This window comes from Amblyomma mixtum, chromosome 8 (genome assembly GCF_055824585.1).
Source record: "Amblyomma mixtum isolate Tamu chromosome 8, ASM5582458v1, whole genome shotgun sequence".
Classification (NCBI taxonomy): domain Eukaryota; kingdom Metazoa; phylum Arthropoda; class Arachnida; order Ixodida; family Ixodidae; genus Amblyomma; species Amblyomma mixtum.
In genome coordinates, this window is record NC_143019.1 from 148,383,243 (window position 1) to 148,526,536 (window position 143,294).

General features: G+C 46.4%; 4 protein-coding genes and 1 long non-coding RNA gene across 8 annotated transcripts; 3 read left to right on the forward strand and 2 right to left on the reverse strand.

Annotated features, from left to right (window-relative positions):
* Positions 1-1,454: 1,454 nt before the first annotated feature.
* Positions 1,455-7,058, forward strand: LOC149334767 (uncharacterized). Its single transcript, XR_016284823.1, has 3 exons — positions 1,455-1,727; positions 5,718-5,771; positions 5,841-7,058. It is a non-coding gene; the product is annotated as an uncharacterized LOC149334767 (long non-coding RNA).
* Positions 7,059-8,433: 1,375 nt separating this feature from the next.
* Positions 8,434-12,649, reverse strand: LOC149334768 (uncharacterized). The gene is made up of 3 exons (XM_089555386.1): positions 12,443-12,649; positions 11,510-12,310; positions 8,434-10,553 (listed from the first exon to the last, which is right to left on the reverse strand). The coding sequence occupies exons 1-3, from the start codon at positions 12,614-12,616 to the stop codon at positions 10,182-10,184; spliced, it is 1,347 nt and encodes a 448-aa protein (XP_089411512.1). The 5' UTR covers positions 12,617-12,649; the 3' UTR covers positions 8,434-10,181.
* An 11,278-nt stretch (positions 12,650-23,927) lies between these two features.
* LOC149334769 (uncharacterized) lies at positions 23,928-31,047 on the reverse strand. The gene is made up of 17 exons (XM_089555385.1): positions 30,848-31,047; positions 30,562-30,590; positions 29,797-30,491; positions 28,869-29,001; positions 26,986-27,033; positions 26,875-26,898; positions 26,696-26,752; positions 26,566-26,613; positions 26,373-26,411; positions 26,242-26,292; positions 26,089-26,154; positions 25,956-26,012; positions 25,826-25,873; positions 25,677-25,730; positions 24,780-24,845; positions 24,651-24,713; positions 23,928-24,562 (listed from the first exon to the last, which is right to left on the reverse strand). The coding sequence occupies exons 3-17, from the start codon at positions 29,956-29,958 to the stop codon at positions 23,982-23,984; spliced, it is 1,497 nt and encodes a 498-aa protein (XP_089411511.1). The 5' UTR covers positions 29,959-30,491; positions 30,562-30,590; positions 30,848-31,047; the 3' UTR covers positions 23,928-23,981.
* Positions 31,048-32,482: 1,435 nt separating this feature from the next.
* On the forward strand, positions 32,483-116,930 carry LOC149334770 (glutaminyl-peptide cyclotransferase-like). Of its 4 annotated transcripts, none has more exons than XR_016284824.1 (8): positions 32,483-32,802; positions 59,046-59,076; positions 78,714-79,123; positions 84,036-84,146; positions 85,763-85,948; positions 99,013-99,112; positions 101,747-101,869; positions 116,747-116,930. XR_016284824.1 is itself a non-coding variant. In XM_089555388.1 (8 exons), exons 1-8 carry the CDS (start codon positions 32,714-32,716, stop codon positions 116,890-116,892), a joined length of 1,080 nt encoding a protein of 359 aa, XP_089411514.1. In that variant the 5' UTR covers positions 32,489-32,713; the 3' UTR covers positions 116,893-116,930. The 4 variants fall into 4 exon arrangements, 3 of the variants coding, with proteins under 3 accessions (XP_089411514.1, XP_089411513.1, XP_089411515.1); XM_089555388.1 differs by having other exon boundaries at positions 32,489-32,803; positions 59,062-59,076; positions 78,714-79,022; XM_089555387.1 differs by having other exon boundaries at positions 32,489-32,802; positions 78,714-79,022.
* On the forward strand, positions 38,487-42,312 carry LOC149334771 (uncharacterized). Its single transcript, XM_089556308.1, has 2 exons — positions 38,487-38,503; positions 39,047-42,312. Exon 2 carries the CDS (start codon positions 39,478-39,480, stop codon positions 40,048-40,050), a length of 573 nt encoding a protein of 190 aa, XP_089412434.1. The 5' UTR covers positions 38,487-38,503; positions 39,047-39,477; the 3' UTR covers positions 40,051-42,312.
* Positions 116,931-143,294: the final 26,364 nt, after the last annotated feature.

Consider the following 143,294-nt stretch of genomic DNA (forward strand, 5'->3'; position numbering starts at 1 on the left):
CGAAACCGAAACCGAAAATCGTTCACCTAAAAATGCTATAATAAATTATTTACTGTGAATATATGAATCTTTGAGTGTGTATCATGCTTCCTGGAGCCATAAGAAACGTTTGAAACTAAGAACGCGTGAACCACAAATTTGGTGTCTCCACCCCTTTAAAAAAAAAAGCACTTTTTATTTTCGCGATACCTTCGTTTGAGGAGAATGCAAAGGATTAAAAAGTAAAGTGACGTAAAAAGGTCTGTTAATAATGGGGTGAACTGTGCCTAGAATTAAAAGGAGTGCCATACGCCGTGCGACGGTGAAGAATAACTGGGCACTCTTATTTTCGTTTCCACATTTCGTTTCCACATTTATTTTCGTTTCCATTATTTTCGTTTCCAATAAATAAATAAAACAGGTGCCCCCCTCGAACAAAATTTCTGGCTACACCACTGCTCGTGTGGAATTCGCGCGGCTAGGGGCCCGCGTTTCTCGCGTGTGCTTAGTTGTCCTTCGCCCACCGCAGTAATTGAAAGCGACGGTCACTTCCCGTGCTTACAAGAGTTGAGGAACAGGGAGGAGATTTTCGATACCGCACAAATGCCCTTCCCGGGCATCGGTGGCCGTCGTGTGGTTTTGCGCGACGAGGGGCCCACGTTTCTCGCGTGTCCTTCACCTCACCCGGTGAAGGCTAATTTCGAGCGCTGAGCTAAACAAGCAAGTATACTAGTTTCATCGAATGCAGCCTTCAACTTCAGAGTCCCAGGGATGGGCGTTGCCAAAGGGGGGCCACCGCAAGATGGGCCACCGCAATAATTGAAAGCGAAGGTCACTTCCCGCGCTTGCAAGAGCTGAGATAAGTATTTTTCTCGGCTGCTACTAATTGTGACCAGGGCCGAGCAGTTGGAGACGGCGCGGAGACGACGCAGTACGAAGCAGTAACTGAAAGTAGTCGCCTGTCTCACACGGGTATTTCCGCTTTATTAACTTTTCCGCTGACGAACACCGGCATAGGGCGCCCTAAACCGGCCGGTATAAAGCCCCTGAAAAAACTAAAGTAGCGACAAGACGCCCTCCTTCTCCTCTCCTCCTCTCCCGCGCGCCGGGCGAACGACTTTTGTTTTCTTTGTGATTTCATGTGATTGCGGTGGCGACCCCTAGCCCGCTCCGAAGGAACTAACGCCCCTTTTCAATGGGTTGCGCTCGTTGCGCTAGATTCCCCTTCTTGCCGAGTTCTTCTCTTATGTCTCCGCATTAGCCTTGCGTTCCGCTGTATAAATACATCGGTGACTTAGGAGAAACATTTGCATGCTTCACTGGATCGTCTAAAGGCAAAAATGAGCACGCATAGATGGATTGTTTTGGTAGAGCCGCTCGCGCACCATGTCCGGGTGGCGTATTGCCAAAACATAGCCTGTACACGCATTCGAGCAGACGACGCCCAGGAGTGCTATCACGTGACCTCACGCAACTTCCGCCGTCATAAAAAAAATGGCGCCTTGCGTATGCGTGCGGTAGGGACCCTACGTGCGGGTTGCAGTTTCACGCGAGCGGTTTTACGCAGTTTTATGCAAGCCGCCTCGTTGGATCGTGGATACTTGGCTCCGAATGCTTAAAGTGCGTAGATTCCAAGGAGCTATGCAAGCCGCGCCGTGCCGCTGTTCTACGCTGGAAAACGCATCGTCGGTCTCGCAGCCTGCCCCTCGGGCCCTGTATCGTCGGACTCGCAGCCTGCCCCTCTGCCCGTGTGTAATTTTCTATCGATGCTCGCCGTTCGTGACAGCGTTGGTTCGCGATATATAGCTCTTGCGGAAGCTGGCCTTAACGCAGAAGTGGTTTTGCCAGTCGGTTGTGTGAAGTCGCGTCTGCAGAAGTTTTGCTCACTAAACTAACTCACTTTTCACCAGCGCACTTGCGCTCGCGGTGCTCTTTCGAGCAACAACGGTATGCGCGTTTTGTCCCCAAGGCTAGACTTCTCAGAACTTGCGTCAAACTTGTTTTGACGAGTGTGGCCCAATGAAAGTGCACTTACTGTAGCCGTTTTTTCGGACTGGTGCGATAGCATAAATTTGGATTGCCAAACCGCTATTTCATTTCTCAAAGTGAGGGGTAATAGGAACACTGTGCCGAGTGGGCAGTCGGGGATGCCGGCCCGACGCTAGGCACAACCTTTAAGCAGAGAGGATGCTAGTTTATCTTTTGTGTATTTCGTAATTCCATAGGCATGTGATCGGTGTGCTGGTCAGGCGCCATGATAAATTATCCATGCTTGCAGAAAGGCAGTTTTTCATGTATGCTTTCAGTTGTTCTAATGATTGCCTGCATATCCATCACAGACTATTGTAGTTCACTTCTCATCTAACAGGTAGACCTTCATTAGTGCCAAATCATTATGTACAGCCTGCCTCACCCTTGTGTAGAGCGCTCAGCCGGCACACTTCTCTGCAAATAAAGTGACACCTCGTCGTACCTGCTAGATTATAGAGGAAATGATTCCATGTCAGTTGAGCCTCGCAGACCCACAAGCAATGTGGGCACTACAGCTTTGGCCAGGTATCATGGGTTGCTGTCGAGTATGAATTTTTATTGCCTGCTGGCCACTGGTTTAGTGCTCGACATGAGGGTGATGCAGACTGTACATTACTTACTTTACGAGTTATCTCTGTTGACATGAGAGGAAAATTTAGCACGTTTCAGAGTAAGTCATATTTAAAAAGTTTTTTTAAGCTGATTACGTGCTAATGACAGTAACCTGGGATGCGTAATATTGGAAAATACCAAAATAAATATTTTCCCATCAAAAACATTTTTCCTTCAAGTGTGGCGTCATACCTTAAGAAGGAACAAAGATGCATACTTTATTGTGCAGGCATATTTTTTTAGTATGCTTACATGGGATGGTGCATTTCAGATTGAGCAAAAAATGTGCTGGCTTCCAACAATGAGGTGCTTTCATAATAAGCTGATAACTTCCTACTTGTGCTTCTTAGAATGGCCATGACCAAACTCAGGTCCAAACTGTTTTGCAGCAGTTTCAAAAGATCGTTTCTTCATTGGTTCCTTAAATTTCACTATGTGTGGAATAAATGCTCAGTTGTTGAAGTCTTATGTTCCTTGTATCACCTCTCTTGTGTCAAGCTTCTAAGCGCAAGTGAAAAGGAGATGTCCATCCGTTCTCTGCACCGCCCCAAGCCCCTCCTTCCTGCTGGTCGGCATGGCTGGCCTTGGCGGCCAAGTTGCCCAGTTGGCTCTTAGAGCACGTATAAGGCCTTGATTTAACCTGTTTAAGTATTTCTCTCTCTCTCTTATCTCCTGCACACAATACAGCATTGGTGTAGGAGAGGCCACCTTTTTGTACTTGATCTCAGTCTACCCATTCTTGCTTTAGAAAACTAAAATACTAATCACGTAGGGAGACACGTACCTCTTAAATCTTAATCACTGCAGCATTTCAGTACGTGTTAAGAGCAATAGAATGAAAAGAATGAGGTACGCAAATCTGTGGGGTACTGAATGTTAATGTAATGTTCCAACTTCTGCTTTCTTCTCCCCTGGTGTTAGTTTCATTATTTGTGTGCTCATAACCTTGCCAGTTGTTAGTGTAATTAACTGATTTTGTTTACGTTATCAGCTTTTGAAAGCCTATATGCAATAATATATGATAAAAAGATGTCTGTAGCACAGCTCTTCATATCAAAACGTGCATTTTCTTCCATCAGCTCAGTTGTACATTGTCAGCAACAGCCCTTTCTTTTAGAGACACAGTTTAGATTTACAGCATCATGCTAAGCACCAGATTAATTGCACCTTTTTCAATCTTCTATCCATTTGCTGCACTGAGTCCTTTGAATATGGCCAGAACCGTAAATATTTCTGAATTTTCATTGCAGTTACAGCACTATGTCTTCACAAATTGCTTTCTTTTAAATACACAGCTGAAGTCTCAAAGGAGTATTGCGTACTACCTTGGCCTTCCTATCCATAAAATTGATGCACGCGAGAAAATGCCCTCAGTGTATAAGCAAGCCTAGGTCAGTGCTGTTGACATTAACCGCAAAACCTCGTTGATACATTCATGGTTTATACGGTTTCTGGGTTCGTACACAGGTTACCTGTGTATGTTATGTTTTGCGTGTTGTGCTTCTCCGCGCTGCCACGTGTAAAGGGGGTCGAGGGCCTCTCAAGCTGCACTGTCGCAGCTTTTACCTTGGCCTCCTCCATTTTGTAAAAATGGACATCAATAAAAGAAAGGAAGAAAATCGCAGACATTAAAATGTCCCATTGAGTTACACTATTTTTCTTAAACACATTATTATTATTATTATTTACAAATGTATACATTCCAGGAAAACTCGATTTCCTGGCTACTACGTTTAGAATTTCGACAATTTGTGGTCGTATAATTCGTATATTGACCAACCGCACATGTGCAAACATTTTTTTTTTTGCGGAGTGGTGACGTCTTTGCAGTGCCTACTTGCTATGAGGCGAAGCACCACCATCAAAAACAAAACAAAAAAATAAAAACGACGCATTAGCATTCGCGATGGCCTTTCCTGCGAGTGCGTGATGTGAAGAGCAGAAGCGCTGAAGTTTCATCGCGGTGCATAAGGGCAAGGAGAAGTTTTTTCCGGGTCTGGGAAACGCAGCTTAAAAAGCAAAAACACTTCGACAATCGGGTGGCTTCCCCACGGTACTTAGGTGCAAACGGGAGAAGCATACAACAATGACACGGAACAGATTTTGGTTACTTTCGTCATTGCCGACGACGGAGCTGATGTGTTGAGAATTTCCTTCTGTGTTAAAGACAGCACGAACGCGGACTGAACTCAGCGAGCACTGGAATAGGGTCTGTTCAGCTCTTGTGCCAAGAAATGGCAATCGACATTTTTATAAAGTGAAATTGTCAGTACATGTTTTTTACCTTATTCAACAGGTATATATCTCAGAATTAGGCGGTTTGGATCATGCGTTTTCCCGGATAATAGAGTTTTCCCCGTAATTAGAAAAAAAAACGCATCAACGAGGTTTTACTACATTGCTCTTAGTAACGTTATCTGAAATGATAAGGGGCACTGGGTTGCTCATGACTGTGCTTGGTCTGTAATGGATGTGTGATCATCTCCAGCTGGATTAAACCCACTCTCCCAGTGTTCTCCAGTTACCCCTGTCTTGTGTGAATTTCCTTATATCATGGCTGTAGCTAACCTCTGCTGGCTGTTACTATATTCTCCCTTTCTTGATATACATTCTGTGGCTCAAACTGGAAGCTGGTTATCTGTTGTACACATTGCATGATGTGCCCTACTCCACTTCTTTTCCTTAAGTTTAATATATGACCACTGATCTAGGTTTCTTTTTCCCTACCTGTTAAAATTACATTTATTGATCTTTTTCCCACCACTTGTTCCAGTATTCACAGTTTCAATTCCAGATACTTTGTTTATTTTGAAGTCTGCACTTCTTAAGTGAGCTCTGACAGAATGGTATTTTCTGATATTAACAAGCTACTGTTCATCATGTCGGAATATCTACCAGATATGCTTTAGCTTATTCTTATTTATTATCTAATCCTTCATTATTCGTGTCCCCAATGAATACTTGGCCATGTAATTGCACACAAGGGCTGCTTCGAGTGTTTTCCCACTTTTGAGGAAATTATTTATCAGCCACTACCTTACCTTTAGTACAGTTACTTTATACATGTTGTAATTTTCAAACCTATCTGTCTGCAGTGCCTCATGAGCTCCTCAAATATTTGCCGCAAGTCTCCAAAGTTACTCAACAAGGTAATGTCATTAGCAAACTAGAGGTTGCCGAGGTACTCCCCAGTAATTTGTATACCTCATTCTTTTCAGTTTATTGCCCTGAGCACATATTGGAATTCGGGAGTGAATAAGGTTTGGGAAGTGCACCTCCATGCGTGATACGTAACAATTTTCTGAAGAATTGTGGCAGTGTGGTTATGCGTGCATATGATTGCAAGCATTTTCAATCAGCCAAGTGCTCTTTTATAACTTATGAAGTTCATATACAAGGGTTATACTAGTGCAACATTTCTTCCATCCCTGAATGTCGTGAACATGATGTATGGGTGACACTAATACGCAAAGATACATGCTGCACTCCACAACCTCAAGAGGAACTCAAGCAGGTTAGCAAATTTGTTCAAGAAAAGTCCATGCACAGCTATACTTAATATGTCAAAACCAGTAAATAAGATGGCAGCTAGTGCATTAATTTACTGATTCTTGGTGACGTTTCCTGGTTATAATGTGAAATAGTCATCGTCTTGTCTATCCAGCGCGCCCATTTTCCTCACGGCACTGCTATCATGTGGTAAATCACCCTAAAAGAGGAAGGAAGGAGTAAACTTTATCCATAAAAAGGAATAACAATAAAATATTTCTTGCACCCTAGGAGGGCCCCTGAAAGTTGAGGAGCCCTTTGGAAGAGCGAGATGGGTTCAGGAAGGGCCCAAATGACCATCCTGACATTGCTGTTATGTGGTGATGTCCATTTGGCAGGCGTGTATACATAGTCGCAAATTTTCCTGCAGAAGGCTGCGCAAGGCTGCAAAATATTCCACTACCTACATGGTTCTGCTGGCGACATATCATTTGAGCGACATATGCATACTGAACGAAATTTAATGCTCTCATTATCTGCTATTCGTGTGCTCAGTCATTTCGTTTCTCATGCCTGACAGGCTTCCTGGTCTTTGAATATGGATGGGTCCTGTGCAGCTTGCTTTCTCAACTCACTTTCCACACTCAACATATACTAATCATAAGTACAGAGTTACACGTTCTTTTCCAGTGCATGAAAGCACCACAGAGTTCAGGCAAATCAGTAGCAGTACGTGCTGCACAACGGGCGCGAGAAGCGAACATTTCAGCTGTGTGATGCCTAGAAAAAGAAAGTAATTTAAAATACGTTGTACAGTGTTTCAAATCATCAGAGAGAGTTGACAACATCACTTCATTAACTATCTTCACCGACCTCATGCCCCATGGAAAGCCCTGGAAAACAAATCTAAGTACGACATTTGCAGGCAGGTCTGCACAGCACAGGCACCCGCAGGTGTAGTTTCCCTTGATTTTGAGCTCGCTCAGAACAGCGTGTCGTAGTCCACATCGGATTTATATTGTTGCTTATGCGACCAGCAAAAGGTGGAAATTTTGGTATCTTTCCACCGCCGGAGCTCGTGCTGCCAAGACACGCACTTTGCCGATGAGGTAGCTAACAATGCGCAGAGCTGCTTGAGAAAAAAAAAAGTTGAACGTCGACGATCGCGACACAGAGGTTGTAAAAGAAAGCTGCGACTTGTCTTCGTCCTTCGTTTTATCACGTGATCACGCACGCACGCGCGCATACACACAAACACACGACCAGACACGACATACCTCCTAGTCCCGCGTGAAGCGAAACCAAAACTTCCACGACAGTTCACGAACGCTAGGTAGCGCTACAGTCGCCGGAAGTGACGTCACTATGTTTATTTGTTTGCAAAGATGGCGTTTTTTGAGCTTGGTGGTGACAAGTGGCCTGCAGAGTTTTTTCTGCGCTGTGGGCGTATGTCCTCCTTACCTTATTCGGTCCTCGTTGTTTTGCACAGTTTAAAAATGAACAAAGTGCACCAGCCAGCCTGCCAGAAGACATTGGTTTGCAAACAAATGCCGTTCTAAATATGTGATGCCAAGGATCTATGCAAGCAGTGCTGTTGGATGCTGGGTACGCCTTTTCTTGCAGTTTGTCAATTAGCTAGTAGTGTGTAATATTGGAACATTTGCTCGGTTGCTTGCCGTTCGAGGTGATACTAGGGTTGCAAGTATTTTTAGGGACCACAGTGGCACTGTTGCGAAAGCCGGGGCGTAATGTTGGCTGAGTTACAGCAAGCAGTTATGTGAAGTCACGGCTGCGAAAGTTTACTGCATAAACATTTCACAGAGCACTTGCGGTCGCGAAACACCCTCCAGCCTTGGGGACTAGCGTTGTCAAATGGTGTACATGGAACTTGTTTACAAACTTGTTTTGTGAAGGCTGGCCAAGTGGAAGCGCATTTATTACATGCAGTTTAACGAAGTAGCTGTAACGGACCTTATAGTGTGAAAACATGCTTTCGTTTTGCGACCGCACCCTTTATTGTGACGCGCTGTTCACAACAGCAACCGCTCTGAACTATCGGTTTGTGTGTTCACTAAGCGAGAGGCTCGGGATTGTGAAACTTGATTCCGAGATCAGTGGGATGTTTTGTGCAATCTGTAACAAGTAGCCACGCCGGCCGTTTGAGAGCACTGTGGTGAATTTGCGGTCGTCATGTCGGCCCTACGTTAGGCACTCCTTTTAAGCGGAGACGGTGGCACGTTTTTTTTTTTTTTGTATTTGATGATTTCATAGGTATGTGATTCATGTGTTGCGCAGGTGTCATCATAAGATGAGACAAGAGTGTTTAAATTAAGTCCGGGACACTTTTTAATATGCTCACATGGAATGGTGGAATTGAAGACAACAGTGAACAGTGAACAAAATAAATAAGTGCTGGCTTCCCACAGTGAGATGCTTTCATGATAACTTTTTATGTTTCTTGGAATGACCTTGACTAACTCCAATCACAAATTATTTCACAGCTACTTCAAAAGCATCTGAATTAGGTGAAACATTGTAGAACGCCCAGAAATTCGCCAGAACGCCCAGAACGCATTGTAGAAATTCCAGAATAATCCGGACAGATAGTGATCGAACATTTCAAAACAGCTTTTTAAAGTCATCAGCAAATGCCACACACAGTTGACTAACATCATTGCTCATAAGATACAAAACTACTCTTAGTGAGACCCCTCGATGAAACCATATGGAGGAATTAGCAGTTTTGGAGAGTTGTTTATGCACACTGCTCCTACACTTAGTGAGGCAGCACCTCTGCCATTTAGCAAGTGCACAAGAAACACCAAGTAAACATTTTACGCAAAAGCAATCGTAGTTACACAGCCAAATCCTCTCAATCTGTCAACTACAGGAAAATGTGGTAACAGTGGCTTCGATTGTACATATGATATAGAGCCGTGCAGCTGTCATAGATCCCACTTGAAGGGCAAATAGCCGTGTTTGTGTTTCCGAGCAGGCTTAAAGCTGAGGCAATGCACAAAATGTAGAAGAAAGCCTCAAAGCAAAGTTCACCTTACAGTGTTCAACAAAACTTGGCCATGCGATGGGCAGTAAAACTTTACAGTAGTAAGGCAGCTGCAAGGTTGCAAGTTAACCAGTGCAACTTCAGCACTGTAACGGAAGACCTGCTGCTTGATTGTGTCATGGCCAGCGGGGAAGTGGTTAAATCAGAGAGGTGGTCGCTGAAGGCTGTCTTAAGGATCTTGAAAACAGCGTGTGTCTTTAAAAAGAAACTGGCAAAGCAGTGCAAAAAACCAAAGATATGTTGCAGTGTACAAAAGCCTGTGATGCATTGGAGTGCACCATAGAGTCAGGAAAAATGCCAAGGAAAGACAAACTTGCACAAGAACACCCAGCAGAATTGCAGACTCAGAGCTGTGGTCACCTTTGGAGTGTTAGAGAGCTATGCTACTCTTTTCAAGCAGAAAAGAGCATAGCTATGACCAAACAGTGCAGTTTGCAGCAGTCTGCCGGACTGTTAAAAGACGATCAAAAAATCAAGGCCCCACCGCGGTGGCTCAGTGGTTATGGCGCTCGGCTGCTGACCTAAAAGACGCGGGTGCGATCCTGGCCGCGGTGGCCGAATTTTGGATGGAGATGAAATTCTACAGGCCCGAGATGCGATGTCAGTGCACGTTAAAGAACCCCCAGGTGGTCGGAATTTCACTACGGCGTCCCTCATAGCCCAAGTCGCTTTGGGACTTTAAACCCTAATAAACCATACCAAACCAAAAAATCAAGAATTATGAGAACAGCACACATGAGAACTCACATCAGATTTTGGAATAGGAAGACTTCAGGATAAGGCCACTGTCAGGGGCACTATGCACCGTACTTTTACTGAATTATTCATGAGCATCAATCGTGTGGTGCAAAATTCCTTCTTAAAATGCATGCGTGTCCAGATCGCAGCACAAACCTGACATCACAAGCAAGTGCACAGTGTTGCGTGCGGTACATGACACGCCCCTCAAAATCAAGTGTGTTATCAAGAATAGACATGTTGCATTTGATCTTCTCGAGAAATGTCCTCAGTGCAATTTTGCACTTCGGACATTTTCTAGCACATTACTCCGAAGGGAGTGGGGCCTTTTTTTTGGCCTCTTGGAACAGGGTTGACCTGGTGGGCATCCAGCTGGCACCCTTTTGGAGCCCCTTGTCAACCCCGGCCGGCGTCTCGCAATACTTGTAGGCTGCACCCGGATTTGACGTCCCCGGTGCCTCCGTGCTGCTGCAGTTGCCTTGAAGGCAAGCATAAGCCCAGCTGCGTCATTTCCATTGGCCACGCGGTCCAGCTCATGCCCAAGACACCGCAGGATTTCTAGATATGCAGGGTTGTGCTCATTCATGGCATGCAGGCGGCGCAGCTGGGACTCCAAGCTCCGGTACACATCTTCTCTTTCCTGCATGAAAGGTTGTGGAACTGAATGACTAGATTCTGTCCACTTTGAGCGTTTCGAATGTTCAAAGCTCTGTAGCTATCATCTACCCTGTGATGGAAGTTCTAGTTGCAGGCTGGGCTACAGCAGCTGAGGATTGCCATGTTGGTTTTCTTTCTTTTTATATATTAGCATTCTCATTATTTGCATGCACACTTCTTTGAAATTAGCCGCCGCGGTGGCTCAATGGTTATGGTGTTTGGCTGCTGACCCGAAAGACGTTGGTTCAATTCCAGCTGTGGCAGTCAAATTTCGATGGAGGCGAAATTCTAAGAAGCCCGTGTGCTGTGCGATGTCAGTGCACATTAAAGAACCCCAGGTGGTCGAAATTTCCGGAGCCCTTCACTATGACGTCCCTCATAGCCTGAGTTGATTCGGGACATTAAATCCTCATAAACTAAACTAAACTTGTCTGAAATTGTTACAAGTAGCCAATTATGACCGTGGCACCCTATTGCTATCTTTGCAGTAAGCTCTGAGCTGAATCAGAATATTCATTTGCTGGACATGAAACTTCACTGTAGCAAGGCATACCTCTTCATGCATATGCGGTAAAGACCTGGTCAGTGGAACAATCTGAGTTTAACACTCTTGATATATAGGTCCGTTGCAAATGTTCCCAGCATTTACAGACAAAACTGTGGCTCATTTATTCATTCTTGCCTGGTATAGCCTTTCATCTGAATGGAAAGCTGCAGACTTGAATGTGCAACTAACATCGGCAAGGTAATATGTATCGCACAGAATTCTAGAATTTGTATTTCTACACTAGTGTTACTTTCAGCATGAACTCTAGAAAGTGTCTTTTCTACAAGTTTGCAAAGATCAACCAGAAAAAATGTTCGTTGTCTTTACCTGCACTGGCATTGCTGAGGAAAGAAGGATTTAGGATGAGAAGGAAATTTACAGGGAATATGCACCTGGGCAAGCTGGGGTTGATCGCAGTCTTGCGCAGTAGGTGACAGCTGTCTTGATGTGGAGGGCTGGCAGTCATCTTGCATGTGGCTTGCTTCACAAGCCTGTGGGTTTTCGTAACTGCAGCTTGCCTGGTCGGGCTCTTCTTGAGGCTGCTCTCCTTCCAGGAAGGGCATAAATAAATCCAGAGGGGTGCACTTGTTGCCTAAGGCCAGCTTGCCCAATTGATGCCGGTCTCCTGTGTTCAGGGGCGGAGCATTGGGAAACAATCCCCCAAAAGTTTCATGGACAAGCGCCTGGTGCTTGCAAAAAGCACCTTGTTTTCCTGCTGCGCAGCTGCACATTCCAAAATCTGCTGACACTTCATATATTGTGTCTTGGCGTGTGGCACTGGGCACTGCATAGAGGTTGTGTCCTGTTAGTCGTATGGTGTCAGCAGCTCCTGATGGCATCCGGGAAAGGAGCCATTTGTAAGCCAGGTGATGACTGGCAACACGGCTGTTAGCATGGCGGAGGATGCGGCTCTCGAAGTATCTCTCCCACACCACGGCCACTGCATCCACTAGTGCAACGGCGTTGAAGGCCTCTGCTCTGCTGAGCACGATGTCTTTTAGGATATGGATGGTGGCCTCAGAGAAATTATTTTTGTTGTGCCCCCGTGTGGTGATGTTTGCACGAAAAAGGACCACCCACTCCTCTTCCCTTTTGAGGAATGCCTTCACCCGTTCTACGTAGCCCTGGTGGGATTCAGACCCAAGCCTGGCTTTCGCAGCTTCCAGCTTCTCTTCTGTGTCAGCATACATGACCTGTAGTTGGAGTTTGGAATCCTTTAGTGAGAAATGTGCCAGTGCCTTTCACATACACATATGCACATTTACGCTGTGCCTGTAATTTCGCACAGTCCCCCTCTTTAAAAAAGAACTACATTTGGACAAAACTTGCTCCTGGAATGTTGACATTAGTTGCCGTCTCTGGTCCTTGCCAACATGGTTGTGGGCAGCTGTCAGCCAGCGCCACTCTGCCTGGGCCACATGAAAATGGCACAGAAGCTGCCTGGCTGTAGGCCATGTTTCCTGCAGTGGAGCCTTCTCTGCACTGGAGTTGTCTGTCATAAATACGTGTGGTGCCTGCAGCTTGAACAATAGCCGATTTCAGCACGCCTATCAAGCCAAGAACAATTGATAGCTTTTAGTGTTTGTTCTTCATGTGACCTGCAAGGATTCATCCTTGGATCTTTGTTTTTTGATTAACAATATTGTGGCTAGCTTTCTTCTAGAAATCTGACTTTACATCATCTGTTGCCAAACATTTGCACATAGTGTGAATCCTGGCGGATATCCGCTGCTTTCAGAGGACTGTTGTAATGAGGATCACCTACAAGAAAATTCTGCCGCAGTTTAAAGCAGTTCAAATAATATCACTATGCAGAAGTGACAGCGTATGCATACTCTGAACCCTGGCTTACTAGTAGGGGTTGGACTTTTCGTTGAAACCAAAAAAAAAAATAAAGAAAAAGGTCAGTAGCCATGGCATGGATGCCATGGCTAGCTTGCTGTTAAGTAGAAATAACCCAATCTGCTTGTCGATGGAACTGCATAACCAGGCCTGGGGTTAGGTCCGATATCGGTGACCAGAACCGACAGTGCACTTCCTCACCAGAGCAGGATTTGGCCGCCCTGGTGTAGTACTTGGTCAAAACCTCCTGTATTAATTCACTAGTTAACCCTGTCTCCAGCGGCAGCTCAGCAACTGACCAAGGCAGCAGCCAGGCCTGTGACACAACAGAGGGTGCCAAGAATCTCTTGCTCTGGACAGACCGCCGCTGGAAACTGAACCTGGTGACTGTTAACTCTAGCCTTATCCAGTGAGGCTAGTCTTGCAAAGCTTTTTGAGGAACTAGCAGGCATTAAATGAGATGTCGTGGGGCATAGTGAGGTTAGGACAGATAAGGCATATACAGTCCTAAAAGAGGGCACATACTATGCTATCGTGGATTAGTGGAGATAGCAGAACTAGGTGTGGAGTTCCTTATCAGTCAGAATATAGCTGGCAACATAAAGGAATTTATATTATTAACAAGAGGGTGGCAGCTATCGTAAATAACAAGTGCTAACTGAAGGTGGTACAAACGTATGCACCCGCATTTAGCCATGATGACCAGATCACTGAAAGCTGCTATGAAAACGAGGAATCTGCAGAGAACGAAATAAAAACACACTGCAGTGTACTGATAGCTGACTTCAATGCCAAGGTAGGAAAGGAGACCAGGCAGTAGGCGACTATGGTATAGGCTCTAGGAACAGCAGGGGGGGAGTTATGAGTAGAGTTTGCAGAGAGGAATAATTTATGGATCATATTCCTTCTGAAATGAAATAGACTTCATACTGTGCGCTCATCCTGGTATCGTGCAGGATGTGGAAGTTCTCAGAAAGGTGCGTTGTAGCGGCCACAGGATGGTAAGGTCTCGATTGAGCCTATGCTTGAAGGGATGGGAAAAAACAGTGAGACGGAAGCCCATTAACGCGTTAGCGGTAAGAGGGAAAGTAAAGGTCTCACTGCAGAACAGATATTCGGCTGTAACCAAGGGCGACGACCTTAATGTTCAGGCATTGGACGATAGTCTCACATCTATCATTACGTAGTGTTCAGTAGAAGTAGAAGGTAGGATGGTAGACTGCTTACTGCCAAGCTCTCTGAGGAGACGGAATATTTGATTCAGAAACGCTGAAGCATGAAAGCCTCTAACCACAGGTACGGAATAGAATCAATACGGAATAGCTAATCAATAAGTGCAAGGTAACCGTCATAAGGAATTTTAATATGGAGAGAATTGAGTGTGCTCTGAAGAACGCAAGTAGCCAGTAATGTGAACATTTCAGCATTTTTGCTTTTATACTGTAGGCCCAAAAAGTTACGTATGCTTTCTTTCTAGTCTGTACAACAATTTTTTTACCTTTAGAGAAATGGCTGTTCGCATGTTTGTATGACCATTGCAATTTTACAGGAACTGATATCATTCCCTTTCGTGCCGCAGACATGTTAGTAAACTGCAACATTCTGTTCCCCTCTATTCTTCACTCAAACTTGAGCCGTAACTGCACCCTCACTGAGTGCATATGGCGAAATTATGGGTTTTGTCTAGCACAGTGTTGAAATATCGCTCTTACATTTTTCATTATGGGGTGCTTTCGTGAACAATATGGCAGCCTAGAATTCCATCTCTAACACTGACCTACAACCTCTTGCAATGCTTGGCAGACAACCACATTTTATGGTGATGAAGTAATGGGGAAGGAAACATGAAGGCATATTTTCTTAGCTTCTGCAATGCACAAATTAAAGGCAGTGTTATTGTTTTTCCTACTTACGGCCTGACATCCGAAGCAGAAAGGATGAGTGTCTTTTAGAAGTTGAAATGCAGCCATGTAGCCTTCTGTGCTCTGCTCATTGTGAAGTAGCACCGCTATTGGCACAGCACCAGCCATTGTTGCCACCAGCACCACCGTGGTTACTTTTGACAAAGACTGTACCTAGAAAACGGCCACGAAAGTACAGTGCGCGGGTGGAGGGCAGTGCGAAATGCGTAGGAGGAGGAGGTAGAAGAGGAAAGGCAGGGAGGTTAACCAAAGAATAATCGGTTTGCTACCCCACACGGGGGGAAGGGGGTGAGGGAATAAAAAGAAAGAGAAAGGAGGGTAACAGAAAATTGAAGTCGCAGGGAAAGTCAGCGTTCGTTGAAGTCGCAGCCTGTCATGTAGGCCAGAAGTTCGCAAGAAGCCGAGCAGTGCCCCTTCCCCCTTTTGTCGGGGCAATCATGAAATAAGATACCACGTAGTACACTGATTTGCTTAACATTTCCTGGTGATAAAATGAGTCATGGTCTTGTCATTCTGACGTGCCCACTTTCCTCACGACACTGCTGCCATGCGGTGAATCTACCCTACAAGGGTGCATGCATTATGTGGTGAAGTCCACCTGGTAGGCGTGTAGTTGCGAATTTCTCTGGAAAACAGTGCGCAAGACTGCAGAACATTCTACTGCTTGCATAATCCTACTGGCGACATATCATTTGATCGACATATGCGTACTAAACTTAACGCTTTCCAGTTTTCAGCTCATTCGTGCGTTCAGTCGTTTCTTTTCGCACTGCATGTCAGGCATTCTTCGAAAATGAAGTCTTGTGCAGCTAGCTTCTCAACTCTTATTACCTTAGTGATACTTGTTGGGTATGTTAAGATCGGCGAACACAGGCCTGGGAGGAATTCCAGTAAGACGTGAGTCATGCAACAAAGGTGCGGCGGGGAACAGCGGCGACGGCGGCGTCAGGTGGCCAAGTCTGCCCACGGGTCGCCGGACGGAGTGACGCCGTGAAAGGTCACGCTGTTGATTTTACTTGAAAGGCGACTGCTACATTGACTGAGGTCCTGCGTTTCGGACATCAGGCGGGGGCGTACAAGGCCCCTCATTCACCTGCTGGGAAACGCAGCGCACTTACTTTCCCAGGGGGCACCGATCTCAACACAGTGCTCATTCGACACGACAGCCTTCGATGACGTGTCTTTCCCCCTGTCCACCGGCTGGGAAACGGCGTGGCCTTCCTTTCCCACGGAGGTGCTGCACCTGCCAATTCGACACGACAGTGTTCGAGGTCTGCTGGCTTTCCCCTTTCCCATCGACCGAGCTGCGGGAGAGTTCAGCACCGCCCCTTGACGTGGGTGGTACCGCCAGCGCCCACTACTGTCCACCTGACTGGAGAACGTTTTCCGAACTTTATTCCCTAGTCAGAGATCTCGGGAATACGAAGGGCATTTAATGGGGTGTTGTTTTGTAACCACCACACTCCCATCTCGTCTGTAAATATGTACAATAAACCTTATGTACAGTTTCCTCCATATCGGAGTTCGACATCGTTCTTCGGAGCTGGGACCTGCGGGGCTGAACGAGTCAGTCAACTCCAGGACCCCTCCGTCTCCAACAGGTGGCTAGTTGGTGCATGTTTCCAGAAAAAGGGTTCAACATGTGCATGTTATAAAAACAGGGTTACACGTTCATTTTCATTGTGCTAAAGCACTACAGAGTTCAGGCGCTGACTGAAGGCAGCAAAAAACTAAATAGTAGCACATGCTGCACAACGGGCGCTATAGGAGCAAATATCAGACGCGTGATGCCCGGAAAAAACAAGCTAACTACTTTAACAGCGTTTATATTCATCAAAGAGAGTTGACAACATCTCGCTTGACTATCGGCGCCGACCTCATGCCCCCTAGAAAGCCTGCGGAAAAGAAAAGGTATGTACAGTCTCCGTTAAAAGTAAATGGAAGGCGACTTTGTCAAAAAAATTAATTTCTTTAAATCTAAAGCATAATGGTTCATGTTTGTTGGTGGACAGTGCAATTCGCGCAACCACAATTAGTCTGCACATATGTATCAATGGGGGGGGGGGGGCGTAATTATTAAATTTTTCGTTAATATTGCCTTCCATTTACTTTTGACGGCACCTGTACGTATCACTGCATCCACTGGTATACGTTGCACGGACACCAGCGGATGTGGTTTTCCTCTGTGCTGAGCCTGAGCTCGCTCGAGCTGCACGCAAAAAGAAAAAAGCTGTGCAATGACGTCGCGCCCACGCCTGCGTAAAGAGAACAACAAACAAAAAAAACGCGACGAGAACCCAGGCAGTGCGTTTGAATCGAGTACAAAGCGCCGCGTTGCACGCAAAGAGGAAAAAAAAAAGCTGGGCGTACCCTCGCGCAACGACAAAAACAAAAAATGCGACGAGGGCCGAGGCAGTGCGCGCAAGAGAAACTCTATGAGTGCGCGTGAATCGAGTCCCTGCATGAAACCAAAACCGAAACTTCTCTAGAGTTGCTTTGCAAACGCTAGGCGCCGCCAGCGCTGCTTCAGCCGACGGAAGTGGCGTGATGTCACGTGATCGCACTCCTGGGCGTCGTCTGCTCGAGTGCGTCTACGGGATATGGTTTGGCAATACGCGTCCGGGTGCGCCGGGCTTTATGCGGCGTGCCAAGTTTGATATCGACGTGCATTGATATCGACGTCCAAGTTTGGCGTGCATTGAACGTGACCGTTAATCACGAGGCCGTAGAATGAATTTGCGGTGATCTGTTTTGGTGAAGAGGAGTGTGCAAACAGAACGACCGTCCCCGCCGGAACGCTGGACGTGCTACTACGGATGCACAGGTTTGATATTCGAAAAGACACCTGCAAGTGAAGGCATTCTAAATGCCCGTAGTTCATCCGCTCTTCTAGTGGCTTTTGGTTTTGGTCTGCTGCAGTGTATCGCGGAACAGGTAAGACGCTTGAGGGAGTGCTTGAAATACGGTATGAAGGCCACGCTACGTGCGGACTTATCTGTGCCTCCCCTAATGTTCTCTCGCGTGCATGAACTGTAACGATAAAGACTCCCGCATTAAAATTTTCTCTGGAATAGTTACTTAGTAAGGAGAAAACCTACCTCGCAAATATCCTTCGCCTGCCAGCAATAGGATAATAAAGTTGTACGTAAATGTTTCATCGGCATCAGTCATTTAGTGAGAAGCAAAACATTGAGCAAAACCTACCTCGCTTTTAACACATCACTCCGATAATCTTTCATATTCGTATAGTCGCTATTAGAGCACTGCACGGGCCTTAATTATTCACGCGTCTCGGGCCCGTCAACCTTTTCGTTACCCGCCCCAGTCCGGCCCGATTTTTTCGATATAGGCCCGAACCCGGCCCGGCCCGCGAGGTAGACGTGCTCGGCTCAGGCTCGGAAACAGCCCGAGTACTAAATGCACATCGGTAAAGCTAAAGCCTTTTGTTATACGATTCTTATTTTTTTTTTTAAAAAAGAGGCTACAAAACTTTTACAAATAGAGAATGGAGGCGTCACTGTGGGCAACGTTAACAAAAAAAAAAACGTTTTAGCATTAATAAAAAAGGTTATCACAGATTTGCTCGCATTCGTAGCCTCCTCCTAACTTCATAAACTGAAGGTTAGCATGATAAAAAAGAATAATGTCACTATTGACAAATAAATATAAAACCTGTGAGGGCTGAATGGGAACAACCCCAAAAAAGCCGCACTCCATGAAAAATGGCAGTACGATGCGTATAACTCAAAATTTAATGACAAAACTGCAATAACAGGGTACCGATTCCTGTTGAATCCAGGCTAGCTAATATTAAGGAAAGCTACTTCTCTAGCTTATGACCTCACTGCTTCCTCTGCTGCCATATATAACATTTCACACAGAGCTAAGATACCGTTTAACAAAATAAGGGCTCCTATTACACACCCAGTGCTTCAGAAGTTAAAAGATCTAGAAGTGCAACTGACAGTGTGTAAAATGATAGAGTATATGGCATACTTAATTTTTCTCCTTTGCTTATAATTTGTTTCCATTGCAACATTTCACATAGCATGAATCTACCTTAAGAAGTTCACACACTGGAAATTGTCAAAATTGGCACCTTTCCCTGAGGTGCCATTCGTTAATCGAAGGCCTGAGCCAAGCCCAAGCCCGTAGGTTCACAGGCCCGGCACGATGCTGCTCTACTCGGCCCAGCCTGGCCTGCGGCTTTTGGGTAAGCCCGAGCCCGTGCAGTGCTCTAGTCTCTATATTGCTTCAGGTAGTGGACAGCTAACGTATGAATGCTAACAATATGCCGCTTGTACAAACAGACTTAGGTGCCTATGAAATTCTCTTTTCCAGAAATGAATGAATCATACACAGTTACATACGAAACCTAGTGAGTCCACATGTCAGTTTGTACTACAACCGACCATCCTGGATGTTGCGGTCTGTTATCACTAGGGGTGATCTTTTAAGCAGTATCGTTATGCAGGGGCTAAGACATGCTTGTTTTTTAAACTCTTGGCCAGCATTATAATGGAGCAAAACATCATCCTTAGGAGCATATTTTATATGAATTCCAAAAGAGAAGCTTATGTGCACGGCTGGTGCAGCAATATTTTGGAAGTTCAAGCAGCGTGAAATAAAATGGGGACGTAGCATACAACACAGCCCTTGTGCTAGCAGTCTTTCCAGCCCTCATTGGACTTGCACTGTTTGGTCTTCTAAAAATGCTATACTTTCTTTTGGACTATTCTTCTGGAAGTGATGCTAACAGCTCCCCGGACAGCTGCAGTAGCCCGGTCCTCTAGTTTACGGGTATGACAAAGTGCATTTTAGTATTTGGTTCCAGGTATATGTAAATCTCATTGAGATTTTCCTTTAAATCCATACATGCATTCTAATACTAAAAGAAAAACTTGCAGCGCACAGTATTCTAGTTGCAATTAATTGCATGGACAGAAAAGAAACATACAAACAAACAAGTAAGACTACAAATTGGCAGAAAAGCACACGTGATCCTACTGGTCAAGGGCACCTTATAAGTTAACAGTGTCATAAATGAGATGCAAATTAAGACCTGGTTATAATGAATCTACTCATGTCCATGAGAAGATGGTAACATTTATGACTAGGAATACAAACTGTAATATCACCACATATCGAGTGTGAAGGCTCCACTGTGTGGCTCCACTACATGAAATACAGTAGCAAGTAAATGGATTGAAACGATACAGTAAGGGTCCATGAATATACTATAAATAGGTGAAAACAAAAACTTAATGTGGAATGGTTGCCTCAAAATGAAGTACTAGCAGGAGTAAAATGCCAAATGCACTTATAAATAAGCATAATCACAGACACATTATAAGTACTAAAACTAATGATCACAGAAAGATATATTGAGCCACACAGCCGCAGCACGTCTTCCACAAACTTGATTTGAAGTCACAGGATTGCTAAGCAAAACTCAGAAAAATTCAAACCAACTCCAAGAAGCAGGACTGGACCAAAGCAAATGTGAGCGTTAGAGAATTCAGACATTCTTGTCTAAAGGAAGCACCAGCTGATGTAAACTAGCAAATCACTCTCAAAGCAGCAGTACACAGATGCATCATGGTAAATGCATACAGTGATCGTGAAACAAGAAGCCCAACTTCCAAGTAGTGCCAAACTTCACATATCAAAGACATAATACATTTCTTTTCTTTTCACAGGGGCCTATTTTAAACTGCAAGTGAGCAATATAGAGGTGGCGACCGCAAAGCCAGATTAATTTGTCAACAGCCATATTTTCAACGACCATTGCATAAGTCAAGGAGAACGCCTTATTTAGAAATTACACCTCCTTTCTCCAACCTTTCCGCCTTACTGCTTTCCTAGCACATTTTGTCTTGCCCTGGGCTGGCGGCTTCACTTCAACAGACACGGGATTCCTGCAGGGGAGGGGGGCTGCTGAACTTTTTCTCCGCTCCAGGATTAGCGATGCCTTGAAAGACAGCAGTTTGCCCTCTTCCTTGCGAAGACAGCGGTCAAATCGAACTGGTTTAGCTGTATTTGGAATAGCGGCAACTTAGATTACAAGAGGCTAGCATTTGCACAAAATGTCACTCAATTCTACATAAAGTGCAAACAAAATTTGTGCACTGTGCAATCTGTGCATGTTTCAGAGCACCAGGTCAAGGAGTTAAATGAGACTCCTCCACTATTGCACCTCTCACATCCTACATTGCCAGCATCAGGGTGTCAAATCCACATAATGCCAGTTCATATCTGATTCTGTGCACAAGCCAGGGAAAAACTGATTCATATGCTACACATGGTCTACACATATTTCAGTAAGTTTGTCTATCTCTAGAAAAAACTACAGGAATGAGAAATGAGCTCAACAGAAACTGTTGCCAAAAAGCTACCAAATGTAGGACATCCAGTGCAATACACATCCACTGCAGTTGCTTTGCTCAGCTGCTTTCCCCAAGGTCACATAATCAGTCTGGCTACAGTGCCCTCATTTTGACATAGGTGAAATACAAAAGGTGCTTTTGTGTTATGCGATGTTAAGCCACGCAATTTGCAAAGCAGCCTGCCGTGGTGGTTCAGTGGTTAGGGTGCTCGACTGCCGTGCCCAAGGATGCAAGATCAAATCCTTGCCGCAGTGGCTGCTTTTTGAAGGAGGCAAAAAGCAAGGCGCCCGTGTACTGTGTGATGTCAGTGCGCATTAAAGAAACCCGATGGCTGAAATTTCCAGAGCCGTCTTATACGGCGTCTCTCATAGCCTGAGTTGCTTTGGGACATTAAACCTCATAAACCAAACCAACCAATTTACAAAGCAGTGTGCACTGACCGCACCTGTCAAGTTACTTAACATTAATAGTTGCAACCTGCTTACCGATGCTACGGCTTCCACATTTTATGTTTGATTTGTCTTGAGCCATTCGCTCATTTTCTTTACGGAGAAGAATGTGGATTCTAGTCCTCAAGAACACCCTGAGCAACTTGTCTACAACATTGTGGCAATCAGGGAAACAATTCACACACATCACATTCTCTCGGGCAGAGGCTTCCAGCTGGGTAAGAGTTAATTCATTTTGCAGAAGTTTCGCTTCATTTGACCGAAAGAAGTTCTCTGCCACCTTCAATAACTCTACTACAGCCGGTGCTGGGAGAACAAGCTTGGTATTCTCTGTATAAGATTTCAGGCTTGTAAGTGTACCAGCCTCCTTGCAAGTCATGGCATTGATGCAATCATCACAACATGACATGTTTTTTTTTACATTGCTGACAACGTACCCAGCAAGGTAAACAAGCGATTCTTCCTCAGGATCACTAAGTGCGAGAATTTCTTCAGGAAACGAAACTGGGTCAGCATCAACACTTCTGTTTCCCTCACCGTTTGTGGTGCTCAAGCCAGTGAGAAAAAATCCAGTGTCATGGTTGTAACTGCCATCTTTGCTTGGCCTTAAAAACTGGGCCATGGTTGCTGCTCGAAGTGCACAGCGAAACTCTAATGGTCTTAACACTGGATTTTTGGCACGTAACGTGGAAAACAAGTTTTCCAGCGCATCTTGCCCAAACCGGCTGAGCAACACAAAGGTGAAGCCCTTTGTGTTAAGGTAGTAGTCTTGTAGTTTCAGGGCAACAGTTGTAACCAAAATAACACCTGTCTGAACTGGCTTCCAAGAGTGCTTGGTAGCATTGCCAATACCGAGATGTTCGAAGAGATGAATAACATCTTCGAGAAATGCCACTGCGTCACTGTACTTCTGCTCATCCAATCTACTAACTGCAAGCTTTGTTGTGCGGGAAGTTAAAATTTTGAACCATTTAAACACAGTCTCAAAAAACCAGGCCGTTGTCAGTGCATCGCTTTCAATGTCTCCCCTTTGGATGAGGAAACGTAGAGCTGCTGCTGTGTCGTGGTTAAATAAAGAAAAGGCTAGCCCAACCTTCATTTTCTCAAAATGCCCCGGATCAAGGCAAGCTTCCTTGAGGTGGGGGGCAATATTTAGTTGTAACTTTGAATCAATTTCAACAAGCTTCTTAATGTGTTGAATGTTAACCTCATTGCACGGCAAGGCATGTTTCTGAACTATATCCTTTGGCAGGATAATGCACTGGCCACGTGTCAGATGGTTGCGCAAGTTCTTGAGTAGGTGACCAACATCTGCCATAAAATATAGCTGCCGGCTTGGTTCACAGGGGTGAGGGCATGAAATCCTATTCTTTGAATGCTTGCCTACGAGAATGCCGAATGACCTCCATACGCCCTGATTCCCACCTCCCATATCACTGACAATGGCGTCGACCTTAATGCCAATTTTTTCACATTCTTGCAGGATACGAATGATGAGGTCTTTTGTAGCATCACTACTGAAAGAATTTCCCGTGAAATGGTACGCAACAGTCTGCTTCCAACGAGTCGTAACACCCCCTAGCATGAAAACGAGGCCATGCGTAGCCAGTGCGTCCTCTGGCAGGCTGCCGTCTGCTAGGGGGAGGCTCGGCTTGCCAATGACTGTTCCCGTTGATTGGTCATAGGCAAGCCCAGGTGTCAGCTGCATCTCATCTAGCATGAGAACAGCATGCCGCTCGGACTCATCCATCTGGCTCACCTGCAAAAAGCAAGGTGATGACATTGACAGTACCGGAATTTTGGAAGAATGTTATCTTATTAATCCATAAGAAATGGGTGTGATGAACTTCAAAATATTGCAGATTTTTCAGCCTGCTGTCCATTGGTTACAAGATTTTTACTAAGGTGACAACAAACCAAATAAGTGCAACCTTGAACACACAGCCAGAAGACCAGCCTACGTGATAATAGACCACATTCCCACCAACAATAAAGTGATAGAGAAATGCACAGAATGTAACCAGCCGCTATTCGACCCTTCATTGGTTACCAGAAAAGCATGACTCAGTTGAAGCCTGTGCAGCCATGCAGGCATCGTGTATCCAGGGTGCAGAGGAGGCATATGTAAAGGTACTTTAGAAGATCTGTAGTGGTGACACAACAAACACAGCCCTTCACAAGAATTAAAATAGCAATCAAGAAGGGTATCACCCAAGGAGACACTTATCTTTACAGTACTATTCATGACATATTTAGAGGAGGTGTTTAGAGAACTGGATTAGAAAGAGTTTGGATGAAAGCTAATAGCGTGCCATTACATATTTGCTGATGGCACTGCCTTACTAAATAAATAATCAACTCAGGTGCAGAATTAATCTGAAGATGAAGTCTAAAAACGGCAAGGAAGTGACTGCCAGTGCTTGTCCTACTCACTTTGACAGCAAGGGAACGTAGTATTTCGTGCTGTATGCCAGGAGAAAACTTTATATGCTCAAGGTGGCGCTGTAACGTCCGTTCGGTGGGCAACGGCACACCAAGCTCCCGGACAACGTTGTAGCCTCGGCCTCCACATGAGAGGCGCACCTTGAGGGCCTTCTCTACCGTGCTTTTTGACCACGGTATCCCCTTCATGGTGGGCCTTTCCAAGCACCGTAGCTGATCGGGTGCCAAGAAGTGCTGTACCTGCCTCCGTAGGGTGTTTTTCTGCTCGACTGCCTTGTTTTTTTGTTTTTGTGCTTCCGCCGCCCGACGGCGAGCCTGTTCCAGCTGGCCCTCCAGTTGTCTTATCCTCATCTGTAGTGCAGCCGCATCTTCAGCCGACAGAGTCTTGGTTGTTGAGCAGTCCCCTATTCAAAATACAGTGTAATGAAAGCAATAAGTAAAACCGCACTCTTCATGTCTCAATTATTGGACGATTTCAGTAGTGCTGTTTACCATTCACGTCGTTGCATCCCTTTTCTTCATGACCAGCAGCTGCACTAGAGCGTGGAATAGTGTCTGCAAGACCGGGAAAATGACAGATTATGAAACAAGGCACAAGTGTCAATGGTGGGTACCACTCACAGTCAAGAGGGGCACAAGCTTCTAAGGGGGGCTCCTCAGTTACACCCCTCACAGGCACAGCAGAACCTGCACGAAAGCCAGCAATCAGTGAGCAAGTGACAAAGGGGTGATTCCACGAGAGATCAAACAGCCTGATATTTCTGATATTTCACTATTATTAAAAACCCACAAAAGTAATAATAATTAACATTTTCAAATTATGCAAGTGCCATCAATGCCACCGAATTGAAACCAAGGCAGAGTTGGAAAACTTAGCCCGTCGCTATCAGTATGCCCTGTTATTACTTTTTGATATCTCCATCAAACACTTGTCTGTGAATTCTTTCAGTCAGCTTTCCACAGTGTCCACATATATAAAGTCAAATGCATTAAGTGGCATTCATTACATTGTGCACATTCTTTCATACTATGCGCAGACAGAATGGGATGTCTTATCAAAAGAAATTTCTACAGATTCTGAAGAACCAAATTTTAACAGCATATGTGCTCGCGCATCAGTGTACTTGTCCATGTTTTTGTAACCTAAAATGCTTTTTTCTATTTACTTTTTCTTAATAAGGTGACCTATTTGGTTTGTTTCCATTTCATTTGTAACATATATTGCTTTTTATTTTTTCATTCAATATCTTTACCTCCTTTATGAGTGCAATACAGGTTCTTATGCAGCACAATTATTACTTTTCCTCCTCTCCATGCAATATACCATGTTAATCAGGTTAATTTAGTTTCTTTTTTAAATAAACAGCAATCACTTAGAAATGTACTGTCTGTATCTTGCCAGGAACACTGTGGCTGTAAGTCACTCAGGGGTGGTGCGCACACTAAAGAAAAAAAGCAAACCACAAAAATTTGCTCTGAAATGCGTAGTATGATAACATTCAACAAGATGCAACTCACAGGAGCTCACATACGAGCCTTGCATCAATTGCTGAGTGCAGGCTGCAGTGAATCCTGCACAAGGAAAAGCGAGTTCATAAGACTGTGAAAACCTGAAAGTCGCAGAAAATTTGCTATGAAAAGCCTATCTACAAAGCCACTTCGCTTACCCTGCCAGGAGCATTGCGGCTCAGAGTATTCCTGAGTAGGTTGCGAAGCTGCAGGAGAAAGGCACCAGCATACTGTGACAGCGAATTGTACTTCGGCTTAGGTGACAATATTATGCAATGCAGTACTTACACATATCTTGACATGCAGCTTGTATGTGCCCTTCAACGTTCTCTTGTGGCGCGACAGCTGAAAATGTGAGAAATGATGAACACAGGTACATCAAAGATTGCACAGAGAATGCTGACTGGTGGATATCACTCACAGTCAACATGTGTAGCAGCTGCCAGCAACACGTCGAGTCCACTTGCATGTGGCGAAGCATGTGACCCTGCGAAAAAGGTGTTCGTGAATGCAATGAGTGAGAAATGAGCAAAACTGAAAAATGGGCGCTGGTTGCAATCATTACGACCATTACCTTCTGAAGTGTATTCCTCCATGCACTCAGACAGGTCAGAAGCGGATGCACCTTTAGAAATAACAGACAGTGAAAATAAAGCCATGCAGTTATGGCTAATAAAGGCACACTCAACAATATATGCCACTTACCAGTGATGTGGGAGTCAAAGGTGGACGTTACTGCAGAGCCTACACAGAAGAGATGGGGAGAATTCAATGCCACGCAACAAGAGGAAAGTAGGAATTTGTGACACATGGCTGCTAACATTCTTCTAACTTCATATCATCAGTATTATTAAAAACTCGCAAAAGGAAAATAAATTTAAATTGCAATTTCTCTTACACTGCCAGGAGCACTGCGGCTCAGAGTGTTCCTGGGTAGGTTGAGAAGCTGCAGGAGAAAGGCACCAGAACAGTTAAAATGAGGTGCGAACTGCAGGCAAGCTTACGGTATTATGCCAGACAGTACTCACGCATGTTGTAGTCAGTAACCTGCATGTGCCCCTCATCACTATCTGGTGGCTGAGGAACTGTGAATACAGAACAAAAATGGAAAAGCTAATTGCATCAGAGAATGCCTAGGTAAAATATAGCGGTGGATGTCACTCACAGTAAATGTGCGTTGAAGTTGACAGAAACATATCAAGCCTACCTGAACATGACAGAGCATATGAGCCTGCGCAAAATGAGTCGGTAAATGCAATGAGAGAAAAATGAGCAAAACTGAGAAATGGGCACTAGATTCGAACCTTAATAGCATTACCTTCTGATGTACATTCCTCTTGGCCCTTGGCAAGGTTAGGAGCTGCACCTTCAGGAATGAAATAGAAAATAATGATGTAGCCATATATGCTCCAGAGTAAGACTTCACTAATTACTGTTGGTGATGTGGGGGTAACATAAAAATTAAATGTTGGCTAACCATATAAAAACGTGTAACTCCCAATACCGTATTTTCCGGTGTACAAGACGCACCCTCCATATATGAAGGCTGTCATTGAAAAAGTTGGTATTTAAGACGCACCCGTGTATAAGACGCACCCCAATTTACCCAGATAGGCTAGTGAGGCTTAATTAAACACGCTTGCATGACCATCGCGAAATTCACAGTCACTGTGAGAAATTCGTAAGCAACGCTAAGTGATTGAAAAAGGCAACATTCACGCCATACCCGCCCACGTTTTAGAAAAAAGAAAGAAAAAAACGAAACTCTCCCTTATGTCCATAACATTTTATTTCTACTTAAAACCTTTTGAAGTCTTCATCTTCGGATGCGCTATCAAAAAGTTCAGCCATTTCTGAGGCAACGCGGCTGAAACATTCTCTTCGCAGTACGTACACGGAGCAAACAAAGTTGCAAAGGGGGGGCTAAAAAATAACGCCGGCTTGTCTTGGCTTGAAAATGCCTAGAAGCGAGATTTTCGCCATCTTTTGGCATTTCACACTACTTTTGGTTGCGACCTCCGAAACGGTCGCGTGTTTGTGATCCCGGAAGTCGTCATCCGCGCCGTTTCATGATTAAGTTCACCTAAACAAAGTTGCGCACGGCGGTCCCCGTACTGAAGTGTTAACCGTGTTACAACCACGTCATTGGTAGTGATATTTTTTGGGTGAAGGAAGCTTGAACATGAACTGAGTAATTTCTGAACTCGCAAAAAAAAAAACGAAAAATTCGCGTATAAGACGCACCCTTATACAGGACGCACCAGCAAAATTTTGAAAAAAAAAGCCGCGTCTTATACACAGGAAAATACGGTAATTGAGTCTGCAGCTTTACCTTCACGCACTTCATCTTGGTACTACATTATTACAGCCATAGGTCGGCGCACTCATATCACCTCGCTCAAATTCACACCCGGGAGTGCAAGTGTGAGTGGACGTAAATGTGAGCGGCCATGAGTGCGAGTGAGTGGCCGAATGTGAGTGAGTGGATTAAAATTTTAGTGCACATGAGTGCGAGTTCGAGTGAGTGGATGTGAGGGTGACTGCTAATGAGTGGTTGTGAGTGTGAGAGCGAGTGTGAGTGGATGTGAGTGTGGGTGGGCGTACTCAGGTCCACTAACGCAAGTGAGTGGATGTCTGAGCCTGCATGAGTAAGGTGGATGGAGTGGGATTGGTTGTATGCGGACTTCAGCGTGAGTTCTAGTGAGTGTATGTGAGCATGAGCGGGTATGAGTGGGAGTGCGTGTGAGCGGGCATGAGTTGAGTGGATGTAACTGAGTGGGAGTGAGAGGATGTGCATGCGAGAGGGCATTATTGTGAGTCTGTGGATATGAATGTGAGTAGGCACTGTGTGTGTGCGAGTGAGTGAATATGAGTGTGAACAGGGTTTAGAATGAGTGAGTGGATATGAGGGTGAGAGGGCAAGAGTATGAGCGCAAGTGAGTGGACGTGTGAGCGGGCATGATTGTGAGTACAAGTGGAGGCGAGTGTCACTGGTCGTGGGTGTGAGTGAGCCCCTTCTCATGGCGCTGACCTAAGATTACAGCAGATTCCAATTCACAGTGACCATGACAACTTCCAAATACTGTTGCAATTTTTATTTTGTCAGTGGCCAAAAAGATAGCACCATTCTACCTTTGCAAGAACATCCGTACTGGAAACGGTAATTTTTTTCTATAACGCGTAGTTGCGCTTTGCTCTTACGTTTGGCTGGAGGTTTCCTAGGCAAGGGCTGCTTTCGGTGCGCAAAGATGCTCGGTACAGCATCGCGCTTCAACTTCTTGACACCAAATTTTTGAAGGACCAGGGGCTCAAATTGGTCGCTAGTGAAGTGATCCTAAAGAAAATAAAAAGCAAACATGCGATCATGAAAAAATCGTTTGGGAGTTGTGTTGCGCATAAATTGCTCGAACACATCGCTGACACACAAGGTGACTTACGCGGGACCTAGCTAGTAGTGGTAATTTGCCGCGTACGGGCGGCTAGCGAAAGCGGTTTTTGCAGTTTCGGCATTAGGTAGTGCTAACAAGGCCAGCAATCAACAAGGCAGCGCGGCGCCGATCGACTAGTTAGGCGTCAAGGGGAAGCTAGAACGCGGAAGCGATGTTACAAAGTATGTGACAGGAAACGCGTGACCCACTTACGATGGGCACTATCACGCATACCCACAGCTACTGGTCATATTTCGAGAGTAAACGCAAGCCAGCGCGCGCTAGATGGTGTTTCCAGCAGTGGTGCCTACGGTGCCTTGACGATGCATATCGGCGCGATAATTCTCTTTTTGTCTTTTTCTGTAATATATCTATATATAATATGCACGCACGCACGCGCGCGACTGCAGAATGTAACGCGTGCGCTTCACCGTGTTAGAGCGCAGTTTGATCTGCGCTTATAGTACGCATGTATGTCTAACTGCGGCATGCGCTCAAATTTAAGGAACGTCACTGTACAGTTAGACGTGTGCCTCGCGTCACTTACACGTTTGCGTGCGTGCAATCACGATGCGCTCAACGCAAGCGCCCTTATGTCGACCTTACTGCGGCCATACGCTCGATCGCGAGCAAATCACTGCACAGCGTAGCTTGAAAAAAAAAAAGTAAACCTCAGCAGCTATTGAAAGCACGTCACTTACCTCGCAAAGTCTGGTCGATGGCGTTGCGTTAAAATTCGCCCGGCCAATTCTGTGTAACCAAACCTTCCTCCGGCCCGCGTCGGTTTTCGATGATGGGATCGCGAAGAACCGCTTTCCACCGTCGTGACGGTTCTTGCACCCGAAGGCGCAGCAACCCGTCATGCCGCACAGATAGACGGCTCAAAGTTAGGTGGCTGACACACGTTTCGAGCAAAACAAAAGCCGCTGTTCTTCAGAGCAAGCAAAAGCGCAGTGTCCGCAACGACGCCTGCCGAACCTACGGTGCGCGGTTGGAGCGAACAATATGGCGTCTGCGGCCGCGAAAAGCGCGGGGTTTAAAGGGCTTTTGCGCGCGAAACCATCGACCAATGGGAAGGGGCGACGGGCGCAGGAGAGGGAAAGGCGGCGTTCTGCAAAGGTTGTCGCTACTTTAAAAATTTCCAGGGGCTTTAGGCCGGTAAGCAGCCAAGCGCCACCAGCGCGGGGATCTGTGCCCCTGCGGTAGCACGCTCCTTCGTTGGCTTTGAAACGCGCGCGCAGTAGTCGAGGGCGGGACTTATGCGATGACGTCAGCCCGGACAAGATGGCGCCGAGCTGGTTTCCGGCTTCACAAAATGTCACGTGACGGCCTCTCCTCTCTTTTTCCTTCCTCCATGTGTGGAAGCCATCTCCTCGCGCTTACTGCTCCCACTGTCCTGTGAACGAATGTTATATGAGCATGCATTGTCCTAGAAGCAAGTTCCAAGAAGTGTACTGGATACATACCTTCGTAGGCAATCACATGTGCACTAAGCCTTCTTTAGCCGCCGCGGTGGCTCAGCGGTTATGGTGCTCGGCTGCTGACCCAAAAGACGCGGGTTCGATCCCGGCCGCGGCGGCTAGAATTTCTTTGGAGGAGAAATTCTAGAGGCCCGTGTACTGTGCGATGTCAGTGCACGTTAAAGAACCCCAGGTGGTCCAAATTATCCGGAGCCCTCCACTACGGCGTCTCTCATAGCCTTAGTCGCTTTGGGACGTTAAACCCCATAAACCAAACCAAACCAAACTAAGCCTTCTTTAAACCAAGGTCGACGCAGTACGGGATTCCGGTGCTCCACAAGAGCTTCAGGCGCTTCCCGTATCTTTCGAATTGCTTAAGTTACATGCTACTTTCGTCCACAGACCGAACAAAGCCACACATTATAAAAACAGCTACAAAACTCTGCGCGACAGCACTACGCAGCAAATCAACAACAGCGCAGCGCTACGGAGCCGTACTGATGGATTGGATTGGACTGACCGCGAACTGACATCTATGATGATGGTGATAGCAGAATGCACTGGAGTTTTGATACGAATGGTTTCAATGGCAAGTTTAGCTAGCAAAACGGTGGACATGTCGCACAACTCCACTAATTTGGAGAAGTTTTATATATATAAAACTAGTCATTAGTTCTTGCAAAATTCTGCAGCACCTGCTTCTCCTCTCAGATAAATTTAGCTCGTTGGCGGCTCTTGCACTGCAGGTAGGAGTGGAATCGCACTAATTTACAAACATCTTCGCGCCAAACCCTCCAACTGATGTAAATAAAACAGTATACATACACGAAAGACGCGAATTTTCTGTGAAATAAAAAACGTCGATACTCATGGCCTGGGAAAATACTCAGCCTTACATCCTTCGGACGTACACCTCGTCTCCCATGCGGATATACAAAAGTGGACACTGTCCGTACGTCCGACTGATGTACGAATACGGATATCCGAAATCGGATTGCGTTCGTACGTCCGATGGACGTCCGATCTCGCCAAAGGACGTTCGGATCTAGCTCGTACGTCCGACGGATATCTGTGGTTGCTTGGGTTATTCCCGCTGCAGTTGCTGAAAGCATAAATTAATTTCTTGCCTTTTCCCTCGAATGCCAAATACAACTCTTATCCGGCAATCCGTTTGCGCGGTATCAGTGTTCAACGCGGGAAAACCCAAGTCGACGCTGCGAATAATCCAAACAAGGTGCACATATCAGTACAATAGAAACATCCAGTAAACAAACGAAAACGGGAAAATACGACGAACACACATTTAGAGCGGAGGAGGAGGGGCGACGTTGCGAGGAGGTGTATGCAACGCCAACGAGGAAAGAGCCCTATCATAAGCTACCCTCTGTTTGAGCCCACACATGCTAGTGTAGTGCGCAGGAGACTTTTTTTGCAATCTAGACAGATAAATACGGAACACCCTGTACACGTACAAAAACGTGGATGCCACGCGCGAGCGCCACCCGGCCGAATTGAATAGGTATAATCAATAATTAACTGGAGACCACATTAGTGACGATGCAAATTAATAGTCGCGCGCCCTCGACCGCAACCAGCAGGCACGGCATTTTTATGTAGCCAGCCCACTCGTTTCGTGGGAAGAGAACCAGCGTTTATGCATTTTGTTGGAATTCAGTGGCCGTTTTCCCATCGCGCGTTCAGCATCACTGTTTCTGTTCTGCAAGCTAAGAGAAGAAGCAGCCGAAGACGAAACACAGATAAACAGCTCTCGGACTGAATGTGTAGGCGTGCACCGTGGGCGCAACGAAAAAGCACGGTGTGGAGCTGCAAATAAAGCACTGGCTGAGCGTGGGCGTCGCTCAGCGGTTGCTAGGGAGTGACGACAGTCGCGTCTCTTTACGTCACCTCCCAAGGCAGTCACAATACAAGCTACCTTGGTTTAGTGGTTTAGCGAGAATCAATCGGAGCTGCTACTGCTGCGGAGCAGCTTTGCTTGAGTGGGCCGGTTTCCCGCCGATGTCTAGCCAAGCCGAGCCGAGCTGGTCAAAACTATAGTGCAGGTAGTACGTACAGTGCAGGCGGTGGTCGGCACATTTACTTCGGGGGACCGAGTGTGCGGCGGGAAGACCCCACTTCCAGCGTTAGCGCGGCTGCTGTTATGCTCATCGCCACGAGCCTGTTGGTCGAGGTTTTCTTGACGGCGTTTCTAATCGCGTACACCGAAGCTGTCACATGGCACGAACTGAAGGTGAGTACCCGATCCTGCTCATGTCCTTCGAAGGGAATTTAGTTTGATTCAGGTCAGAGCTGCTCCCATCTTGATCCAAGTATGCACTTGCTTGAAGAACGCAGTCACGTAAAGGGGACTGCGGGCGCCCGCTATGTACCACTGCGTGCACGGCAGCACTTTAGGTTTTGTTCTCCCATGTTCTGACTGTGCTCGTACGTTGCGGACATGTGCTGGCTATCGCATCCTATCTTGATGGAACAGCGCAAAACATCGGGACAAGAGACAAGCGCTGACTTACAACTGGTTTTTATTTCGAAGAAACATTGCTTCTTATACCTTCTTCACCCTCTCAAAAAGCACATGCGTCGCAACCATATCGTTCAAGCGTCCACAAAAAAGCATAAGACAAATAATCACAGATATTTATAATCACATTTTTAACATGTCAAATTCTTTCTTAGTCAAAGCAACAGACGGCGTGCTGACACAATCGTCGCGCAGACTCGCTATCGAAGCTGCCTCGATTATTTCCCGGACTGTGTCGAAATTATTTTTGAAATGAAAGGCTGCTAGAACACAAAAATAATTTCGAGCAAGCTTGCAGGAACCTGGGAATCCATTGCAGAGATTGCCCTTCAACTAGTTGTGCACCGGTTTTCCAAAAATGCAAAGCTTTGGCTAATCACAAAGACCAGTTAGTCCGGGAAATAATCGAGGCAGCTTCGATAGCGAGTCTGCGCGACGATTGTGTCAGCACGCCGTCTGTTGCTTTGACTAAGAAAGAATTTGACATGTTAAAAATGTGATTATAAATATCTGTGATTATTTGTCTTATGCTTTTTTGTGGACGCTTGAACGATATGGTTGCGACGCATGTGCTTTTTGAGAGGGTGAAGAAGGTATAAGAAGCAATGTTTCTTCGAAATAAAAACCAGTTGTAAGTCAGCGCTTGTCTCTTGTCCCGATGTTTTGCGCTGTTCCATCAAGAATGAATAACCAACATGCCGAAGCTGCTGTCCTGGCATCCTATCTGTTTGCCGCGCATCGTTTTAGCCGAAATTAAACTGCGTAGTCCATGTTTACGCTGTTCTTCTGAGATGTCACAGAGTGCGCGCTATCGGTGCCCTGTTATGAGTGTTCCAAGCAGTGATGAACATTTGTTTTATTTTAACGCAGTGATCCGGCTCCGATTGTCAAACTGTGGTAAAAGCAGAAATAGAGGCCACGTGTCAGAAGTTTTTGGCGATGCAGTAATTTCGGATGCGCACATCCAAATGTGCTGCATTTCTGATCAGCTCCGCAGAACGAAGAGTGAGCTGCCGCTTTGAGGGCACTCGCAGGCGGCTTGCACAACCGCGTCTGTGGAAGCGTGCACGCATGGGCGCGTATCGCATATGCGGCAGTTGCGCGGTTTTGCAGCGCCTCTCGCAGAGAGCTTGCTCGGGCACACCTCTTGGAAGGCGGAGGTTGCCAAGCCACAGCGAAGATGAAGCGAAGCACATGGCAGGGTACACACTGACTGATCATCCTGAGTCAAGGCAACGTTGCCAGCGAATCGCAGATGGTATTCCCATTTCAAGCTCCGGGATACCTCCTGTAAAAAGGCATTTGTAAGCTGCTGCGGTGGCTCAGCAGCTACGGCGCTCGGCTGTTGACCCGAAAGACGTGGGTTCGATCCCGGCCGCAGTGGCTGAATTTCGATGGAGGCTAAATTGTAGAGGCTGTGTGATGTCAGTGCACGAACCCCAGGTGGTCGAAATTTCCGGAGCCCTTCACTGCGGCGTCCCTCATAGCCTGAGTCGCTTTGGGGCATTAAACTCCAATAAACCAAACCAAACCATTGCATATACAGTGTGGATAGTTTTCTAGCACAATCTCTGCTCCATCCTTCAACAGATCTGCTGTTATCCTCACCAGCTGCTTTTCCCCTCTGCATTGCTCCCAAGGTTTTCTTTGCTTCCCCTTTTGTTAGTGGCGGGATGTTCCCTGCATGACACCTTCCTTTATGGAGGACCATGTTTAGACATCTTTCAGTATTGTTACGCAACAGTCCTCACTGTGTGCTACTGCCTCTTTCACTCAGTAGATGAACTGCAAAATGCGATCAATGAGTTAGACCGGCAGAGGATAATGGTAGGTCTGAAACTTGTTATGCAGAAAGCCAAAGTAATGTTTAACAGTCTTGCAAGGAAACAGTAGTTTACAATTGTTGGCAAGGTGCTGGAAGTAGTAAGGGAATACGTCTACTTAAGGCAGGTAGTGACCGAAGATCCGGATTACAAGAATGAAGTAACTGGAAGAATAAGAGTGGATTGGAGTGCATATGGCAGGTTCTCTCAGATCATGAATGGCAGTTTACCAATATCCCTCAAGAGAAAAGTATACAACAGCTGTATCTTACCGGTGCTCACCTATGGGGCAGAAATGTGGAGGCTAACAAAGAGGGTTCAGCTTAAGTTAAGGACAGCTCAGTGAGCTATGGAAAGGAAAAACGTTAAGAGACAGGAAGAGGGCAGAGACATCAATGACTTACTGAAATGCCTTCAGAAGAGCAAGTTGCTGGGCTAGTTGGTGTTGTTGCATCGTGGTGGAGCAGCGCAAAGGACGGGACACAGCGCCTGTGTCCCGTCCTCCCTTGCTTCTTGTGTCCCGTCCTTTGCGCTGCTCCACCACGATGAAATGCCTTGACTGGTTGCTTTGTTTATGCTGCTTTGTTTATGCTGGACATTGTTTATGCTGATGACAATATTACCATTTTTTCCTACGATAGTGATGTACCTGCACTAACAGCAAACTTAGATGCTGATCTCTTGAATATTGACCCTTTCACTGCCACTCCCGAGATAACTTGGGCTACCACATGTGCACACCCCCTGCCTCTCCCGAGTATACTCGTTTTGGCTTGTGAACTCGCTCCCTGCCGCTCCCGATTATACTCGTGTAGAAAAAAAAAAAGATGCACACATGTCGTGCCGTCTATGGAGAGGCCCCAGAAATTCATAAAACTTGTAGGGTAAATTTTACTCAACAGATGGCGCGCATAGCTTCGTTTTGGTCTCAGCACAGCAGCCATGTGAGGCAGTGTGCGCTTTGACAGACGGAGAAATTCCAGAACTGCTTATGAATGCGGGGTCCAGTGATAAGGAGAACGAGGAAGCAGCCCACCTGAGTGCCTTGTCTGGTGACCGAAAAATCTGCACAAGGAGAGGAAATCCGACGGGCCAGATTGGTGCTGGAAGGTACAACTGATATCTCTAAAATTACCCTGAATAAAAATGTCCAACAGAGCATTTCAGGGCGTTACTAGCAAAAAATTTCCAGGAAAATGACATGCGAAAAAAACCCTGGCAGGGTTTGTGCAGCTGTGAGTGAAAAAACCTGGCAGTCAAAAGGTTAATGTTCGGTACCAAAATAGCCATTTACAAAGCAACCAAATGAAAACAGCTTTATATTTTTCTACTCCCGAATCTAGTCCACCATTTAGTGCAGTGAGAACTGTACATGAAAGGAAGTAAGGAAATACAGGCCTTCATAGTTATTTAACTTGAAATATTTTTATGAAGGCAAGTACCGCTCGAGATTTCTTCCTTTTATGTCTCACGTTCAGAGCACTAAATAGGTGTTGTTGGTTGTTCGTTGGGGTGGGTTTTGTTGGTATATAGTTTTTGTTTTGTTTTTAGTTTCTCTGTTTCTGACTGCTTTTGCTTTGAATGTAGGACATTGAAAAGACAGAGCTGAGAAAGGGGGCGATGCAGGACCCAATACATATGCCATCCTTCTGTACATATTCTGTACCTTCATGCTTTATGACAGTCGATGACAGGTAAAATGAAACAAGATTTGAAAAGCTTTCAATTGACATGCCAATAGAATTGTGAAATGGCAGTGGGGTTGCACTCTCAATGCAGTCGTGCAACGCGACTTGTCTCGTGTGTTCACTAAGCGCTGGCAAATATGATTCCAAATGCTTTCCGACTAGCCTGAGTTTCTGCCTTAATTCTGCGATTGTGCTGTTTATTTTCATGCTGATTTCCGGCCACTGGCTGGATTCAGGGTGCTGTGTTGTCACATGCTTGAGCTGGGTATCATGCCTCCTTTCCGTCTAATAAATAGTTGGTAGCGTGTTGTTGTTTGCGTGTCGTCGTGCCGCCATTCATTTCACGATTCGAAAGCTGACATTACACCGTTATCATTAGCCAGTTAAAGTGCATTTGCGATTTTAGAGCGCAGCTCTTTGGCGCCCGTTTCTGTGTTTCGCGTTGCCGTTGTAACAGGCAGCTGTGAAAGCTGTGAAAGCAATGGAGCGGGAGCTTGGAAAGGAGAGAGCTAAAGTGCAAATTCCTGCCATCCTTAGCAGCTGGGGGGGGGGCAGCTGTGCATAGCAACCGTGGCGTCACACACAAGCGGTAGAACGAGCGCGCGCGCATCGGCGGTGGCAGCTGCACCACTGCTCCATCGCCACACGTCTCATTGCAGTCGAGTGAGATGCATGGCTCCGAAGCGGCGAAGTGATTCCACGCCAAGCGGTTCGGAGAAGCGGCAGTGGGTTGACCCCAAGGCTTTTTGCCTTGTACCTTTTCTGCTCATCCCACCCCTTATGTAATACCCCTCGAGGGGTTTTTAAGGTAATAAAATGAAATGAAAATGAAATGAAATGAAGCACACTTTAGAATTTACAAAGTGTCTTCGGTAATTTTTTGAAGAAAGGAAATGCGCAGTGTCTGTCTCCCACAGCTGCGAAGCCAATAGAGCTGGGGCCTGGAAAGCAGAGGGTAAAATCTGTAAATTTGCTTTTGAGGAAAGGAAATGCGCAGTATCTGTCTCACACATCTCGGTGGACACCTGAACCAGAGGGAAGGCTATGACATGGCGGCTGCATGCTTTGGCATTGACAACGTTGTGGCAGAAACGCTGCCACCTGCCAGGGTGGGGGGGGGCGGGACTTTAATGTAGATATAAAGACGAGCGGGAATTTCTTACCACTTATACGGGAGAACATCCCGTTCCTCTCGCTCGTAATGGCTCCCATAGCTGCGACAACCTCGCGAAATACTTGTGCAGACCTCGTCTTTGAGAACCGGGCATTGGGGCAGCAAGTCGAGTATATGTCCATCTATTTCCCCGTCCACAAAACTTCCTTCCTGACAGTCAAGAACTAGCCCCGCTTTCCATTCTGTTGGAGTCAAGAACTGTCTGTGGAGTGTTTCTGGAAGAAGGAATATGTGTGAAAAATAATAAGTTGTCTGTAATTGATGCTTGCTCGAATTCCTTGCCTCAGTCTGTCGAAACAGCTGCACTCAAATTTCGCATCAGGAAGCAATTTTTTCTGCTCCGGGTCGGGCACCAAATGATTCCCGGTGCACAAGAAGACCGGTGTGTTTTCTGTCAGTCTTTCTTGTGTGCCGGAAATCATTGGATTTTTCTGCCATCGTGCGCATCAACATTAAATACATCACACTGACTGGAGGTGGGAGAAGTAAAGTGCCATAATTTCTCTGGAACTGTGGTAATGAAAATTTGTAGTGATTTACCGCAATATCGTTGTTTATCGGCACATATTTGACTTCTAAGCAAGATGAAGATGTCAATTTTTTTTTTGACCGACTTCACACCTTCGATTTTCAATTTTTTCTTTAGCTGTTTCAGTTGCCTTTGGAGCTGTGAAGCCCTCCGGGGTTTCTTGCCTGCTTTCTTTTTCGTTATCAGCGGGACAATACGGTCAGTGCACTCTGTCATTAATTTTTTCAACTTGCACCAAAGGGAATGCACATCATTTGTGCTTCTTGAAAAGGCATCCATGTTAATTGAAAGAGTGTACACATCATCAGCTGGAGAGTAGTTCTGATAAGATGAATATTTAGGTTTGTTATGCACTGATCAGCGATACGGCCTTGTGGTCCGATATTCCATGCACTGTGTGACATTTTGTTTGGGCAGTAAATGATCTGCTGACAAAAAAGAGGTCAAGCATTGACTGAAAATTACCCTGCATTCCGGTATTTGCTTCCACAATTTCCAATAAGTCGAAGGCAAAAGCAATGTCCAGCATAGCTTCACCTTGATGGTCATGCGTTTTAATGAAAAAGTTGAGCAGTCTACATCAGGCAAATTAAAATCTCCTGTCTATATAACGATTACCGGGTTTATTGTTTGTGCGCAAATATTGCCACACTTATTTCTGACACTCTACCGGCGCCCCCGTGTGGTCTGTCTTCATCCTTTGTCGTGCGCCGGACTTTGTTGTCTTCTGCTCCGTCCTAGGGTCGTTTGGCTGCGCTCTGCTCAGTCCTCTTGCCAAGTGCTGTGAGAACGCTCTACCGGCGTCCGGTGACATTTTGGCGGAGTCGCTGGGTGACGATCCATGTACGAAGAGGTCCCAGGAACCTCCAGCGCTCAGCCACATGTCCCCCTGGACACGACACCTGTCCACAAGTCAAGCCGCCGCTGAAGAGGCTTAGCCTCCGAATACAACCCCCTCACTGCACCACCCCGCACGATGACCTCTGCAGCCAGACCAGCCAGCAATCTGTGAGTTCACCACCACTACTTCTCCATGTGCCTCGTACGCCCGCGTCGTTTCATGGTGACAGGTGGATGTGGAGGACTGCTTGGACGGTTACGACAGGGTCACTGAATTCAATCTGTGGGACGAGGACCGCAAGCTTCGGAACGTCTACTTTGCCCGCCAAGACATGGTCGAAAACCACGAGTCCGCCATCCACACCTGGCAGGACATCCGGCGGCAGTTGCTGGATACGTTCAGCAGCAACGAACGGAGGGAGCGTGCTGAATTGGCTCTGCAATCCAGAGCGCAGCAGCCAAACGAGAGCGTGGCGATGTTCGTGGAGGACATGACCCGGCTTTTCAGCCTCGCTGATCCTTCGATGTCGGAAGCCAAGAAGGGGCGCCATTTGATGCGGGGAGGGAAGGAGCAGTTGTTCGTCGGGCTCGTGCGCGATCCCCCGGCTACAGTCGCCGATTTTGCAAGGGAAGCGGCAGGCATGGAGTGCGCCCTGCAACAGCGGTTTGCGCACTACGGCCGTTCCTCAAACATCACTGCTGTGGAGGGCCACATGCCGAAGCCCGGGGACGAGAACACCACCCTCCGAGAGCTCATCAGGAGTATCGTCCGTGAAGAGCTACAGAAGCTTCGCTCTGTGGAGCAGCCTCCTATAGTGTCACCGCCATTTCGGATGCTGTTCGTGGCGAGATACGCTGTACAGTACAGCCCATTCCACCTCCCCAACTGCCAGCACCCTATTTGATGACATATAGCGAGGCATTGCACAGCCCTGCACCGCCACCACTGGCGTTCTACTCTCCGGCCCCTACAGCGCCGTCCCACTGATTCCCGTATACGACAGCGCTGCCCGACGACCGCCCACCCATCACGAAGGCAAACGTGGCGCACGCCGAACCACAGGCCCCTGTGCTTTCACTGAGGCGAAGCAGGCCACATCCGTTGTCACTGCCCGTACCGCCGGATTGGCCTGCGCGGCTTTTTGCCAGACGCACCTCGGCCACGCTATGGGGAATGACCCCGTGACATCGACCAGCACCTGGCGGCCAACGTCCCACCTGCGCCCACTGCCCAACGTCAGTCCAGGTCACCGTCGCCTCGACGGTTGTCTTCACCAGCCCGCCAGTCCTATGTCCGGCAGTCCTCCAGCCCGCGCTGGGAAAACTGAGGACGGCGACCCCCGGGGGTAGGGCCGCCATCACTGGACATAATGACGAACATCCTCCGCTCACCGACGTTAGTATGCGACCCGACCTCCGACCGAACGCCCCGGCGACCTTTAGACGCGCAGAGACGCCGTCAATATTGTTTCAGTTCGTCTAATACCACGCCGGTGGAATTGGGGGGCCTGCACATTGCTCCAATAATATATCTAACATTTCCATAGTATGCTGTACAAAAAATGCTCTCTGCTTTGAGTATATCACGCATTCGAAAAATTCGAAGGAATGGTTTGGACATAATGCCCCCACCTCTTAATTTTTCATACCAGTGGGAAAAAACTCAAGTGTCTGTAAAAACCGCCATTTCTAGGTCATGCAAAAGCAGAAGAGTCTCCAACTCAGTGTTTAGGACACTCCTTCTGTTAACATTTATTATTTTCGGTGTCCGAGCCGTGGCTCACAACCTTTGCGTGCAATGCATTATTAAGCAGGCAAATTTGCTCCTCCCTTTTCAGGGGATCAGGATTCTGGGTGAAGACAGAGCGGGTTCTGGAAGCTTCTGGAAGCTTACTACAGCCAGTTAAAAGTTGCGGAGTGTATTAGTGACACATCAGTTACCCCCCTGTACAAGGCAGAAAAAAACTTTCTGCATGCATTTTGTTGATTTGTGCCCAGGCTTGAATTGCCCTCTCTCTCGCTTCCAGCTCCCTCTTTTTTAGGCCCATGTGTACACTGCGTACATATGGAGCATTGATCCATATAAAATCAGTTGATAGTTTGTACTCTTTCCGTCTACATTGATCTTTCCAGACCTCCCGTCTAGAAAAAGCAGGTTACCCCATTGATGTCATCAGAAGTGTCACCGTGAATCTTCTACAGAAGATAAAAGAAGGCAACAAGAATAATCCGAACTTTAATGAAAGTCATTCCGTATCTTCATAGAATCTCACATAACTTGAAGAAGATAGGCCAAAGATATGATGTGAAGGTCCTTTTTTCTGCCCTCAGCAAGCTGTCTGGCTAGAAAGCATGAATCATGTAATAAGAAACATGTAAAACAATACGTTGAATGCACTACCAATGTTGTATACAGCATTCCTTTGTCTTGCGGTAGCGTATACATAGGACAAACAGGAAAGTGCTTCAACGAGAGACTGCGTGAACACAAGAGGGCTGTAAAAAACAACGAAAAACGATGCCTTCCCGAGCACGTCACCAGTCACAAATGCAAGCCATTGCTTAGAGGCACCACACTATTGGCACATGCAAAGACCAAACTCCAGAGGGAAATTATTGAGGCATGTCATATCACTAACTCCGGAGATGAATGCATTGGCACTGCATCTCTCTTACTTCTTAACAAAGAGGTGACTTTTCTACACGGACACGTGTAAATTTTACTGTGCCCAGGTTTCCATTTTATTTCTGGTCGTACTGTTGTTGGGTGGCCTAGCCTTCGATTCTTGTTTGAATTATTCATTGCAATGTGTTTTTTTTTTACCCTGTTGACCGGCTGTTTTTAGTGTTGTGTTTTGCCTTTTTTTGACACTGCTTTTGCTAAGATGATTTGTTTTTACGCTTTGACATGCCTTTGGTTTTGACACTGCTTTGCTACGATATGTTTAATGTCACCTTTCCTCATTTATCACCTCATGATTCTTCTGTCCTTCTTGATAGCAGTGCCGGGGGTTGTTGGAACTTTTGATGTAATCAGGCAGCCCCTGTGGTGGCAGTAGGCTGAGGTGAAATGCGCATGCGATGGTTTTTATCACTGTGTTTGACATCTAGAGTATAAATGTGTTGCTCTCTATGAAATAAACTAGTTTGTGTTTCCTTATTTTCGTCCCGTCTTTCGCGCAAGTACGGTGTACCCCTTTCAAGAGAAAGCATGAAAGGAAGGGGGACGGAATGCCCAAGGTTCCTGAGAAATGGCCTCTCCACCTTTTCCTCTCATTAAAATTCCTTTCTGTCTCTCTCGCAAGGGATGAATTGAACAAAGAGAGAAAAGGACGGGTCCAAGCAGGGAGGTTGGGTGAAAGAAATGATAAAGCTTTGTAATCAAGTACTGGGAAGTGCTGTGGCCATGTGAAAGACCTGTTTAAATGAACTACACCAGTGCTAAAATGTACCTGACAGATTCTAAGTTTCCTCGGATATGTTGATTCCTGCAGGTTGTAAGGTTTTAAATTTGTGGACTAGGAATGCCCCTCTGTATTTCCTGTTCCTTGCAGATTTGAAGCCTGACTGAAGAATAAACAGTTTAAGTTCATTGAAGTTGTGACCGCATTGATTAAAAAGTTCCATCACTGCCTTCTGTACATGCCCTGCTCTTTCAGTTCGATGCAGTAGAACCCCATTCATAAGTTTTTCACCAGACTTTGAAAAAAAAAACAAAAAACGTAACAGCCGTGAAACCGCAGCAGTGAGGAAAGCTCCGAAAATGAATGAAAACGGTGTAGCTTTTACTTGAAGCAATTTATTTCTGCAAAGTGAGCTTAGGACTTTAAAAAACTGAGGATGGTGGATTGCAGTTTCTTTCGCTCGCTGGAAAGCACCACGCGTTTCTCAATAGCCTGGAAGGCCGCATTGCTGTCAGCATCGCTTTGAGGTGCGACGTACTATGTACATACCTGCGGAGGAGGTCTAGAGCCGCGACAACTTCTCCAAAAATCGAATCTGCCAACTCCCAGGAATCATGCTCCTCATCGTCATCACAGTAAGGGCCGTTGTATGATCGTTTTTTTGGGTGGATCCGCCCGGCAGGCGGATGGCGGACCACCCGACCAGACAATAGGCATCCGCTCTGTCCGGCGGGCGGAAGAAAAGTTGGTCAACTTCAACTTTCGGGCGGATGAGTGGATCCACCAGGCAACCGGATTGCAGCGATTGGCTGCTTTTTACGTGACGTCTCAGGCCCGCTGTGCCTCCGCTTCTGCCGGGGCGAGGTGGCTGTCCGTCGGCTGAACTGGGGAGCGAGGCATAGGCAGCTATGCCGCGAAGCATATTATATTGGCCACATGTTGGTATTACGAGAGTTCAGAGCGACTGCGAACTTCTCCGCGTCCAGCAGTGGTGAGCGACAGTTTCCCGAGTTGAATTCTGTAATCATCGATGCTGATGGAGTTGACAGAGTGCCTCTTCAAACCGACGCAAGGCCTACGCGTTGGCGGTGTCACGAAGTGTTTATATGGACTGTGCTTGAGAACTGCCGTGTGTGCGACGTGACGCGAGCTTGGCTGCACGGCCGTCGGACTGTTTTCTGCGGCGACAACAGCGATGTCGCCATCCATCTGCGCCTTGGTACTCCATTCAACACATTTTGTGATAATGGGAGCTCGGGTTACGACTTGCCGGAGGAACTGTGTAACCTGTGTGAAAACATCGGTACAGTGCAAATGTATCTTCGGGAGCATCATTTATTTCCTGCCGGCTGTGCCCACATTTGCCTGCGTGATGAATGGGTGACTGAACACTTCCTCTAGCCATTGTGGTTTAGGTTGTGACATGGTATTACGTGATTACAAACAAGAATCATTGCCGCATTTAAGTCACGGCTGGCTGACAGTGTACAAATCTCTAATATGTGCCAACTCATAAGTCTGTTTTTCATGAGCATTTCAAGTGATGTAGCGCAGGAAAAAAAAGTGTGTCAGCAGCTTATGCGATCAAAACTGTCCACAGAGCAAGTTGGGCGTAACGAGTCTTGATGAAAAACAACAAAAGAAAATATTGAGAAAACCTTTGCCATTGCTTTTTTCTCTTTTTGCTTAGCAGTGTTAAGTCAATATTGACCAATGCTTGGCGATATTAAGTTGATGTTGGTTTCCGCTGCAGTCAGAAAAATGCAGTGGTCTTGAAACGCCTCATGGGCAATGACAGTGTTTGTTGTTGATTTTGCTGACCGTCCCTTTCGATCGGGAGATCAGCGGTATGAATTGAAGGAGTGTACGATGGGGGGTTAGTTGGTAATCCATGAACTAAGAACGAAAACCACGCAAAGGACGGTACACAGGGAAGAAGTAGACAGGACGAGAGCGGTCGTCCTGTCTACTTCTTCCCTGTGTATCGTCCTTTGCGTGGTTTTCGTTCTTAGTTCAGCAGTATGAAACTGGATGCGTTCACAATGCTATTGTGGCAGGGTTGCTTGCAAAATGGGCTTTATTGGTGTTAAGCGGTTGTTCAGCAGCGCTTCCTGGGTCAGCCACAGCAGTTTGTTTAGCAAGACATTCTTGAAGCCTTGAGATGATGTCTGCTACCTTCGTTTGCCTGTGACTGCTTGCTACAGACATGATTACTTGCAGACTGCAAAATAAGCCCTGTGGAGCTGGTAAAGCTATGCTAGGAACAAAGACGATGGGAACAACACCACTGCACAGGGTAGCAATTGTTGCTCTGTCGTCGCCCCTTAGCACACTTTCGACATGCCAACTTACCACCACTTCACCCCACAGAATGCTATGATCAAGTTCTGTGAAATTTACAGAAAGCAACAACGGGAGAGGAAGCAGGTTGTGGAGGCGTACCTAGTGCATGCTGTGCAGATAGCTTCCTGCGTCCTCATAGCCTGGCCCCTCTGTGTTTCTTACCCTTCATCACCCAGCACCTATGGCCCTATTTGTGGCATTGGCATCTGCTGCAAATCACCAAACACATTTCATACTCTTGCCCCTGATCGATTGTTTTGGCCAATTAAGTTGTTTCATCCAAATCGGCAAGCTTTTAGAAAGCATTTCGGCAATGGCCAACTTTCTCTTGTTCTTCACGACATGCACCTTGACTGCAACACCCCCCTATGTTGCTTTTTTTGTTTGCTTTCAAAAAAGCATGCGATTCCCTTATTTATGTCAGGCTGGTTTTCTCGTTTTTTAACTTGCATCCAATAGCTCTAAACTGGATCCAAGCTTAAACAGCCAGCCGTCGGCAGATTTCCCTTGCCAATTCTTGAGCATCCTGCCTTTTCCTGCAATCTCGGATGTCACCCAAGGCACTCCTTTGGGCCTCAGCTTTTTATTACTTGTGTAAAGAGGAAGACGCTTAGCAGACGGAGCAACAGAACCGATGCGCGGGGCGAGGCGAAAAGACGACAATCGGCAGCTGAGGTGCGGCCCAAACAGTGGTGAGAGAAGTCAAACGATGACCGAAACTTATCGAGCAGGGCCGCAAGCTGGGTCTTCTCCGGTGGCGAAAGATTCGAGTCGATTGAGCGCGCAAAGACGGCTTCGGGAGCGGAATCAGGAGACGGTGGGGAAGAAGTAAGTGAAGACACTTGCATGCGGCAGGAGTCATCCTCATAAGGGTCCCAGGCGACGACGGAGGCGAAAGGCTGGACACGTCCCAGGCATTCACCGCGAAGAAGAGTAGAGGGGCACATGAATGGATTCGTCAGGGGCATGGCGCTGCAGCCGGCTGAGACGGTAAGCATGGCGAATGGCAGGGGTATTGCAGAGTCCGAAGGGCATGACGTTGAATTCATACAGCCCGTCAGGCGTCACAAAGGCTGTCTTAGAGCGGTCAGCGTCGGCCATCGGTACTTGCCAATAACCCGAACGTAGATCTAAAGAAGAAAAGAATTCAGCTCCCTGCAAGCAGTCAAGTGCTTCATCAATGCGAGGCAGCGGATAGACGTCTTTGCGGGTGATTTTGTTCAGGCGCCGGTAGTCAACGCAAAAGCGTATAGAGCCATCTTTCTTGGTGACAAGGACGACGGGGGAAGCCCAAGGACTGTGCGATGGCTGTGTGACGCCACGCTGCAGCATGTCATTTACCTGGGCGTCGATAACCTGGCGTTCGGTGGACGAGACGCGATATGGGCGTTGGCGCAACGGCGAGTGGGCACCAGTGTCGATCCGATGGGTAACAGTCGTTGAGCCCGTGACGCCATCATCCGATCTCCGACGACGTGGGCGTGAGACCGTCCACATTTCGCGTTTGAAGCCATACTACGACCCCTGCGTCCTGTTGACCCCCTAAATCGCCAGGATGGCTCTTTTTCCCCCGGGGCCAAATGTAAAGAGGAAGACGCTTAGCAGACGGAGCAACAGAACCGATGCGCGGGGCGAGGCGAAAAGACGACGATCGGCAGCTGAGGCAGCAGAACCGACGCGCGGCGCGTGGTGGGAGCATCAACTGTTCTGCGACCGGACCTGTCCTTGCCCGCTCTAACCGGCCTTCACAATCAGTCATCTCTTGCCAATAAAGGCCGTTACACTTGCATTATTACCTCCCCTTCAGTGCTTTGTCACATGCCTTCACTGACGCATCTATGTGCGGTCTGCCATCTTGCAATCAATACCAGCATTTCAGTTCTCCAAAAAAACATTTTGCATGCTCTGGAATGGCCTGTTTGTTAATTAATTTATTTATTTTCAATACTGCAGGCCTCTTTACGGGGCCCTAGCAGGTGGGCATACACAACAGTCACACTGAGGCAAGAACTACATCACACAACACAAGGAAATTTCACAATGTGGCAAGAACACACGCCAAGATAAATCCGGTAGAACAGTGGTTCATTTGCCTGACTGAAGACAAACGATGTACAATCAGCTCTAGACGAGGTTATCATATGAAGTGATCAAACATGGCTAACAGTGAACAACATGCACTTAGAAGAGAAAATAAAAAATGAGAGACAAAACCTTGGCGCTCAAGACAAGATGTGTATATGGTGGAAACAATATCAGTACTGAAGGATAGTGGACAATCGAACCCAGGAAGACAAACTATGACTGCGCAAGGGGTGATGCACTGATTAACACGACAAGAAGGAACGGAATACTCAGAGCCCCATGTGTACCACTGAGAGTGTTACTCTGCGGCAATACCGGCCTCGAGCCTTGTAGCGAATGTTGTTAAGGTCGGCGCATGGGTAATCGAGGCATCCAGTTTGTTCCATTCTCGGATGGCGACAGGAAAAATGAGTGTTTAAATGCATCTGTGCGATAGGAATAATCAGTTAGAGTTAGTGTCGTGTCGGTCGAGTCTGGGACTGGCAAATATATTTTCACACAGTATATAAGTGAATTGCGCAACAACTTAGACAGGACACAGAAAGAAACACATACAACAGTTCACGAGCGCTCGTGAACTGTTGTATGTGTTTCTTTCTGTGTCCTGTCTAAGTTCTTCCGCAATTCACTTATATACTATGCAGAACCAACTAGCCCGACCACATATATTTCTGATATTTTGACACATTGATGTTATAGTCGTTATGGAGCAGTTGGTATAAAAGTTATAAACGCGCGTGCTCTGCTCTTATTGAGAGCGTCGGGAGTCCTGAAATAGCTGCAAGGTTCGATGGGGGGTCAGTACGCTTATATTTGTTATGGATGAATCGTAGTGCCTTTCTTTGTATTTTTTCTAGTTTTGCTATGTTAGTGGTTGTTTGCGGAAACCAAACAGGGTGGGCGTACTCTAAAATAGGTCTTATGAAAGTTTTGTATGCTAGGAGTTTAGTAGATGCTGGTGCAAGTCGGATACATCTTCTCAGAACAAACAGTTTTTGTAATGCTGCCGATGTTACATTAGCGATGTGTACGTCCCATCTAAAGTCAGCGGTTAGTGTAACACCAAGATACTTATGCTGGGAGACTTTCATAAGTGGCGTACCGTGAATGCTGTAAGGGAAAGATGAGGATACTTTTTTCCTGGTTACTGACATGCACACTGATTTTTTTTAGAATTAAAGGTCATCTGCCATCTATCAGACCAGTCCACCACAGCGTCAAGTGACTGGGAAAGCGCAGTGTGGTCTTCCGGACTTTCTACTTGTCTGTAGATGATGCAGTCGTTTGCAAATAGCTTAATGTTACAGTTAATCTGAGCGGTGATATCATTAATATAGAAAAGAAATAGAAGTGGGCCAAGAACGGAGCCTTGCGGAACTCCCGAAGTGACCATGGTTATTCTAGAGGGCATATTTTGAAAGATTACAAATTGAGAACGGTTGGATAGAAACTCTTTAATCCAACCCAGAACTTCCTCCTGCTCGATCATGCATTGCAGCTTTGCGATTAGTTTGTTATGGTACACGCAATCAAACACTTTGGAAAAATCTAGTAGTAATATGTCAATTTGACTGCAGGTATCGATGTTTAGGGCCAAGTCACGAACGACTTCGATTAACTGAGTGATAGTCGACAGCCCTCGGCGGAAACCATGCTGGTCAGGTGATATCAATTTATCATGCTCTAGAAAATCGGTCAGATGTTTTGAGATGATGTGCTTTGCATGCTGTGTTAGTCAGTGGAATGGGCCCCAAGTTTGATGCACTACTCCTCCTTTGTGGATCGGAACGATGTTCGCCAGTCATCCAGTAGTTTTGACACAGCAGGTGATTTGTGGAATATTATGCCGAGGTATTTGTTGCACCATTCCGCATATCTTTTTTAAAAACGCATTGGGTATGTCATCTGGCCCGCTGGCTTTCTTCGGATCGATGTTCAAGAGAAGATTGAAAAATCCATCATCAGTTATGTTTATTTCTCTGATATCTGAAGTTCAGGTTGTTGCCATCTAGGGAATAACACCGTTATCGGTGGTAAATACAGACTGAAAAAAGTCATTAAAGTAATTAGCCTTCGCACTGTTTTCCTCTGGTGTCTGTTCGTGTCCTGCTGTGTTTCTATTGCGGAAGTGGTTCCAGAACCTGTGTGGGCTACAAGTAAGGAAGTCAGGCAGCGTAACACTTAAGTAGTATTCCTTGAAGATTTCAATTGCACCGGCTAATTATTGTGTTCTATCGGGGTCAGTATCTTTGGACGCAGCCTTTTCACTTTGCGTTTTGCATGAATGACCTCTCGCGTGATCCATGGCTTCTTTGTTTTAACTCGCTTGTTTTTTGAGGGGACATATCTGCATACTATACAGTAAAAAATGATTTCCTTGAACTGAAGCCAGAGGGAGTTTACGTCTGAGCCTGCTTCAGATGCTGCTTCGGCAAAGATCTGAAACTCGTGTGCAAGTTAAGTCACTGCAGTTCACTGTTGTTGAGTTCACAACTGAGGTTCCCGGCAAAAGTGAACTGTAGTTTTTGGATTTGGCACTGTGTGGGGAGGGCAAACACGTGTGCTGGTGGTATCGCCCGAGGACAGCCAAACCCTCACTAAACTTCCGGTCTGGTCATTCTAAGCTCATAAAGGAGGGCATTGCCGTTTCTTGCTTGCAATCTTGCTTCCTGGAATCTTGCAATCCTGGAATGAGTTCAGATCTGAGCCGCTTGTTTTATTCTCCCAGTCTATTTTTGAAGCTCCAGCCCGAAAGGTGAATCTTCGAATTTCTGCATGTCGTGCACAAACTGCAGTTATTTTTTAACTGTTTATCGTCACATTACCAACTTAATCTGCTCTGACTCATGGTTCCTTCTGCACTGCAGTCGCACAAGCAGTGTTGTGAACTCAGGCAGCTCATGCCACTGCATTTCAGGATTCATTTTTGTTTTTGCCACAAAGGGCTGGAATGGCCTTCCAACTCACAGGGCTTACTAACCTCTTGTCCTTTGAGCTGGTCAGTGCAGAAATTCATGCAACAAATGATGATGTTCATCCACTGAATTAGGTAAATCCCCCAAGGTGAAGATTTGTGATAAGGGAGTAATTACTCATTAGCATCAACCCAAGTGGAGCCATAAGGCTACAAAGAAAACCTACAAAGCTTTCCTTTGTAGCGGTATGGCTGTACTTGGATTGTAATGGTTAATTACTTCTTATCAGTAAATTACAGACTCATCAAGTTCCTACTTGGCATATCATGTTAGCTCACCACTCATTGTCATTTAGTACCGTTTAGGTGTATTAAATGTTAAAATAAGTTGTTCTAATGAAGTGCTTAGCCACTTGCTCAGCTCAGCAAACCAATACAATGCTATCTTATGCGTAAGAATCTATTTCAAGTAATAGTGGGGCAGATTTGCACAAGTAGTTTTGTGAGACGGTATACGGTTGCATTTAGGCTAGCTTGCACGCGTATAGCCAGCTAAACTCGTGCACTGAAAAGCTAAACATGCATTACTGTGCCTCTCTGTGCCAGACTTTCCCTGGTGCTTCTCTCCTATCGTCTCTTCAAGAGCTAAGGAAGACATCTAACATGGCTCAGTGAGAATGCTGCGAATGTGTACTTATGCATGTGACTTTAATACATTCAGGATAATGTTAAAAGGGCTGTTGGTTCATCTTAAACACAAAAGCCGTCAACTTCAAGTTGCAATATAGAGATGCCAGAAACGACAAAAGCCATCACTGCTTTTCTGCTTTTCTTTGGCATTCAGAATCGTCTTTTCTTGGGCTAGTTGGTTTTTCATGCTGTAGGTGTTAGCTGCGCACACGAAACAAGGACGGACAGAAAAGGGAACGAAACACAGTGCTGACTTTCAACTAAGCTTTATTGGAAAAATACGACTTTTATACAGAATTTTTAACATGTGACTTAGAAGATGTCAAAACGTCCTACTACATGTGCCATCCAAAATCACTGATACTCTGATAAACCCTGATAAAGAACGTGAATGAAAAGACTGAGGAATCCTGAGAAGACATGAAAGGTAAATCTGATGAAATGGGTTAGATTTGTGCAACGCCCACCTTTTTCCTTAAGACACGTGCCGCTTAAAACCATCTAAAAGGTGACATGATCAGCAACGGTGAAGAAACAACAAAGGAAAACCCTGTCAAAAAATTTTTTTGATACCAAAATTCAAAAGCAGGGTGAAGCTGTATATGGGCTCCTGTTGTCAAAAAGTAAAAGAAAAAATGTCAAAAGACAGGACTGGAACGGCATAAAACACATTAACTAAAACAGCATAAAACCCATGTTATCCCACCCGTTAAAGAGTGTCCAACTTTATGGGTGCGCGCCTGCGGCCTGCAAGAATCTAAGTTCTTTATCCGGGAGCACTATGGACGCAGCGCTGACGCACATGTCCCCTTTCTGTTCGATGGCTTTTGCCTCGATAATCTCCCTCGTGGTCTGATCGCTGCTTCTACCTAAAATCGTAGTTTCCTGGAAACGTGGTGTGCACTTATTTATTGCACTCGCTGCAGTGCACAGCGCTTGCGCAGATTGTCATAATTATTGTTGTGTTCTCAGAGTCGGTCGTTAAGGCTTTGGCCCGTTTGTCCTATGTAAACTTTCCCGCAGCTTAACGGAATCTGATACACAACACCTTTAGTACAAGGTACAAACGAAGTCCGGTGTTTTTTGGAGCACTGCACATGTGGTGTACCACACGTCTGAGTAAGCTTGCAAAGCTTTGACAGCTTTTCCGGGGCTGAAAACAGCACTCTCAACTTCACTTTTCTGCCTATCCATTTCAAATTATGGGAGATGCTGTGCAAATAGGGTACTACAACCAGGTTTCGCTTCTGTTCACTCTCAGCCGAGGCTTTCACACTTCCCTGTAGGTTCGTTCAGCAACCGAGATGATGATCTGCTCCGGATAACCACTTTCTTTCAACCTCGCAGTCTGTTGATAAGAACTGTGCTCCATGGTATGTGGACAGGATTTGCGCAAAGCATTTGTCAAACACAGGTTAATAATGGAACGTTTTACTAGTTTGGAATGTGCCGAGTTGAACGGGAGGACACTTTTTGCCTCGTGGATTGTATGTCCAGCAGACATGATCTCTCGTACACGTGATACTTAAATCTAGGAACCGGATTGGGTCGTTAGTCGGCAGCTCGTGTATTAACTCGAGTGGTTCGAACAATCTCTGAAAGACTAACAATGCTTGCGTTATATCTGCCTGAAAAGAATCATTGCTATCATCAAAAAAAATAACTGCCAGGTGACACACCAACACCAAAGGGTGTAGGCGCCAGATATGGCATTCAAGTGCTGTTCTCAGCCGCGAAAAAACTTGGCAAAGATATGTGCCCTAGTAGATAGGAAAGCAAAAAACAATCGGTAGTAGAGCCGGCAAGATAAGACACCAAATTAAGTTCACGCCATGTACAGAAAGGGTAGTCTATGACATTGAGTTCTCGTGTGGCAAAAAATACATCGGCTGAACCGGACATTGTGTGAACACCCGTCTCCGTCAGCATAATACCTCGTTAAAAGGTCCCCCATCGTCCAACCTTGCATTACATAACAGAGATTGCCCCCTGGATAATATCCCGGTTTCCCCCGATAAGAAAATGTGCACTCCTCTTTTCTATGGAACAAAAGTTGTTTGCAGGCAAAGAGATAAATGTGAGGCATATCGCATTCACGTGAATGGTGACACGTGTGTAAGCACTGCCTCGGTGCTTCTTCACCACTGTGAGATTATTCCTATGATTAGAAGTGATTGCAGGGTAGCATGTGTCCTGGTTGCGCTGACTAACAACCTTGGTTGTTATTCAGCGCTTGTCCTTCTCCCTTCTGTCATGTCCGTCGTCGCTGCGCTGTTTTTTACTGCTTCAATATGCGCCAACCCACTCAGTTTTCGGTTCTTCTGCAGCTTGTCTTGGAAGCGCCAGTATTTATGTAGCTCGAGAATGACTTCATTCTTGTCAAGCGGCCACTCTGTGCTTGCATACTGGTGGAGTTGCACCAAGCTCAGGTCACTATCCATTTATTGCAGGACTTGATCCAGGCACCTGTCGGAAACTTGAAGACACGTGATAGCATTATTATGGAAATGCGCGCACTGTTTGTGAAGCTGTGCTTTACTGGGCAATCGTGATAATGCGTCAGCGATGAAGAGCTGTCTTCCACAGTTATATGGTATTTCTATAGTTTCAGGTGCATATGCTGAAGGTGGAGAGGGCACTGGCATGGCAGCTTTTGAGAATCATTTTGAGAGGTTTGTGATCCGTTTCCAGAATGACTTCTGGCTGTCTAAAAAGGTAGTCTTGGAACCATTCACAGCTGGTTGCAAACATCTCTCTATGTGAGCGTATCTTTGCTGCGTTTCCGTCAGCGAGTCAGATGCGTAAGCTGTCGGGTGCCCATTCTGCATTATCAGAGTTCCACTTTGGCTGCCGTCTGATGAGTGCATCAATTAGGAGGCTTTGGCAAGGGCCTCGCACAGTGCTTCAAAGCTCGCTTGCTGCCTGTCCTCTGAAACGGCATTCTTCTTCAACAGTTCTCGGAGCGAAGCTGTGAGTGTTGAAATGGTCAGAATGAAGCAGGAGACGAAATTCACCACACCCAAGAATATCTGTAGCTCTTTCCGGTCGCAAGGGGCCCGTATATGAGAGATGTCTTCCAGCCTCCCTGGATCCAGGCTCAACCAGTCTCGCGTCAGCACATGCCCTGCAAGAGTTGTTTTGCGGTTTAGTTTCAAGTTGTGTTCTTGGCATCTTCGCAGCACGTTGGCAAGGTTTGTGTCATGCTCCACTTTAGTTCGACCCCAGGTTAGAGTGTCGTTCGTGACTACTGCACACGCTGAAATATTTCCGGAGCTGAAGGAATACCGAGCTGCATATGCAGGAATTTGTAGCGACCGTACAGAGTACTGATCGTGCACATTTTGGAGCTGTCTTCATCCAGTTTTGTCTGTGAAAACCCTGTAGCGACATCCTAAATCGAAAAGAACCGTGCTCCGCTCAAAGATGGTGCATTGTCTTGTAGCATTGGCATAGGGTAATGCTCCTTTAGCAGCACTTTGTGCAATTCCGATGGAGCAATACATATCCGCACAATGTGGCTAGACCACTCTGTTGGCTCCATCACCTTGGAAACTACTCTGGCTGCTTTCATGCAGTCCAGTTCGAACTTTACTCTGTTCTCGACTGCAAACAGAATCCAGCGTGCTGACATGAGCACTCCTTAGGAACCCGATTTGAGCTTCAGGTGGTAGACGACACCCTTGAGCTTGCCTAATCCAGTGAAAACATCTTCATAAAGCTTGACTGCGTCGTAGAAGTCTTGTTGTTCTTGTTGTTGACCGTACAGAGTACTGATCGTGCACATTTTGGAGCTGTCTTCATCCAGTTTTGTCTGTGAAAACCCTGTAGCGACATCCTAAATCGAAAAGAACCGTGCTCCGCTCAGAGATGGTGCATTGTCTTGTAGCATTGGCATAGGGTAATGCTCCTTTAGCAGCACTTCGTTCAATTCCGATGGAGCAAGACATATCCGCGCAATGTGACTAGACCACTCGGTTGGCTCCATCACCTTGGAAACTACTCTGGCTGCTTTCATGCAGTCCAGTTCGAACTTTACTCTGTTCTCGACTGCAAACAGAATCCAGCGTGTGCTGACATGAGCACTCCTTAGGAACCCGATTTGAGCTTCAGGTGGTAGACGACACCCTTGAGCTTGCCTAATCCAGTGAAAACATCTTCATAAAGCTTGACTGCGTCGTAGAAGTCTTGTTGTTCTAGTGAAGCAATTCAACGAACCGAGCCCAGCTTTTCTGCGACTGAGCTGCTCAGAGTTACGGATATGTCGTATTCCATTACAAAGAATTCTGTTTCAAACACCCCCTCAGGCCCGGCCACATGATGATGAACACATTGCATCTCTTTTCTCTCAAAGCCAAAAATTGTTTTCAGAACAACACCGCAGTTTGTGGGTTGCTTCCGCGTTATCTTCTGCAGATGGCTGCGGTCTATGACTAAGCAGTCCGCACCGGTGCCAAGCTTGCACACCACAGGCGTTGCTTGTGGTCCAGCGATCATCTTTTTTGCTGTTTTGCTATACAGTTTCTACCCAGAAATCGTCTGCCTGTCTTTCTGTATTGGCTTCGAGTGATGCCACTTTGCTCGTTCACGGCAAAATTCATGCTCTTGGTTTTACATGCTGCTGCAGAATGCCATTTGCCGCATTTTACGAAAGTGCGTTCCTTTGTGGGGCATGCTTCCCTGGTCTTGTGAACTCTTGCACATTTACCACAGCAGTGACTTTTCACTCGGTAAACTGCGTTGACTTCTGCCTCACTTTTCATCGGCGACTAAATTTCTTAGCGTTGCTCCTTACCATGTCTCCGAGCGCTGCGCATTTGAGCAGTTTTGGCGAAAGAAGCTTTTTCTGAGAGAAGTCTTTCTTGGAAGTTTCATGTCACTCATCCCGAGAATGATTCTGCGTTGCGTTCTTCCACCTCATGAAATTCTCCGCAAGTAAGCGCAGTTCAGTTGACCAGTCATTGAAATGTTAGTATTCTTTCTGGTCACGCTTTCCAAATCGAGACTCGTCATGCACTGGGTTTAGCGCTGGCTTATAGAACTTGCGCTTGAGTAGTGCAATGTCGCTTTTCACCTCTTCAGCTTCATTTGCGAAGGTGCTGTACGTATTGTGGGCATTCTCCCCAATGCCTCTGGCTGCTTGTCCAGGTAGGTTGTACTCCAACTCTCCCCTTGGGGGTGGCTGCTCTGCGTTCGCGGCTGTGGTCGGGGGGAAGCCTCCCTTGCTCACTCTTCGGTTGCATTTCTCGGCCCCACTTCTCGCACCATGTGGATTCGACAGAGCGTACGAATGTTTATTCAAGAAAGTGAGCGGTTGCGTAGAGGGGGCTGGCTAAGCACGTCTGCATGATTGCGCACTCTTCCACTTTTCCACATCAGCAGAGGGAGGGAGATGGTTCCACTGTTCACTCGTGTGGGGGAAGAACGATTTTTGAAATACTGTTGTCCATGCAAAATATGGCCGTATTATTGCAGAATAATTCAGTCTCACGGACCTAAGTACTGGCAAGAAAACATATTTATCACAGTAATAAAGAACCTTCAGTCTGGCAGTCTGTCTCCGTACATGGGGCGGTTCTAGTTTAAGCTTGTTTAACACATTAGTGACTGAGGAAGACATTTTATAATCAGATAATAAATCTGGCAGCAAGACGCTGAACGCACTCTACCTTAGCAGTATCTTTTTATGAAATAAGGATCCCGCACTGTGGATCCATACTCGAGAACTGGGCGAACAAGTGTCCGGTATTCTTCCATCTGTACACATATTTGACGGGGCACTGCTTCTGAGCAGGAAACAAGAGTGTAGCAAGTGTGCTCGTCCCAACTGAGGCGTTTTTTAATTGTTAAGCCTAAGTATTTCACAGATGAGGCTGAATGAATATGCTGATCTCCAATGTGATAGGAGTAGGACAACATTTTCTTTTCGTGTGATTGATATTGACAGTTAGTGACTGCGACATGGCAACTAGCGTGGAAAGCACAAGGACAGCGACAAAAGGAACCGACGGGACAGCACGCAATACACACCAACTAGCCCAACTGTCTTCCATGATATAGACAGCGTACGTTGTTGGGCTAGTCGGTCAATCATGGTAAATACAAGGGGGGTACTGCGCACAAAAAGACACGGACAAGAAGATAACACAACAAGCGCACAACTATTCTTTCTATTTCTATTCTTTTCTTTGGTGATATAGAGACTGTTTTCCGAAAATTAATTTGCACCTCATACCGTTCGCACCAGTCCCCAAGTTTACACAGGCTCTCATTGGGTAGGTTCTGGCTGTGATTATTTTTAACAACACTGTAGATTAGCCAGTCGTCTGAAAACAGTTTACCCACAACACACTCATCGATATTTTTAGGAATGTCATTCACATAAATCAAACACAACAAGGGTCTGAGCACAGCACCAGATATCATACTTGCAGCTCATCATGATTAACACATGCACACTGAACATGCTGGGAGTGGTTTGCCAGATAGGCTTGAAGCCAAAGGACCAGATTTTCAGGAATTCCTCCTTCTCGTATACTGTTTAGGAGTAAAGTGTGTGGTACACGATGGAATGCTCTAGACAAATCTAAAAAAAACTGCATCAATTTGTTGGCGCTTATCTATGGCTAAAGCAATGTCGTGGATACAAGAAAGCAGTTGCGTAATTGTGGTGACATTTTTGCGGAAGCCATGCTGGTAATTAGCAAAAAAAATTGACTGACTCAAGATTATTGGATTATGGTGGTCTATGACATGTTCGAGAAGTTTGCAGTAGGTGCTTATTAAAGAGATGGGTCTGCAATTACAGCATGCAATCGGTCCCCTGATTTAAACACCGGAACCACTTTGGCCGTCGTTAACCAGTCATGTGGTAAGGAGTTTTGCTGGTAGAAAAAAGAACTGAAAGGTAATGCGACAGAACTTTGGTGTACAGCTTGAGGCCGTCAGTGCGTGGTGGTTTCTCTTCCCTTCCTTGGTGTGCAGAAGGAGGCCTTCACGACTGATAGCAGCAAGGTCAGGTGTGAGGCTGTCTGCTGACCAAATTCGCAAGCATGCAGAGTGGAAACTGTTGCATGGTAGCACCACGGTTTTAAACTTGTCCCACAGACATCTTCACCCTTCTCAGATTCGGTGTGGTAATAATGCAAGCTGTCAAGGTTGGATTCATCATCTGCTTTAGTGAAATTGTGAAACACTTGAACAGAACATTTTTGGTCCTTGCTATCAGTTTAACGATTGCACCAGCTTGGGATTGGCAATGCCATCTGTAGTACTGACTCTGTAATCTGTGGAAACATTTTTTGTAAACGCAAGGTCTAGTGTGGTCTGTGTTGCCGCCGTAACGTGTGTTGGTACGCTTGCAATCTCTTTCAGGCCATGGTAAAATGAGGAGTCGAGAAGAAGGTGTTCACGCGGTATTTTATGCTGTGCGCTTGATTTGTAAGGGATGACAGTGGTTTTGTCTTTGCAACATACCCACAAGGTATTTTGTGAAATGTGCCAGCAGGTTTTTGGTTATGTCAAGGAAGGCCCCTTTTTTCTGGGTTGAAGAAGGATGGATGAAGAGGCATGGACATCTGGGCGAGTTGGTAATAATTCATTGTGGGTGGTAGACGACGGACAAAAGCAACAGACAACACAGACGAGCAGCAAAATTTCTTATTGAGAAGATAAAACATGAAAATCTTCTTTCATGTATAAATGTTTCTTTTTGATTGCTACTAACTTAAAAGAAAGAATAGAAAAAGTATGAACTGCAAGCTCTGCTATAAACAAGAAGAGAACTTGCAGCAAGTGTCCCACATCTACCTCCACTTTGTGTCCTCACACGACTGTTTTCTCACATGGCACTGCAGGGATGTTGTCTGACTTGCAAGAAGTTAGGCTGCAAGTTAGGCAATAAGTTAAAAGTTACAAGAATAGTAGCCAAGATTATGTTGTGCATGTTTTAATTTTTTGTATCAATTTCTGACCCATTGCAGCGGCTTATTTTTGTTTTGCTTGTATTCTTTTTTCTTCTATGTTATCAGCATATTCAACCAATAAATTTTCGAAAAGTTTTGTATGCACAACTGTGTCGTTTTTTTTTCTCGTTTGGAAGTATAATAGGCTACAGTTTGATGTATTACAATGCGCAGTGCATTTAGCACTTCTTGAAGAAATAATTTTTTAACATGGTTTGCAGTAAGGACAGAGTGAAGAGGGGGGTTCATCCCCGTCAAAAACAGGAAGAAATGGGCTTGGGTGGAGCATGTGAAGGGTGGCAGGATAAGATTAAAACGGTAGCTGCAGCTGGCACAGTGATGTGGTCAGGCTGACGAGTTGTCGTTTAGACGAAAAAAGAAGCGGCCTTACTGCTGGGTGCAGAGAAAGAGGTGTTGTCTGTGGGTGTTGCTGTGAGTGTTGTCGTCGTCCATGTGTGTGACCCCCCGTCTTGTGTCTTCTCTCCCTCCTCCTTCCCTCCACCGGCTGCCCTGGGCAAGCGGACACACCTGCAGGTAAAGCCTCTCTGGGGGGGGGGGGACTCTCTCTGCTGCATGGCTACATCATTGATGCGCACTGAGAAAATGGGAGCCTGTCTCCTTTTGCAAAGAGTGCAGGTGTGCTCTAGTGGGGTACAGCTCAGGTGGGGAACGGCCGCTGTCATGACATCGTGCCCACACTTGAGGTGACCAGTGGATTTTTTTGGATTTCTTCATTTTTCATGCTTGTTAAGTTCTGTGCACACAAAGACGACACAACATGGACGGGGAAGATGCGACAGGCCGCAACTTTCAACTGTTTTATTCCGAAAAGTCGGATGACCCAAATAGGTGAAACGCGCTGTCGTTTGGTGCGTCTTGAGTCAGCCCTTGGGAAGGCACACGAAAGCTTTGGCAATCAGATCACTGGGCTAAAACTGGCAGGCTTTCTCTTGATATCGGTGAGTTCAGTTGCCAAAGCTTTGCTCAAGAAGATTAAAGGAAAAGGAATGATTCAATAGCCACAGTTCCTCGAAAGAAAGGGAAACCTGTAGTCATCCCCTAATGTGGCACATAACCTCAAGCGTGTGGCTAACAAGTTCAAGGTGCCCGTGGTTTTTCGGCTCTAAGGAAACCCTCTTCACTGTGTCGTCTGATTCCACACGATAGTAGCAACAATTCAGACTGTGAACCAGTTTGTGGAGGGTGAAAAAGGGTGTAGTGTACAAAATTCTGTAGAAACGCGGGAAGGTGTGCAATGGGGCCAGTGTGTGAATGAGCACCCGTGGAACAGGCTCACTCCTGCCCCTACACATCAGTGGATGGGGAACAGAAGGTGCCACAGCCAGTGTGTGATGCCAGGCATCTTGAGCAGGAGCATTGGCATGCTTGCGTGGGAACTGGTGGAGGCCTACCATGTTAGGAAGCACGGTAGTGCATCCATCTGTGACATTGTTTGACAGAGATTTTGCCTTCCATATATATACGAGCTATGCGACCTGTGCCTTTTCCGTTTTTTTTTGCCCAGCACGTGCCGATCTATCTGATCATCCCTTCCCTTTTTGGGTAATAAGTCACCTGCTTTTTGTGAATAAAATAGTTGCAAGTTGCACACCGTCGTGTCTTCCTCATCCTTATTCTGTCGCCTTTGTGTGCTTGGAAAAGATATCTGGGATTAACGCCACTGGGCCTGCTTTGAGTGGCTGTATCCAACTATTTGGCTGCAGGGAGTGGCTTCATGTGTCTTTTGTGGCTGCTGTAGGGTTTCCTCCAAGTGTTTTGCCCTTTTCCGCTTGTCTGTGTGACTTGTGTGCGTTAATGTCTCGTAAAGGTTGTGCCTAAATTATCACTGAGTTTGTGTCCTGGTTGTGTGCCAATAGGGGGGGCATGAGCAGGCACAACGTGACAACATCTATCCCCTGAACCCTACGAGGGGGGACCCCCAAAAAAAAAATATGAACTGAGAGTGTGCTGTCATTCGTAGACGTAGTAGAGAGTTCTACCGCTAGGTGGGGGTTAGTAGAGACCTTCAAGAAACAGCTGTGTAGACGGCATCAGTTTGTAGGTTAATATTTGAGCGTAGTGTTGTGTTTCGCTTGCTGTTATTCACTTGCGAAATGAAGGAAGTGTGTAAAAAAGCTTTGCCTGTGAAGAAACATAAAAGTGGCTGTCAGTGGCTGAATGCTGAAATCCTGGCTGCTGTAAAAAAAAAAACGAAGCTATCTGGTCTCGATGCCGCAGGGCACCAAAAATGACAAACTTCGAGCAGAAACTGCATTAACACTTCTTCTTGGGCGAGTTGGTGCATACTTGAATTGAAGAAAATAGCGCCAGAGCATGCAGACCACGAAAAGACAAGGACGAGACTGTCTCGTCCTTGTCTTTTCGTGGTCTGCATGCTCTGGCGCTATTTTCTTCAATTCGAGCAGAATATCGTCGCATCAGAAACAAGTTAACTGCACTTATTCGCTTATCAAAGAGAAAGTTCTTTGCACAACAGTTTCGCAGCACTCGTCGCGATGTCGGAACACCTGGTCTCTGATTAACCAGTTACGTGGTAACCAACGCTTGTCCATTCAAGAATCAGTGGAGCACAATTTCGGTGTTGTGTCGCATATTTTGGCGAATGAGTTTAATAACGATTTTTTCACTGAGCAATGGGTCGCAGTCCAAACTGTGAGCTCGGCGAAAATGACAAAAAGCGTATCGCCATCGGCTTTCCTTCTCTTATGACAGATTCTGATCTTTTCAGCATTTTGTCTAGTCTGAAACGTAACAAATCCGCCGGACTGGACAACATTTTCATAGGTGATCTGATAAGAAACATTACAGCTCTGAAAAATGTTTTGCTGCTTATCTTAAACGGCATAATTAAAAGTGGTACATGGCCAGAATCACTGAAGAGCACTCGCGTTGTTCCTCTGTACAAAAGCGGGAAGAAGATTGATATTGCAAACTACCGCCCTATATCTATTCTTTCCTGCGTATCCCAGATATTGGAAAAACATGTACTTTCTGTGATGAATGCTGAATTACTAAACATGACCTAATGAGTGGGAACCAGTACGGTTTTGTCAGTGGGTCAGGAACACAGGTGCTATTGGAAAATCTCTCCGTATTGCTGCATCAAAGCTTGGAGAACAATGAGGTGGCATTTTCACTTTTTGTGGATGTAAAAAAAGCTTTCTCCACTGTAAATCATCAAATTTTGTGCTCTAAACTTACTCGTATGGATTTAGGGGTCCTTTTTTGTCATTAATTGGAAACTACACAATCGTTCTCAAGCAGTCATGTTTGGGCCTATCTGCAGTGACGCTGTAAATCTATTGTGTGGTGTCCCGCAAGGGTCCATTTTATCTCCTTTGTTGTTTAACTTATATGTGAATGATATGTGTGACCATTTGAAATCATCTTACGCCAATGACACTTTACTAGTTTCAAGCAACCCTGATTTTTCATATGCCCTGGCTAACCTTCAGGAGGACGCTGTTAAAGTTAGTGATTGGTTTGCCTCAAATTTAATACAAATAAATTGCACCAAATCCAGACTTGTCTGTTTCGTAACCTGCATAAAGATGTACCCAGTGCAGGTTCCATATATTTACACACCTCATACTGCTCTTTGTGTTCTTGTCAACCTATAATTAGCGTCCCGTCGGTTAAGTATCTTGGTAGATACATAGACAGTGATTACTCACAGTGCACTCACAGTGCAGACTCCCATTTGTAAGAAACTCGGAAGTGTTGCATGCTTGTTGTTTGATTTGCGAACTATGATGCCATTTTCTATTAGAAAGTTAAGTCGCCCAGGCTCTGGGGTATAGTGCGTTAAGATATGGTATGTGTTGTTTTTTTAACTGCTCTTTCACATGGAAATGTCATGTTAATAGGATTTTGGAAAACATTGCTACAAGCGTTCTCTACTTGCCACAGGAAAACTGTCTTCACCGCAGCCGGTTTGCCTTCTTTTGACAATCTTTTTAAAGAAATTGTAGTACTGAAATATTTTTGGAATAGGGGACCGCAGCTTCGCAGGGGGGCGCTGCGGACGCCAGTGAAATGCGCCCTCTCCGGCCGACTCGGCATTTTTGACCGGGCAAACCGGTCACCCCTCCCATTGAGTAGCTGCGCGAGCGGCGCGCTTTCTCCTGAAAAAAAGCCAGTTCTGCACGTACTGTGCACGTGTTGGCCAGCCTCTTTGTGCAGTCGCGAGCTTTCTCCCTCATGCATGAACGCTGCCGAGCTTCAGAGGATTAGCAATATGTCCAAACGCGTTAGAAAGAAATGCGAACAGCACGGCGCCCACGCGCTGCGCAGTCGGAGTTTATCTTCAATGCGCTTTTACCTCGGTAGTAACAAAAAGACGCTAGAGTGGTACATTATTTTATCACAGATGTCTCTAGTGTATTTGTGTCTCGAGCCAAGTATAAGCGTGACTAAGATAAATTCCAACAGCGGAGCGCGTAGGCACCGCTCTGTTCGCATTTCTTTCAGTTGTGGCAGTACGCTCTGAGATGTAGGTTCAAAGAAACAGTGGACAGTGAATTTTTTTTTCGCTGCGCAAACTTGAAAAAAGAACTGCTGGTGGATCAGGCCCACTCCGTGAAGCAGTCTGTTGACAAAAAGCCGGTACCGTAATGGCGAAATGTGTATGGCAAGTAAATGAGATCATTTGAGACGTGGAATTCGAGGTAAATACCTTTTTTTTTTTTTGGCGCGGCCATCTTCGCAAGATACTTAATTTCTTTGGGTGGCTGAACAGTTCGGTGCATGCAGGTTTGTTGGCCAAATAATAAGGATGTTGTTACGTGTTTCGCTGAATAATAATGGAAATAATTTTTATTTTAACTTAAAATAAACTGGCCTTAAGGCGACACACAAGGCTGAAGAGAAAAACGAACACACGCACGAAATGCGCCTACCAGCTAAAAGAAAAAATGCTCTAGTTCGGTCTATCCCTACCACTGAGATAAGCGGTTGGTATATTTATTTTAATGCCGATTACAGCGCACGCACATCCCCAAAACAATTTATTTTCAGAGCCATCGCTCATATGCGAACGCTCATTCATGTGCAAGCAAACATTTTGATTATTTTTATTTTTAGAAATTTTTTACATGTAAAAGCAACTTCGAAAATTGAGCCAGGCGTCACAAGTCGTAACATTGAGGCGATCACTGGCCTTGCCTCCCACGAGTCTGCATAACGCTGCTAGCTGTTGTTGTCAGTCTCCAAAATAAAAAATGGCAAAGGTTTACTAAACACTCCATGCTTAGTGAATTACAGCAAAAACTGGTCAGAAATAATATTACGCGTGCAACTTACCAAACGTGTTTAGCAACAGAAAAAAGCTTACTTCACCCTGCCCACAGCAGTTATCGAGGCCGGCTGTTTCTTGTTCTCATCCATTTCACACCCAACAATTCCGGACAAAAACATTTTTGAACAGGAAAGAGTGTATGAACGAATTTTTTTTTTTCATATACTGGAAGATTTCACTGTAGCAATCTCCCATCGATAGGCTTGGATTTTTTTTTCCGTATTAACGTTTCTCCTATCGTCAACTGCTCGATACGAGTGATGAAAAATTTTTAAGATTTAGCTACATATAGAAAGGGTGGACCATTACCTTCAATATTTCCATTACTGTACGTTACAATTTTCCGATATTAATTTTTTTTCCCCCAAGAATGTAGGACATGTCCAGGAAATCTGTAGAAATTCCACGGGCAGTCCTCGGCCGTTGATGTTCAGAGAACTGTTGTGACAGCCCCTGACACAAGTTTCTCCACTCTTAGAACGTCGCGGAATTCCAGCCATGACTCACAGCAAGCGGCAACACCACTTTTGTGCTCCCGCGAGCAGGACTGCACGTGTTCACAATGAAAGAGAAAGTGCGAGCGGCGTGAGCAGCACGCGCGTACCAGTCGACAGGCAACTGCTCAATGCGCTCCGCTGGCGACGTGCCCGGACGGAAACGCCAAAATGACCGGCAGGGGAGAAGTGGCGCTGGTGCAGTGAGAGCAAACTTCAGGTGCGCTTCCCTATAGCACGCGCACACACACGCACTTGTATGAACACACCAACTAACCTTCGGCCCTCAGTCCCCAGGGGCTGCAGAGCAACGGACCAAGGCGGCAGTCAGACCTGTGACGCAGCGGAGGGGGCTGAGAATCCCTGGCTCCGGACAGGACGTCCTTGGAGACTGAACCTGGCAATGTTTAACTCTAGAACCTTATCCACTGAGGCTAGCTTAGCAGGGCTGTTGGAGGAATTAGCCGGTATTAAATGGGATGTCATAGGGCTTAGTGAGATCAGGAAGACAGGTGAGGCGTATACAGTACTAAAGGGTGGGCACGTACTGTGCTATCGTGGATTAGCAGATAGACGAGAACTAGGTGTGGGATTCCTCATCAATCAGGATATGGCTGGCAACATAGAGGAATTCTATAGCATTAACGAGAGGGTGGCAGCTATCGTAATTAGGCTTAATAAGAGGCACAAGATGAAGATGAAGGCCTACGTGCCCACATCGAGCCATGATGACCAGATCGTTGAAAGCTTCTACGTAGATGTGGAATCGGCAATGGCCAAAGTAAAATCAGAGTACACTGTACTGATGGGCGACTTTAATGCGAAGGTAGGCAAGAAGCAGGCTGGAGACCATATGGTACGTGACTATGGCATAGGTTCTAGGAACAGTCGGGGAGAGTTATTAGTAGAGTTCGCAGATAGAAATAACTTACGGATCATGAATACCTCAAAGACACTGTAGCGCAGCAAAAGACGAGGACACAAGAAACGAGAGACGAACACCACGAATACCTTCTTCCGCAAACGAGCAAACAGGAAGTGGACGTGGAAGAGCCCCAATGGTGAGACTAAAAATGAAATAGACTTCATACTGTGTGCACACCCTGGCATCGTAGAGGATGTGGAGGTCCTCGGTAAGGTCTGTTGTAGCGACCACAGAATGGTAAGGTCTCGTGTTAACTTAGATTTGAAGAGGGAACGGAGGAAACTGATGTAGCGAAAGGCTATTAACGAGTTTGCATTAAGAGGGAAAGTAGAGGAACTCAGGATTTTGCGCTTTAACTGAAGATGACGACCGTAATGTTCCAACAATGAGCAATCGTCTCACAAATATCATAACGGAGTGTGCCATAGAAGTAGGCGGTATGATGTAGTAGAACTTTTTGACGGGTTAGTTGGTACATCGTCTTGAAAGAATGTCGTACGCCAAAAAAAGGACGAAACGGGAAGGAAAAACACAGAACAGGAAAGAGGCGCAACTTCCCACTTTAATAACAGGAAAGGAAACCAGGCGCTCTTTTATAGCCGCTGAGCTGCACGAGGATGGTTTGACGGGATACCGGGAAGCTATCTCAGGAGACTAAGGATCTGATTAAGAAACGGCAAAACATGAGGACGTCTAACTCCATCGATAGAATAGAGCTAGTAGAGCTGTCGAAGTTAATAAATAAGCGCAAGGTAGCTGACATAAGGAAGTTTAACATGGAGAAAATCGAGCATGCTCTAGAAAACGGAGGTAGCCTAAAAGCAGCGAAGAGAAAACTAGGCATAGGTAAAAACCAGATGCATGCGATAAGAGACAAAGAGGGCAATGTCATTAGCAATATGGATAAGGTAGTTAAAGTAGCCGAAGAGTTTTACACAAATACAGTAGCGATTGCAATCAGAATATTACTGAGGCAGTGGAACACGGCAATGGGACATCCCGCCAGTAAAGAAGGAGGAAGTAAAGAAAGCCTTAGGAGCAATGCAGAGGGGTGAAAGCAGCTGGTGATGATCAAATAACAGCAGATTTGTTGAAGGACGGAGGAGAGATTGTGCAAGAAAAACTAGCCACCCTGTATACGCAATGCCTTGTGACCTCGAGCGTACCTAGAGCTTGGAAAAACACTAATATTATCTTAATTCATAAGAAAGGAGACGTCAAGGACTTGAAGAATTGCAGACCGATAAGCTTACTGTCTGTTGCCTACAAGGTATTTACTAAGGTAATCGCTAATAGGGTCAGGGCAACCCTAGACTTCAATCACACAAAGGACCAGGCAGGCTTTCGTAAAGGATACTCGACAATGGACCATATTCACACAATCAATCAGGTGATAGAGAAATGCGCAGAATATAACCAGCCCCTATATATAGCCTTCATTGATTACGAGAAAGCATTTGACTCAGTAGAAACCTCAGCAGTCATGCAGGCATTGCGGAATCAGGGTGTAGAAGAGTTATGTGAAAATATTGGAAGATACTTATAACGATTGCACAGCTACCATAGTTCTCCATATAGTCAGTAATAAAATTCCAATAAAGAAAGGTGTCAGGCAGGGAGACACGATCTCGCCTATGCTCTTCACTGCCTGCTTACAGGAGGTATTCCGGGGCCTGAAATGGGAGCAGATGGGGATAAGAGTTAACGGAGTATACCTGAGTAATTTGCGATTTGCTGATGACATTGCCTTGCTAAGTCACTCAGGACATGAACTGCAAAGCATGATCAATGAATTAGACAGGCAGAGCAGAACGGTGGGGCTAAAAATTAACATGCAGAAAACCAAAGTAATGTTCAATAGCCTTGCAAGGGAACCAGTTTGCAATTGGTAGCCAGGTGCTGGATGTAGTAAGGGAATATGTCTACTTAAGGGGGCAGGTAGCGACAGCTGATCCAGATCATGAGAGGGAAATAACTAGAAGAATAAGAATGGGGTGGAGGTTCCCTCAGGTCATGAATGGCAGTTTACCAATATCCCTCAAGAGAAGAGTATATAACAGCTGTATCCTACCGGTACTCACCTATGGGGCAGAAACGTGGAGGCTAACAAAGAGGGTTCAGGTTAAGTTAAGAACAACGCAGCGAGCTATGGAAAGGAAAATGATAGGTGTAATGTTAAGAGATCGGAAGAGGGCGGAGTGGGTGAGGGAACAAACGCAGGTTAATGACATCCTAGTTGAAATCAAGAGGAAGAAGTGGGCTTGGGCAGGGCATGTAATGAGAAGGCAAGATAACCGCTGGTCCTTAAGGGTAACGGAGTGGATTGCAAGAGAAGGCAAGCGTAGCAGTGGGCGGCAGAAAATTAGGTGGGCGGATGAGATTAAGAAATTTGCGTGAATATGGTAGCCGCGGCTGGTGAAGGACAGGGTTAATTGGAGTGACATGGGAGAGGCCTTTGCCCTGCAGTGGGCGTAGCCAGGCTGATGTTGATGATTATTATTATTATTATTTTATTGTTCCACCTGCGAAGTCTTTATGGCAAATTTAAAAGAACAAAGAGTGTGTTTGAAATTGTGTTTCCTGCTTGAAAAATCGGCAACGGAAGCTTACCAAATGTTGCAGTAGGCTTTTGAAAAGGATGCTATGAGCCGCACACAAGTTTTCAAGTGGTTTGGGCGCTTCAAATGTGGTGAGGTGAGTTTTGAAGACCATGCTTGTTCTGGGCGTCCTTCAACTTCTCGAAACAATGAAAACGTGACATGAAAAAAACAACAAGATTGTCGTTTCATGATCGTCCAAATTTCAGAAGAGACAGGCGTGAGTTGGCGCTCGTGTCAGCGGATTTTGACTGAGCAGTTGCAAATGAGATGTGTTTCCGCTAAATTTGTTCCTTGCCTTCTCACACAGGATCAAAAGAACATTCGATTGAATTTGAGCTGGGACTTAAAAAAAGAGGCTGAAAGTGATCCAAACTTCTTGACCAAAGTCATTACAGCTAGGTGATGCGAGTTGGTGTTACGGGTATGTCCCAGAAACTAAGCAAGCGTCAAGCCAGTGGAAGTCTCCCCGACCAAAAAAGCAAGACAGTTGAAGTCAAATGTGAAAATGATGATCATAGTCTTTTTTGATGTTTGTGGAATTGTGCATCAAGAATTTGTTCCCCCTGGCCAGACTGTTAATCAGCACTTTTGTTTGGAAGTGGTCTGCAAGGGGATGTGTGGAGGAAACGCCCGGAACTTTGGCGATCAAGTTCCTTCATCACCCCCGCACACGCACGGCCCTACGAGTGACTTCTTGGGGATGTTCGCCACCCTCACCAGACCTTTCCGAGAATGCAGTTAAAAGGGAAGTGGTGGGGAGGCCGTACAAACGGCTTCGCAAAGGGTGCCGGACGGTGTCAAAGTTGAAGATGGTTCAAACAGTGGGAAAAAAGACTTGACAAGTGCATCGCATTTTATGGAGAGTACTTTGAAGGTGACTGAAGGAATTTTGTGCAGAAGTTAACAAAGCTTTTATACAAAAAATTTGTTTTTTGTTTGGGTCCCCCCTCATATTATTCATTCCGAGCATTTGTGGCGAAAGCTGGACTTCTCGCATACAAACCGTCATGTTATGGCACAGATATGACCTTGAAGCGACCTTAATTAATCGAAACAATGCAAGGAAGATGACGGGCATGCGCGCAAGCCATTGCCTGGTGCACACTCCCAGCTGGACCAGCTGACCCTCTTGGCCCTGCTCCCGTTGAGAGGCTTCTCCGCCGAATAAATCCCACCTTACAGCTTGGTGGGAATCGAATCTGGGCCTCCGGCATGCGAGACGGGGAGGCTTCCGCTCTGCTACGGGAGTGAATGCACAGATGTCTAAGAAGCATATCTTCGGGATATGCATGAATAATTTAATTATGAGTGTGCAAATTGCAGATATCCCAATTAAGTGAGTAGCGAAGTATGTTTCTGGGGAATTTCCTTCGGGCATGGCATGCAGTGCTGGTGCCGTCATGTGACACCCACTGAGACCCCAATGTATGGCGAAGATGGCGCGCATCTAGTGAATGCACAGATGTCTTAGAAACATATCTTCATGAAGAATGTAATTGCGAGCGTGTAAATTACAGGTGTTCCAGTTAAGCCGATAGCAAAGTTGTCCAGATTACACTCCACATTGCAGACACCAAGCCGCATCTAGTTGCCCGCTACACCAGGTTCAGCACTAGTTAAACCACAGCTAATGTTTTTCACAAGAAAGGGGAGGTGGTTTCATTCCATGAATGCACATGTTGTGGGGACCCCGCAGTCATTTTACTCGTCCTTCACCCCTGTGTGCGGCAGCTGGTGCCACTTTCTTCAAGTGCCGGAAAACGGATGCACCTCTGTGTCATATTTTTGCAGCAAAGTCATGAATTATTTTTGAATTTCGCTCATAGGCTTCTTTGCATTTTTACAAGTGCATTTAAGAGACCTATCATGGTGGCAAAAAAAAAAAAATTGAAAAATTGTTCAGCTTTCAGCAGTTTTTAGTTCTAATACATAATGCGTCCAGAAGACAGCAGGAAGGATTCGCTTTTTATGAAGTCATTGGAACAACTGTGTACCTTTTTTTAATACAAAACCAAATGTGATGTCATTCGATTCCTAGAGAGTGCAATTTCACCATTTGTATGCATGCCTTATGAAGGACTAACTACATTTCTTGAAACAATATCATTCTCTCATATCTGCCCACAAAGGTCTAGTGGACTTTTTTTCCGCAAATCTCTGCTTCAATTTGCCAACAGTGACACTATCCAGCATCTTGACTTTGCCATGGCTTCCAGTGCCATGAGCTGGCACCATAAAACATTATACTACAAAACATTCTTGGTTGGATTAATAATTTCCTTTCCATAATTTGTCTTGGTCTTTCATGTCATGTGGGGGTGACAGTGCCATGAACAACAGACGAGCAGACAGAGGTAACAGTTGAATGAATCCTTTATTTAGCTCCCGCAAAGAATGGAGCAACTCTGCTGCGATAGCAACCGGCATGCTCGGCAGCTGTTGCAGACCAGAATGGCCGCCACTTTTTGGCCGTGCTCAGTTGAAAGCTAACAGCGAACTTTCGAGATAAGTTGCCAGAAGCAGCTACAGCCATCTCAGGTAATGTAGAAGCAGTTGCGCACGGGTGTGAGCGATCGTTCGAGGTAAGCCTATCATCGGAACTCGCGTCGTAGACAAAGTGATCAAGCTGAGTGTCAGTGGCCTCGAGCATGAACAAGCTCTGTGGCCCTTGTTTACATTTATTATACTTATTTATTCAAATATCCGTAAAAGTCCTCCAGAAGAGGGTACTACATTGGGGGGGGGGCGGCACTTGAAACACACTGTAATAACAGTTTGTGAGAATGCAACAAAAAGTAGTAGAAACAACAAAATACCCACACATCAGTATCTGAAGTAAGAGTCCGGCCGCAGTGATAGCAGGGTGCTCTCGTGCGGTGGAGCTTATCTGTTCGCACCACCGGGGGCAATATTTATTTATGGTTTGGCCAGGGTCACCCTCAAGGTCAAGCTTCACACAAGCTCGGTGTTACACCTCGGGTGCTTTCGCAATAAAAAAAAGTATGTCTTGATGTAAGTACGAAGCATTTGTGGAAATCGGGGGGGGGGGGGGTCAACTTCAGTAACAATGCCAGATGGTAGGTTATGTCTGTCAACTGCGGTTCTGGGTGATTGCGTGTGATGAGCAGGGGTGTTTGGCATTGTAAAGGTGGTCTCGGCAATGGCAGAGGCTTACTCTCATGCAAACAATTGGGATGATAAAGTTTGTCAAAAAGAGATAGGCGAGGGTGTTTCTCTCATAGTGGTAGGGGATCCAATTGGGCTCGATTTTTTAAAAATTTAACACTAGAGATAGCAGCTAGAGTGGCATTTTCGCTTTTAAGTTTCTCAACCAGGTCATTCAAAAATGATGCACTCTCTACTACTTGGTAAAGCTCAGTTTTGATGCTAGCAATGTCAACGCCCAAAGTAGAACATTATTGGAAATTTGATCGGCTTGATTACTAAGCCTCAACTCGATGTCGTCGATCCATTTGCCTAGTTCAGCACAGGAAGGCATGATCAGTGAGAAGCAACCAGAGCAGCAGAAGCAACAGCAAATATGTCAAGGAAAACAGCACCGCAGTGTTGGGACTAACCTGTACGAAAATAAGTGGCCACTTAGATGCTGCACACTCCACTGTCCCTGCCCGTACATCGGGCAAACTGGGCGCTGCGTCAACGACCGGCTCGGGGAGCACGCATAAGGAATGGGGAAGGTGCTAACCTTGTCGAGCACTGCCCTACTTGCACAAGGATTGTGCACCGGTGTTTTTGGGAGTGAGGATTCTGAGCACAAGCAAATCAAAAACAACCCGTGAAACTATAGAGGCACATTGTATTCAGAGAGCAGGGTCAGAATGTGTCAGCGATATTTCAGTTCTTCTGTACGCTGCAGAAAAGATGTTCCTATCAAAGTTTTTGCGATAAAGATGTGAAATGAGTTTTTTCCTGTTTACCTTGCACGGTGTGCGCCTGCGCTGGTCTGAGTGCATTTAAGCTGTGTGTGCGTCCCTAAATAAGCAGTTGACAGTCAGCGCTGTGTCCGTCTTTCTTCTCTTCCTGCTTCTTTTCTTTGGCCGTGTGCCGTTGCGCTGAAAAACTGAGTTTAAATCAAGTATACCAATTAGCCCAAGAACTAACTCTACTGAAGTTTAAGCTTGACATAGTGGCTAGTGCACAAGGAAGATGCACACAGAAGAAATCCAGACAGGACAAACGCTAGTCTGGATTTCTTCTTGTGTGCGTCTTCCTTGTGCACTAGCCACTATGTCGAATTATAGCAACCAACTGGCCCAAATAAGAGCCTGGGCAGATCAAGATTGGATGGAGCATTTTTAAGTTTACGTCAGGGAAAAGCAGGTGAACAAATATTTGAAGCATGACGCATTACTGGTGACACCAAGATAGAAATTGGATACTTTGTGCAAGTAGTGCTGAGAAGATCTGACCTGCTTTTATTCATTACTCTTTTCTGTGTGTTCAGTTCCATGCCGCAATCTTTGCACCACTGTTCTGTGGAAAAAAATGGATTTGAGTAGAAGCTCATGATCATCAACTGAAGATATATTTTTATAAACTATACAGACATCTGAAAACAGTCAAATGGAAACAGAGTCAGGAATTACTTCAGTTAAATCATTAATATATATATATCAAAAGGAGGAGAGGGCCCTGTGGCTCCCTGGAGTTTACAGCTAGGACATCGGAAATATTGCCATTAATTTCTACAAATTGATCTCTGTTCAGGAGATATGAACTCATCCACTTCAAGGGATACCGAGGCGGTTTTCGATTCAGCCAATTTTTTAGGGTTTTGAAGTAGTGTCATTGCTGATCACGTCTGTGAAATTTTTTCAATTTTGGCTAAAACTGTGCCGCAGTCACCAATTAAAAACGCGATGTTCAAATCTCCCGCACCCCGCGCAAGCGTAGGAGAGGAGAACAGTGGAGAGGGAAACCTCGCCCATGTCGGCCAACGTGACGTCACGTTGTGGAGCCAGGGATACTTTGGCGCACCCGAGCGAGCTTTCACACGCGCGTTGTTTCTCGTGCTGCGTGCGTTGTGACGTACAAAGCGTGTCAACCGACCTTGAGAATCAGAATCAACACGAGGTAGTACTCTGCGTTCGTGTCCATGAACAAATACGGCCGAGACTGTGTCGTCTTCCACTGTTTTTAGCAAGATCAAAAGCTCGCAGCGCAAGCGCTCGCTGCTGTGACGAAGAATTCAAGCCGTCCAAAGCAAGCCTACTCTGCTCGAAGCACTTCCATAAGAGCGGCTACATGCAGATCTTGTCCCTAATGTGACCTCTGGAGATTTCTGTCGAAAAGGTGCGGCTGAACCATGACACAGTTCTTTCGATTTCCTCCCGCATGACAGGCGTGTCACCATTCCGAAGAAGCGCCTCTTTTAAAAGTAGAAACATGCTCACTTAGCCCATTAAGAAACCTTATAGAGGCTCAAGCATGTGTCGCTCTCCTTAGCTTAGGTTCGGCCAGACCACCTGAGACGTGCTCAGCAAGGCTCGGTTAGTGATTTTGTACTCCGTTCGACGTGTCCAAGCAAGCAAGCAAGCAGAGCAAAGCACAATAAAGCAAAGCAAGCAAGCATCGAAGCTCTTCATATGCGGCATCTCGTTTAATCGTAGCTAAGCAAATAAAATGAGAGCATTCGACGATGATTTCGGATGCAAATTTATGAGAGAAATGAATGCCAACCGAGTTTTTGCAAGAAAACACCGCAACCTTACTCGGTTTCTTCATCAAGTTGTGGCAGCGGGCGAGTTGCAGCTAGCTTGGCTTTTAAACACACATATAGTTGGCAACTACTTCACTGAACCTAAACTGCAAATCTAGGAAGGGCGAACGTTTCCGAGGCAGCGATTAATATTTTCTGGCATCTGCTGAATGCACCATGAGTGAAGCAGCAGCCTTGTGCGCGTATTTGGCTTGGTTTCCAGCGCACCATGATTGCGTCACTATCTTGTGGTCACATGCCTCGCAGTGCTTGGCCACTGCGCTTCGCTAATTTTGACACCAACTTTGTGCTCCTTCATCGTTTCCTTGAAATACTTTCTTGCCCCAACCTGCAACGCCGGGTACTGAGAACAGGATTTTTTGTACACAGTGCTTTGGGCCTTTTCTTTAGGATGACGCTCTTCCGGGCGAGCCAGGAGGCGTCCGGTGGTGGTAATTGACTTGAGTATTGTTCGCACCCCTTCCTTTCCGAGAATACGAGCCGAGGTTGTGCTGGCACCTTTTACGCATGGTCTGCATCGCGTCTTTGACGCTTGCGTATGCTTGTGCTAGGCGTAGAATTTTTTGCTTGTGTCTTTTTTGGTTTCAGGCGATACGTGGAATGAGCAAACTGTAGTATCCTTTTCTTCGGAGGTCAGTAAAAAAAAATAGTCGCCGTATTCGCTTTTACAATGACACGGAAAGCTGCGATCTGCACTCAACGCAGAGCCGGATCTGCATCGGCAGCTTCTCCAGTCCTCAAAGTGACGTCACGACCTCTCTTGACCAATCACGGGCGGCGGCGCGCCGCGCGGCGTGCCCCGCGGCACAGGCCGCATATTTCGGCTAAAAAAGGCAATTCGCGCTTGTTTTTGCCTTATTTGGATGCGATATTCCAGTATACAGCATGCCGCTGCCAGCCCGATTTTCAAAAAAAGTGCTTCAGTCTCCCTTTAACGATATAATTAGGAAGTCCAGTGCATTCTAACTTAGAGTAATTTGCCATGCTTAGCTTTATCGAATGCGTTGCAGAAGTCTAACAGCTGCACGTCAACTTGATCAGAGTCATCAAGTGTCCCTGCTAATTCATGTATAGTTGTTACTAATTGCGTAACAGTGGACATCCCTTTCCTGAATCTGTGTTGGTGGGGTGATGAGAGTAAAAAAGGGCACTTTGGCTCTCTAAAGTGCTGCAAGGTGAAAGCGTTTCCTGGTGCACTGTTTCTTTTTTTCACATTTCGTTTTTTCATTTTATTTTTTAATTCCTTTATTTTATTTATGAAACCCATGCATTCACTAGATGCGCCTTTATTCTTGCTCAAACCCTGAGCCTTCGTGGTGGAGTAGTAGCGTCTCCACTTCAAATGCCAAAGGTCCTGGTTCGATTCCCAGCCTCGACGCAGTTCTTTTTTAAGTAGTGATGCCTAACTAAATGTGGACAAATCTGGCGGCACGGCTGCTAACGACAGTATGAGGCCTTAATATAACCTGCCAGTATATGCTCTAATAGCTTGCAGCATGTAATTGATACTGGTCTGTAGTTAGATACTGTGAATTTATCTCCTTTTTTGTGTGGTACGACACGAGCTGTGTTCCAACCAGCTCTGCTGGTCTGTAGAGAAGAAGCCTAAAAAATCTTTGCCAGGAAAGGTGCAACATGAGCTGCGTAGCATTTTAAGAACGTATCGTGAAGGCCATCTGGACCTGGACTTTTCTTTTCATTGCGTTTACATAACAAAGCCAGGACTCCATCAGCTGCTACGGCAGGTACAGTCGGGGACAAAAGTCTCCGGACCACGTGTTCCTCTAACGAAGCCGATAGCACTGCTATTGGTCGTCGGCTGGAGGCCACACTTGTGGAGGTAAAAGTTAAATTTTTGTTCTTTCATCTCCACAAGTGCAGTCTCCAGCCGCTGACTGATAGTAGAGCTATAAGCTTCGTTTGAGGAAGACGTGGTCCGGAGACTTTTGTCCCCGACTGTACATCTGTTTTGTGAGAGGTTATGTTGCCCGCTAGATGAAAAGAACAGTTTGAACATGCTCATTGAAGGCGCTTGTGATTTGCTTTTTTTCTGCGACTGACCTACCAGTGGCTGTCCTTAGCATAGACGGATGTAAACAAGGCGCCCAGAGAGGGACACTAAAATCTGGCAATGAGGGGGAGTCTCTCCTTCGAAGAACAACTTGAAGCCTCGAAGAACCAAGAGGTGGTTCCCCCCCCCGTGCCTGAGCTGGGGTTGAGTAGGGGTGCCTCTCTCTTCATTTAACCCAAGTTCCTTGCCTTGGGTGAGATAACCCCAAAGTTTAGATGGATCACTTTTTAAAAAACTCGGGAAGCATTGCATTGAAATAGTGCTTTTTTGCATTCTTAATTTTCTCAGCTAAATTGCGCTTTAAATTGTGGAAGGTTTGTATTTGCCTGCCTTTTTTCGCATTTGTTTTAGTTTGCGGCTGGTGTGTATCATTTCTCTCTTAATCCGTGGATTTTGACATTTTTTTCACCTTTCTTGTTGGTACGAAATGTTCAGTACAATACCGAATAGTGTTTGTTTATTAACTTTGATAGCTTTGTCAGTTCTATTCTGCCTGTAGGGTTAAACGCTTTCATGCTTTGGCATTTCTTATACCCCTGTCAGACTAGCAAATTTAATGTCATTCTCATTGAATGACATTGGCTTCTAATGTCATTGATGGGCTCCTACACGGGAACATTTAATGTCATTAGGTTCGAATGTCATTCGCCATCAAATGAGTTTGGGGAATTCATTCGTATTCGATCTCGAACTGAATGCCTACTCTGGACACCAGGTAAGCAGCAGAAACAAGCGACGTGAAAAAATAATGAGCGCGCTGCCAAAGTCAGAAATTGTATTTATTTAGTTCTGCTAAAAATTGGTGTGAACCGGTTCACACTCTCGGGGTTAGCAGCAGCGGCGAGTGCACAGCAGGGCCCTTCCCGCGACCGTCGGTCAGTTTGGGTTGCGTGTTTCTGGCCGGTTGGCGTTCCATGTTCGTTTAGCTCGGAAGTGCTGCTTAAAGATGTAGCTGGGCCTTTTGGAAGCCATTTCCACACTCCTGCGCATGCCGCCGTGTCAGACATTTTGTTTGTTTACATTTGTCGAACATGTGGTTGACTTGGTACTTGGCTTGGCTTCTATGCCAAAAATGAATATTCCAAAGTTACAGAGCTCCTGATGCTGCACATGTGTTTGGGTGCTGCTGATGGTTGTTGGTGTGTGTATTCCTTCCTGCCCATCCACTGACTGCCAGGTTGCTCACACCACCCCACAAAACCGGCTTCAGACAGGCCCACACAGCGTCCAAATTGAAACTGTTGGGCCAGCTGGTGTAGCGACACCTTCTGGGAAATAACACAGGAGGAGGGGAGGGAGCGCTCGTCTCTCTCCCTCCCGTGTTATCCTGATCGTGCCCAAATTGAGCATATTCTGCAGTACAGTGCCAGTGGCAGGTAGCTGCGCCCACCACTATAGTGCATGCAATCATTCCCAACATGGCTGGCACCTTCAGAGGGGCCCTGAAAGCAGTGGACAACAGTGGAAGTCAGACCAGGCTGAGAGAGGAGCAGTCATCTCTGTCCTGACTAGAATAAGATGAGTGGACATCATTTCACATGAAGGTGTGAAATCGTGAAGGGAACTTAGAAGCCCATCTTGCTTAGAAGGGAGCATGTTGAACAGGTGTTGTGCTTTGTGAGCAGCACAGCCCTGGGTGGCGCATATGCATGGCTGAGCTATTGAAGGCCGCGAGTGCGTTCTTGATGGTGCAAAAAAATTAATGTAACGCAGGAACATTTTGGGTAGAGTGTTGAAAGAATCTAGAGCCTGGATTTCTGTGGCTTACATGGTCATCCATTGACCCAAACCTTTGCTCGGAGTTAACATTTCACGGTGCAAAATGAACCCATTCCCCGACTAGACAAGATTTCATCACACCTTGGCTTTCATTAGATTAACATTTATTATTGAATCACATGAACTTCTTGACGCCCGGCAATGTGGACTTATGAAAGCGTGTTCTCCAAATGACAGTCTCATCCACCTTGAAAACAAAGTCCACCAAGTGTTAGTGCACACAGAACACTGTGTGGCAGTATTTTTTTGACATGGCAAAAGCTTACGATACCTCGTGGAGGTTTAGAATTCTTTGCAACCTAGCAGACCTAGGTGTCCATGGCAGGATTCTTAATTGCTTGAAAGATTTTCTGTCTGACCATTCATTTCTTGTATGCCTAGGTTCTAACATATACAGAAAATTCATTAAGGAGAATGGATTACTGCAGCGGTGTGTTCTAAGTACTATGCTCTTTATTGTAAAATGTATTCCATGTCTAAATTCATTCCAAAGTCCATTATTTATTCCATCTATGTCGATGATGTTTAAATTCCATGCATATTCCACAGCTTATCAACATGTGAGAGGCAGATGCAACTCACATTAAACAAACTAATGATCTTGGCAGACAGAAATGTATTCAAGTTTTCCCCACAAAAAATGGTTGCTGTGCTTTTCTTGCTCAAAAAGGGCCTGCAGATTGATCTCACCTTGCACCTAATGAAACCGTACTGCCATAAAACAAGAACATAACTTTTAGGCGTAACTTTTGACAGAAAGGTCACATTGCTTACATAAACACCCTCGAAAAGAAAGCTTCTTGAACCGTGAATATACTCAAAGTACTGTCACGTAAAACCTTGGGGTCCGACAGGATGTGCCTTTTGCAGATCTGTCGCTTAGTAGCGTGGTCTTTCTTAGTCTATGGGTGTGCACGGGTCTGCGAGATTATCATACCTTAAAAAACTAGGTCTAGTACAAAACCTAGGTTTGCATCTCTGGGCTGATTCACAACAGCACATCCCCCATAAAGAGTCTTTATGTGGAGTTGCTGCGGTGGCCCAGTGGTTATGGCGCTTGGCTACTGGCCCGAAAGACGCAGGTTCGATCCTGGCCAGTGTGCTCGAACCCATATAATGTGCGATGTCAGTGCACGTTAAGAACCACAGGTGGTCGAAACTGCGGCCTGAGTCACTTTGGGACGTTAAACCCCCTCCTTGCGCTTGTGTCAGAGTGGTGTCCAGCAGAATGATGGTGCATTGCAGTGGGTGCGTGACCTGCGGCCCCTGGTGCACGAGCAGCTGCTGTACACGGCCGAGCTGAGCGTGCAGGATCGGGAGACGTTCCACGATGTGCTGCGCCGCATCCTGGTGCCCCGCACGGTGGGCAGCGAGGGGCATGCACGGGTGCGCCACTTTGTGCGCTCCTCCCTGGAGGGCCTGGGCTGGCACGTGGAGGAGGACGCCTTCCAGGCCACCACGCCCTTGGGCAGCCGGGCCTTCAGCAACGTCGTGGCCACCCTGGACCCGGCCGCCTGCCACCGACTCGTGCTGGCCTGTCACTACGACTCCATGGTGCCTGTCCCCTCAATCCTCCTCTCCCTGTGCACTGCCTCATGTTGCAGTGTATGCCTAGTGGCTTGCAGTGCAGAAACAAAAGGAGGACGGACGCAAAGGCAGGCCCCATTTCACATGATGCAATTCTTGCCACAGCGCATTGCGATTTCAGCCACACTGCGACAGAAGGGCACGCCGCTCCCGTCGCAGAGCGGGGGTTGCGGCAGGCTTCCAACGAGCCAATAGAATTCAGAGGTGTGACAGCACAGGAAAAGACGTAGTGGAAGCCGTTCTAAACTGAACCAGAGGTTTTCACTTGGTTTGGGAGTGCTGCTGCGTCTGTTGATCTCTCAGTGAGCGTTATTCTGCGAGCTGTTGATCGAGAAGCAGCCGCTTCTGTGGGACGTGTCGCTGAATGATTATCGGAAGCAGTCAGCTGTGGCAAGATGCGCAAGCCGTCAAGGTTGATTCATCTGGTATGTACTCCGAAATGGCATTGCACGTGTAGCTTGATAGGGGGTTTTCACTTTGAAATCCACAAAGCATGTAGCAGGATTCTGTTTGTTCACGAGTTTCCTGGTTTATAAACGTGAATGATGTTATTTTTTTGTAGCTCAGATACGAGCTGTGACAGCGAGGTAGCGCGTACGGCACTGGTGTAATGTTGACAATAAGAGCCATGCACTAGCTTTTCATGGGTAATTTTTGCATGTGCGATTCACTGTAGGCATGTGCAATTTAAGTTCACTGACACATGTCAAACTTTATCTAGCTGCGAAGGGGCTAGGCGCACACGGGCTGCACGCGAGTCCTTCAGCAGCCGTCACTATACATGGTAGCGCTGGGCGAAACGCCCAAACCTGCCAGTGATAATGAATGAAAAATAAAACTGCGCGAGGAATATGAAACGAAGAGAAGAACACAACGGCGTAAACTTCCGACTGAATGTTGTAATAACGGCTATTTTTTTTTAATGGCACCACTGAGGGATCAAAGAAGACAGGGGAAGGACTCCTGCACGTAAAAACTGTCCAGGCATTTAACATGACCGCCTAAAAATTTCAATCCTTGCATTTACAGTGATAAACAGGTGAGTTAGACACTGTCGTCACCCTTAACTCGCGGAGAGGAGGTGGCGTTCAGGAGAATCCGGGTAGGTGCTGCGCTGACGTCTGCGGTCAGGTCCTCACAGACCCCGTTTCTGAACTGCCCCCCCCCCCCCCCCCCCCGCATCTGTTGCAGCGTTAGATCACTTTCTGCTAACTTGCCCCTGGGAGGGACACTTGGGGTTTCCACCCCAGCCGACCACCAGACACTCGAATCTGGGCCTTGTTGGCATTTCTAGCCACCACCGGTCTGCACACGTGTATGCCGCAGGGCGTACTTGTGCAGTAAAAAAAAAATCGCACCTCCACATGTTCCAGAGATTCACAAGGAAGGAAATGTGTCATGCAAATGCTATCAAATGCCGGAGAGAAATGCGTGTAGGCAATGTGTAGGTGCGTGTAGGTAATACGTGTAGGTGTTTGTACTCTGCCACAGTTTATATTTGTGTGGAGCTTGTTCTAGTCATGCTGGGTAGAATAAAATTACAACCATGCCGTAGCATCTCTGATATCTCATTTGTCTTGCCTTTATTTATGGTGCCATGTTTTGGTTTCAATTCTAAGTTGACGCCCCCCCCCCCCCCCCCCCTACTGCGGATCTTCAAGTAAAAAAAAAAACAGGTCGGCGTAAAATCGTGTAAATACAGCATTGTTTGTATCTGAAAATGTTTGACTTGATTCGCAATAAGTTTTGCTGTTTTTTTTTAAGATATTGATTCGCTGCAACAGCTCTTCCTCCTGTTTTCTTGTTGACTGAAATAAACACTACCAATTACTCTTCGAATTGCATTTGCAGGCAAAATATTTGCCTGTACCTGGAAATATTGATATGTGCACTTCCACATCTTCTGCTGGTTGACGAAACACCTGCTTGTTTATTTATTTATTTATTTACATGATACTGCAGACCTTTTTGGTCCAAGCAGGAAGGGCGAAAGCAACAAGAAATGGTTATACAGCATCTTACATACTTACATATGTTTAAAATTCATGCATGCAGATATAAAAGCACTCCGAAATACATCTTTGTCAATCTAAAATAGTCACAAAATTCAGAATAGTCACTCGGATGATGCCACCCACCTGCATAACGTCATATGCTGTGCATTTCAATTTCAATCTCTTGTCTTTTTAAAGGTGCACTAAAGAGGAATCTGAACTCATCTTTTTACCACGGGAACTCAATCTACTTGTTCTGAGCATCCTTAGAAACTTGAAATTATTGTCCTGTGAGGCCGATTTCCCTAATTTAAATCGGATCAAACGTTCTGGCTCCCGCCTTTTTTTGAACTCACTGCTGACGGTAGGAGGAGTCAGCTAAGGCATTTGGTGCCTTTCAGGCGGCTGCGTGGTGGCCTTGCTTTCGCTTTTGTTTCGTTTTTAGGCTTCCGGGAATAAATAGATTCATTCAGAGACAATGCAGCTGCAAATTAGGCCCATGGAAATAAATATACGGAACCATCCTGGAGAAACGTGGGTGCTAGTGGCTTCCTGATGACCCCAATCTTAACAGGACATAGGTTGCCACATGCAATCTTTGGTCACTTAATCAATTTTGTTTTTGTTGTTCCGTTATTATTTGTGGCTGCTCCTGTGCGCCCTGTTCTGATCTTTGCTTTCGCTGATCGCTGAGTATCTCTCCGCCGATGGCAGTGGAGCGCCACCTCACGTGCCAGACTTCGAGTGAACGTCCATGGCTGCCTCGCAGAGCTGACGCGGCGGTCACCTGGCCATCGCTTTCTACTACTGGAACACCCGCTCCCACCATGGCCAACGCCGACGACAACGCCTCCACCATGCCCGGTGACGCACCCTCCAGCGCGGTCTCTGCGCTGTCCCTTCGCCGCTGGTGACTGCAGTGACAACTGGCGACCGCGGACTTCCGGACATTCGAAGCAAGCAACCACGCCGACTTCCCCTACACAGCCATTCCTTCGCTACCTGCGGCGCCATGGCCGTGTCGCACTCGGCCCCATCCAGCCAAGGCTAATGCCTTGCAGTCAGACTGACTTCCCTGAGCTGCACGGCTTAGCGCCTGTTACATCAATGACCCACCCGCTTGACTCCCATTTTTACATTCATGGCGCCTCAAGCCGAGCCATCCGCTTCTACCTCGCCAAGGAGCGTCTTCTGTATGGCCTGTTCCAGCATCTCACCTTGCCACCTCTTGGGCCCATGCTATACGATGACTTGAAGGCGGCCGTCATCAGGCACTATGGTTTCGCGCTCGCACGACCACCGCATTTTCTGCGTACCGAGACGGTGCAAGCGCAGCCACTGCAGTCTCGTGAGCAGTCCTTCTGCGTCCCGACGCAATCCCTTCGGACTACCACCGCAGACCCGTTGGCATGTGCGTCTCAGGAGCTGGTGCCGCCGGATTCTCACCAAGCTCATGGCCCCTCACCACACCTTTGTGCCTCAATCGCTGAGTTTCTTCCACACAACGGTGAGACATCTACGGACTCCTGTATCCCAGCGTCTCCTGCGTTCAACCGTAGCTGCGAAGTGGAATCCTTGCCACCAAAAGGGGCTCACACTGCCTGGCAGCTCGAGAGGCCCGTTCCACAGCAACGCCAAATGCCTGCCTCCAGTGTTCTGTCATCTGCATCCTTCAGCAGGTGACGTCACGGTCCACGCCCACCGACGCATTGTTTGGAAGAGCAAGGTTCCAGGCTAGTTGGTAATGCATTTAAAGGAAGAAACACGGACACACGAAGAAATGACACACACACACGTGCGCATTGTTCGATTGAGGTGGTGGATCACAGCCTCCACTTTTCACGACCACAACATCCAAAGGGCACCTATCATTCGCAGCCCCACGCATGTCGTGCACATCTCTCTACCTCAAGGACCTCCACTGTGGCGACGCTCCCAGCCTCTCTGCCCCGGCGTCGGCCACCACCAGCGCAGAGTGCAAGCCGCTGCAAAACCAGACCTGCACCGTCTCGCCAGCTTTTGTCCGCCAGGCTTTGCCAGAGACGCAAAGGTTTGTGCGTGCTGAGTTTTCTGACAAAATACAGTCCACATCCGCTGCTGCCAACCCCGCTCTGCCTTCCATCATCCGACATATGTGCTGCCGACTCTGCGCCTGCCCCCATAACGACTTCTGCCTTACTTCTCAGGACAGCGGTACCCACTGGCCGACCTCTACATTTCACTCAAGCGCCACCTCCTGAACTTCAATTTCGATTTTTCCGGATTAGCCATCAGACTACGACCTGAACGCGGACTTACTGTACATACGTGTAAATAGTTAGTACTTAGTGTCCCCATCACTCTAATTCACCCCCCTCCCAAGTTGTTTAATCTCTAGAGCTTTATTTTTTATCGACCAAAGGTCTAGGAGGGGGTCCCTGTAGCGGCACCTCACGTGCCAGCGTGTAGGAGACGATGAAGTGATAGGTTTCCAGTGAACGTCCGTGGCTGCCTCGCAGAGCCGACGCGTCATTCATCTCAACGCTGCTTTCTTCACCAGGTGTCATGGGTGTCATGAATAAATGTGGACTATTCTTCCACAACAAGCCGCCACGGGACTGGCTGAAAGGTTGGTTGACTCCTCCTCCCACCGTCAGCGGTGAGTTCAAAAAAAGGCGGGAGCCAGGATTCTTGATTCGATTTAAATTAAGTATATTGTCCGCGCAGGACAATTTCCAGTTTTTTGGACAGTTTCTAAGAATACTTGGAACGTGTAGATCGAGTTTTCGTAGTAAAAATACAAGTTCAGATTCCTCTTTAGTGCACCTCACTGTGAACAGAGTCATTTTTACTTTGACTTGGTCAGTGTGTTCACTTCCAATAGAAGTGATGTCCCTTCGAGGTTATGCCTATTTTGTTTTAAATTTGGGGCCGTCTGTGGGGAGCTTCTTGGACTGCCATTTGTTTCCAATGAACGTGTGGTTTCTGTTTCCCTCTGTGGTTGCAGATCCCCAAATATGGTGAGTTCCTGGGTGCGACCGATTCGGCCGTGCCCTGTGCCCAGCTCCTCTACCTGGCTGCGGTGCTGGACGACAAGCTCAAGGAGCAGAAGCGACGGGTGCGTGGAGGACTCCTTACACAGATGTGCCACAGGAGCTGCCACTGGGGCCGGTTGGAGATGCATTCTTGAAGGTATTGGTGAGCGCTGTAAAAATACGGAAAAGGGACAAACACACAGGACGAAGCGCTTTCATGACTATATACACGTATTGGCGTCATATCAAACACAGAAGAGGGAGGGGTGCACGCACTGACAAGAATGAAGGAAAAGGAAAAAAGAAGGAAAAGGGGGGGGGGGGGGGGAAATGGGAAAAAAGAAACAGGAAAAACGAACAACATGTGCGCTTATAACAGCTGAAGATCACTATTCTTGAGGTAGGTTAATTCAGTTCCCCCTAACGTCACCGAAGGCAAGCTGACCCATTGCTTACCTGGAGCAATGTGCATTGCGAAAGCTTCGATAATTTCTCGTTCCCGTCTGTTTCTAGCCCAACCTATTACCTTGGTGTTTTTTTAGCTGTGGTGTGCATTTACAGTGTGCGCAATGAGATGCCAGCAAGGTAATAGATGTAATTATCGGTAATTACAAATAATTAATAAGGTAATTATCGAAGCTTTCGCAATGCGCGTTGCTCCAGATAAGCAATGGGTCAGCTTGCCTTCAGTGATGTTAGGGGGAACTGAATTAACCTACCTCAAGAATAGTGATCTTCGGCTGTTGTAAAAGCACTTGTTGTTTGTTTTTCCTGTTTCTTCTTTCCCGTTTCCCCCCCCCCCCCCTTTTCCTTCTTTTTTCCTTTTCCTTCATTCTTGTCAGCGCGTGCGCCCCTCCCTCTTCTGTGTTTGATATGACGTCAATATGTGTATATAGTCATGTTTCTTTAGAGATTAAACAGTTGTTGGAAAGCGCTTCATCCTGTGTGTTCGTCCTTTTTCCGTATTTTGATAACGCTCACCAATACCTTCAAGAATTTATGCAGATGCGCTGCCCTTTGAGATGAGACTTAGTCCCAGAACTAAGCATTTTAAAAAGTAACCCGACATTTCTTTTGCCTTCACAGGAAAAATATTTAGGGGAGTTTGCTGGGCATTTTGCATGCTGGTAGGAAGGGAAGAAAGCTGTGTGTAGCAGCTCCTCACTACTGGTTTGGTTCCCCCATAAACTGGAAAACAACTCATGTTGAGGGAGCTGGTTTTTGACTTGCATAACTACAGTGCGTCACAGAGTGTGTCCTCTTCTCTGTTCCGTCAAATGCACTGTAGTTATGAGAAGGTGCTTGGCTGCTTAGAAAGGAAGGCTTAAACTGGCCTCATAGTGTGTCGAATTTTATTTAAAAGATATGAATGAGACTTATCTAAAACCTGTGCTCGGCGATGTCAACCCTGCATCATGTGTTTCTCCTGCTACTTGCATAGAGTGCTCATCTTCAATCAAAGCACCAGTTTTGAAAAAATGGCCATCACACACCGTTTGTTTGTTACACCCTGGTGTTCGCAGTAAGTGGAATGTTCATAACGGCAAGGCAAACTTTCGTGATGCATTGTCTAAATGGTGTCTGTGAGTCGCCATTGGTGTGGCCATTCTAAGAGCCCCTTTAGTTGGGGGACGTACGTCTTGCGCCTGCAGATGTTATCGCTTGGGCGTAGAAGGACAGCATCTTTGCCTGTGCCCAGGGTGGCGGCCTCACCCTGCAGCTCGTCTTCTTCGACGGGGAGGAGGCCTTTGTGCGGTGGAGCTCGAGCGACTCCCTGTACGGGTCCCGCCACCTGGCCTCCCGGTGGCACCGCAACAGCACCCGCGGTGTGCCCCTGGACGGATGCCTGCCCCGCGCGGACATTGCCACCGAGATCGACCGCATGGTCAGTGCTCCTCGGCCGTGGGGAAACTGGCCCACCCAACACGGCCGTAATAACCCTAGCTTGTGCGGGGCAATTGCATGCTGTGTGGAGAAGCCAACCTAACTTGATTTTTTTTGCACTTCTCTTTTCTCTAGTGAGGGTTGCCTGAGTTGGCATCGCTGCTCTTGCATGTGTTTTTGGCGAAATTCTGCATTCTGAAATTTGGCTATATCGAGTATTAATCTATAAGCATTACTCGGCTTGTGCGTGGCACTAACAGAAAGTGCAGACACCCGAGTTACACGGTAGTGTCTCTGGTAAGCTTGCGTGAACTCAGAGGAGCAAGCTTGAGCCAATGGGAGGAAGCTTGGGTAAGCTGAGATGCTGATTCGGGTCAGTTTGTAGGAGAGTCACGCCAGCTGTGCGAGAAGAGAATCGCACCATCCCTGCGTGTGCAGTGCTTAGCCACTCTGCTGGCATGAATGAGGACTCACTGCTGCCATCTGTTAACGTTAAGTAGAGAGTGACCAATTCTGCACATGTGGGAACTCTGTGGTGGCCAACACCAACTGAGCTACACAAATGCACCCACAGAAACAGCTCAAGTGCACACCGATTTTTTTTACCTGTTCACTGTAACGGTATGTTTTAAAAAGCATGATCAAGGCCCTGAAGGCGATTAAGACAGAGTGGAAAAATTGGAGTGGACACTCCACCTGAAACGAAATGCAAAGGATGATCTATCCCACTGCTTCAACATGATGTAGTTTAAGTGATAATCTCAATATAGCAAACTTTTTATTAGTGCCTTCTCTAGTTCCGTGTTTTCTAGTCATGTTGGTGTGAGCTAAAAACGCGTAAAAAGGCACGAGCTAAAACCAGAAAACAATGTAAAAAAGTTAAAAATGCTCAACTGCCGGCACATGCCTGGGGTAGGACAGCAGCTTGGGCATGTTGGTTATGCATTTGTGAAGGAACAGCTCAAAACACCGGGAGAAGAGACAAGCGCTTGTCTCTTGTCCCGGTGTTTTGCGCTGTTCTGTCACAAATGTCTGGGGTACAATGCATGGAATTAAAAATTATAAAATTGGCCAAAACACTTGAACTCTTTCTTTATCGGTGAGTGCGATAGACGGGGTGCTAACGCCAGCCTTCTTATGATCGGCTATGCCCACATACTTGGCTGCTCATTCTTTTTTGCAAGGAATACCGTGTTCTGGAAGAGGGGCCTTGCAATGCGGAGGCAGGTTGTTTCCTGGAACGTTCCTAACCGGCCTTGCATGTTCCATGGCACGTTCATTGAAACACTCCCCGGTCTGTCCGATGTAGACGACAAAGGAAACTTGTACACCATGCCCACTTCGCACGACGTGTGTGGCCTGTGATGTCGCACCTGGGCTCCACTTCTTCGTTGTTCACCTGAGCACACGTGGAAAACAGCACAGACACCATCAAGCAGCAATCTGTCGGAGACCAAGGGATGACAACAGTCGGACACTCCCTCCCATGCCTTGGCACAAACTTTTCACAAGCCTCGCAGGATAGCCAGCTTGTGGCAGTCTGAGTGTCTGAGTCACGAAGGCCCACCTGATGATGAACGTGGCCACTCCCGACGAGGGGAGGCGACCCCTCAGGGAGTTTGGGGACGGGAAGACCGCTAATGCCCCAGGCCATCAAGCGCAACTTGTGCAGCACAAAGGACCTTAAAGGCAGCGAGAAACACAGGACACGAGAACCTCTGCCGCTTTTCTCCCACCCTCGAAGCACACCGGCAGGTGAGCAATTCCAGAAAGGCATCTCCCGGCAGAATTCTGGAACGCTACCACCCCTTCCACCCGAACTTCTGGAAGAAGCCTTCTGTGGAGACCACAGTAAAACATGTCTGGGACGTGAATTGAAAACCCTGGCACCGCATCCGCACCTTGGAAGTTAGTGACAGGGGCTGAGTTGCCGATCTTGAACGGAACCTGCGAAAGATGTTTCGTCCTTGCCAAGTGTCAGTGGCACAAAATGTTACTGTGAAAAACACAGGCCTTCTTGGTGCCCTTCACCTGGGTGGCGAGCGTGTTGTCTGCTCTAAGGAGCTCAGTGTCAAGTAGTGATGGCATGGATCAAAGCGCACCTTTATTTAAGAAAACAAAGAGTAGTGGTGAAATGTCAGATGAAGTTGCTGTAACCTCAGGTGTCCCACATGGGTCAGTTTTGGGACCACTTTTGTTTGTGATATTCATACCTAACTGTTCCCAATGCTGCTGACCATGATGCTCTGCAATGTGACCTTGACAGAATTTCTGAATGGTGTGATATTTTTATTTTATTATTTTTATTTACAAATACTGCTGTCTCTGAGGAGAGACATAGCAGGAGTGGGTAAATACATTAGTGAAAACAAATAACATGGGTAGCATAGAGATGGGTAATACAGAAGTATTAAAAACAGATCAACAGGTCAAATTGTCTGGCAACTGAACAACAAACTCTTCAATTGGCAATAAACGAATTGAGCCGTCCAATCCATTCCAAATTTCAACAGTTAGAGGAAAAAAAGAAAATTTAAAACAATCTATATGTGGTTTGAAGGGAACAATGTTTAATGGGTGGTTCCGTCGGGTTGCACGTGCGCTTGAGGACACAAAGGGTGCCTGAATGCCAGATGACGTGTGAACGATCTTGTGCAGCATAATGATGCGTTCACGTGTGCACCTATGTTCTAAAGGAGGTGAAAACTTGTGATCGTAGCGGCCAAACATGAATCGTATTGCTTTCTTTTGAACTGATTCTAAGCGGTCAATGTCACGCGCGTAATGAGGGGACCAGACAATTGAGGCGTACTCCAGGATGGGTCGAACTAGTGATTTGTAAGCAGTTAATTTACATTCCTTCGTGGCATTTTTTAAGGTTCGTTTGAGATAGCCAAGTTTGCGAAGTGCTTTGCCAGATATGTTATTTATGTGAGCATTCCATTTTAAGTTATGCGAAAATATAACGCCCAGGTATCTGAACTCGCTGACATGGGTCAAGCAGTTACCGTTATTACTGTAAGGGAAATGCAGCGGATTCTTTTTGTTACCAAAGGTCATTGCAACTGTTTTAGTGAAATTAATTTTCATTTGCCATGCATTACTCCATTCACAGAACAATGAAAACACTATGTTTAGTTCCTGTTGATCATCGGCGCTAGCAACGTTGCGGTAAAGCACACAGTCATGGGCATATAGGCGTAACTTCACTGCGGTGTCATTAGTAACATTAGCTACATCATTAATAAAAATTATACAGAGTAGAGGCCCAAGCACCGATCCTTGGGGCACACCTGAAGTTACAGAGACTGACGATGACTGTGCATGGTTAAAAGTGACAAACTGGGATCTTAAGTATCAAAAACGAGCTATGCGATGTATCGAAAACCTTGAGCGGCTGGAACATACAGCCCCGGTGTTCCTAAAACATAACGCCCTAAAAATAAATCAGTTATATGAGCTGAAACTTGCTACCCATATCAGGAACGAAATCATGACAAATCCTTCAGTGTTTACTAACTTGCGCCAGCCCAGTACAACTCGGTATAACATTCGAAAGAATTTCTTTAGATTACCCGCCTTAAGAACGAGCTATGGTACACAAATAATGTCGTATTTAATCCCTAATTTTATGAATACACACCCACCTTTTCTTGACATATCACAGCAATGTAGAGCACTCAAAACCTTCAAAAATGCCTTCCGAACCTACATACTGTCCAACTCACAGCTTTAAGCATACATGTTTTGATAACCAACTAAACTTTTTATTGGATGTTATTTATTTTAATGTTGTTACATTAGCACTTGTATAATGTTGTAATCCTTTGTACTTTTCTATGCACTGTAAGGGTGACAGGGCCCTCGTCAGGCAGAGAACATCTGCCTTTTGCTCTGTCATCCTAGACCGCCTGTGTCTGAAAGAATGTTACAAATAAATAAATAAATAAGTAGTCAGTTATCCAGTCCAGTAACTTATTGCCGCTAAACATGGTGCGTAGTTTACGAAGAAGCTTATTATGGCAGACCATGCTTTGGAGTAATCTATAAATATTGCGTCGATTTGATCATGGTTATTTAAAGTGGAAGCGATGTCGTGAGTAAATTCAATGAGCTGAGTGACAGTGGGAAAACCAGATCGAAAACCGTGCTGACAGTGTGACAGTAGATTATGACAAGTTAAGAACTGAACAAGGTGCTTGTGAATAATGTGCTCAAGAAGCTTACAGCAAGTGGAAATTAGGGAGATCGGTCGGTAATTACTAATTTGTTGTTTATCGCCAGATTTAAACACCGGGTTGACATTGCCAATTTTCCAAGCCTGAATGAACGGGAAATGACTATTAATCTCCAGAAAGTGTCCACATACTGTATTTACTCACATAATAAGAGCACTAGGCATAATAGGTGCACCCCCTGTTTGGTCACGAAAATCTGAGGTGAAAAAAAAAAAAAACGCGCATGCACGCACACTCCACAACCCAAGCTTATCTTACCAAAGTTTTTGCAGAAATGACTACTAGTCCTCACTACTGTTGCTGCCGTCCACAGTGTAAGAATATTTTAGGTGTTTAGCGATGATGTAGAGGAGCATCCGCCTCACGTCCAAGAGGACCGGGGTTCGAATCCCGGTGCCACACAGTTCTCCACCGGGCTTAAGAAAAAAAATCCGCATGTCGATGGAATTGCATATCCAGGCCTGGAGTGCGGCCTGATCTCAGTGACCTGAACCGACAGCGCACTCCCTCACCAGAGCAGGATTTGGCCACCCTGGTGCAGTACCTGGCCACAACCTTCTGTGAACACACCAGTTGACCCTCGGCCCTCAGTGCCCAGGGGCTGCAGAGCAACGGATCGGGGTGGCGCTCAGACCTGTGACGCAGCAGAGGGGGCTGAGAATCTCTGGCTCCGGACAGGCCGCCCTTGGAGACTGAACCTGGCAATGTTTAACGCAAGAACCTTATCCACTGAGGCTAGCTTAGCAGGGCTGTTGGAGGAATTGGCGGGTGTGAGATGGGACGTTACAGGGCTTAGTGAGGACAGATGAGGCGTATACAGTACTAAAGGGTGTGCACGTACTGTGCTATCGTGGATTAGCAGACAGATGAGAACTAGGCATGGGATTCCTCATCAATCAGGATATGGCTGGCAACATAGAGGAGTTTTATAGTACTCACAAGAGGGTGGCAGCTATCATAATTAGGCTTAATAAGAGGTATAATCTGAAGGTGGTGCAGGCCTACATTAAGCCATGATGACCCGATCCTTGAAACCTTCTATGAAGACGTGGAATTGGCGATTAGCAAAGTAAAATCGCCCCGCTGCGGTGGCTCAGTGGCTACGGCGCTCGGCTGCTGGCCCGAAAGATCCCGGCTGCAGCGGCTGAATTTCGATGGAGGTGAAATTCTAGAGGCCCGTGTACTGTGCGATGTCAGTGCATGTTAAGGATACCCAGGTGGTCGAAATTTCCGGAGCCCTTCACTACGGCGTCTCTCATAGCCTGAGTCGCTTTGGGACATTGAACCCCAATAAACCAAACCAAAGTAAAATCACAGTACACTGTACTGATGGGCGACTTTAATGCAAAGGTACGTAAAAAGCAGGCTGGAGACCAGGCTGCAGGTGACAATGGCATAGGTTCTAGGAATAGCAGGGGAGAGTTATTAGTAGAGTTCGGAGATAGAAGTAATTTACGGATCATGAATACCTTCTTCTGCGAACGAGGGAACAGGAAGTGGATGTGGAAGAGCCTCAATGGTGAGACTAAAAATGAAATAGACCTCATACTGTGCGCTCACCCCGGCATCGTAGGGGATGTGGAGGTCCTCAGAAAGGTGCAGTGTAGCGACCACAGAATGGTAAGGTCTTGTATTAGCTTAGATTTGAAGAGGGGACGGAGGAAACTGGTGAAGCGAAAGGCTATTAACGAGTTTGCACTAAGAGGGAAAGTAGAGGAATGCCACTGCAGAACAGATTTACCTGAAGAAGACGACTGTAGTGCTGAAACAATGAATGATAATCTCACAGCTCTCGTTACATAGTGCGCCGTAGAAGTGGGCAGTACGATGGTTCGGTAGGATACCGGGAAGCTATCTCAGGAGACTAAAGATCTGATTAAAAAATGCCAAAGCATGAGGACGTCTAACTCCACAGACAGGATAGAACTAGCAGAGCTATCAAAGTTAATAAGCGTAAGGTAGCCGACATAAGAAAGTTTAACATGGAGAAAATCGAGCATGCTTAAAGAACGGCGGTAGCCTGAAAGCAGTGAAGAGGAAACTAGGTATAGGTATGTGCTAAGAGACAAAGAGGGCAATGTCATTAGCAATATGGATAAGATAGTTACAGTAGCCGAAGAGTTCAACACAAATCTATGCAGTAGTGAATGTAATCATCAAGTTACTGAGGGAGGCAGTCGAGCATAGCAATGGGACATCCCGCCAGTAACGAGGGAGGAAGTAAAGAAAGCCTCGGGAGCAATGCAGAAGGGGGAAAGCAGCTGGTGATGATCAGATAGCAGCAGATTTGTTGAAGGACGGAGGAGAGATTGTGCTACAAAAACTAGCCACCCTGTATACGCAGTGCCTTGTGACCTTGAGCGTACCAGGAGCTTGGAAGAATGCTGACATTATCTTAACCCTTTGACTGTCGAATATTCTCTAAAAAAATTCACCCCTAGTGTAAAATTTTTTTATTGCCGTTTTCAAACAAACAAAACTCGAAAGGTTCGAATAAATAGGCGAAAAATATATAGAGAGATGATTTGAATCACAGCATCAATTAAAACACAAAAATTTTTTATATGCTACATAGGGGTATGATAGCCCTTGAAAAACAAACAAAAATGGCAAAGTCGGGGTAAATGGGCGAGAAATATACAGTGAGAGTATTTATCACCAGTATAGATGACAAAAATGTTCAGTACTTTATAAGTGTATGATAGTCCTTGAAGCAAGGATTGATGCACATTGCCTTGTCGCAAACTTTGCCCATAAAACGTGTGTCTGCTCTCCGCTTGGGTCGCCGAGTCTTGTTGGCACAAACATGGCTCCGTCGCTGGGTGCGGCTACCTTGGGCGGAGACACTTTCTCGGGAGAGTGTCAGTTGCGCAGGGCTATCCAGGCTTTGGTCTCTGGATGCGAGGCTCCTCAAGGCCACAACTCTCTTTCTGAGTTCCACATGCTTCAACGTGGCGTCAGTACTCTCACAGAACAGAATTTCTTATTCCATTTGATTGTTTTCCTAATGCCTTTGCTGAAGTTGAGTTGCATATCAACTCTGTCTGCCAGTCCCGCATGCAGGTTTCTTCTTTATTCTCTCCTGTCGCCACGTTGTTGGAATCTAGCATTTGGGGTCCATGCATTGAGGTAAGCATGGTTACTTGGCGCTTGCCACACCATTTCAGGGCAAGTAAGCTGCTGGTGTGAAACCATTTCTTTCTTGAAAGAGGGTTCCTGTTCCACGGGCATTCGTTGCACTGGAGCCAGTTGTCGACGCACAGCCCTTTCCCCAGAAAACCTTCCATCAGGCCAGCCACCACAGAGCACCTTTGGGCGGACGAGACGGAGCTCCAGGGTCGAGTGTAAAGCGGAGCACATAGCCTGTCTAACGCCGAAGCGATGTGTTTTGCCTTTCCAAGGCATCAGTGCACAATTCTTGGAACGGGAGGGAAAGGTTTCTTGAGTTGCTTCCATGATGGGTCTGATGGCTCTTAGGTGGTCGGATCAGCCTGCAATTGAACTCTCAAAAGTAGAAGGAACCGGTTCACAGAAACAACACTGCGAAAAAATGAAATCTGCACCATCCAGGTTGTCCAGTTCAGGCTGCTTTTCCGCACCCCTCCCATCAGCAGCACTAGCACTGAAAAGCAGTTCCCCCAGACTCTGAGCCGCGATGCACGGGAGAGACTGACTTGTTCGTTTCTGTGACGATCAGTGACAGAGCATGAAGTAGTCGACCACTACAGAGGCCGAGACTTGCCCAGATTGGGAGTCATTGAAGGAAAAAAAGGAACGCCTCTGTCCCATTGAGGGCTGAGTCACTCAGTGTAATTGTGTTTCTCTTGCGCTTGCTTGTTTTCTGTTATTTCGCTTAGATGTATGTCTGCATTTTTTACTGTATCTTTTTTTTCTTGCTTTTGTTTTTGCTTGCCTTCATTGTATTGTGTATCTTGCTCTTCACATTTTTCCACATTCAAGATTTGTACATCATGTTAATTCGCCTCCCCCTTATGTAATGCCCTCGGGCCCTTAAGGAGAAAATAAATGAAAATGAAATGGACGTGAACTGCAAAGCATGATTGGTGAGGTAGACAGGCAGTGCAGAATGGTGGGGCTAAAAATTAACGTGCAGGAAACCAAAGTAATGTTCAATAGTCTATCAAGGGAACAGCAGTTCGCAATTGGTAACGAGGTGCTGGAAGTAGTAAGGGGGAAGTAGTCTCTTTGGGACAGGTAGTGACAGCTCATCTGGATCGTGAGAGGGAAATAACTAGAAGAATAAGAATGGGGTGGAGTGCATATTGTCACGTTGCAGTGACGGCAGTCTAGTGGTCAGGAAGACACCAACAAGACTTACAAACGAAGCTCTTTATTTGGGCTGACTTGCGCCCGCAAAAGAACAATCACTCGGCGGCGGCGTAAGCAACAAACGTGCTCGTCAGTCGTCGAACCACGAATGCCCGCCGCTCACGGCATCACTCAATTTAAAGTCGGCAAGGAAACTTCGAGATAACAGGTCAAGGTCATATACAGTAATCTGGAAACAAGTAGATGCAGCTCTTCATGGCTGTGATCAATCGAGATTAGTCCGGTCACTTCTCACGTCACGAACAAAAATGATAACACCCCTTTCCTGCGGCCTTGCGCGAACGAACGGACACTACAATTATACATCGCATTACCCCCCTCCCAAAGAAGCATCGTCTTGATGCTTTAAAATGAAAATAAACATGGAGAAATGCAAACTTCAAGTCCTTTAGCATTCATAATAGAGTTTAAGGCGTACGACATGTACGACTTCCACGCATGCGCATCGTCGCTGAGATGCTGTCGTGCCGTCGGGGATGACTTCATAGTCTAGGTCACCGATGCGGCGGAGAACCCTATACGGGCCAAAGTAGCGTCGCAGCAGCTTTTCACTCAATCCACGGCGGCGAACTGGCGTCCATATCCAAACACGATCACATGGCTTGTAATGCGCGTCTCGTCGGTGTGCTGCTGGTCTTTAATGCGAACCCGCGCAAGTCTTCGGGCTTCCTCGGCGCGATGAAGGTAGGCGGTGACGTCGAGGTTGTCTTCGTCGGAAACGTGCGGGAGCATTGCGTTGAGTGTTGTCGTGGGATTCCTGCCGTATACCAGCTGGAACGGGGTAAACCTGGTTGTCTCCTGGACGGCAGTGTTATAGGCGAAGATCACGTAGGGCAGAGTGGTGTCCCACGCCTTGTGTCCGGTGTCGATGTACATGGAGAGCATGTCTGCGATGGTTTCGTTCAGACGCTCTGTGAGTCCATTGGTTTGCGGATGATAGGCAGTTGTCCTCCGATGGCTTGTCTAATTTAAGATGGCTTGCGTCAGGTCCGCTGTAAACGCCGTTCCTCTGTCTGTGATGAGCACTTCGGGGGCGCCGTGTCGCAGGAGAATTTGTTTGACGAAAAATTTTGCGACTTCTGTTGCGGTACCACTAGGCAACGCTTTTGCTTCGGCGTAGCGGGTCATGTAGTCGGTGGCCACAATGATCCACTTGTTACCTGATGAAGAAGTCGTAAAGGGGCCGAGGAGGTCCATCCCTATTTTGCTGAAAGGGCTTAGTTGGAGGTGGATTGCTGTGTGACCAATAGATAAACTAATACTTTTTGTCATTGTAGACTGTCTTGGGGTGAAAATTACTGCCTTTTCTTTTGCCGTTTAGTTGTAATTAATTTAATATGCTCCATAAATTTAAATCGCTGAGAGTTCTGTTTATGTCACTTTGTAGGCAATTATAACTATGACTATGAAACAACAAGGTGGCGTCATCAGCATAACTTTGCAACCGGACATTTGTGATATCGTTAATATAAAAATTAAATAGTAAAGGTCTGCTTCCTTGAGGGTTAATGACATCCTAGTTGAAATCAAGGGGAAGAAGTGGGCTTGGGCAGGGCATGTAATGCGAAGGCAAGATAACCGCTGGTCCTCAACGGAGTGCATTCCAAGAGAAGGCAAACAGATAGCAGGGGGCGGCAGAAAGTTGGGTGGGCGGATGAGATTAAGAAGTTTGCGGGATGGCAAAGGACAGGGTTAATTGGAGAGGCTCTGCAGTGGGCGTAGTCAGGCTGATGATGATGATGGTGACTACTGGTGAAACTCTCTTATAGGCCTAGCCAATTGGTTTTCAAAACTCAACTCGGTCGCGTTCACGAGATGCGACCGAGTTTTGAAAACCAATTGGCCAGGCTGGCTTCAGCCGGATTCCCTGGTTCGCTCGTCACAGGGGTCGCCGAAAGCCTCTTGCAGAAGTTGAAGATGAGGGCAGTGAGAGCTGGGGCAGAGGTCCCTCGTGAAGAGGTGAGACCAGTGGCGGTGCCGTATGTGCACAAGTTGGCCCACAACCTGGAGAAGGTTGCGAGCAGGCATGGTGTCCCGCTCGTCTTTTCAGCCCCCCTGAAGCTCGGAAGTATTTGTCCTCGAATCGACAGAAGAAAAGAAAAAAAAACAAGAAAGAGGCTGTGGTATTAAGCATGGGCGACCTTTCATGAAATGTTCCGAAGGGGTAGTTTACGAAATTCCCCTCTCGTGCGGTCGTTCCTATATAGGACAGACAGGGCGCTGCGTGAATGAGCGAATCAGGGAACATGAACGAAACGTAGAACAAAATAAAGAGGGCCCAAATTTGCCGAAACATATAAGATCTTGCCCTTCATGCTCTTGTGAGCCATGCTTTTCATCCGTGCGGATTCTTGCCAGAAGCAGCAACATTAAAGCCCGAGAACTGATTGAAGCGTTTTATATCTGTAAAAAAGGCAGTGCGTGTATTAGCGAAACTTCCATATCTCTCTATCAGGCGGAAAGAAAGTTTTTTGAGCAGTCGTTATCGCATTGATGCGTAATTTTGTTCTTTGCGCAGGCGCAGGTGTTGTGTATATATGTATCTGTGGTGTGAAAAATAAACTAGTTGTGAGTGGCGCTCTGTCCCGTTCTCTTGTCTTGTGTGTGTGTGTGGTTTTTTGGCGCCTTTACTTTTACTAACAACTTGAAACTAGACTACAAATAAAAGTTGTTAAATGGTTCGGCTAAATCCTTATCATGCAATATTTCGTTGTTCGGTGCTACTGAGGTCTGTGTTGGCGGGAAAATGATTTAATAATACATTTATATTGTTCCGCATTACTTCAGGTTTCTTGCAGCTACTGCGTTCAAATACATTATATAAGTAATGACGCTTATGATTTTTTAGGAAAGCATTTGTTCTTTTTCTGTGTTTCTTAAACTTCTTCAAGTCATTTGGATCACGTGGGGTTAGGAAATGTGTAAATAGTCTGCCTTTCTTTTTTATCATGTTAATGCATTCTTTCGTGATCCAAGGCCTGCGAGATTTCTTAGCTTTTTTAGTCAGAACCAAAGGGAGAGATTGAGAATACGCAAACGCAAAGAGTTTGAGAAACTCGTTATAGGTGTCATTTGCAGAGTTTAGCCTATCCCCGCTTGTCTCCGTTATATTCTTCCTGAAATTGCTTAACGTTCGTTCATTGGTTCATTGGCTTTACGCAACGGCCTTCAGCTTCCATATCAGAGTGTGGCAATTTCGTGAACATGAAGATCGCCCGTGGTGGCAGCGCCTGTGGTGTAATGAAGAGGTCTCTTAATGTATTGTGATGCTCTTTGTATTAGATTGCTGAAACCATTTGAGGAGAGTCTGCCTCCTGAATGGAGCATCAGACTGTTTTCGGTTGTAAACCACAGCAGCCTTTCCAAGTTGTCAAAATACTGCCATCGGGAGGGACAGCAAAAAGGTGTGTGCAGCTGCACATGTCCACTGACAAAAGAAGAGCGAATCACATTTAGCAGTATGCCTCGCTTGTTACAGCTTTTGTCCGTCATGACATCGCAGTAATACCTGTCAACATGAGGACATCGAAACTAAAGGCAAATTTTTTTTAGAAGAATGTGCAACTGATCTTCCTTGTTTACTGCAGATTTAAATTTAAATGGAAGGATCTTTTCACAAACAAAAATGTTGTTGATATCCATTCTGGAGAAAAAGAAAAATGAAACTGGGCACCACAGTGCGGATTTAGACAATCAGCTGAATGTCACGCTCACTATGCACGGTGATAACGTTAGCCGTTTCATCTTTTCGAGCGTTGCCATCCCTGAACTTCCATTGGCATTCCTTCTTCCTTGCCACGGTCATTCGCAACAGTTGCTTCATTGCAGGGCATAAATGCTCATTAATGTCAGGGTCTTTGATGGAAACGCGCTTTTTTTGCTTCAAGAAGCAAGGCATCTCTCTTGAATTGAAGGTTAAGTTTCTCAGACGACTCATTGCGAGTTTTCACCCTGAGACACCCCTCAATGTCGTCCTGTGCCACGGATTCATTCAGGACATTTGCAATTTCACTGACAATCTCTATCAGGTCTTCACTCTGTGCCTTTTCAACATTCTTGCATATTGCTCACTGGCAGTGATTCTAGTTTCATGCTCTTCAACTTGCTTTTTTGTCTTTCTACGCTTCTCTGCAGGTGTTTCATTTGCTTTCTTTAGTTGTTCATTTTCTTTCTTGAACTGTGGCTTTTTGCAGTCTCATACTCTTAAAGTCTGGGCTATCTTTGGTTTCCCTCAGTTCACGTTCAATCCTGAACTCTTTCATGTCCCTTTTCATTTCCTCTGTGAGCTCATCTCTTGGTTGACCATTTCAATAGAAACAAGGGGAAATGCACTGTTGGCAGCAGCAAGGCAGGAAAAGAGAAGAACATGACCTGCAGCCACAAGTGAAGTGCGTCACCCACTGCCCCCAAGCAGGGGTCCCAGGCAGGCCCTGTGTCGAGCTTTTGTATAGCGTTGGAATCCTCCTCCGGTGTGCAGGAGGTGCTGGTGCTCCTGGATCTGCTCGGGGCAGCCAACCCGCGCTTCTACAGCTACTTTGTGGACACGAGGCTGGTGTACGACCGATTTGTGGACATTGGTGAGTGCGCATCATCTGCACAGCAACACACAGCAGGGCACTCAAATGTACCGTATTCACTCGCGTATAACCCGCCCCTGCATATGACCCGCACCCCTAACTTTAAACTCCACGAAAAAAAAACAAAACATCCTCACGTACTAAAAAAAAAAAAGAAAGGAGCACTAGAAAGATACAACTGCACACGCAGTGACCATTTCGTTTTCGCAACGTTTATTCAAACGACCACCACAACGTCATCCGTTTCTCAGTCGTCGCTGCTCTCGCTGCTGCCTTCTGAGGCCTCATCTCCACTCTCAAAGACATCTTCGCAACCATCCAAGCTGTTGCTAGTGGCACATTTTTTAAAGCTTTTATGCACTAAGTCTGCCGGTATCGCTTTCCATGCGTCCACTGGCATAGCAGTGGAATGTCAGGCCTTGGCACGCGTCCCGTCGGTGTGAGGACGCAAAGGCATACAGCCGCTTCACGTGTGCCTGGAACGGCTTGTGCAGGCACACGTCGAGTGGCTGCAGCATGGGCGTCATGGTATTACGACTAGGTCGGTGCCGGTCTCGGCGTGGCGATCATCAGTCCAGTGTCCTCGGAATGAATCCAGTACGAGCATCGACCGGTCTTCGTTCCCAGACAACTTGTATCCAGTCACTGACTAGGTCACTCTTCATCCAGGGATTTTCTTCCGCACGCACAATGATTCCTGGAGGTGTGCCAGGCAGAGTCTTGCGTTTGAAAATCACACACGGGCGCAGTGTCGTGCCGTCTGCCAAAGCACATAGTGTCACAGTGCAGCCAAGCTTGGCATTTCTGCCGGTCAGCACGCTGACCGATTTGGCACCCCCCCTTTTTTCTCCATGGTCACGTCCATCAGCACATCAAAGTGGACCGGGGTTTGGTCAGCATTTCCCACCTGAGACAGCAAATAGCTGTGCTCCTTCCGCAGTCTGATGTCATACCATTGAAAGCATTACAACTGTTCCTCATAGGCAGCCGCTGGCACATGGTCGTTTGCCACCACATCGAAAATCCATGCCTTCCCATGAAGCGCTGAAGCCATCCACGGCTTGCATGAAACTCGCATGGAACGTTGATTTCCCGGGCCAACTTCAGGGCTTCCATTTGTGCCATCTCGGCCACTTGGCCAGCTGCGTCTCAAGGTGGGGGTCTTCCGTTCTCCAGTCGTGAATGCATCGACATCCTGCTGCCTCGCAGCAGCCGATTTTTTCGGCAGTAGCAACAATCCTGACCTGAATGAAGCTGACCTTCTCATACCACTCCCCCCCCCCTCCCCTCAAAAGAAAAAATTTGCAGATAACCCGCACCCCCCTTTTTAAACGCGTTTTTCAAATTTTGGTTCGGGTTATACGCGAGTAAATACAGTAGTTTTTTCTTGTGAGTAAACAACAGAGTTTGCTGCCTCATGCATTTTTCTACTTTCACAGCTCTTCCAAGGTGACTGATGTGCATATGGTAAAAGCTCGTTATTTCAAATTTCATGGGGATGCAGTTCGAATTAATTCAAGTTTGAACTAATGAAAGTGAACAAAATATGTGATATACTGCCATTGGGGAGCAGTTGGGTAGTGAGATTACCCTATTTTATATTGTTCTGTAAGATATTCATTCATCAAGTTTTGCTTTTTTTCCCGGAAGGCAACGGCTGCCACCTTCTGTTTTAAAGCCCAAACTTATCGGACGGCCTCTTCACCTTCAAAACTGAAGAATAAGTGTTCAGTGCATCCGAACTTGTGCACTCCATGGAGGACCACACCGGAGTCGTGCAGGATGTTCACAGGCCTTTGAGCAGCGTGTTCGGCTGCTGCTTTTTGGCCAAGATGATTGCGTCCACAGCTCGCAAATTCACACTTGCCAGTTGAGGGCATTGTGCAACAATTTAGGGTGAAGAACGAGTGTTGCCAGATGGCCTCACGTCCGTTGCTCGATTAACCAGCCTTTTAACCCCGAGTCGCAGACTGGCATGCTTTTTGATGACATCCTTGTTTGATAACGCACTGGCGTCACACATGGTTTCAGTCTTCGCTGGAAGTATCTTGGCATGACGGTTGCCGCATTCTAAATCACTATGCCGGGGTACACTGTGTAGATTGTGAATTCTGTGGCTACAGTTAATCGCTTGAAATTCCAGAGAGAACTGGAAAATCAAGACAAAGACACGCAGCAAACATGGGTGAAAGCTCAAATTCTTACGCTGTGCGCATTTGTGCGTGACTGCAGGGTTTCAGATTCGGAGTGCAACAGACGCTGTGACATGTCTGATTTGCCATAGTGACGTCATCAACAGCAAAAGCGAACACAGCATGTGACTTTGAAACACGCACCTATGAGCAGCAGCCAGGTATGAATCTGCACGGAATCCCCTCTACAGAGAGGAGCCTCGCTGGTGCTTTGCTTGGTTTGAATTATCAGTGGACAGTTTGAATCGTCCAGAAATTCCAGAGGTTTGCTTTAGCTGTATGCGCGTAGCTCTCATTTCTTATCAAGTGCATAATAGGCGCTTATTTTGCCTCCATGAAACTTTTGAATTGTATGTACTGCTTCTCGGCCAGTATGCCTCGAAATTGTGGAGGAGGCCCTTTCAAGGACTGACAGATGAACCAACCTGTTGTTGCCCCCCAGAGAGCCGGCTGAATGATGTGGGTGCCATGGAGACCAGGTGCAACCGATGCCGCACCAACTATTTTGTCAACTCATCTCAGCTGGCCCTCATTGAGGACGACCACATTCCATTCCTGAGGAAAAGTGAGTATTCTCGGAATGATGGCTCCTCTTGTGCGCCTCCCCCTGCTGACTCGGTTGGCCCCTGGCCCTTCTGCCGTAAATGGGTAAATCACCTCTTATCATAAACGGAAACAATGTGGATGGGAAGGCAATTCAAATCACATCAAGGTAAAAAAAGAATAAAAAATTGCCAACGATTACATTATTTCCTAAGGCTAAATTTGAGCATAGCTCATCAGCTGTTTCAGCTTTTCGATAGATTGAGGCAAACAATGCGAGCAAGACATGTATGTACAATTACACACAGCTTTTTTATTTTTCACACATATTCCTTCTTCAAGAAACACTCCACTAACAGTAAAGTTGCACTTGAGAGAGATTACAGTACAAAAGAATTACAGTGGAACCTCGATTATACGACGTTCAGGGGACCGCGCGAAACCGTCGTATAATCCGGGTGTTGTATAATCGAAAATCAAGCTTGATATTTTTTAACGTCTGAACTTCATCGTCATCTCTTTTTTTTTTTTTTCGGAACACAAATGCAGCACATTTTTGCCGGCAGAGGGCTAGTCTTCAACAAACAAGATAAAATGGCCGTTGAGGCTGCTGTGAGCAGCTGGGCAGCGGCTCGCGGGGTTTTCTTGATAGGTGGAAAGATTAAGGCACACCGGTTATCGACTGGCTAAAGTTTCCCTACCGTATTTACTCGATTCTAAGCACCCCCTTTTTCTCACGATCGCGATGCCCAAAGTGAGAGGGGGTGCTTAGATTCGAAAAATCTAAACTGACCCCCCCCCCGGCCCCTCTTTTCGCGGCGAAATCTCGATGAAACGGGCGCGAGAAAAAACATTTTATTTAGGAAACATTCAAAAGAAAAATAGCTGCAGACAGTTCTGTGCTGCCATCTGTCTTGTAGTGTCGGAACGCAGCAACACAAAAAGTGCCGTGGACGCCGCTGTCCTCGCTTCGGCGAGCGCGGCCTCGCCCGCTTATCTGTTTTTTTAGCAGCGTCCACTCCAGCGGACGCATTTGTTGCTGGGACCGGCGTCTTATCTTTTCTCTTTATCTTTCCTCTGATCTGTTAACTCTCCTCTATCTGCACTTGGCAGCGGTGGTGGCTTGGCTCGAGCCAGTAGGCAGGCCTGTGCAATTTCCTTTTCATCCTTCTCTCAGTCACAACAACAACAACACGCAGGCCGCGCCTCCTCGGGACTCCGACTGCACAGGCTCGACAAAAAAGAGAGCAAGTGCACTTGGCAGCCTCGGCAACGCTTTCTTCCGCGCAAAAAAGGGGGTGCTTAGATTCGCATGCAAAGTTTTTTTTTCAGAAATTTTTTTCCGAAAATAGGGGGGGGGTGCTTAGATTCGGGGGGTGCTTAGAATCGCGAAAATACAGTACATCCCGGCCTGCGTTTGCTGACGACCTTTTTTGACGGACGGTATGAGCCAGATGTCGTACGAAGCGGGGTCCTTCTAAAATTTGCGTCATATAACCGAGGTTTTTAATGCATTGTCTCTATAGGGGTTTTGCCGGGAGCGCACAAATGCGTCGTAAAATGCGGGTCGTCGCATGACCGGTGGACGTATAATCGAGGTTCCACTGTATTGCACTTAAAGTGCGTACCACAAGACAGAGAGGCAACAAACAAACAAAACTCAATTTGTTCACTGAAACTTAAAACGACGGCTTGGATGGTCAGTGCCCTTCTTGTATAGGCTCACTCCACGTCTGTCTGTTCTTCGCGCCAAGGCAGGCGTGCACATACACACAGTGTCGGCTGTGCAGTCTCCTCTTCCTCGCGCTGTGCGCACGTCCTCATGGGTCACAGGCCGGGGGTGGCTTCGAGGAAAACTTTCTGTCGTGGCACTGTCCACACATCCGTGATGGTCCTTGATGCCAGCAGCATTGCTGAGGGCCTGAAGTAGGGGAGTCGATTGGAACTTGCGGTCTGCTGAGAACAACTTTAAAGGGGTCGGTCGGCAGTGGCGGAAGCTGTATCTTCTTCATGAGTGGCGGCCTGGCTTCTGTCTGACGTTTTCCTGCCTCAGCGTTGTTGTTGGGGCCTGCATTTCTGCTGGCACCTTTCCGCGGCTTGGCCGAGATGTCGCGTCTGTTGGGGACGCCACCGCCATTCCAGCTTGTGGCGTTAGGCTTACGGTAGAGCTCCTGGTACCTGAACGGAGTAATCCAGGAACCGTCATTCAGCTCTTCAGCGGTAATGGGTTGCCCCTCCACTCTTACCGTATTTACTTGCATAATTTGCACACTTTTTTTCCATAAATTAAGGCTTCAAAAAGGGGGTGCGCAAATTACGCGAAAATTTCGCAAACATGCCTTAAAAACTCACCCGCAAAAGGATGCCTTAAAAACTCACCCGCAAAACGCGCAATATACATCTAAAAAAGTGAGGCATCATATACAAGCAAAACACTTTCCTTTATTCACATACTTTGTCTAGTCGGAGTCGTTGCTAGATAAACTGGATTCCGAGCCATGGCTGACATTGTCGCGGCCGTCGTCATCATCGTCACTGGCGTTCCAAATCGCGTCATCCTCGGTTCCGTCAGGCGCATTCGACAGGCGAGTTTTTTTGAAGCTGTGCTTCACAATGTTGGGAGAGACACTGTCCCATGCTGCCAGAATCCATATTTTTGGAATGCGGCGTGTCGGCAGTGGTGCGTCGGACATCGGAGCGCCGTGCGTGCCAGCCCCGCGTTGCGCGTGTGCGCGTGCGAGTGGTGTGCGCGAGGCAGGCACGAGGAGCGTAGGGCTACGTGTCAGGAAACTGAGGTGTAAAGGAGGTCCACACCCCAAGTCTGGCCGTTCAAGCGTGGAAGTGGCAGCGGTCGGACGTTGGGTTCGAGCTGCCAATGACTTCCTTTGGATCACCGACGCAAGACCATTAAGCCTCATTCAAGCATGGAGGTGGCAGCCGTCAGACTTCGGGTCTGTGCTGCCGTGGACCTCCCTTGAATCAACGACGCAGGCCTACTGCAATCGCCACTTTGCTGCCACGGCTTCCTTGGATAGGCTGCACAAGCCTACGGTGTTTGTGGAATGCCGTCGACGGGACCTGGCTACAGTTTTCCTGCTGCAGCCGCCCAGTTCTTGGGGGCGACTGACAAGAGTTCGTCAGCGTCTCCCGTGTCATCTCCGTTCCTCATCTCCTGGCTCTCTACCACCGCCTCCCAGGACGCAACGCCAGCGATGCATCGCAACTCGCCAACCCGCATCTGTTCTACCTGCAAGGCATTCCTGCACCACCTGGGACGCTTTGTAGCCGGTGAACTCTCTCCTTTTTATCTGTTGTGTTTTACGCGTGCCTAGTGTGTGTTTTCTTTAGTGTTTTCGTTCCTTTCATTGGCTCCTTTCCTTTAAAATATAAACACGGCTTCATTTTGTTTTGTTTAATTCGTTTCTTTTCTTTCTTCGAACCTGCATGCGGAAGCGTTCCCCTTCAGCAGTTTGACTGCACATGAAAGCATTCCCCTTCAGCAGTTGGGGACGCGTCCACCCGATTCGCGACAATTTGGCGTCCACGACAGGACCAAATTGTCGCGAATCGGGTGGATGCGTCCCCAACTGCTGAAGAGGAACGCTTTCGCGGTGGCGTCTCATAAAACGGGTCACCCACCCCCTGCTTGCTTTGAACGTCGCAGCTGGGATCCCTTCCTCACGTGCGATTTTCCTCGCCTGGAACTGCAGCATCTTGCACGACACTGCGATCCCGGAAGCTCAATGCTCGCGAACGTAACACACGAGCTCTTCTTCAACGGTGGGGAATTTACCTTTCTTAGGTCCCCGAAATGCTCTCCTTTCCGGGCTTGCATTTATTAGCTCGGCCTTCTGCTTCCGCCAGTACCACACGTGGCTTTCATTAAGCTTGTACTGCCTGGCAGCGGCACGATTTCCATTTTCTTTGGCAAATTCAATCACCTGGATAGTTGTGGTAGCCCATTGCAACCGAACAACCGTAAGTCAAACCACTACGCACAAAGCCAAGCCACCAACCACAAAGAGATAGACGCGCCAGACGCACTACTGCGTCGCGGCTTCGCTTTGGCTTGGCTTGCTTTGGCTTGACCTTGGCAGTGCGCCGCATCGATGTGGTCTGCTTGTGCGTTCCCGCGTGCATGCTGGCGTTTTCGCGCAATGAGGTGCGCAAAATATGCGGTTAAAAGTTTTTTTTATAAATCCGGGTAATAAGTTATGGGTGCGCAAATTACGCGAGGGCGCAAATTATGCGAGTAAATACGGTACTTCTATAGTGACGAGTTTCGTGGCAGGCCGGGAAAGTCGACAAGGATGGCTGATCGCGCCGCGTTCCTCACCTTCGAGCGTTAGACGTAGCGTAGCACGCACGTGGGCGACACAAAAAGTGGTGTCAAATGGTCTAAAAAGTCTTCACACTCATAAATTCTGGCTCTACCAGGTCGGGACGCATTCACGGATCTTGCGACAGCAAAATGAAGAGTGTGGGATAAGGTGTTCCGGGCGCAGAGCCCATGCGAAGCAAGTGAGCTCTCGTCGACACTCGAACGCCCCCGACCCAGTCTGCTTGCTTGCCAGCTCTGCTTCTAAGGCGTTGCTGATATTGATCGTATATATTTCTTTTAATATGAAACAATTAGGTTGTCAGCAAGGCATAAGTAGACCATTCATTATAGTGTTGGTCAATTAAAAAATGCCGTCCACTGTGGCTTCGATACGAAACAAGTTAGGCCTAGCGACAACTAGGGAGTAGCACACCAGAGCGCCGTTGTCCGCCGTGCTCGCGGGCGGCACCATTGAGCACTCGGAATCCGGTGCTTCGAGCATTGTGAACGTGTCATCTACATTAAAGATGCAGCAGGGACCGGACATTTTTTGGTGTGCGGCGGGAAAATGCATAGTTTGAACGCTGTGGGACTGTTACAGTTTCGGTTTCATGTTTGTTTTGTGGCGCCACCCGGTGCCGACGGGATAGAACTTGCGAGGCAGCAAGGCAATAAAAAGGACACAGCTCCAGGAGCAATTGTTTGTTGCGCAGTGGAGCACGGTGCATCATCGTCCGTTTCTTCGAGCTAGCCGTTGACGGCGACCGCCGAGCCGGTCCGCCTCTCGGCATTGCTCGGTCCACTAACTCGTTACAAGTGGCGACGAGGAGAAAAATTCAAGTTCAAGGTCGTCTTCCCTCCGCCCCTTCTGCGCACGTGAGTTCTTCGTTGTTCTGACGAGTTCAACGCGCAAGAATTCCGTCATGCCACTGTTCGGCAACCTCGAAGCGTTCAACAGAGGAGGGGGAGATGCGTGGCCTTGCTACGTTGATCGCCTTAAAGCTTTTTTCATCGCGAATGACATCGCAGAAGAAAAAGAGAAGTCAGTCTTCTCTAGTTGCTGTGGACAGAAAACGTATGCTCTCTTGCGGGATCTCGTGAAGCCCGCCCAACCGCAAGACAAAACCTAGCAAAAAATTCTTTCCATTCTTGGTGACCATTACTGCCCCAAGCCATCTGCTGTCGCACAGCATTTTAGGTTCAACACGCGTGTTCGCGCGGAGGGCGAGTCAGTCAGTAACTTTGTGGCGTCGCTCAAAAGCCTCTCTGAACATTGCAACTTCGGAACTGAGGTTAGCAACATGTTTAGGGACCGCATCCTGTGCGGCATCAACGACACAGCCGTGCAGATGAGGCTGCTCGAGAAAGCAGACCTTACGTATGAAGACGCTGTACAAACTGCACTTGCCATGGAAGCTGCGAAGAAAGATGCCGGCAAGATAGTGAGCTCAAGCCGAAGTGCGCTTCCCACTTATCAAGTCGCGGCATCAAAGGGGCGTGTCACATGCTACCGCTGTGGTGACGAAGACCTCGCGTCTGTGTGCAAGCACATCAGTAGTTCGTGCAATTACTGCAGGAAGCAGGGACACATTGCTCGAGTGTGCAACTCGAAGAAAAAGCACGCTTCGTCACGCAAGGGAAAATTCACAAAGCCACATGCGTCCGCGCCTCCGGCTCGCAAAACTTTGTGTGGAACTCATCCAGTCAACACTGTTGACAACGACGTTTCTGCCGACGTGCTTGACATGTGGCAGCCCTCGGAAAAGGTTCTCCATCTCCCTTTGGAACAAGGCTGGTGCGATGACACATATACGATGACGTGTATACTGGAATAATCCCATGTGTGTGGAGATTGTGACATACTTTCTAGATTCTTCGTCGAGAACTATTTGCTGGTGTCACAGCAGATGTCACAGTGCAGTTTCGTGACAGAAAAGCAGTGCTACCTTTATTCCTGACTGGGGACGTTCACCTACACTTCTGGGCCGGAACTGGATTCGAAAACTGCGCATTGAGATTGCTCACGTGGAAGCCGACGTTCATGCTGTTTCTGATGTTGAGGACCTTCTTCAAGCGTTTCCTGAGGTGTTTGAACTGAGCCTGGGAACTTTCAAGGGTCCAGAAGCCACAGTCCATGTTCCACAAGATGCTGTACCAAAGTTTTTCAAGCCACGGCCACTGCCCTTTGCCCTGAAGGATGGGGTGTCACAAGAGCTTCAGCGCCTATAGAGGGAAGGCATCCTGGAGCCAGTCACTTCTTCAGCTTGGGCTGCACCAATTGTTCCAGTGGCCATGAAGGATGGACGCGTCAGGATTTGCGGAGATTTCAAGATTACCGTTAATCCAGTGGCTGTGGTGGAAAAGTATCCAATTCCAAGAATTGAGGACCTGTGGGCCATGCTGTCAGGAGGTGAGAAGTTCATGAAGCTGGATTTGAGGGACGCCTACCAGCAAATAGTTCTTGACGAAGAATCTAGAAAGTATGTCACAATCTCCACACACATGGGATTATTCCAGTATACACGTCTTCCTTTTGGCGTGTCATCGGCACCAGCCTTGTTCCTAAGGGAGATGGAGAACCTTTTCCGAGCGCTGCCACATGTTGCAGTATATTTCGATGACATCCTTGTCACTGGCTCGAATGACTCAGAGCATCTTCGCAACCTCAGTTCTGTCCTATCTAGACTCCGTGATGTTGGACTTAAGTTGAAGAAGTGTCATTTTTTCGTCCGACAAGTTGAATACCTCGGACACATCATAAGCAAACAAGGCCTGTCTCCAAGTTTGAGCAAGGTATCTGCCATCCTTCATGCACCTGCACCCCGGGGCGTCAAGGAGCTTCAAAGTTTTTTGGCACTTGTGAACTTCTACAGGCGTTTCCTACCAAACCTTTCCGGACGCCTCCGCCCTTTGCATTTACTTCTCATGAACGAGAAGAAATGGGTGTGGGGAAAAGAGCAAGAAAATGCATTCAATGTAGTGAAGCAGTTAATAACATCCGCCCCAGTCCTAGTACATTTCGACCCAGGGAAGCCACTGTATCTCAGCTCCGATGCCTCTCCGTATGGGATCGGCGCAGTTTTGGCACACCGAGAATCTGATGGTCGAGAACTGCCCATTGCTTTTGCCTCCAGATGTTTGTCTCGTGCAGAGCAAAACTACAGCCAACTCGACAAAGAGGCATTAGCCTTTGTATTTGGTGTGGAAAAGTTCCACCAGTACTTGTGGGGCAATCCTTTCACTGCTTATACGGATCACAAGCCTCTACTAGGATTACTGAATGATGACAAACCCATTCCAGTGCAAGCATCACCACGACTAGTCAGATGGGCATTGAAACTTTCTGCATACAATCACAAGCTTGTGTACAAGCCTGGTCTGGACTTAGGTCATGTGGATGCTCTCATTAGGTTGCCGTTGCCTGCAAACAACGTGGATCTACCTGCACCTGCTGAAATGTTCATGCTTGAACAAGCATACCCAGGACTGTTGTCACCTGCGATTGTGGCACAAGCTACAAAAAAGGATCCATTCCTGAGCCACGTAGCTCTTGCTGCCCTGCGAGGGGAAAAACTTCCAGCAGGACCAGAAGGAAATCCATTCACAGCAAGGAGCAGTGAACTCAGCCTCCACGAAGGTTGCTTGCTGTGAGGTTCCCGAGTTGTTACCCCAAAATCTTTGCAAGCCAAAATCCTAATGATACTTCATGCAGGGCATCCTGGCATTGAGAAAAGCAAGACAATTGCCAGAAGCCACATCTGGTGGCCGGGAATCGATGGAGACATCACTAAGAGTGTAAAGAGCTCTGAAACCTGCCAAGCTTACCTGCGTGCACCGCAACGCATTCAGCACACGCCATGGCCGTTTCCACAGAGGCCCTGGTCAAGACTTCACGTTGACTTTGGGGGCCCATTCATGGGTCATACATTCCTGGTCATTGCTGACGCCTATTCAAAGTGGGTCGAAGTTTTTCCAGTGACGTCAACATCAGCGGATGCTGTTATCAATGCTTTGCGAACAACATTTGCGCAGCATGGACTGCCGAATCTCATAGTTTCCGACAATGGGCCTGCCTTTGCAAGTGAACAGTACTTGGAATTCTTGGCACGTAATGGAATACGTCGCATGCTTGTGCCTCCCTACCATCCAGCTTCGAATGGTGCGGCAGAGCGCATCATACAGACTGTCAAGAACAAGATCAAGAAGAGTGGATCTGGATCTTTCCAAACCCAGATTTCGCGGTTCTTATTTCATTACAGAACCACGCCACATGAAGTCGCAGGCAGAGCACCGTGTGAAATGATCATGGGAAGGATGTTCAAGACACCTTTGGATGTTCTTCGCCCAAATCTACACACTTCAGTGCTGCTGAGACAGTTGAAGCAGAAACTACAGGCCGATCAAGGGTGCCGTTCTTCTCCATTGCCGAATGTGGGAGACAATGTACTCGCAAAGAACTTTCGTCGAGGACCATCGTGGGTACCCGCACGTGTCACGAGCATCACAGCTACAGTCTGTCTCAGTGACGGTACTCTCTGGCATAGGCACGGCGACCACCTACGTCCTCAAGTCGAAGAAATCGTTGAGCCTACCACTGAACTATGGAGGCCTGGACATACTGGAACACAGGGCGTTTCCAGCCACCCATCAACTGAGTGTCACACTGAGTGTGACACTCTGCTGTGACACAGCTGTGAGTGTGACACAGCCAAGCTGGTGTCACACTGAGTGTGACACCAGCTTGGCTGTTTCTGTGAACTCTGACCTCACCGTGAGTGCTACTAGTGGCACAGAAGAGACAACTGTGAACGTGACTGGTGGTACAGAAGAGACTGCTATGAACTCTCCCAAGTCAGCGTGCAGCACGCCTCAGTTGCGAAGAAGCATGAGAAGCCGCAAGCCAGTGCAGCGTTACTCTCCATAATGCTCTTCTCTTCTTGAACAAACTAATGGGGGAGGACTGTTACAGTTTCGGTTTCATGTTTGTTTTGTGGCGCCACCTGGTGCCGACGGGATAGAACTTGCGAGGCAGCAAGGCAATAAAAAGGATACGGCTCTAGGAGCAGTTGTTCGTTGCGTAGTGGAGCGCGGTGCATCATCGTCCGTTTCTTGGAGCCTAGCCGTTGACGGCGACCGCCGAGCCGGTCCGCCTCTCGGCATTGCTCGGTCCACTAACTCGTTACAGGGACGTTGCTGTTGTACGCTGTTGTTTGTGTGCCTTCGGACAAGATTGAAGGCTGCATAAAAGCGCCGTCGCGCAGCACTATACTCACTGCCTAGTTTGATGCATTGCTCGTAAAACGTGATTTAGTGAGAAGAAAGTATGCACTTGAAGCGAGCCAGCTCGTACACTTTTTGCACTCTACCTTCTCGGTTAGCGACTTAAGCCAAGGTTGCCGAGCTGAGTTCGCGATAACTGTGTTTAGCGGCGTAACTGTGGGTAGTACGCCCATGTGCAAAGGGGTTGTCTGACCTGCAACTTGCTTGCACTTTCGGTGCTCAAAAATCTTTTGTAAAAAATTTAACTCAGGTAGTAATCGCACCCCTAAATTTATGTCAATTAAAATAAAAAGTGCAATGATAATGCAAGTAAATACGGTAAGTGGTTATCTTTTTCTTTACTCTTCATTCAATTTTTACCCTGCTTAGCTCAAAGGCGCTATGGCAAGGGAGTTAGAATGATGAAAAAAACACATCTTCATTCATATAGCATACTTGCTGACCGGGAAGGCGATTCCATTCACTGATAGAATGCACAAAAAATGAATTTGTTCTGGTACGGTATTCCAAAATCTCAAAGGGACTATGCAAAGAATTAAAAGTCGCTTGTAAATGTTTTCAGTGCTTAGAAATGATCCTAAGAAGCATTCACACCAAGTATGAGTCTTCAGAACTGAGCCGGCAATTTAGTATGAATTTTTAAAAACCGTGTTTTTAAAATTTGTGTCTTCGTAGATTGGTGTCTTCGTAGTGACCGACATTGAAACTAAAATCGGGAAAACTGACGTCACTAGTGCCGTGACATCGGCAGGCCACCACACGCTGTCATTTGCTGGGGCCACGGCAGCCACGGGCACGCTTCCGGTAAATCGTCAGCTCGTGCCCTTGGGCAAGCGTGAGCCAGCTAGGCATTGCCTTCGCGCATATGGTTTCAATTTACCCCTGCCGCCTCTTTCTGTCGGGAGTTCGGGAGCCACTCGCAGTGCCTTTGTCACAGTGACAAGACAGTGAAGAAATCCCGCTGCAATCCAGGAAGGCGGAGAGAGAGACGCTGCCGACGCTGCTGCTGGGGTGCTGGGTGCGACAACCTGAAGCCGCAATCCGAACGTCAGCGAATGACGTATTCGTGGGCGGGGCCCAGCCCAGAGCTGTTTTCTTGATTTTTTTTTCTGGTGTCCCACGTTTACGAGATTGGGGGGGGGGGGGGGGGGGGGGGGGGGGGAGAGAAGCGTAATTTTTAATCGTCTACTTCACTTCACTCTATTACCTTAAAGGCCCCCAGGGTGGGGGGTATTACATAAGGGGTGGGTCACATTGAAAAATCAGATTGAATAAACAAAGAAAAAACGTAAGGTACAAATATTATTCGCTGTTAAAGGTAGTTGCTATACAGTTTGCAAATGTTGATGGGCAGGTGATTGCGATGATGTCGTGTGGAAGGCTGTTCCAGTCCTTGGCTGAGCGTGGAAACAATAACGATGCAAATGTAGTTGTACGCGTACATGGCCGGGCTACTTGAAGGGGATGAATGCGGAGGGAAATGCGTGCCGGCGGATTGATGTAGGGCAGTCTACGTAGTGAGCTGAAATAAAATTTGTGAAACAAGCACAAACTAGTAATACGACGCCTACAAGCCAGGGATGTTAAGCCTGCCTCCGCTTTTAGTGATGATATACTGACATTATATGAATAGCATCTTGTGGCTCGATTTTGTACTGATTCTAGGGAATTTATTAGATAATTTTGGTTAGGGCTCTAAATAGCAGAGGCATATTCTAATTTAGAACGGACAAGTGATCTGCACCTTCGGCCTCCTCCCTCAGTCCCCAGAGGCTGCGGAGCAACTGATGCAGCGGACATTGCTAAGGGTCTCTGGGTCCGGACAAGCCGCCATGGACGACGGAAAGGGTTAAGAACAACGCAGCGGGTTATAGAAAGAGAATTGATAGGTGCAACGATAAGAGACCTGAAGCGTGCAGAGTGGGTGAGGGAACAAGTGCCGGTTTATGACATCCTAGTCGAAATCGAGAGGAACAAGTGGGCTTGGGCAGGGCATGTAATGCGAAGGCAAGACAAGCGCTGGTCCTCAAGGGTAACTTAGTGGATTCAAGAGGAGGCAAGTATAGTAGGGGGCGGCAGAAAGTTCGTTGGGCGGATGAGTTCAAGAAGTTTGTGGGGGTATGGTGACTGCAGCTGGTAAAGGACAGGTGTAATTGGAGATACATGGAAGGGGCCTTTGCCCTGCAGTGGACGTAGTCAGCCATGTTGATGATGATGAAAATGCTGCAAATATGCACGAGCTCAAAAAAAAAAAAAATAGAACCACTTGCAAATATGTGCTGAAATAAAATTCAGCCTTCATACCCCAAAAGCCAAGCACCTAGAAAAGGAATAACTAACCTTCCTAAAATAACTAACACGCTAATAAAATATTTATATTACAAATGAGCGCTGAAAATCCTAGCTGCTGGCACGAATAAACCCGGCCGTTAGAACATTAACCTAAATTCTCCTCTCTAGCCTACACATCACCTAACCAACCTAAATCTAAATACACCTTACTTTAAACATATTAAAGGAAAGAACTCATCTATTCGACACTGCAGCATCGCTCTTGCAGTTTTCAGTCCGCTAAGTCTCGGTCACTACATGTAACACAAAGAACGCCGAAACATGCGTCTACACCGCACTGCTTTCAAACTACTACTTCACAAGGGTTCTTGCACACCTTAGGAGTGTTCATCAGCGCCACCCTGCAGTCTCAGAAGTATTGGACGAAAAGTAGGAGGGGACGTTATATTTTAGCCCCCCCCACCCCCACTGCCTCTCTAGACTGTGTAGGCTAGGTGCGTGAATGGTTCCTGTGAAAAAATTCGTGAATGCACTGTCAGACGTCGGGGACCTTTCGTTAAATGCACCGTAGGAGTTGTCTTGTGCCAAGGAATAAATCGTCCAGACTGGCAAGAGACTGCTCGAACACAATTGCAATGTGAAGGGTCACAAATTTAGCAACCTGGACTGCTAGCACACCTAATTCGCATTTGGCCTAACTACACAAATTGACCATCATTTTGTTTCTTCCCCCCCCCCCCCCAAAAAAAAAAAGACATCCCCTGTGCTCCTCGTTTTCGGTGACTGTTGGCTTCCGTCACGTGTGTCGTAACGGGCACTTTTTTCCATTACTTTGTCGGCTGAATAGTTTAACAAGGGCCCTGAATCGGGCAGTCTTGATGCCATGTGTAGCATAGGAGGGTTCTCGCACAGCTTCCACCCTCATCGTTCGTTCACGTTTCATGTGGCACTCGCTGTTGTGCTACGTCTGCCACTATGGACGATCATGGCGCTGGTGAACACTCTCAAGGTTCTTCAATGAAACATGGTGCTGGGCTGGTTGGTAATTCATACTTGGTGGGAAGACCGCACAAAAAACGACAGCCACGGGGGAGGACAAGACACAAAAGAATGCTTGTGTCTTGTCCTCCCCTGTCGTCGTCGTTTTTTGCGCTGTCTTCCCACCAAACTCTTAAGGCTCGCTTACACTACACATAGATGTCCCCGAAAGCAGAATATGGGACAGCTGTCGCCATAGCTCAACTGGTAGAGCACCAGACGTGAAATTCGGATGTCATGGGTTTGGATTCCGCCGGCGGCGTGTGATTATTTTTCTTCAGCTTTATTGAATCTCTCAATGATGAGATTTAAAAAAGAGACATCCCTTTTACTTCTTGGTTTCGGTGATTGTTGTCATCCGTCATGTATATACAGGCATGTGTGGAGATGCAAAAAAGAAAACTGACTACTTACCCGGAAAAATTTCGTTGAAGTGGAACCGCGCTCCAAAAATTTTGTCGTGGAGGAAAATAATTGCATTACCTTGTACGGTTTGTTTACTGGGAATCAAATACTTCGTTGTAGCAGAAATTTCGTTGTTGCGACATTCGTTGTGATGGGCTTTGACTACACCGAAAGCAATTCCAGGAAACCATGAACAGAGACTCTACATTCATTTTGAAAAGCTACAGCACCGTGGTTGTCAATAGCATTGTGTATGCATCTCATATGATCATCCTGAGGTACGGAATAGAATAAATCTTTAGCATAGGTGGAGAATCTGCGAAAAGTCTTGCCTCTAATATCATTCACAACTCTACAGTCTTGACCTGAAATGGTCAAACATGCAGAGTTGAAGGAGGCAAGTTCTTCATGCATAATAAGCACGAGCAGAGGGGCAAAAAACCCATTTTGCATATCACTGCTTACACTCAAAGCTAATGAAAAGGAATATTGTAAAGTCAACTTTTAATAATGCCTTGACAACGCAAGGAAACACAGGGAATGTAGACGTTCAATATCTTTGCTGTCTCAGGTCAAACCCAGTTGACCGCAGCAGTGGCAAATGAGGCCCGGGAAGTGCCTTGGGTGGTGTAGGATCTGAAAGGCTGCAAAAAATCAAATTTCATCTCCTCGTCGCCATTACCTCGGACCTCCAAATCCCGTGCCAGCTCAGTCGTCTTTCCTGCATTGCATTGCACACTTTCTATGTCTGTTTTCAAGGTAATGTGATTCTGGCATTGGCCCTCTAAATCTTCAGTCAGCCTTCTTTGTTATTAGCTTGTTTCTGGTGTCTTGGACGTCACTCGTTATCGTAGCCTGACTCAAAGACAGCTCCATCAATTCAGCTAGCAGGTCCCGGATTCATTTCTATGTCTGTAGAACGGATAGCACTGTTCGAACAGTTTCTAAACGTTAATTTGCGACACAGCGCTCGGAAGCAGCACCAGGCTGGTTCTTTTGGTAAATAAAGCTGATGGTTTATTGACCTGCATCATGAACAGAAATGGATTAGTGGTCTGCCTCCTGGTGCTTACAGCCACCAAGCCCACAGAGCGCAGCTGATTATCGCCTCTCTCTTATAGGGTGCAGTCGATAACAATGTCCAAGATTCCGGTAGGGTCTTGGGTTCGAACGATGGCGCTGTCAGGGTGAGGCAATGGACATGCATCACAGTCGGGGTAGGTCTGACGGCTCGCATTTCCCCCCAGTAGTGCGTGTGTGACGACAGCTGTGAGCACCTGCATCATAAACAGAAGTCGGGTTTATTGGGCTAACAATTAGCGGGACATATTGAAAGGTAAACAGCGCAAGACCGCAGTAGAAGAAACACTCACAACTGGAAGTTTAGTTGAAGACAGCAACACAATATCTAGAAAAAGTGGCCAACCTATCAACAAGCATACACACACAAACCCTTTGCACTGTTTACCTATCAATATGTACCACCAACACGCCTGGTTAGCTGTTTTGCTGAATTAGCGGGAGGCTGTGGGAGATGATCGCTTTGCACCCCTTTCTGTGCAGATGTGCCCATCGTGCATGTGATACCCAACCCGTTCCCGGGCGTCTGGCACACCCAGGACGACAACGAGGAAAACCTGGACCATCCGACCATCAACAACCTCAACAAGATATTCAAGGCCTTTGTTACTGAGTACCTCCAGCTCTGATTTTGTATATTATTAAAGAGTGTTTTATGTTTTCACTATTTTCTGCTGTTCCCCTCTGCTTCTTGAAGGTGAGGGTGTGCGAGCATCTTATTTGCAGTTGAATATATTCAAGTGGGTTGAATAACTTATGCGATGAACTGCCTTTTTCACGACACGCATACGCCACGCCCTGGTGGAAGAGTTGCGAGACATACTGGAAGAGTAAAGAAACTGCGCCAGTAGCAAAGGAGTAAAAGTAACTATCTAGTTCACTACAATATTATTACGGGTGTTAGCTCAGCAGCAGGCGCGACAAGCCGCAGTCAGAAGACCCCCAGCACTAACTGATCGTCCAAACAACGTCGTCTTCGCCTAGCAACTGTGCACCGTAACACTACTCCCCCCCTCCGCCGTGTGGTGGTTTTGAATGGTAGGGCTTAAGACGGGCTGCGTGCACGAGCTGTGTGGGGGTGCAGGGGCGTGATGTCGTCGGTCATATTGCCTCAAGACGCGGGACGGACCCACATAACGAGGCAGCAGCTTCTCACACAGGCCCACATGCGCGCACGCAGCCAGAGGAGTACGAGGGAGTCGGGAGGGTAGTGGGCGTTACGGTGATGAAGGTCGTACCGTCGTTTTTGAGCGAGTTTTGAAGCGTCGAGGCAATCTCGAGCGGTCTGGCGGGCGGCGTCAGCACGGGCAATGGCATCACGAGTGTAACTGCTGGTAGAAGGGTCATGAGGCAGGATGCGGTTAAAGGGTAGCAATGGAATCAAGGCGGAAAGCTGGGCTAGTTGGTGTGTCATTGTCAATTAACTCTTTTGCTACCGCGCCATAGGCCATCGATCGCATATGATTGATTCAAATCGCCCGCACAAAAAAGCTCATTTTGGAGAGTCGTGTACGTGCTCCGCCATCTAGCTAGCGAGCTCAACAACTGCTCTTTACATTGCAGCCTTGGTTTCAGTGTTTTGACATGAGGGGGCGCCGTAAAAAATAATACTTTGAACGGCCGCAGCGGAGTCAGCCGGAGAAAATGGCGTCCGCGTCGCCGCGCGCTCCTCGAAAACGAAAGCTGACACCGATTATGTCGGCCGGTTTCGGTTTCGTTTTTTGCGATGAAAGCAGCGGTTATTAGTCGGGCAACAATGTACAAACGTTGGATTTCGGTTTCGACAGCGAGACTTCGCCTCGGGAGCCCGGAACGTCAGCGCGTACTTGCATGCAAGTTCTGTTTTCGTTCGCTGTGAGTTTTCTGCGGTTCATACGGTTTGTAATTGATGAGAATGGTTTATTTTTGTGCTTCAGGGTCTTGACAACGTATGGCGAAGGCAGTTTGCCAAATGCTCAAGGTCGCGTCGCGTTTTTCAACCAAGACGACAGCTAGGTGTCCATATCGGACATCGCTGCGGAGCGGCGCTCGGAGATTAGCTCGACTTCTCGGCTTTTTTTTTTATGCTCTTCACGGCGGAAATGATGAAGACCGTGTGCGGAAACACTAATAAGTATGCATGGATGAAGATTTTCAGCAAGTTCGGCGTGACGGCTCATGGGAAGACGTGAATCTGTTGGAGATGCTGATGTTCATTGGAATCATCATATACATTGGAATTGTTGACCTGCCGCGACTTTATTTCTACTGAAATACCAGAATAATCTATTCTGGCCCTCTGCCATCAAAAATCATTTCTCAAAATTGGTTTTTCGCTTTTTTTGTTTGTTTTTTTGCACGTAACGGACCCGGATGATTCAGTGGCGGCAGCATCTATTGGCAAGACTAGGAAAGTGTCCTGGCTTTCGAACCACATCGCTAAAACTTATTTAATTGATTCTGATGTTTTAGAGCCTGCCTAAAATACCAAATTTTATCAGCTGGCTTTCAGGGAGCAGCTCATTCAAGAAATCTTCGGGTATGATGAGGGAAATGAAGTCCACGCCCCCAATCCTCCCATATAATCCATTCAACACCAACCGAAAAAAATTAAAAAAGAAGAAACTGCAAGCTCGGCTATCAGAGAACAAGGGAGGAACAAAGATAAAACCTTATGTGAAGCACCTGTCAGTCTACCTCTGCTTCACATCTTCACCCCTGATTGCTCTTCACAGTGGCACAGTCATGACCCCTGACTTGACAGGCCATGGAAAGTGCAGTAAATTTTTCTCACAGCTGAAACTGTGAATAATGAGAGCTATAAACATGTGCAACAGTTTGTATATTCCCGTTTTCCTCTAATCAAGTTCTGGCTTAGTGCAGCCGGTAATTTTTGTTTTTGCTACTTTTTTTGTTTTTAGCGAATTTCACAAATAAATGTTCATTTACTTTCGCACACACAACTCTTCTGTTTGTTTCATTCATAAGTGTAACTAATAAGCTACAATTTCATGCATTGCAATATGTGCTGGGTGTATTAGTTCTTGTGAAAAAAATTTTTCTTTCCGTACACTCCAAATCATCTATTTTTCTGCGGTAGCGAAAGAGTTAAAAGACTAGCGCATAAAACTAGGACAAAGACAGGGAAGGAGACAGGACGAGTGCTAATGGGTCGCGGCCAAAGAGCAGGTAGAAGGGGGAGTAGCCAGTGGCATCATGGCGTCTGGAATTGTAGGCGAACTTCACGAAAGGTGAACTGACGTCCCAGTCATGTTGGTGGTCTGAGACATACATAGCATGTCCGTCAGGGTGTGGTTAAGGCGCTCAGTAAAGCCGTTGGTCTGAGGATAGTAGACCGTGATGAACTTGTGGTGGGTGGAGCATTGTGTTCAGGAAAGAAAAAACAGCGCTAAATTGTACACAAACCACACAGAAAGACGGACAGGATGGGCGCTGACTCCACCTAAGTGTATTGAAAGCCACATGTAGCATATATATAGCCCGAAGAAGGTGAACGCATGCGCATTTCCCACATGGCAAAACACACACACACACACACACACACTGACGATAACGAATTCTCATAATCGCGTATTTTTTAACAATCTGTGCTCACTTAATCGTAGGGAGATAGAAGTGGTGCTGACACACATGCCACCCCCTCTGATAAAAAAGGCTTCTGCCAGTTCGCGAGCTAATCTATCCTTGAGAAGGGTTGTTTTGTAGGCCAGTTTATTTCAAGAAATGCTTCGGCGCGGCAGACAAGGACAAAACGTAGAATAACATCACAGAGCGCCTTTTTTTTTTTTTTTCCGGGAGGGAGGCATCACTGAAGTAGGAAACCGGGACGACGCCAAGGCCCTTTCTTTTCTCCTTCCTCGGTAGGTGTGGTCGCAGGGTACTCCACAGGAATTCGGCCGACGCTCTAGTAAGGTTGGCGCTCTGTGGTGTTATTCTACGTTTTGTCCTTGTCTGCCGCGCCGAAGCATTTCTTGAAATCTATCCTTACTTCTCGTTAGAATTTTAATCTCTTCAAGTTGTGGTGCACGGTCCTTTTTATTTTCATCAATGCAAGAGCGGCAATGGGCGGGAAGGTTTTCGAACGAATCTGATGCGTTCCCTAAAGACCTTCTATGTTCCCCGGCATGCTCGTTGACGCAGCGTCCAGTCTGACCGACGTACACCTTTCCACATGTAAGGGGGATCTCGTAGACCACTCCCGTGGCACACCTTACGTAGGGCTTTGAGTGCTTTTTCCCGCACCCAGATGTTGCTTTAGCACCGCTGCTAATCTTGGGGTACATCTTGGCCAATTTGCAGGGGGCGGAGAAGACCAAGGGGGCTCCGTACTTGTTGCCAACTCGTTTCAAATTGTGGGACACCTTGTGCATATACGGTATCACCACTGGTTTGGCTTCACCGAAAGGTTCTTTCTGTCGTTGCCCCTTTGGCTTGCCCTTAAGTTTCTGCAGCAATGCCTCGGTTACAGCAGCTAAGACATGGTCAGGGAACCTTCTTTACGCAGTCTGTTCACCTCGCCCTGGAAGCTCTCCCGCATCATGTGAGAGCACGACTTGATGAGTGCTGATTCCATAGAAAGGGTGGCAATAGCCCTCTTAACAGTCTTGGATTGAGCCGAATCATACGGTAAAAAATCTTTCTTGGCCCTGGGCAGGTAGCGCCAGCAAACACTTCCGTCCCCCAGCTTAATATTAAGGTCCAAAAACTGGAGGCGGTCCTGTTCAGGAAGCTCAAATGTGAAAGAGAGCCCCTTCGCATGTTGTGCGAACATTTCTAAAATTTTCATGGCAGTCTCCTCATAGTGGCGTGTGTCATTTCTCTTTAAAATCACTAAAAAATCATCGACATATCTAAAAATCTTTAGGGCAGTTCCGTCGTCAGTTAGTAATGCCGAAATGTTGTCAATGGATGCAAGAAAAATGTTACATAAAACTGGTGCGACACATGAACCGATGCGAATGCCCAGGAACCGCCGGTTGTCAAACTGGATGAAGGTGGACTTAATATAAAACTCTAAACGAGACATAAAATTATCAACAATCACCCCTGCCTTATTTTGAAATGCAATAGTGCCGCTTGCCTCAATACATTGTCGAACAGCAATGAACTGGTCGCTATGGGGCACAGAGTAAAAAAGATCTACAACATCTACAGAGAAGGCGTAACCAACCTCCTTTTCCCTCTCCAACACGCCCACTACATCTAAAGAATTTTTCGTGGAAAAAGGGTCAGAAACGTGCAAATCCCTCAGGTTCTTAAGCAAAAAGCGGCTGATGTGCTTTTGCGGAAACGCATCAGATTCGTTCGAAAACCTTCCCGCCCATTGCCGCTCTTGCATTGATGAAAATAAAAAGCACTGTGCACCACGACTTGAAGAGATTAAAATTCTAACGAGAAGTAAGGATAGATTAGCTCGCGAACTGGCAGAAGCCTTTTTTATCAAAGAGAGGGGTGGCATGTGCGTCAGCACCACTTCTATCTCCCTACGATTAAGTGAGCACAGATTGTTAAAAAATACGCGGCGATTATGAGAAGTTATCATCCGTGTGTGTGTGTGTGTGTGTGTGTGTGTGTGTGTGTGTGTGTGTGTGTGTGTGTGTGTTTTGACATGTGGGAAATGCGCATGCGTTCACCTTCTTCGGGCTATGTATATGCTACATGTGGCTTTCAATAAACTTAGTTGGAGTCAGCGCCCGTCCTGTCAGTCTTTCTGGGACCACTTTAGTAAGGTCGTGGACCACTTTAGAAAGAAAGCAGGGGCCTCGATCCGCAAGCAGTTGACAAGGAGCGCCATGAAGTAGGACGACGTCATGGAGAAGAAAGTCGGCGACATCGGAGGCACAGCTGGTAGGGATAGCTAGCGCGCGTGATAGCGTACCGGGTAGTGTACGTAATGGGTCGCAATGGCAATCCACTTGTTCCCGGAAGTTGATGTGGGGAGGGGACCAAGCAGGTAGAGGCCAACTCTGAAAAATGGGTCAGTCGGGATGTCGATGGGTTTGCCAAGTACTGTGGAGTGGAGTTGGGTCGGGACGACGAGGTCGGCGCCATCTGGGTGCATATTGCGTTGGTACAGAGTATCGTGATGCGGCACGAACGGGTGCAGAGCAGGATCGGAAGAAAATCTTTTCCAGCCCAACTGGTTTATGGAACAATTTCCAGTGGGTTCCAGTTGGAACCATCTGGGTTCCAGTTGGTTCCAACTGGAACCACCGATTGTGTTCTGTCCGATATGGACAGAACACAATCGTCGGTGTCACGTATGTGGGAATCAGGAGGATCGACAGGATGGCGGGACAGACAGTCAGCGCCTTGATGCAGCTGGCTGGACTTGTAGATAACAATAAATGTGTATACTTGCAAGCGCAAGGCCCAGCGACCCAGACGACCTGCGGGGTCCTCAAGAGAGGACAGCCAACACAAGGTATGGTGGTCCGTAACTACGCAGAAGGGCCTTCCAAACAAATAAGGGCGGAATTTCGTTAACGCTCAAGCAAGTGCAAGGCACTCCCGCTCTGTAATGGAATAGTTACATTTGGAATTCAATAAAACATGGTGCTGGGCTAGTTGGTAATTCATACTTTGTAGGAAGACAGCGCAAAAAACGACAACCACAGGGGAGGACAAGTCACAAAAGAACGTACGCTACTATCAACTGATTTATTTGTCATCAAGTTAAATTTAGATAACCAGACAGTCACATCACGTCACATTTTGCGGTGCCAGCTATCTTGGACTAACATATGAAAGGTGTTATCACCTCTCCAGCCGTAAAGTAGCTATAGTCAGAAGCAGATTGAAAAAAGGAAAAAGAAAACGAAAGAATCGCGCATGGCATAAGACCAGGCAAGTAAGAAAACTGCTACAAAGATTGCTATGAAAATTCTAAAAACCGCGCTCCGCTGAGTACAGGCTTATAGATGGATCGCTAACGCAGTGGTCCGCCTTCTTGTCGATATGGAAAGCTTCAAGCAGAAGTCTTGCTTTTGTGGATAAACTCCTGCCCAGAATCTTCGCCCCTTTGAAGTCGGATACGCATTTGCATGCCAAAACATGCTTCACTCAGTTGGCGAGCTTATCTTGTTTTATTATATTTAGAGAATGCTCCCTTAAGCGGTCATTAAGCCCAGTTAAAAAAACCATTGGAACCAATTGGACATTCCAAATGGAACTAATTGGACATTCCCATTGGTTCCAATTGGATTTCCCAATTGGAACCAATTGGTTCCAGTTGTGTTTTTAGCCCCCGACCAATTGGACCCAATGGACTAGCCAATTGGACCCATTAGGCCAGGCAGTTATTTCACCCAGAAAATATTCACAAAATATGATATGTTCATTGAGAGAGGTAGCTAAATGTTTGTGAATAATATCCTTTAGAATCTTGGATAAATATTTCTACAACTTAACATATTATAATGTGCAAAAGAAAAACTGATTTATGAGGACTGCATGGAGATGCTGTGCCTAGTGTCAAGCAACATTTTTACGGAATTGAAATTAACATGTTTTTATGGAAATTAAAGCCAACGGCACACATACATCACACACAAGCAACACAGCACATTCAGGCACTAATAGCATATATTAGCTCAATATGTACATCCAGAGAACATACTTCTGCTCCAACTAATATACCCCATTTGCGAGGCTCTATGCTGGGGCCAGTGGCGCTTGCCCACTGAGCGCAGTTATTTAATTTAATTTCAACTGCAGTTGTGTAGATGATGAGTACAATTTAGTAGGTTAAGCTGCTGATAGCTCTTATTATAGGAACCATATTGGTTCTACATTGTTTGTCAAAAATGCAAACATTCATTGTAGAAATTGGGTGCAGTTGGGTGGTCCAATTGGATGAATGGGTAAGACCAATTGGAAACCCAACTGGTCCAATTGGTTAGTCCATTTGGACCATACAATTGGAACACCATTCCAATTGGATACAGTTGGAAACTCAACTAGTCCAATTGGAACCAGTTGGAAATTCAGATGGTTCCAATGGTTTTTTTTTGACTGGGAGGCAACGCCACGTCGAGTTAAGCACGAATACGTGCATTTCACACAGATCGGGCGATATTACTTTTTTGAGTGTACATTCACGAACACTGGTAAAACGAAGTGTTCAAATCCAGCTAGTTTTGCTCTAAAACGATGTGGCACGTCGAGTTAAGCACGAATACATGCATTTCACGCAGATCTTGAGATATTACTTTTCTGAGTGTATATTGAACACTGGTAAAACGAAGTATTCAAATCCAGCTTGTTTTGCTCTAAAACGATGTGGCACGTCGAGTTAAGCACAAATACGCGCATTTCACGCAGATATATTACTTTTTTGAGTGTACATTCACGAACACTGGTAAAACGAAGTGTTCAAATCCAGCTATAGTTTTGCTCTAAACGATGTGGCACGTCGAGTTAAGCACGAATACGTGCATTTCACGCAGATATATTACTTTTTTGAGTGTACATTGAACACTGGTAAAACGAAGTATTCAAATCCAGCTTGTTTTGCTCTAAAACCATGTGGCACGTCGAGTTAAGCACGAATGCGTGCATTTCACGTAGATCGGGAGATATTACTTTTTTTAGTGTACATTCACGAACAGTGGTATAACGAAGTGTTCAAATCTAGTTTGTTTTGCTCTAAATGATGTGCCACGTCGAGTTAAGCATGAATACGTGCATTTCACGCAGATCGGGAGATATTACTTTTTTGAGCGTACATTCACGAACACTGGTAAAACGAAGTGTTCAGATCCAGCTAGTTTTGCTCTAAAACGATGTGGCACGTCGAGTTAAGCACGAATACGTGCATTTCACGCAGATCTTGAGATATTACTTTTTTGAGTGTACATTGAACACTGGTAAAACGGAAGTATTCAAATCCAGCTTGTTTTGCTCTAAAACGATGTGGCACGTCGAGTTAAGCACGAATACGCGCATTTCACGCAGATCGGGCGATATTACTTTTTTGAGTGTACATTCACGAACACTGGTAAAACGAAGTGTTCAAATCCAGCTATAGTTTTGCTCTAAACGATGTGGCACGTCGAGTTAAGCACGAATACGTGCATTTCACGCAGATATATTACTTTTTTGAGTACATTGAACACTGGTAAAACGAAGTATTCAAATCCAGCTTGTTTTGCTCTAAAACCATGTGGCACGTCGAGTTAAGCACGAATACGTGCATTTCACGCAGATCGGGAGATATTACTTTTTCGAGTGTACATTCACGAACAGTGGTATAACGAAGTGTTCAAATCTAGCTTGTTTTGCTCTAAAACGATGTGCCACGTCGAGTTAAGAATACGTGCATTTCACGCAGATCGGGACATGTTACTTTTTTTCTAAAACGACGAGGCACGTCGAGTTAAGCACGAATACGTGCATTTCACGCAGTTCTGGAGATATTACGTTTTTGACTGTACATTCACGAACACTGGTAAAACGAAGTGTTCGAATCCAGCTTGTTTTGCTCTAAAACGACGAGGCACGTCGAGTTAAGCACGAATACGTGCATTTCACGCAGTTCTGGAATTTACGTTTTTGAGTGTACATTCACGAACACTGGTAAAACGAAGTGTTCGAATCAAGCTTGTTTTGCTCTAAAACGACGTGCCACGTCGAGTTAAGCACGAATACGTGCATTTCACGCAGACCAGGAGATATTACGTTTTTGAGTGTACATTCGAATACAACTTGTTTTGCTCTAAAACGACGTGCCACGTCGAGTTAACCACGAACACGTGCATTTCGTGCAGATCGGGAGATATTACGTTTTTGAGTGTACATTCACGAACACTGGTAAAACGAAGTGTTCGAATCCAGTTTGTTTTGCTCTGAAACGACGTGGCACGTCGAGTTAAGCACGAATACGTTCATTTCATGCAGTTCTGGAGATATTACGTTTTTGAGTGTACATTCGAATCCAACTTGTTTTGCTCTAAAACGACGTGCCACGTCGAGTTAAGCACGAATATGTGCATTTCACGCAGTTCTGGAGATATTAGGTTTTTGAGTGTACATTCACGAACACTGGTAAAACGAAGTGTTCGAATCAAGCTTGTTTTGCTCTAAAACGACGTGCCACGTCGAGTTAAGCACGAATACGTGCATTTCACGCAGATCAGGAGATATTACGTTTTTGAGTGTACATTCGAATCCAACTTGTTTTGCTCTAAAACGACGTGCCACGTCGAGTTAACCACGAACACGTGCATTTCATGCAGATCGGGAGATATTACGTTTTTGAGTGTACATTCACGAACACTGGTAAAACGAAGCTGTTCGAATCCAGTTTGTTTTGCTCTGAAACGACGTGGCACGTCGAGTTAAGCACGACCCTGGCGAAAATCTTTCGCAGCCCAAATGGTTTATGGAACAATTTCCAGTTGGTTCCAGATGGAACCAGCTGGGTTTCAGTTGGTTCCAACTGGAACCAACTGGAAATTGTTCTATAAACCAGTTGAGCTGGGAAAGATTTTCACCTGGGGAATACGTGCATTTCATGCAGTTCTGGAGATATTACGTTTTTGAGTGTACATTCACGAACACTGGTAAAAGGAAGTGTTCGAATCTAGCTTGTTTTGTTTTAAAACGACGTGGCACGTAGAGTTAAGCACGAATACGTGGATTTCATGCAGATCGGGAGATATTATGTTTTTGAGTGTACATAAAACAAAGTGTTCGAATCAAGCTTGTTTCGCTCTAAAACGACGTGTCACGTCGAGTTAAGCACGAATACGTGCATTTCACGCAGTTCTGGAGATATTACGTTTTTGAGTGTACATTCACGAATCTGAACGAACAAACGTAGCGTTTAAAACAGGACACAGAAAGATGAGGACAGGACGGGGCTACGATGAACTGTTCATTGCTGTGAGAGAGTGTATTGAAGAGGCGGGTGAGGTGTCTTTTCAGAATTCATGTGGTGTTAGTATTGAATCATTTCTGGAACTCTTGGCCCTGTACCTCAATTCTACAATCATAAGCTACAAAGAACATTTCTATGTCCAGAAACGTGGGATATGCATTGGCTCAAAGTGTCGCCCCTGTGCTATGTGAAATTTTTCTTGCCAAGTTTGGACGTTTGCTTCAGTCTCAGTTGAACGATGAGCGCGTTGTACGTGTCTTTAGATATGTAGATGATTTCCTTGTTCTTCTCAACCTTTCGTCTAGAGATGACTTGAGTGTAGTTGCAGACTCGATTTTAACCCGATTCAAAGGTATCATGAAGTCACTGAATTTTTCCATAGAACTTCCGGCTCACGATTCCATTCAGTTTTTAGATATTCACCTGTATTTTAATTCTGTTGGTCATTTTTGCTGGGCTTACGAGCCACGGTCCAAGAAAGCGCTTCTACCTTACGACTCTTCTCATTCGAAGCTCATTAAGCGAGGCATAGCAGCCACATGTCTCAGGTCGGCGCTCCCTTGGCGAAAATTTTTTCCAGCCCTACTGGTTTATAGAACAATTTCCAGTGGGTTCCAGTTGGAACCATTGGGTTCCACTTGGCTCCAACTGGAACCAGCTGGAAATTGTTCCATAAACCAGTAGGCTGGGAAAGATTTTCACCAGGGTCCTCAAGTCATGTCCGCACAAAGTTGGTAGTAGTTTTGACAACCAGGTTCGAAGACTTAAAGAAGCAGGCTTTCCTGGCGATGTTCTTGTGGCTGTCGCAGAAACTCTAAAGAAAAAGTTGCACAAAGCAAGAGAACACACACAGTTATCTAAGATAAATGTACCCGGACAACAGAAAAGGAAGTTTGAAGTTATGCCCTATGTACACAGGCTCTCGCACAACTTGAAGAGAGTGGCAGCAAAATTTGGTATTGATGTAGTATTTTCAGCTCCCCTCAAGCTTGCAAAGCTTTGCGCTCTGGCAGATCATGACAGCGCCAAGAATTCAGGGTGTAGCACAAAACACAAGAAGCCACACGTCTCATGCGCCACAGATATTGTTTATCAGATCCCTCTACACTGCGAAACTGTGTACATTGGGCAGACGGGCAGATGTCTAAACGTGAGGCTGAATGAACACGCATCTTCGCTTCGTCAGCAAACTGATGAGCACTTGCCAAAGCATTGCAAGAGCTGCCCAGGTTGCTTTCCCTCTTTGAACCGCACGAAGATTTTAGGAAGGGGTAAAGATCAATTGGCGTAAAACGAAAACGAAAAAACACTGGTAAAACGAAATGTTCGAATCCAGCTTGTTTTGCTCTAAAACGACGTGGCACGTCGAGTTAAGCACAAATACGTGCATTTCACGCAGTTCTGGAGATATTACGTTTTTGAGTGTGCATTCACGAACACTAGCTGGTAAATCTAGCTTCAATAATGGCTGCGTTTGGGCGAGTTGGTTAGACATGTTAAACCTGGAAAGCGCATAAAAACAACGGACGACAGAAAGAGACAGACACACGAGCGCTCGTGTGTCTGTCTCTTTCTGTCGTCCGTTGTTTTTATGCGCTTTCCAGGTTTAACAAATCTAGCTTGTTTAGCTCTAAAACGACGTGGCACGTCGAGTTAAGCACCAATACGTGCATTTCACGCAGTTCTGGAGATATTAGGTTTTTGAGTGTACATTCACGAACATTGGTAAAACGAAGTGTTGGAATAAAGCTTGTTTTGCTCTAAAACGACGTGCCACGTCGAGTTAAGCACGGATACGTGCATTTCACGCAGATCGGGAGATATTATGTTTTTGAGTGTACATTCGAATCCAACTTGTTTTGCTCTAGAACGATGTGCCACGTCGAGTTAACCACGAATACGTGCATTTCATGCAGATCGGGAGATATTACGTTTTTGAGTGTACATTCACGAACACTGGCAAAACGAAGTGTTCGAATCCAGTTTGTTTTGCTCTGAAATGACGTGGCACGTCGAGATAAGCACGAATACGTGCATTTCACGCAGATCGGGAGATATTACGTTTTTGACTGTACGTTCACGAACACTGGTAAAACGAAGTGTTCGAATCCAGCTTGTTTCGCTCTAAAACGACGAGGCACGTCGAGTTAAGCACGAATACGTGCATTTCACGCAGTTCTGGAGATATTACGTTTTTGAGTGTACATTCGAATCCAACTTGTTTTGCTCTAAAACGACGTGCCACGTCGAGTTAACCACGTGCATTTCATGCAGATCGGGAGATATTACGTTTTTGAGTGTATACATTCACGAACACTGGTAAAACGAAGTGTTCGAATCCAGTTTGTTTTGCTCTGAAACGACGTGGCACGTCGAGTTAAGCACGAATACGTGCATTTCATGCAGTTCTGAAGATAGTATACGTTTTTGAGTACATTCACGAACACTGGTAAAACGAAGTGTTCGAATCAAGCTTGTTTTGCTCTAAAACGACGTGCCACGTCGAGTTAAGCACGATTACGTGCATTTCACGCAGATAGGAAGATATTACGTTTTCGAGTGTACATTCACGAACAATGGTAAAACGACTAGTGTTCGAATTCAGCTTGTTTTGCTCTAAAACGACGAGGCAAGTCGAGTTAAGCACGGATACATGCATTTCACGCAGATCGCGAGATATTACGTTTTTGAGTGTACATTCACGAACACTGGTAAAACGAAGTGTTCGAATCCAGTTTGTTTTGCTCTGAAATGACGTGGCACGTCGAGATAAGCACGAATACGTGCATTTCACGCAGATCGGGAGATATTACGTTTTTGACTGTACGTTCACGAACACTGGTAAAACGAAGTGTTCGAATCCAGCTTGTTTCGCTCTAAAACGACGAGGCACGTCGAGTTAAGCACGAATACGTGCATTTCACGCAGTTCTGGAGATATTACGTTTTTGAGTGTACATTCGAATCCAACTTGTTTTGCTCTAAAACGACATGCCACGTCGAGTTAACCACGTGCATTTCATGCAGATCGGGAGATATTACGTTTTTGAGTGTATACATTCACGAACACTGGTAAAACGAAGTGTTCGAATCCAGTTTGTTTTGCTCTGAAACGACGTGGCACGTCGAGTTAAGCACGAATACGTGCATTTCATGCAGTTCTGAAGATATTACCCTAGTAGCACGCTTTGTTGCCTCAGTGTGGCCACAACGTTACCTTCTAACATTGCCTTAACGTGGCTAGCGTCCTCTTTTTGCCACGTTAACGCAACATACATAAGACAACGTTGAGACAATATTGCTCCAATGTTACATCAACTTTCAGTCAATGTTAAAGCAACTTCTGGAGACAATATTAATGCAACATTGCTACAACATTTTCTTAATGTTGATACAACTTTTTATTCGCACACATGCAACATTCCCACGACAATGTTACTACAATATTGCTGCAATGCTGTCATAATGTTTCAGAAACATTCAGACAGCATTCTAAATTACTGAAATATCTCAGCGATCAATAATGGCTGCTGCTCAATAAAGTGATCTCTTGAAAGACTAAACTGTGTACAATGGCATCATCATACCAGAATGGTTACAGCAGCTTAAGGTCACAAGAATGAGCAATTGAGCATTACTCCTTGCTACACAGTAATGCGGTGCTTGCTATAGAATACAAATATAAGACTGCACTGCACAACACATTGTGTTTCCATACTTTCCAGACCGCTTACTCTAAATAAATCCTTAAATGTTACATTCATTAGCTCTCTACCAGTGCTCCTATCGTTTAGATGCAACAAGATTCCATGACATGGTTATTCTGACAATTAGACTGATTTATTTAAATAGACAGAAATATAGTTTCGAAAAAGGAAGCAGACTTATAATACACTCAACATTTACACAAACACATTGGCATAGCTTGAAAAATGCAACACGTGGGCTTACATTTTCACGGATATGATTTATTTATTTACTTCATAAAGAAACTTGCAACAAATCTAAAAAAAACAGCTGAGAAGGGTTGTTTTGTAGGCCAGTTGGTCATACATATTTCAAGAAATGCTTCGGCGCGGGAGACAAGGACAAAACGTAGAATAACACCACAGAGCGCCAACTAACAACTGATTTTATTGGAACCCGCATCAACGAATATATGCTTTGCGCTCATCAATGACAAAAGAAAAAAGATAACATGCAGTGAAGACAGCATTAGGCAAAAAATGATCAGCACCCATGGCATGTGTGGCACACGCGTACATCGTCATGCCCCAAATCTAATCATTCTGATAGGAATTCTAATTCTCTCTTGAGAAGCGTCACTGATGGATTGCTCACGCATGTGTTTGTCCCCTAACGAAGGATGACTGCTGCTTCAAAAATTTCTCTTTGAAGCTTGTCTTGTCTCTGTGGTGTTATTCTACGTTTTGTCCTTGTCTGCCGCGCCGAAGCATTTCTTGAAATAAAAAAAAACAGTACTCGGGAACAAGAACCAGAGCTAATGTTTTAAACAGTTACTAGGCACATTACCATAGCATGAAAACGTGCACACACCTCTCAACTGGCATGTTATAAATACAAAACACTTGAGTAAACTATTTACACAACAACAGCACACCTTGAAAACATGCACCACCTGGACTTTGTATTTCCCAAATATAACACATTCATTTTGTGCACAAAATTGCAACAAATAAACAAAGTAGCAGTTCAACCTAGTTGGCCATTCAGAAACAAGGAGCAGAGGTATTATGAACAGCAGAGTTAGTTGTTAAGCTGGTTAACATCACTGATTTAAGTGCATAGTTTTCCAGCCCTACGTAACACACACACACAGATACATGAGCCACCGCGGTGGTTCAGTGGTTATGGTGCTCGGCTGCTGGTCTGTTAAGACACGGGTTCTATCCTGGCCGTGGTGGTTGCATTTCGATGGAGGCAAAATGCTAGAGGCCCGTAAATGCAATCTGCATGCAAGAGATCTTAATAATGAGGACAGGTTCCAAACTTGTCAAGCACTGCAGTGATTGTACAGAGATTTTCAAGTGCGAAGATCCTTAGCAGAAGCAGACCACAAACCGCATGTGAAGCAACAGAGACGCATCATATTAAAAAAGCTGGTTCACAATGTGCGAGCAATACTTCAATTGTATCATATAATGCAGATATGATGTTTCTTTCATAGTTTTTATGATAAAGGTGTGATAAGTTTGTTTTTTTCCTGCTGGGCTGGTCTGAGGGCATTTAAGCAGTGTCTGTGCCGTTAAATAACCAGTTGTCAGTGAGCGCTGTGTTTTATCCTTCTTCCCAACTTCAGTAAAATGGCAAGTTGGTACATACTTGAAGAAAACAGTGCAGCAACAAGCACAAGAGAGAAGATGGGACAGGTGCTGACCAGCAACTGAAGGTTTATTGAAAAGGAACACTTAAAATATACTCACTTTACAACCAAGAGCGCACATGAGCTGCACGAAGAACACCGATAAGCTATCAACTTCAGTCATGGTGGTCAAGATTCAACAGTTCACAGTCATGAACGACTGTCCGTCCTTGTTCATGATTGTGAACTATTGTATCCTGACCACCATGACTGAAGTTGACAGGTTATCAGTGTTATTCGCGCAGTTCATGCACACTCTTGGTTGTGAAGAGAGTATATTTTATGCGTTCCTTTTCAATAAACCTTCAGTTGCTAGTCAGCACCTGTCTCATCTTCTCTCTTGTCCCTGTTGCTGCGCTGTTTTCTTCAGGTATCCTTCTTCCCTTCTTTGGTCATGCACCGTTGCACTGGAAAACTACAAATTTAAAGTACTGTCAACATTTGCCTGAACAATTTAGCACGTCTAAAATATGCTTGTCTTCTGGTAGCCTCCAGCTGCTCACGATGATGGTCTCTTCTAATTCATGATGTCACAAGCAAAGCTGCATCCCTGCAAAAAAAAAAGAACCAGAAATTTCCTAATGTAAGCATACACGTCTAATAACAAATCTTCTACACTCCTCAAGGAACACAGACATTGGACAGCTCTGTTTAAAGAACTTATGTCCAGTCACTTGGCTCAAACCAAAATAGCGAAAAAAAATGCCCTTCCCTGGCACCGCGAGCATATTTTAACAGCCTGAGCAACAAACTGTTCTGAAAGTGGCTAAAAAATGCATTCATTACATAAAAGACATCGACTATTCATGCCACCTAAAATTCCTCCAAAGCAAGCAAATAATTTACAAACAAAAATTCCCATTCCCGCACCTCACAGCAATGGCCAGTGCTGCTGTCTCGCTTGAATCTTGCCTTACAAACGGACATACTCATGTCATCCATGGGGACGACCATTCAATTGCTTAAAACCACAAGGGCGTTTGTAGATGAAGGCGTAGCCGGCTGGAGGTGGTTGCACATCACTCCCTTTGTCTTCCCTCAATTGTGCCATGGCAGGTGGCCAACAAAGTAAACCGAGCGAAGAGGGCAGGCCCAGCCTATAGTCTTTTTCAGTCTCACTGCTGTGCACAATTTGAAAGGCAAAGTGCTAACGGCCGATTCTTCCTAGGCTACATAAGCTAGATCACACACTGATGATGGGTGCAGGGGTCAAGTGGAGGCAGCTAGCACATGAAAGAACTAATTTGGGGAATATGGGAGAGGCTGTCGCCCTGCAGTGGGTATAGTCTGGCTGACGATGATGAAGGATGATTGAATACCAATGAATATTTCACTTTTCTTACCCTTGGCGCAAATCGCTGCACAGTCCCAATAATGTTGGTTATAAGGGTATACATCTGATTGGGAATGAGAGGGCAAAGACTAGTATAATGCAGCAGCGTCAGTTTCGAGTGAAAGAATAAATTCTGGTTCCTTGCTTAAAATGCCGCTGGATTTATGCTATCTTCCAGTAGAATGCATGAGAACTGGTGTAATGCCCTCGCACAAAGTGCAGACGTTAAGGAACATGCACATGTTCTTCCAGAGAACGAAACATTCCAAAGTAGTGGTAATGACCATCGGTCATCACTGCTGGATCAGTATGCCTCTGCGTCTTTAGTAATTTTCTAGCATCCGTGGGTAACTCTGGGTGGTATGGCTTCAGCACTTTAAAGGGGTGGAGACACCAAATTTATGGTTCGCGCGTTGTTAGTTGCAAACGTTTCTTATGACTCCAGGAAGCATGATACACACTCAAAGATTCATATATTCACAGTGAATAATTTATTATAGCATTTTTAGGTGAACGATTTTCGGTTTCGGTTTCGGAACGCCGAGTTGTACAGTGACGTCACAGAGGGGGAAGATCAACTGCTTCGCTTGGTCACGTGGGCCCACAAAAGTTGTGACGCACCTACTGCTGCATCGTCTGCTTTCCCACACACGTGCTGACCAGCGCATATGAAAACAAACAACTGCACGTCTAGTCCCAGCAGCTCTGATTCTGACAGATCTGATTCCAATGAGTGAGGACATCGACTTTTTTTTTTGTTCGCACGCTAATATCGCCTTCGCGGGTTCGCGTGAGGATGCGAAACACTTTGCAAAATGCCAGTAAGCATCGCTGCGCCGCTCTATCCAAGCTGCGCCCACAACCGGTGTCACACTTCGCTGCCGTGCAGCAGTACCTGAGCGCTGCTTGGGATGGTGTACAAATATCACAAGAAAAGACAAGATCGCCTTGTTATCAGAACTACCAGCTATACTCGAGCAGTGACAAAGCATGTCTGCTTATGTTGGGAGCTTTCGGCAACGGCACCGCTCGCGGGCGCTCCGGGCGACGAGCTCTGCTGCTGCCTGGCTGCCGTGGTCGTCGCTATAGGCCTATAGCCTGTTTAGCAAGCGGCCGGCGCTTCGGAAGTCGCCTGCGCTATAATAAAAGGCCTACTTTTCACAAATAGCTGTAGTGTTAACAGAATCATCTCACAATAAAATAATAGTATGGTCAATCTCCTCGACGCCTTCGGCAGCGGAGCTAGCGGGCGCCAGGCGAGCCGGACCCCGACGTCGCGCCAGCGGCAGCTGCTAGGCGCGGTTGTGAGAAATTTGCTCATATCACAGTTGTTACCTCTACTAGCAGCTCAGTATTGGTCAGCGATCCTCAAAAATGACACTTTTTTCACATTTCTTGTCCAATGGTTTATTATTTACGTCAAGAACACTCTTTAGCTCGCTTTTATGACGTCGGCAGACGGTATCCAGGCTGACCTACCGGCCGGCAGACTCGGCGTACTTCACGTCCGCACAAGAAAATACAAACAGCCATGCCACCACAAAGGATGCTTTCTAGATTCGAGATACGACAGCATGCATCTGTGCTAAAAGTGGATCTTTCGGCAGCGACACTGCCTGCGGCAACGCCGGCCGACGACCTGCGCGCTGGTCCCAGACTGCCCTAGTCGTCGCTAGGCCTAGCTGCTTTCGATATCGACTCCGCAGCTGAGGGAGCTTCGGGACTGGCCAGCGCTCAGAAACGTGCTCCGCTCGGCACCCCTTTACTGTGAACTCGTCCCATAATAAAAGATATGCTCGATTTCCACGACGTCTTCAGCAACAGAGCTAGCAGACGGCAGGCGAACCGCACCAGGTAGCAGCAGCACAAAACCGGCTATGGGATGAAATTTGCTTGCATCGCAGTCATCACTTCTACCAGGACCTCGGTATTTGCCAACGATCGTCACAAACGATGCATTTTTGATATTCATATATCCCAGGGTTTGCTATGAACGTGAACAAACAATACTATCGCGTTCTTCAGATGCCGGCGTTCGGCACGAAGACTGGCGCAGGCCGCCCGGCTCCAAGGAGTGCGCCCTATGTCATCATGACGCTGCCGCTCTCCGCGCTCGCATTGGCTGCCGCTTCCCGTCGTTGTTGCCGCGAGCGGCCCGCCGTTGACATCTAGCAGGCCGGACGCAGGCAACGAGCTGCAATCGGACGTTGCGACGCTGTTCGCAACGGCGCGCCGCAAACCGAGCGAGTGGCGGTTAGCAGCAAACGCGGCTCGCTGGTGCGTCGACTGCGCTCACGCGGCTGTGCCCCGCTCATCGTACGTCACTGTATTTTGGTATGACGTCACTAAAACTTTATTTTTCTACACCCCTTGTGACGTCATGGTTGATGGCGCTAGCGAATGGGTCTAGGTCGTGAGAGTGAGCATTTAGGTAATCTTTGGAACCGAATTAAAATATTTTTTAAACGTTTGTTGCGTCCAACACCTGGCAGTGACTGCCTTTGCATACATAGGAATCCCATAGCAGGCTTTTTATAGCTTCAAAATTTGGTGTCTCCACCCCTTTAAGCAGGGAATGCAGGTGAGAAGCAGGCTATTAATTGCCCACACGCGCAAGTCGTGCTCTAGACATTGAGTAGCGGCACCAGACTCAAATGTCATCCTATCTTCATAAACCACCAACTCCTTATTGTCAGAAATCCGCGACAACTCCTATGTTGCCCTTTCTATGTCATAGATGCTGCTAGCGGTGCTAAAATCCGACAAGTGAGAACTGCGGCTTTCAACTGCGTCCTCGCCTGGCGCTGATAAAGAGGATAAAATAATATTATGCGATCAAAAGGCATCTTGATACTGTTCTGCTCATGTTGCGTACAATCTGCTGCCATGACCATTATCAAGCCTAACAACAGCAAAACAGTTTTCTAGTTCGTCGTGAACAGCCTCTGCTGTTCTTCGGCGTCGTTGCTGAATGGACACTTGGCTTAGCGAACACTTCATTCTCTTCATGATACAACGAATGTAACACTTTATCAAACTATCACGAAGAACCAACACAAGTCACAGCACAACAATGGAAGTCTAGAAATCACTCACCATTGAGGTCATCCTCTGGGCAAGCCTTTGTTGTTTCAGCTGAATTCCAGTGAAACCACAACGAAACACAGCAGCGCGGGCACGGCGACCGCAAGAAAAACTGTACTAGAAGAACAAAAAACGTGAATATCTTGCCACGACTGCCGCTGACACGCAACGCAGGTTCTCCGGTGAGCGCGCATCGCAGGATTGGCTCTCGGCGCGGCCGCGGTTTGGATTTGTGATAGTGATCTCCATGGCCATTAGACTGCGGGGCGTCAGTGAAACCAGAACTAATGCTGAATTCCAATGGCAGATCGAGACCGCTCCGTAGGATCGCGTACGGAGCGCGTCGGAGCGCGTAGCTTCGCCACCTCCCATTTTGCGATTGGAATGCGAGTGCTCTCTCGGGAGCGCGACGCCAGCGCCGCAGCGGCGAGCCGCGAAACTAGGCGCGCCGCCGGAGCAGACGCCCTGCTAGCTTCGTGTTCGAGTCCGACAGGAGTTGCGCGAGGCGCGATCTCTGCGTTGACAGACGCCGTCTCGGCGAAACAAAAAGGAGGTAGTACGAAGGCCGGAATGTAAAGCCAAAACCAAAGCGTATGTACAGGATGGTCCACCCTCCGTGAACACGCGAGTATGCGGCCGGAGAGCCAGTGAGCCTGTCCCTACCGTTCACGAAAGAAGTGGCGGACGACGAGCAGGCAAGCCGCTCGCTGCTCGATTTTCCAGCCTTGCGACTGCGAGACGCAAGCCGCTGAACCAATCAGCGAGACAGTCGAGCTTTCGGCAACGACGCCGTCCGCGGACACGCCGAGCGACGAACTGCGCTGCCCCCCGGACAACGTTTCTCCCTGCCTGCCGTAGTCGTCGCTAAGCCTAAATGCTTTTCATCGATGCCGCAGCTGAGGGCGCTTCGGAACTGGCCAGCGCTGTAGTAAAGGTGCTACTCGCGTCACCGTTTTACTGTGTTCCTCGTCTCATAATAAAATAAAGACATGACCGATTTCTGCGACGCCTCCAGCAGCGGAGCTAGCAGACAGCAGGCCAGCCGCACTGGGCGTCAGGAAGAAATTTGCTTGTATCGCAGTTATCACTTCTACCAGCAACTCGGTATTGGCCAACGATCCTCAAAAATGATTCATTTGTTACATTCCTCTACTCCAGGGCTTGTTATGAACGCGAACAAAGAATATTAGCGCATTTTTCTGACGCCGGCGGCAGGCCGGCAGCTTCACACTCGCTGTCCGTTTCAGACGAATCTTCACTGCTGGACTCAGAGCTTTCAGTGCCCGAGTCGGAACTGTCACTTCCATGAAGCAAAATTAGTGCCGCACGGCTCGAAGCAAGATCATTGCCGTCCACTGTTGACTGGAAAGTGCCCGGCTCACCACGTAGCGACGACAGGAACGAAGCGTCTGCTGCCGGTCGCGACCGGAAGAAGACGCGTCGGAAAAAAAAACGTCACGCGAGGTTCCGGTCAAATCTGCCGATTTCGGCGGATCAAGTATTGCTGCTCCACGGAGCGATCCGGGATTTACGCCTGATCCCGATCTGCCATAGGAACATACAACTCGCGCTCCCATTTTACCATTGGAATACGACTGATCCAAACCGAGCAGAAAAACTTGATCCCGATCTGCCATTGGAATTCAACATAAATTTCTTCGGCAGTTTTAATTTTGTCTGCATGTTTAATTGAAAAACAAAGTACTTCCAGCTCATTAAAATATTTTAGATAAAAATACATCTTTCTACATTAGTGTCACAGAGTGCAAGTACACTTGGACTGCTCAACATTTGCATACACACCACATGCAAACTTGCCCTCGAAGTAAAAATTAATAAATAAATTAATACTGTCATGTTGAGTAGAAGTGATCTGGTACCGGCTTTTCTATTTGGGCTTCAGAAATAGCCCGAGAGGGCAGACAATTAACCTATAGCATGAATGTTATATCAATGCCATCGTATGTGGTTCAACATTTATTCATCATTTGACAATATTGCTGCAATGTGAAAACACCACTTTAGGGCAACGTTATCAGCATGTTGCTTGGTAACATTGCAGCAACATTATCTAATGTTGAAGAATGTTAGCGCAACATAGTACAACATTGGCAATGTTGTTGCAACGTTGCAGTAACATACTGTGCTACTAGGGTACGTTTTTGAGTACATTCACGAACACTGGTAAAACGAAGTGTTCGAATCAAGCTTGTTTTGCTCTAAAACGACGTGCCACGTCGAGTTAAGCACGATTACGTGCATTTCACGCAGATAGGAAGATATTACGTTTTCGAGTGTACATTCACGAACAATGGTAAAACGACTAGTGTTCGAATTCAGCTTGTTTTGCTCTAAAACGACGAGGCAAGTCGAGTTAAGCACGAATACGTGCATTTCACGCAGATCGGGAGATATTACGTTTTTGAGTGTACATTCACGAACACTGGTAAAACGAAGTGTTCGAATCAAGCTTGTTTTGCTCTAAAACGACGTGCCACGTCGAGTTAAGCACGGATACATGCATTTCACGCAGATCGCGAGATATTACGTTTTTGAGTGTACATTCACGAACACTGGTAAAACGAAGTGTTCGAATTCAGCTTGTTTTGCTCTAAAACGACGTGGCACGTCGAGTTAAGCACGAATAGGCTCATTTTACGCAGTTCTGGAGATATTACGTTTTTGAGTGTACATTCACGAAGACTGGTAAAACGAAGTGTTCGAGTCTAGCTTGTTTCGCTCTAAAACGACGTGGCACGTCGAGTTAAGCACGAATGCGTGCATTTCACGCCGATCGGGAGATATTATGTTTTTGACTGTACATTCACGAACTCTGGTAAAACGAAGTGTTCGAATCCAGCTTGTTTTGCTCTAAAACGACGTGCCACGTCGAGTTAAGCACGAATACGTGCATTTCACGCAGATCGGGAGATCTTACGTTTTTGAGTGTACATTCACGAAAACTGGTAAAACGAAGTTTTCGAATCCAGCTTGTTTTGCTCTAAAACGACGAGGCATGTCGAGTTAAGCACGAATACGTGCATTTCACGCAGATCGGGAGATATTACGTTTTTGAGTGTACATTCACGAACACGGGTAAAACGAAGTGTTCGAATCCAGCTTGTTTTGCTCTAAAACGACGTGCCATGTCGAGTTAAGCACGAATACGTGCATGTCATGCAGATCGAAAGATATTACGTTTTTGAGTGCACACTCACGAACACTGGTAAAACGAAGTGTTCGAATCCAGCTTGTTTTGCTCTAAAACGACGTGGCACGTCGAGTTAAACACGAATACGTGCATTTCACGCAGTTCTGGAGATATTACGTTTTTTAGTGTACATTCACGAACACTGGTAAAACGAAGTGTTCGAATCAAGCTTGTTTTGCTCTGAAACGACGTGCCACGTCGAGTTAAGCACGATTACGTGAATTTCACGCAGATAGGAAGATAGTACGTTTTCGAGTGTACATTCACGAACACTGGTAAAACGAAGTGTTCGAATCCAGCTTGCTTTGCTCTAAAACGACGAGGCATGTCGAGTTAAGCACGAATACGTGCATTTCACGCAGATCGGGAGATATTACGTTTTTGAGTGTACATTCACGAACACTGGTAAAACGAAGTGTTCGAATCAAGCTTGTTTTGCTCTAAAACGACGTGCCACGTCGAGTTAAGCACGGATACATGCATTTCACGCAGATCGGGAGATATTACGTTTTTGAGTGTACATTCACGAACACTGGTAAAACGAAGTGTTCGAATTCAGCTTGTTTTGCTCTAAAACGACGTGGCACGTCGAGTTAGGCACGAATAGGCTCATTTTACGCAGTTCTGGAGATATTACGTTTTTGAGTTCACAATCACGCACACTGGTAAAACGAAGTGTTCGAATCTAGCTTGTTTTGCTCTAAAACGACGTGGCACGTCGAGTTAAGCACGAATACGTGCATTTCGCGCAGTTCTGGAGATATTACGTTTTTGAGTTCACACGAACACTGGTAAAACGAAGTGTTCGAATCTAGTTTGTTTTGCTCTAAAACGACGTGCCACGTCGAGTTAAGCACGAATACGTGCGTTTCACGCAGTTCTGGAGATATTACGTTTTTGAGTTCACACTCACGCACACTGGTAAAACGAAGTGTTCGAATCTAGCTTGTTTTGCTTTAAAACGACGTGGCACGTCGAGTTAAGCACGAATACGTGCGTTTCACGCAGTTCTGGAGATATTACGTTTTTGAGTTCACACTCACGCACACTGGTAAAACGAAGTGTTCGAATCTAGCTTGTTTTGCTCTAAAACGACGTGGCACGTCGAGTTAAGCACGAATACGTGCATTTCGCGCAGTTCTGGAGATATTACGTTTTTGAGTTCACACGAACACAGGTAAAACGAAGTGTTCGAATCTAGCTTGTTTTGCTCTAAAACGACGTGCCACGTCGAGTTAGGCACGAATACGTGCGTTTCACGCAGTTCTAGGAGATATTACGTTTTTGAGTTCACACTCACGCACACTGGTAAAACGAAGTGTTCGAATCTAGCTTGTGTTGCTCTAAAACGACGTGCCAGGTCGAGTTAAGCACGAATACGTGCATTTCACGCAGTTCTGGAGATATTACGTTTCTGAGTTCACACGAACACTGGTAAAACGAAGTGTTCGAATCTAGCTTGTTTTGCTCTAAAACGTAGTGCCACGTCGAGTTAAGCACGAATACGTGCATTTCACGCAGTTCTGAAGATATTACGTTTTTGAGTTCACACTCACGAACACTGGTAAAACGAAGTGTTCGAATCTAGCTTGTTTTGCTCTAAAACGACGTGCCACGTCGAGTTAAGCACGAATACGTGCATTTAACGCAGTTCTGAAGATATTACGTTTTTGAGTTCACACTCACGAACACTGGTAAAACGAAGTGTTCGAATCTAGCTTGTTTTGCTCTAAAACGACGTGCCACGTCGAGTTAAGCACGAATACGTGCGTTTCACGCAGTTCTGGAGATATTACGTTTTTGAGTTCACACTCACGCACACTGGTAAAACGAAGTGTTCGAATCTAGCTTGTTTTGCTCTAAAACGACGTGGCACGTCGAGTTAAGCACGAATACGTGCATTTCGCGCAGTTCTGGAGATATTACGTTTTTGAGTTCACACTCACGCACACTGGTAAAACGAAGTGTTCGAATCTAGCTTGTTTTGCTCTAAAACGACGTGCCACGTCGAGTTAAGCACGAATACGTGCATTTCACGCAGTTCTGGAGATATTACGTTTTTGAGTTCACACTCACGAACACTGGTAAAACGAAGTGTTCGAATCTAGCTTGTTTTGCTCTAAAACGACGTGGCACGTCGAGTTAAGCACGAATACGTGCATTTCGCGCAGTTCTGGAGATATTACGTTTTTGAGTTCACACTCACGAACACTGGTAAAACGAAGTGTTCGAATCTAGCTTGTTTTGCTCTAAAACGACGTGCCACGTCGAGTTAAGCACGAATACGTGCATTTCAAGCAGTTCTGGAGATATTACGTTTTTGAGTTCCCACTCACGAACACTGGTAAAACGAAGTGTTCGAATCTAGCTTGTTTTGCTCTAAAACGACGTGCCACGTCGAGTTAAGCACGAATACGTGCATTTCACGCAGTTCTGGAGATATTACGTTTTTGAGTTCACACTCACGAACACTGGTAAAACGAAGTTTTCGAATCTAGCTTGTTTTGCTCTAAAACGACGTGCCACGTCGAGTTAAGCACGAATACGTGCATTTCACGCAGTTCTGAAGATATTACGTTTTTGAGTTCACACTCACGAACACTGGTGAAAAGGAGTGCTCGAATCTAGCTTGTTTGCAAGTTTGCAAGTTGGCAAGTTTGCAAGTTTGCAAGCAAGTTTGAGAGTTTGCAAGTTTGCAAGTTTGAGAGTTTGCAAGTTTGAGAGTTTGCAAGTTTGAGAGTTTGCAAGTTTGCAAGTTTGCAAGTTTGTAAGTTTGCAAGTTTGCAAGTTTGCAAGTTTGAGAGTTTGCAAGTTTGAGAGCTTGAGAGTTTGCAAGTTTGAGAGTTTGCAAGTGCGAGAGTTTGCAAGTTTGCAAGTTTGCAGGTTTGCAAGTTGGCAAGTTTGCAAGTTTGCAAGTTTGCAAGTTTGCAAGTTTGCAAGTTTGCAAGTTTGCAAATTTGCAAGCAAGTTTGAGAGTTTGCAAGTTTGCAAATTTGAGAGTTTGCAAGTTTGCAAGTTTGAGAGTTCGCAAGTTTGCAAGTTTGAGAGTGTGCAAGTTTGAGAGTTTGCAAGTTTGAGAGTTTGCAAGTTTGAGACTGCAAGTTTACAAGTTTGCATGTTTGCAAGTTTGCAAGTTTGCAAG

What these genes read in the sequence shown, in the direction of transcription:
- LOC149334770 (XM_089555387.1), top strand. Translation starts at nt 32,714, where the DNA reads ATGCTCATCGCCACGAGCCTGTTGGTCGAGGTTTTCTTGACGGCGTTT. An exon ending in GTCACATGGCACGAACTGAA is followed by an intron (nt 32,803 to 59,045) that starts GGTGAGTACCCG and finishes CTTCCCTCCACC; the next exon opens with GGCTGCCCTGGGCAAGCGGA. An exon ending in CCTGTCACTACGACTCCATG is followed by an intron (nt 79,023 to 84,035) that starts GTGCCTGTCCCC and finishes CTGTGGTTGCAG; the next exon opens with ATCCCCAAATATGGTGAGTT.
- LOC149334771 (XM_089556308.1), top strand. Translation starts at nt 39,478, where the DNA reads ATGGTCGAAAACCACGAGTCCGCCATCCACACCTGGCAGGACATCCGG.
- LOC149334768 (XM_089555386.1), bottom strand. Translation starts at nt 12,616, where the DNA reads ATGACAGACAACTCCAGTGCAGAGAAGGCTCCACTGCAGGAAACATGG. An exon ending in TGTCAACATTCCAGGAGCAA is followed by an intron (nt 12,311 to 12,442) that starts GTTTTGTCCAAA and finishes CTCCAACTACAG; the next exon opens with GTCATGTATGCTGACACAGA. An exon ending in ATCAACCCCAGCTTGCCCAG is followed by an intron (nt 10,554 to 11,509) that starts GTGCATATTCCC and finishes CCTTTCATGCAG; the next exon opens with GAAAGAGAAGATGTGTACCG.
- LOC149334769 (XM_089555385.1), bottom strand. Translation starts at nt 29,958, where the DNA reads ATGACGGGTTGCTGCGCCTTCGGGTGCAAGAACCGTCACGACGGTGGA. An exon ending in GCCGCAGTGCTCCTGGCAGT is followed by an intron (nt 26,412 to 26,565) that starts GTAAGAGAAATT and finishes TCTTCTGTGTAG; the next exon opens with GCTCTGCAGTAACGTCCACC. An exon ending in GCCGCAATGCTCCTGGCAGG is followed by an intron (nt 25,731 to 25,825) that starts GTAAGCGAAGTG and finishes TTCCTTGTGCAG; the next exon opens with GATTCACTGCAGCCTGCACT.